The sequence below is a fragment of the Trifolium pratense genome, linkage group LG1 (genome assembly GCF_020283565.1).
Source record: "Trifolium pratense cultivar HEN17-A07 linkage group LG1, ARS_RC_1.1, whole genome shotgun sequence".
In the NCBI taxonomy this organism is placed as follows: domain Eukaryota; kingdom Viridiplantae; phylum Streptophyta; class Magnoliopsida; order Fabales; family Fabaceae; genus Trifolium; species Trifolium pratense.
The window spans coordinates 38,226,279-38,329,851 of NC_060059.1; the positions used below are offsets into that span (position 1 = coordinate 38,226,279).

General features: G+C 31.4%; 14 protein-coding genes and 1 non-coding gene across 23 annotated transcripts; 3 read left to right on the forward strand and 12 right to left on the reverse strand.

Moving 5' to 3' along the window:
- Positions 1-527: 527 nt before the first annotated feature.
- On the reverse strand, positions 528-3,937 carry LOC123915112 (adenine nucleotide transporter BT1, chloroplastic/mitochondrial-like). The gene is made up of 3 exons (XM_045966264.1): positions 3,121-3,937; positions 1,244-1,405; positions 528-1,159 (listed from the first exon to the last, which is right to left on the reverse strand). The coding sequence occupies exons 1-3, from the start codon at positions 3,733-3,735 to the stop codon at positions 677-679; spliced, it is 1,260 nt and encodes a 419-aa protein (XP_045822220.1). The 5' UTR covers positions 3,736-3,937; the 3' UTR covers positions 528-676.
- A 3,519-nt stretch (positions 3,938-7,456) lies between these two features.
- On the reverse strand, positions 7,457-16,301 carry LOC123915120 (putative ATPase N2B). 3 transcript variants are annotated; one of them, XM_045966282.1, is made up of 15 exons: positions 15,890-16,301; positions 15,678-15,814; positions 15,432-15,574; positions 14,926-15,071; positions 14,163-14,242; positions 13,705-13,962; positions 12,968-13,078; positions 12,660-12,782; positions 11,381-11,502; positions 11,227-11,296; positions 10,358-10,450; positions 9,947-10,074; positions 8,593-8,734; positions 7,883-8,021; positions 7,457-7,779 (listed from the first exon to the last, which is right to left on the reverse strand). In XM_045966282.1, the coding sequence occupies exons 1-14, from the start codon at positions 16,008-16,010 to the stop codon at positions 7,890-7,892; spliced, it is 1,806 nt and encodes a 601-aa protein (XP_045822238.1). In that variant the 5' UTR covers positions 16,011-16,301; the 3' UTR covers positions 7,457-7,779; positions 7,883-7,889. The 3 variants fall into 3 exon arrangements, with proteins under 3 accessions (XP_045822238.1, XP_045822231.1, XP_045822226.1); XM_045966275.1 differs by having other exon boundaries at positions 7,457-7,808; XM_045966270.1 differs by having other exon boundaries at positions 7,457-8,021.
- A 706-nt stretch (positions 16,302-17,007) lies between these two features.
- Positions 17,008-20,020, forward strand: LOC123915140 (pentatricopeptide repeat-containing protein At4g21065-like). The gene is made up of 2 exons (XM_045966292.1): positions 17,008-17,831; positions 18,214-20,020. Exons 1-2 carry the CDS (start codon positions 17,154-17,156, stop codon positions 19,354-19,356), a joined length of 1,821 nt encoding a protein of 606 aa, XP_045822248.1. The 5' UTR covers positions 17,008-17,153; the 3' UTR covers positions 19,357-20,020.
- Positions 19,975-23,759, reverse strand: LOC123893826 (probable polygalacturonase At3g15720). Its single transcript, XM_045943637.1, has 10 exons — positions 23,754-23,759; positions 22,774-22,908; positions 21,823-21,960; positions 21,594-21,734; positions 21,413-21,454; positions 21,068-21,275; positions 20,763-20,847; positions 20,503-20,611; positions 20,293-20,397; positions 19,975-20,205 (listed from the first exon to the last, which is right to left on the reverse strand). The coding sequence occupies exons 1-10, from the start codon at positions 23,757-23,759 to the stop codon at positions 19,975-19,977; spliced, it is 1,200 nt and encodes a 399-aa protein (XP_045799593.1).
- A 1,116-nt stretch (positions 23,760-24,875) lies between these two features.
- On the reverse strand, positions 24,876-27,297 carry LOC123893836 (probable polygalacturonase At3g15720). The gene is made up of 9 exons (XM_045943649.1): positions 27,163-27,297; positions 26,912-27,049; positions 26,674-26,814; positions 26,531-26,569; positions 26,179-26,386; positions 25,995-26,079; positions 25,745-25,853; positions 25,192-25,296; positions 24,876-25,100 (listed from the first exon to the last, which is right to left on the reverse strand). The coding sequence occupies exons 1-9, from the start codon at positions 27,295-27,297 to the stop codon at positions 24,876-24,878; spliced, it is 1,185 nt and encodes a 394-aa protein (XP_045799605.1).
- A 5,697-nt stretch (positions 27,298-32,994) lies between these two features.
- On the reverse strand, positions 32,995-35,444 carry LOC123893843 (probable polygalacturonase At3g15720). Its single transcript, XM_045943657.1, has 9 exons — positions 35,310-35,444; positions 35,048-35,185; positions 34,810-34,950; positions 34,666-34,704; positions 34,315-34,522; positions 34,117-34,201; positions 33,864-33,972; positions 33,311-33,415; positions 32,995-33,219 (listed from the first exon to the last, which is right to left on the reverse strand). The coding sequence occupies exons 1-9, from the start codon at positions 35,442-35,444 to the stop codon at positions 32,995-32,997; spliced, it is 1,185 nt and encodes a 394-aa protein (XP_045799613.1).
- Positions 35,445-37,982: 2,538 nt separating this feature from the next.
- LOC123915149 (DEAD-box ATP-dependent RNA helicase 15) lies at positions 37,983-44,072 on the reverse strand. The gene is made up of 12 exons (XM_045966300.1): positions 43,899-44,072; positions 43,686-43,801; positions 42,896-42,996; positions 42,204-42,376; positions 41,879-42,110; positions 41,669-41,787; positions 40,999-41,055; positions 40,722-40,906; positions 39,906-40,050; positions 39,704-39,787; positions 39,029-39,092; positions 37,983-38,558 (listed from the first exon to the last, which is right to left on the reverse strand). Exons 2-12 carry the CDS (start codon positions 43,796-43,798, stop codon positions 38,548-38,550), a joined length of 1,284 nt encoding a protein of 427 aa, XP_045822256.1. The 5' UTR covers positions 43,799-43,801; positions 43,899-44,072; the 3' UTR covers positions 37,983-38,547.
- Positions 44,073-47,848: 3,776 nt separating this feature from the next.
- On the reverse strand, positions 47,849-48,893 carry LOC123915158 (probable carboxylesterase 2). Its single transcript, XM_045966308.1, has one exon. The coding sequence runs from the start codon at positions 48,875-48,877 to the stop codon at positions 47,939-47,941; it is 939 nt and encodes a 312-aa protein (XP_045822264.1). The 5' UTR covers positions 48,878-48,893; the 3' UTR covers positions 47,849-47,938.
- Positions 48,894-49,137: 244 nt separating this feature from the next.
- Positions 49,138-49,210, reverse strand: TRNAR-CCU. Its single transcript has one exon. It is a non-coding gene; the product is annotated as a tRNA-Arg (tRNA).
- A 1,394-nt stretch (positions 49,211-50,604) lies between these two features.
- Positions 50,605-54,360, reverse strand: LOC123915167 (SPX domain-containing protein 2-like). Its single transcript, XM_045966314.1, has 4 exons — positions 54,269-54,360; positions 53,763-54,055; positions 52,341-52,467; positions 50,605-51,511 (listed from the first exon to the last, which is right to left on the reverse strand). The coding sequence occupies exons 2-4, from the start codon at positions 54,051-54,053 to the stop codon at positions 51,084-51,086; spliced, it is 846 nt and encodes a 281-aa protein (XP_045822270.1). The 5' UTR covers positions 54,054-54,055; positions 54,269-54,360; the 3' UTR covers positions 50,605-51,083.
- Positions 54,361-55,682: 1,322 nt separating this feature from the next.
- On the reverse strand, positions 55,683-56,617 carry LOC123915174 (ethylene-responsive transcription factor SHINE 2-like). Its single transcript, XM_045966319.1, has 2 exons — positions 56,439-56,617; positions 55,683-56,282 (listed from the first exon to the last, which is right to left on the reverse strand). Exons 1-2 carry the CDS (start codon positions 56,516-56,518, stop codon positions 55,793-55,795), a joined length of 570 nt encoding a protein of 189 aa, XP_045822275.1. The 5' UTR covers positions 56,519-56,617; the 3' UTR covers positions 55,683-55,792.
- Positions 56,618-65,002: 8,385 nt separating this feature from the next.
- Positions 65,003-67,518, forward strand: LOC123915180. Of its 3 annotated transcripts, none has more exons than XM_045966332.1 (5): positions 65,003-65,153; positions 65,859-66,123; positions 66,403-66,490; positions 66,727-66,793; positions 67,074-67,518. In XM_045966332.1, the coding sequence occupies exons 2-5, from the start codon at positions 65,907-65,909 to the stop codon at positions 67,125-67,127; spliced, it is 426 nt and encodes a 141-aa protein (XP_045822288.1). In that variant the 5' UTR covers positions 65,003-65,153; positions 65,859-65,906; the 3' UTR covers positions 67,128-67,518. The 3 variants fall into 3 exon arrangements, with proteins under 3 accessions (XP_045822288.1, XP_045822282.1, XP_045822293.1); XM_045966326.1 differs by lacking the exon at positions 65,003-65,153 and adding an exon at positions 65,476-65,776; XM_045966337.1 differs by lacking the exon at positions 65,003-65,153 and adding an exon at positions 65,477-65,632.
- Positions 67,519-75,277: 7,759 nt separating this feature from the next.
- On the forward strand, positions 75,278-79,275 carry LOC123915198 (EIN3-binding F-box protein 1). The gene is made up of 2 exons (XM_045966344.1): positions 75,278-76,005; positions 76,672-79,275. The coding sequence occupies exons 1-2, from the start codon at positions 75,981-75,983 to the stop codon at positions 78,576-78,578; spliced, it is 1,932 nt and encodes a 643-aa protein (XP_045822300.1). The 5' UTR covers positions 75,278-75,980; the 3' UTR covers positions 78,579-79,275.
- A 9,999-nt stretch (positions 79,276-89,274) lies between these two features.
- LOC123915209 (protein WVD2-like 5) lies at positions 89,275-94,311 on the reverse strand. 4 transcript variants are annotated; one of them, XM_045966353.1, is made up of 11 exons: positions 94,073-94,305; positions 93,372-93,416; positions 92,909-93,179; positions 92,581-92,829; positions 92,376-92,416; positions 92,196-92,267; positions 91,969-92,065; positions 91,781-91,852; positions 91,587-91,697; positions 90,765-90,770; positions 89,275-90,021 (listed from the first exon to the last, which is right to left on the reverse strand). In XM_045966353.1, exons 3-11 carry the CDS (start codon positions 93,167-93,169, stop codon positions 89,542-89,544), a joined length of 1,389 nt encoding a protein of 462 aa, XP_045822309.1. In that variant the 5' UTR covers positions 93,170-93,179; positions 93,372-93,416; positions 94,073-94,305; the 3' UTR covers positions 89,275-89,541. The 4 variants fall into 4 exon arrangements, with proteins under 4 accessions (XP_045822309.1, XP_045822318.1, XP_045822312.1 ...); XM_045966362.1 differs by lacking the exon at positions 90,765-90,770 and having other exon boundaries at positions 94,073-94,311; XM_045966356.1 differs by lacking the exon at positions 93,372-93,416.
- Positions 94,312-97,651: 3,340 nt separating this feature from the next.
- On the reverse strand, positions 97,652-101,379 carry LOC123915233 (G-type lectin S-receptor-like serine/threonine-protein kinase SD2-5). 2 transcript variants are annotated; one of them, XM_045966381.1, is made up of 2 exons: positions 100,023-101,335; positions 97,652-99,746 (listed from the first exon to the last, which is right to left on the reverse strand). In XM_045966381.1, exons 1-2 carry the CDS (start codon positions 100,357-100,359, stop codon positions 97,885-97,887), a joined length of 2,199 nt encoding a protein of 732 aa, XP_045822337.1. In that variant the 5' UTR covers positions 100,360-101,335; the 3' UTR covers positions 97,652-97,884. The 2 variants fall into 2 exon arrangements, with proteins under 2 accessions (XP_045822337.1, XP_045822333.1); XM_045966377.1 differs by having other exon boundaries at positions 97,652-101,379.
- Positions 101,380-103,573: the final 2,194 nt, after the last annotated feature.

Consider the following 103,573-nt stretch of genomic DNA (forward strand, 5'->3'; position numbering starts at 1 on the left):
TCATTTTAGAGTCATAGTCATAGCTTCCCTTCCCTTCCCATTCAGAATTGCTTTATTTTATTTTTCAAAGAATAGCTTACCATTTTGAAGACTTCAATGTTTTGACACATTGTTGAATAAGAATTGTGGTAAATATTTAAATGTAAAGCTTGTTGCAGCAAACTTAAAGAGTTTGGTCTAGTAGTTAAAGAAAAGTCTTGGATCTAGAAGGTCCTAGGTTCGAGTACCGCTAACACTCTAGGAGCCGAGGGAGAGATATAAATGTAATTACCTGCTCTAAGAAGTTTAAGATTTTCCCTGTCTTGGACTGTGACACCATCTTTCGCCCTAAATTCCACTGATTAAAAAAAAAAAGGTTGCAGTAAAATTCGAAAATTTGACTTTTTACATGCACAAATTGCAAGAGAAGTGAAATTGCCTTAACAATTAACAACAATGATTTCTATCTACCTTAACAACAAGCAAACCCAATAGAAAGACATGACTAATTAGTATAAGCCATTGAGCAAGTGATTAAAAAAAAAACAAAAAACCAATTTCAATATCTTATTGTAATCAGTGGACTAAAAAAATCCAATTATAAAAAATCTAATGATAAAAAAATTCCAAAATTAATTTAACAAAATTTGGAAGAAAAAAAAAACTGAAGAATCAGCACTCAGTTATTCTACTCAATCTATTCCTCATTATCATCATCATCTTCCTCTACCAATATCCTCTTGCATGCTTCATAGCACATGAAAGAGATTCCTGCAGCTGGAACCAACTTCATGCAGCTTGGTCCCAATCCTCTATACAAACCTTGGACACCTTCCTTCTCAAGTATGCATGCAAGTGCATGAATCACATTTTTGTAAACTATTCTTCCACTAAGTGCTCCCACTTGCATTTGCTTGCGAGCCACTTCAAGCGGGAAAGTAGCAGTGCTTGAAATAGCACCGGCCGCAGATCCTATCAAAAGGGTCTCAATGTTTCCAATCTTCTCTTGCTTAAAAACATTCTTGTACACTTTCCTTAGAGTGTCATAGGCAAAGTAATTGGTGGCAGAATATGGAATAACTCCAATGAGACTAGGAGCAAGGCCTCTGTAAAGTTCTGAAGCACCCTCTTCTCGAACGATTTTTACAAACGCATCAAGTAGACCGTTATAAACATCTCTCTGCGAAATTACCGATCCAGTTTAAATTTTGCGAAAGGATAAAAATGGTAATGTGTGAGCTTGTGTTGTTTTACAAGTATATACCTGGATGGTTAATCTAGTCTTGAGTAATTCTAGAGGATATGTGCAAATAGTTGAACTAACTCCAGCACAAGCACCTGCGATCAATGATGCAGGAACTGGGAATTTAGGCTTTTCACCAGGCTTTGATGAGAGGTTCTTGTTAACTGTATCATAAGCAAATAGCTGCAGAAAAAAGTGGCAATATATATTCAGATGCATCAAACAATGCCGGAGTTAAATCTATGCTCATAGCTTATTAAGCTACTGATCAAAGACAAAACAAAACGCATGAAAACAGATTTCTTGTCTAAACTTCTTCAGCAATGGAAGCTCTTCATACTAGATTAACTACTTATCATATATGTGATTCTGCAAATCAGTATTCTATAACTGAGTCAAACTATGGAAGCTCTTCATACTAGATTAACTTGGACAGCTAGTGACATGCCTAGAATGAAAAACATTGCATGGAGAAAACCAAAACATGTTATCAAAAACCATGACCATCAAAAGTAATATAGCTCCATTACTTATAAATAAACTGTTACCAACTTACGACACCTTATAGCCTATTTATTTTGAATTTGAGAAGAACCAAACAGTAAAAATGTTTTCGAATGTTCTTTTTACCAAAGGAATTTTTTCTTGCTTCCTGGAATCCCGTTCATAACCTCTCAACAGCTAAAACAAACGACCTATTAGGTAGCTAACCTAATGGAAAGATAACAACAGAGAAAACATGTAAGAGGTTGGTGAGCATGGAAATCATTTGATTGCATGATTTTGCTTGACATTAGTTAACAGGCGAATTTTTTTCTACTTAGGGTAAAAATAGGCTACATTTAATTGGGGGCAAGTTGCACATTGACCTAAATTGAAGGATCCTTAGATATAGATATCACCTACCAGACATCCCAAACCACCAGCAAAAGGAAAAATGAATATACAAGGAACTATTGCATGAAAATTCTTTATGAATATAAAACAAAAGTTGGCACTAAAAATGCAAAAAAAGTTAAAACGACTTAGGGATAGGTTTGCAAGCGAATAAAGTAAAACAAATTTGGCAGCAATAGAACTAACTATGTGTCCCAAAGATCATTCCATGAGAAGGGCAAAGCTACTTAACTTGATGTCCTTTTCAGTTAGGAGAATATGAATAATTCAATTGTTGAAAATGACAAGCAAATCTAGCAGCACGTTAGATACCATACCAGACCCCATATTTGCATTGTGGTTGATAAAATATAAATGACATCCAGATTTTATAATCTAAAACATCAATCTTGAGGCAAATTAGTCCTCGATTCATTATAACAGAGGGACTAATTTGTCCCAGATATGAAAATGTCATGGACTAATTTGGCTTTTATTTTTATCTGGGACTACATTGTCCTGTCAGAAATTTGTGAGGGACCAAAATGGGCCTTCACTCAAAATTTAACTAACAATTGCCCTTAACATAGACTCAATCTCTTAAACACTTGTTCTTTAGATTGAAAATATGAATGGTCCTCCTGAAATGCAAAAACAAACCAAGCCAATAGAAACAAATCCCTTGACATATAAAAAAACACAAACCAAATGATTTTTCAATAAATACAACACAGAGTTGTTAAAGAGCAGCGCAATGGCGCGCTACTGCATAGAGGAATTTAAACAAGTCAATACTCAATAGTGTTTTGTGATACGCAATTTAGTAGCCGCTATAGCAACACTATAACACTATTGTGCTGCAGAATTTCATCAAACCACTACTTTCCACAGTCCACAATTGACAACACTGATTAAATAAACAACCAAACGTACTGAAGAAATCAAATCAATGAACACTAAATCATTCAACAACAACATAGTATGAAACAAAAAATTAAAAACAAACATAAAACTATTATTACCTCAATAGCCTTGCTAGGTGCAACCCTTATGACATTAACAAAATTACCCCTAAACAACCCTTTCCATCCATCAGACTCCATGATATTCTTAAACACCTCACCAGTAGAATGACCACTACTTCCAACCATCAAATGAGTCCTAATAGTTTCCAAAGGTGCAACAGCAGTACGTGAAATAGCACCAGCAAAAGCACCACTAATCAACCTCCTTAAAGAAGGGTTTTTTACCTTAATCTTCAACTTTTTAAGACTACCCTTTTTCTTTCTCTTAACACCTTCCACTATTTCATCTTCCTCATCTTCATCAGGAACACCATCATGAATCTTAACTTTCCCTTCTGATTGTACATACCTAATGTACAACTCAGTGCAAGGAATCTTCACCCCATTGTTTCTTTTAGAAGATGAAGAATCAGATGAGTTTGGTTGTGGAATTCCACTACCAAAACCCATTCCCATTGAATTTTGACTCATGCTTGCAAATAAACCACCAATAGGGTACACCTGTTCTTCTTCATGATGATGACCCCATTGAGAACCTAAATTGGAGATTGAGAAAAAACCATCTTTTTTATCATCAAAGAGATTTTTTTTGGTGATTTGTTTCCAACCCATTAATCAAAAGCTTGTGAGAAACTAAACCCTTTTGGTGTTTCGATAAAAGGGTAGTGATGGAAAAAAAATGAATAAGATAATGTGACGGCGGAGAATGCGAGAGGAAAGGAAAAGGAATGTGTAGAGAGAGAGAGAAGAGGGTTGGTGGTGAATCTGTGCCTCTGTGACTCTCTCAAACAACACAATCTTCACAGTGTAGAATGAATTTATATAGTGAGGAACAAGATAGTAGAAACAAACGAGACGGTTCGGGTAATAAGTACGAAACGGTTCGGGTGATAAGATACGAGGTTGCTATATAACCTACAGTACATTAATAAAAATTAATTTATTCATTTTCTTTTGTAATAAAAAAAAAAGTTTAATTGTTATGCACCGTCAGTGTAAATATTTTTTACACGTGCATCCAATGACGCGTTGCCAAATCATTTAATAAATGTGACACATCATGTATTTTTAATTACCATACATGATGTGTCGGTATATTATTTGACGCATGTGCAAAATAACTTTAGACTGACGGTACATATAAATTAAATTAAAAAAAAAATGTTATTATAAAAAAAATTGGATTTAATTGATATGCACTGACGGTGTAAAATAATTTTACACCGTCAACCAATACCAACCATGTTTTCCGCCACATCACCTCACTTCACCCCCACTTTCTTGATATGACATGGCAAAATAATGGTTGTTTATTGGATGATGGTGTAAAACTATTTTACACCGTCAGTGCATATCAATTAAACTCAAAAAAATTATATATACAGTATGAGTGGTGCTATATGCACCGAAAAAATTGTACCGAATTTTTCCCGATACAAATAAAACAAGGAAATAAATAAAACAAAGAATGGAAACAGAACAACAACAAAACGCAGGAACACATAATCATGGCCTCAAGCTTTTGAATTTTTTATGATTTTTTATGAGATGGGTTTTGATGATTTGATGAATAGATTGATGGTGGAGGATTGGTTTGTAGTTGGTGGTTTGAATATGGTGTGGTGGAGGTTTGTGGTGATTTGAATATTGTGTTATGTGGTGAAGGTTGAAGATGGAAGATGATGGAGGGTTGGTTTTGTAATTGAAGATGGTTTGTGTTCTGGTAAAAACTCAAAGGGGGTTATATTATAGATTAAATGGTGTGATTACACTTGGTTCAATCCCAACAACCCTGGGAGTTTATAAGTCCGGAAAAAAAAGATCCCTTTACAGATGAAAATATGAAACTATTTATAGACCATTAAAGCCTTCTTCTCCAAGCTAGGGTTCCTACAAATCTGGTCTTCAGCGCCTTTTCCGGTGATGCAGCGTGAAAGTAGGAATAAAACCTTGGTCTCCAAGCCATGGCAGTTTCAAGGAGTTGGTTTCTTCATTCCTAAGTTAATCGCTAAGGCAGGGAAGGATGAAGATATTTTATTATCGTATGCAAATCCGTCTTATGGGCGTTATCCGTCATCACCTACCTCGCCAAGGCCTTATATCGCCAAATGGACGTTTAGAATTTAATTGTTTTGGGCCTGTTTCCTTTCTCATATTAATTGGGCTAGTTTGATTTTGCCTTTAAGCCCATTGCCCAGTCCAGTTTGGTTTGCTTTTCCGAGAGAGAGAGTGAGATAGGTCAACAAAAAACGATTATATCATTACCCAAGTCAGTCGATTTGCTTTGCGGAGAGAGAAGGTGAAATTAATTGGGACACGTCAGTCGGTAAGTTTCGGGAGTCACTTTTTCGGTACATATATCATTACCCATACAGTATATAGAAAGAATTTGATGTAGGAAGGTTGGCCGCGCCAGATTGAAGATCAAGTGGTGCGCAAGAAAGGTTCACTTGAAAAATAGTGAAGATTTAATTTTATTATATTTTAGAAAGATTTAGTGAAGATTTAATTTTATATTTTAACTAGATTTATTATTTTTATATTTTAGCAAAATTTATTATTTTTATTTAGCTAGGTTTGTTATTTTTATTTTTATAGTCTTTTAGAAGATTTGTTATTTTTATTTTTCCCTACTATTTAAACTAAATTATTTTAGCCTTGAAAGACAACTTTTTGATTTAATAAAAAATACAGAGATTTTTCTCAAATTTAGTTGATTCCAAATTACTCCTTCTTGTGGATTCCGGAATTCTAGTGAATTCTAGATTAGTTACTCTTTCTGGTGCATTCCGAAAATCTGGTGGATTCCAGTGCCTCATCTGACAGGTTTGTCGCTTGCGAACCTGTTTTATTATAGGATTAACGTTTGCTTTTTCCTTCACGCTTCCGTATTGCGTCAGAATTGGAGGATTTTTTTTAGGTATATTGTTATCTTATTTTACTTTTATTTTTAAGATATTTTTATTATTTAATTACATTTTTTCATAGATAAGATTCACTATATATATGTTAGGTAAAAAGGAATAACAAACTTATTATTAAAAAAAATAACAAACTACTAATTATTCATCTCATTTTTTATTTACTTTTCCTTCTTTTAACTTGTTTCCTCTATTTTTTTTCCATCAATCAAACAAAGTGTAACCAATATAAGTTGTCACGATTTATTTTTTTTCATAGACTAAAATTTGCTTTTAGGGACAAAGTTAGGTCTTAGTTTTTTTTATGAACTAAAAAATTGACACTTTTAACAAAATAAACTTTTAAATATAGCTGACTAATAATCTATTTAAATTTTAAAACAAGAAGTCTTGTATAGACACAAATATAAATGTATGGTGTTTGGGCGTGCGCGCGTACAGATAGATAATATTCATATTATTTATTTATTTTAAAATACTCATTATTAATTTCCTTTATCTTCTTTCTTCATTCATGTGAATGTGCCTAAACACTATTCATTTGTATTTGTGCTCACTGCTCATATTCGACTTTCTCTTAAAACAGAGGAAGTCATGCATAAGCACAAATACAAATGTATACTGTTTAGGCGCACAAACATAAATATTCACATTATTTATTTATGGGGATCAATCCATGAGTGAGAGAAAATATGGGGATCAATTCATGAGTGGGAGAAAATATGAGGACCAAAATTGTAATTAAGACTATAAATAAAAATAAAAATATGACATGAGATTAAATTTTACCTAGAGATATCGATATCCATTAATATAAGTCAGGTATTCCCCACATGAAAATCACTCATTTTCCTCTTATTTTCTTAGATGAATTAATGTTAGCTTTTTTTGGTGCATGTTATGCGACTTAAGAGACTTTTGGTAATCCAATTTTACAAAGTGTTTTATTTTTTGTGTATCAGTTTTTAAAACTGAAAAAGTAAAACATGTTCAAGGAGTTTTGCTTTTTTCTTCTTAAAAACAGTTTTCTAAAACACATATAAAACACATTTTAAAAACTAAAAACCAAAATTATTTCGGATAGTGCTAGTTTTGCTTTACTGGTATTTCTACCATGATGAAAAATAAATCAATTATTAACTTAAAGGCGCTGTTGTACTTTAAAATAAGACAATAACTACATTAGCTTATTTGATCCAACTTATTTTTTGACAATAAAATCTAACAGTTAGCACTTGAAAAATTAATTTTATTGATACATTGTCATTGTGAAGAACCAAAAGATCAATAATTTGCTTCTGTTTTCTTAAACTAGACTACTGTTTCATTTTACAACTTATCACAATCTAAGCCAATCACCATAGTGAGAAGAAAGTGGCAATCAGTACACAAACATGTATGGGAACAATATCTTATGATATGATACAACTGTAAACATTTCATAAGTCACTTTTTGCTTGTCTTTAAAATTACACACCAATTTGACAAAATGACAGGAATTATTATTTAACTTGATCAATCATAAGTTCATAACAGCTAACAACTACTCAGATAAGATTGGATCTTTGAGCATCTGTACATTAATAACTTTCTCAAAAATACAATTTATTTGAGTAAAAAAGATACAATTTATCATGCATCGCTGCATTATTTAAGATAGCTGTAGTGAATAAACAAATTCAGTAGTCAATACTAATATCCATTAGCTTGATCACTTGTATACTTGTGCTTATTGCTGATAATAAGTATTCATTGTCTGAATATCTACATCAAGTGTATAAAAGTCTATTTGGCATCAGAAAATAATTTTCTTAGTAGAATAGAAAAGAAAAGCTTACTTTCAATTTAATGATGACTCGGACAGTAAGCCGTCACAATTTTTTTTTGAATTTTTTTATGTTGCCTCTGAAAATAAGGGTGGACATTACCGACTCCATCCAAGTATAATGGAGTTTGCATTTCAATCAGGCGCGAGACCTACAATAAAAAATCAATGTTAATACATTATTCTTAGTTGATCTTTAAAAGCTCTAGAGCAATGTAAGAATTTAGGACACAGATACAACACATTGAGAACTGAGTCTGTCAGAAATTTAGTTTACAAGTTAAGTTACAATCGAAATTAATCAGCTTCATAATGTAGTAATGATAACTGCATAGATTTTATCTTCACAAATCCTTTACAAACACGTAAGCGAGCCTTTGGATAACACCACAGTTCTGCAGTAAAAAAAATTAAGGCCCAAAAAGAGTCTGTCAAAGTATCATTACTCTCTATCATAAACTCGACACAGTAGATTGTGAAGAATATGACATGTAAAATCTGTTGTTTATCATGAAATATCAGAATCTAGTACTATATGTTAAACTCGCCAGAATGTAGAAAACATGTATGGGAAATAAATACATGAAATTCATTATGAAATGGCACTTCAGTACTTGCAGTGAGGAAAAAGAAACACTACAGGAAATCATTTCAGCATAATTTTATATAATGGTTTTGTAACTTTTGTTGCACAACTAGAATTCGGAAATGGTAAATACTCACAGCTCTCTGAAAAGTAAACAGCTCTTCCTGACCAGATAGTATGGATGTGATGCCAACAGGGGTACCTCCTGTGCCCACGTTGCCTTCTGCTAAGACATCCCGGCGAAGTTTCCCGCCTTCAGCCTCTGTTTCAAACTGGAAACTGGAACCGAAAAAAGAGTGAGGAGGTTCAGTTACCAATGCTTCATTTAATAAAAAGACCACTAAATTTCCATCAAAAGCAAATCTGACAGTCAGTGTTGGACTTGGTTAATACATCATTAGGAATAGGAGAAACTTCTTACGATAAAAAGAATGTCAGTCCAAAGAACAAGGGTGTTCACGGGTCGGCTTGGTCAGTTTTGGCCAAACCTGCAACCCGACCCAATCAAGTTTCATTGGTTTGAGTTGGGTGATCAGGTTGAACGGGTCACCTAAGCCCATGAACACCCCCCCTAGTGAGACTTGCCCCTGTCTCTATGCATGCGGGGAAGAACAACTGACTAGTTTATTCTTCTCTGAGAGATCAATGAGATTTTGATTGGGGGTAAGCTGACGAAGGCTCTTATAGATCGATATGGGGTACAAGTACAATAAAATACTTTTGAATAATTAGAAGAGTTAAGACAGATTGGTACAACAGAAGCATATATATAGGCTTTTGAGTTGATTTCCTTCAAACTACTAAAACTACCTAAACAGAAACTTGTGGGAAATTTCATGAGTGGACTTCTAGCATCTATAAAAGAGAGATCTGCACTCTACACCCTCAAAATAGAGTGCAGTGGCTCTAAGACTGGTAGGAAAGTTGACCCACCAAACTTGTGAGTTTGTGTGCTCTTTGTATGAAGTTTAATAAAGTTTCTGTTTTAAACTTATCAAAGACTCATTCTCCAAACAATGTTTCTGAACCCTCCCAACATCTTTCCCTATTTAACTACTGATCTTTACAGAATTTACATCTCGATAACAACTCTGTATAGTCTAAACATCTCTAACTGTTCAATATTCTTAGAACTTACACCTTCCAAGTCCTATATCTTTATCTATCTAGGCCTAACATGGTTCGTTGAGGAAACAAATATCCATGATAGTAAGTTTTTACACTAATTTATTTTAAAACAAGTTTGTCAAACAACAACATCAACAAAAAATCTAGAATTGGGAATGTAATGTAAATGTTTCTTGTGGGGAACCACCCAGCTACAAGGCATACCAAGCATCACAATCAACCACCAGAATATATTGACAGTAAAGTAATAAAAAAGGTAAATAAAATTATCACATCACCACTTTAGCATATCCAAAGCATTTATACTATGTAATCCAAAAGCTTTCCATGCAACATAAATCTCATACAAACAGACCAAATTACCTCTCCAAGTCAAAAAGTGTGCCCTCCTCAGTTCCTTGAAATAAATCGTCAATTGAAGAGGATGCCAAGCAACATAGACAAGAATGATGATTGTATAACTCGTCAATAAGAGTGATAAATCTCCGTGCCTGAAAAGTAGAAAATGTTTTTTTTGCTCAAAATAAGATAGGGAAGTCTAGAAAGAGAAGTGTATTAAATTGTAATGCCATGGCTGATGCATAAAAATTTCAAGCATTGCATTTGAGGAATAACTTAGGAAATGTAGGGTGTCAAAAAAAAAACTTAGGAAATGTAGGCACAATGTAGATGCAGAGCAAGAAAGAGAGTTTTTAACCCACAATTTGTGTTCTTAAAATACATTAGGCAGTTATGAACACATCTGAGGTCAACGTAATCTATTTTAACTAATACCTTGTCACGAATGCGCATACTCATCACTGGAATATCAGATATGAAAACAGTATGATAGTTTTCCGCTACTGCAATATAATCTGCTGCACCCAACTGAAAATCAAAACAGTTAGAGAGAGGGAGAGAGCTTAATTCCAGATAGCCCAAAATATATATATATTTTTGACAGAATAGCCCAAAATATCATCTTTAGCTACTTTTACCGCAACGGCAACACTAAGGAATGAGTCTATTGTTGTTATGATAAATAAATTATATATAGGATACCTAAAATAGAATATTTGCATATAAAATACATATCATTTATGCGGCTTGACCAGTGATCCACTGATTTTATTAGTGACCCGTCAATCCAATATCCTGACAGAGCCGAGGACCAGTCCAAGTCTAATAACACTGCCTAAAACATTATCAAACTTAGAACTCAAATTTGTTTCCAACTGTTGAAGTTATGGGGTTTATACAAAAGAAGGAGAAGTGAAAGAACACAGATTTCCAAAATATGATTGAGGTGTAAGACATTTATGATTAATTTAATACAAAAGCCAAACAAATAAGAGTGGAGACAGATGCTTTGTCGGACAGTGGCCGTGGTGGATAGAAAAAAGGGATAGCATGTGGGTGTATGGTAGGATGATAAGAATAGAGTGTATATAAGGATATTTGACTCAACATATTTAAAATATTTCAAACCCATCTTCTACCCCCTCCAAATCTCCTAATGTTGGAGGGGAATGAAAATTGACAGAGGAGGAATTTTGCTTCTCTTAATTTCCACCCCTCCATTTCCCCCTGGCCGAACGATACGTAACTATATTTGCTAGGAGAAAATACTTTAAACAGCAACCAAACAAAACGAAAAAACATACCGGCCGACCACAGAGATAGTCAAATGTAAAGCGAGCAACTCCCCCACAACTTTCAGGAACCTCAAGTGTCCTGTCACAAAGAAATAATATGATTCATGTTTATTATGCATACTTGTTTGTCAGCATTAAATATAAATGGGATACCTATATATACCTTCCAAACATCACTGAGATGGTGTCGGGGATTATTTTTCCTCCAAATGTGCCTGTTGCATTGTGCCACTTTTTCTCAAATTCATTGATTGTTTCCCTTTCAATAGGCCACAAATAGTTTACCTGCATATCTATACCCACTTAAATTCACATATGTTTAAACTCTAATAGACATAATATGATGTTCTGTTAACGTGCCATTGTTAGACTACACTGTGCATGGATAGACAAACTGTAGCTGGCTTTTCGCAAGTGTTTCATGAATGAATTTTGTTCAAAAACAAAGAAGTATACAATAGAAGAAAGAGTTTCTCAATAGATGTCAAGCATTGAAGTAGAAGAACTTTGGTTGCACAAATTTTGTAATGTTCAGCATCATAATAACTTTGTAATTGACAAAGAAGCCGCATTTACATTGAATTGGTATTTCATAAATTGGATGAAGTTATATGCATTGTTTTGATTTACTGAACTGTTAATGCAAAGTAACTTTTAATGATCATTTTTTGTATTGGTGTACCTAACTAACAAGAGCCGCAATCAACAACCATGGCCCATGTTAACATACCCTTAAGAAAATCAAACCCAACCATTATCAAAAGTCAATATGACATGGGCAACATCAGAAATGAGATGAATTTATTGACAAACAATTAAAGATATTGGATCATTGGATGTGTCCCTAAATTAAAAATGCACACATTTTCACTGTCAGAAATGAAGATTTTGCTTTTCCCTTGATAGTTAATACAAAGCCGAAAGCTAACAACCCAAGCTATTGATTATTTCCCCTCTATTGCTTATGTACCAAGCTATCGATTTAGAAATTTTAGTAACTTCAGTAACTATATTGTAAATTATGTTATATAAGAAATCAATGACCATAATAATATAATATAGTGCAACCAAATACAATTCCAAGAGATACATATTATAAAAATTAATCAGTTTAGGAAAAAATATCCAAATTATAGTTGGATGTTTCACTATTTTTATGGCTGATCAAACACCAGAACTAATCTACTACGAAATATACTGACATCACATTTGTGTGTATAAGAAAGCAATGACCAAGCAAAACTGCAAATACAATTGCTAGAAATGCATATATTACAAAGTTATTTGAGGAAAAATAGATCAAATTATCGTTGGATATAATTCTACTGCTACTATGGTTGATAAAAAAATTCTATCACTAAGAAATATACTGGCATCACATGTTGACATAGATATATATTGATAGTTTAGATAAATGTAATGAAAGGCAGATTAGCTCTCACCCGGTTTACTGATCTTTGTGCAATAAAACGGCGGTAGTCAATTTCACTGCCTACCAACACTGTCTCACAATGCTTTTCCAAATTGGAGAGAAGGTTTTGGAAGAATTCCGGTACCATACCAGCCTGCACAAAAAAACATATTTTAAGAAATATCAGGCCCTTTTCCAATTGGTCTACACTCTAGATCCTCCAAAAAGTAAATCATCAGGGATGTCATCAGTGTGTTTACCAACCCCCTGCAGCATAATTGAGTAAAAAGGGAAAATGATAACACATCAAGTAAAAAGATTAACTAATAAAGAACACACCTCATTCAAATCCTTAGGTGCTCGATTACTTGTAGCCACAATAATAGTTCCACTACTCAACAATCTGCTTAGAATTCCAGATAAAGCCACAATAGCAAATACATCAACAGTCTGAAATAAAGAGCATCAAAATTAAAGTCGCAATCTTCATCAGTGGTGGATCTTAGTAGGGACTGGGGAGACTATGTGACATCTTTTAATAATTTACACCTCGCCGCAGTGGCAAGCTATGTGAAGCTCTGTCGCTGATCTTCATTACAAGCTAAAGTAAGAACGAAAAAAAGTGACATGATACAGAGGAAGCTCAGCAATCATGTTAATAATAAGCCAAGGAGGGACAGCAAAAACAGATGCAACTCAAACTTATGACAGAGGTGTTCAAAGCATACATTGAGTTTCCACCAGATAATATGATTTGGAACTTAAGTAAAGATATAGGTGGGAAAATATTTCTAACCAAAAAATCTGATGAAATAACACATACTAAAATAGAGTAATAGACCACGGAAGTGACACAAAATGCACACATTTCCATAAAATCTTTCGAAATGAATCATGAAAAACTGCTCCAAATGGGAAGGATGCGCCCAGTATTCACCGAAAACACAAAAAGATTACTAAATAAGAGATTATTCCTCAAGTGTTAAATCAGAATTGATGAATAGGGGTATGTAAATCTATAATTTAGTATACAAATATGGGGAACACATTATAACAGTCTAATAATTTTTCTTTACCTGTATCTCATCAAAGCACAAAATGTTAGCTCCCTTTTCGTCCCCTTCTCGATCCAGAAAAAACTTATCTGCTACAGCTGGAAGAATGTTTTTCATCTGTACCTCTTGCTTGTATCTTTCTTCTGCAGCCAGCCACTCTTTAGCTTTAGTGTCAAAGGGAAGATTCATAATCCAACCAGCAATGCCCGACTGCAAAGGCTTCTCTTCCATTTGTTTCTTCCATATCTTGTGCATATGTTCATTTATTCTAAGCATGGCCTGCACATGAATAGAAAAAGTATAAGTCTATCTATCACTTTCAGCACTATGTTGATGATCTTGCTATAGGAAGATGTTACATATATTCCAGAAAATAACATCGATGAAATCTAAGTCACTATATTTTTTTATAAGCGACATATTTGTCATTATGACTATAAGTATTCAGGTTATGCATATAAACATAATAAAAGACTCACCTCGTGAAAGTGATACCTTCTTCGATGTTTAACTATTCCTTCAGTGGCACTATAAAACATGTCCATCAGCATTGTCTTCCCTTCAGCATTAAAAATGTGAGCAAAATATTAGAAAAGAAACTCTGACAAGTGGCATAAATAAAGCAACAAGAAACTTTAAGCAAAAGCATAATTAGAAATTGAATCAGGCCATTGTAAGTTAGTATTACTGGTAAACATAAACATTGAACAAAGAAGAAAAGAGTAAATTATACTCCTCTACTATTTTTTTTGTTGAAACTTATACTACTCTACTTTGAGAGCTGCTTAAACTACATTTCGCTCCTCTCTATTTATAAAAATTACACTTCACTCCCTTAAGAGTTGAAATGTATCATACTTTAGCTCGTTTTAACGTAAACACGTCTCCCATAAGGAGCAGTGACTTGTGACAAATTATGAATATGTCATTCTTTTTTACAATTTTCAATACAGTAACAATTAATTTTGAACGTTTTGTTGAGTTTATAACTTATGAAATTGAAATTAACTTTTTACGTCTCCTACTACTAGCTTTGAGACTTACCCAAAATTTTCATTTTTTTCAAGTCTCAGTTGATAATAGAGGTTCAAAGCAAGATGTCAATAATGAAGAGTGACTCATTCATCTTCTAAGAAAAGGGAGTGTGATTTTTCAAATTAGAGGAAAGGATAGTGTGAATTTAACCACCTTAAGGATGGAGAAGATAATTTACCCAAAAGAAAAACAAAAGAAGGTAAATACCACTGCCCACATTGCCATATATGTAAAGTCCTTTGGGAGCTGGAGGAGCAGTTGGTCGGCGACCAACTAGTGAATCCAACTTCTTCTCACGTTTAAGATACGACACCCATTTTCCTACCCCTGGATCCACATTATCTGGCCTCTTCCTAAGTATTAACAAACAAATAAATACAAATCACATTTAGCTTTTTATACAATGTACCTAAACAAAACAAAATTGGCATCAAGGAAACACAAGCTGAATTCAAAAGCACTATTTTCACTCAAAAATTTCTCATAATCATAATCAGCAAAAAATATACAAGTTGAAGCATCTAATTTAATCAAAATCACTTAATTTTTTTTTTTGAAGAAGCTAAATTAGCCCACCCTAATTGGTATCGAACTTGAGACCTTAAGGAAGAGCACACTCCGTCCCAAGCTAAAATCACTTAAAATTGACTCAAAATACACAATTTTAAGCAACTAGTGAAATCAAAATCACTTAAAACTGAGTCAAAATTCACCTAGAGTTCGTCGTCCATCTTTCAGTGATTTTATTATTCAAACGCCTCCACCAATCCTCGACGTTCTGTTGCTTCTCAACTTCCTCGGTAAGAATCCTCCGCCGCTCGTTCTCCCTACTGTTCTCCCATTTAGATAAATTAACCTACCAAATAAATACAAGGACCAATTCAAACACACTAAAAAAAATGCACAAACAAATGAAGAAAATGATGAATTAAAAATCTCTAATTGATTAAGTTTTTTACATGATACTCTTCCATTTGTCTCTCATAATTCTCCAACCTTGCTAACAAATTCTGAAGCTCTGTAGCAACAGTTTCTTGGTAAGGATCATGTTGCAACTTTCCTTGATTAACAAGATTTTTGTACTGTACAAGCGGTCCTGGAGCGAAGAAAAAGAGAATTTTGAGAAATAATTGAATAAAGTGAAAGTGAAATTGTGAATGGTGAATTGAACCTGGACGGTTATGGTTGAGAATGCGTGATGGATCGGAGCAGTAATAACGAGACGCAGTGAAGCGGAAGTTGGAGGTTGGGAATGGTGAATTGAAGAGAAGATTCCATATTCTTCTTCTCATTGTTTCTGCGTTTTTTGAATCCTTAAAAACTTCGTCTTCACTGTTGCATTACTTAATTGGTTTATTTTCTTGAATGAATGAATGAATGAATGAAATGTGATCGATGATGATTCACAAACAAGAGTTGGAAATTGAAAACAAAAGTTAGATGGAGAGAGTGACGTGGATGCTCCATTAACCACCAAATCAAACAAAATTCAATAACCCACATATTTAAGACACGCTGCTTCTTCTTTTTGGTTGTCAACAACACATTGAGCTTATGAGCTCATATGAATTATGAAAATGATAAAAACAAAATCCATATGTTTTAATGAGCTTTTAACTTATTTTGATAAGTGATTAGCTTATGACTTATCAAATTTTTAAAAAATAAATATTAAATAAACATATTTTTTTTACGTCATTTCATATTTATAAGCTAGATCAACTGAATTTTATTAAACACTACAAATTTTATCGACTAATTATTTCGGAATAAACTATAAGTTAGCTTATAAGCTATTCACTATTAGTTCATCTACTATAAACTAATTTATTGACTATCTACTATTTTTTACCAAACAACGTCGAAGAGATTTTTTTTGCGTTAAACTCTATGGTTTTATAGAAATACTATCAGATAATTCAGAGTTCTATCACAACATAAGTGAAGTCTGATTAATAATTTTTTTATTAGAATATCCCTAAACAATTCGTTATAGGGTAGCTCATTAACTTGAGTCCATGCCCCCGTAAATATAACTTAGTTGGCAGGAATATCGCATTATATATACATGTGTCGGAGTTCGAAATCTGAATACTCCACTTCTTTTTTTTTTGACAAAACTTCAACACTTCATTTATTCACCTTAAAAGTTGAATTCCTAGCTCCTACTTGACAACAACCAAAAAAAAGTAACCAAAAAAATTAACTTGAGAGCCCATGATTTTGGAGATTGTAGTTTGATATTTGGAAAATTCTCAATATGACTTATTCTCATATTGTTGGATAAGTACCCCCCATTCTTGGAGGATAATAAAAAAAAACACATTTTTTTGTTTCTTAATCTTAACAAACACACTCTAAACTCTCATTAGAGTGAAATATGAGACACACTATTACTTGTACTCCAAATCCAACCTAAGACAAACAAAATCCCCATGATAAAATCCATACTAAACAACCTCCAACTTCCACCAAACACCCCAAAAACAAGACTTGCAGAACAAACAATCTTAACCCTTCTTCAATCCCACTGCAACACATTCACAAAACTCACTCAAATCCACACTCTAATCCTCAAAAATGGCCTCCAAAACAACCCATTAGTCCTCACAAAATTCACTTCAACTTCTTCCAACATCAATGCCATTCATTACGCTTCCTCATTCTTATTCCCCTCTCACCAAACACAAACCACCCCATTACCATCCTATGATGCATTCCTCTTCAACACACTTATCAGAGCTTTTTCTCAAACCAATGATTCCAAATCAAAGGCATTGGTGTTTTACAAAACAATGCTTTGTTATGGTGTTTTGCCTAATAAGTTTACTTTTCCGTTTGTTCTTAAAGCGTGTGCCGGTATTGGGAATTTGAGGTTAGGGAAATTGGTTCATGGGTGTGTTGTGAAGTTTTGTTTTGAGGAGGATGTTCATGTTATGAATACTTTGATTCATATGTATTGTTGTTGTGAGGGTGATATTGGGTTTGAGTTTGCTCATAAGGTGTTTGATGATAGTCCTAAGTTGGATACTGTGACTTGGAGTGCTATGATTGGTGGGTATGTGCGGTTGGGTCGTTCTGCACGTGCTGTTGGATTGTTTAGGGAAATGCAGGTGATTTCATTAAAAAATTAATTACATTTAAGTGCTTTTTTTCATCACTTAAATTACAGTGCTTTAAAATGAGTTCAGTTATAAGGACCTCGTTAGAGGCTAATATGTAAGTACATCGATAGGTGATCTCTGAGCCTTGGGAATTTCTTTGGCCCTAATGTGTTTCTGAGATCCAACTCGGCTAAACTTTTTGTCATTAAAAGAAACTATCAAAGTACTTTTTTTTTTGTTGCTTATATTCGAGATTCGAGGAAGTGCATTTTTTTTCTCGTATTCTTGTTTTACTATTAATATGCAGAAAGAGCTTGTAAAGAACTAATGTGTTCTGACTTATTTGTCCAAAGTTATTTTACTCATATACAATCCATGTTTGTTCATGCAGGTTATGGGTGTTTGCCCTGATGAGATCACAATGGTTTCAGTTTTGTCTGCATGTGCTGATTTGGGGGCGCTTGAGCTTGGAAAATGGGTGGAATCATACATTGAGAGGAAAAACATTTCAAAGTCTGTGGAACTCTGCAACGCACTGATAGACATGTTTGCAAAGTGCGGCAATGTTGACAAAGCCATCAAACTGTTCAGACAAATGGAGTCACGCACCATAGTTTCATGGACTTCAGTAATTGTTGGTCTTGCAATGCATGGTCGTGGTGTAGATGCTGTTTCTATATTTGATGAAATGGTTGAAAATGGGATAACGCCTGATGATGTTGCTTTCGTTGGGGTACTCTCTGCTTGCAGTCACTCAGGACTTGTTGATAAAGGAAGGTGCTATTTCAATTCAATGGAGAAGAATTTTAGCATTGTGCCAAAGATAGAACACTATGGATGCATGGTGGATTTGCTTTGTAGAGGTGGATTTGTTAAAGAGGCTTTTGAGTTTGTTCAAAAGATGCCTTTTGAACCAAACCAAATCATATGGAGAACAATAATCACTGCTTGTAATGCAACTGGGAAACTCAAGCTTGGAGAGAGTATCTCCAAAGAGCTAATCAAAAGTGAGCCGATGCATGAGTCTAATTATGTTTTGCTGTCAAACATTTACGCAAAATTGCGACGGTGGGAGAAGAAGACTAAGGTAAGGGAGATGATGGATATGAGAGGGATGAAGAAGGTTCCAGGGAGTACCATGATTGAGGTAAACAATGAAATGTATGAGTTTGTTGCTGGTGATAAGTCTCATGATCAATATAAAGAGATATATGAAATGGTGGATGAGATGGGTAGAGAAATCAAAAGGGCAGGGTATGTGCCTACAACATCTCAAGTGTTGCTTGACATTGATGAAGAAGATAAAGAAGATGCTTTATATAGGCACAGTGAAAAGCTTGCCATAGCTTTTGCTCTTTTGAATACTCCGCCTGGAACTTCCATTAGGATTGTGAAGAACTTGCGCGTTTGTGAAGATTGTCACTCTGCTACTAAGTTTATCTCTAAGGTTTATAATCGAGAGATTATCGTCAGGGACCGCAATCGCTTCCACCATTTCAAGAATGGTTTGTGCTCTTGTAAAGACTTTTGGTAATTGAAAATTGCATAGAACTTCAAGGATTCTGTGTTCATTTGCTGAAAGCTTCAACCATTTGTGGAGGGATTCCATCATTTTAAATCACGTTTGAAAATTAATGTAGTCTTCTACTGATGTCAAAACATGGATGTTGTCCTCGGTTGGTGAGTTATCCTTTCACAAATGAAAAACAATGGCTAGAAAATAGAAAAAAGTTTCGGTTGCTGAATTTTCTGGTATTGAAATCACAGCAAGCACATGAAAGTTCAATTTCATTCTGAAAACAACTTTGAGGTAAAAAGTAGTACAAAATTTTCAGCCCAAGTTAAATTATCTTGATCACTTTCAGTTGAATTGAAATTTAGAAATAAAGTCAAGTTTTCTGATTGAAAACGCACATGTATTCTTACTGAAATTGTATTGATTGATATAATTAATTCTATTATATTCTGCTGTGAAATCAAACACAAATATACAAACATTGATAATTAGAAAATGATTATATTGTACTAAGTATCTGATCAAACTAGGATTCGTTTGGTTGTATTACAACTGAACTATTTTCTCTCGTAGTGCATACTGAATCATACTTGTATTATACTGAACAAGATTGCGAATAAAGATATAAAAGCCTCTTTACTGGTCTAGACAGTGGAAGGGAGGTGAAGTAATATTCTTTGCTGTTCCATGAACATTATTGCATATTGAAGAACTTGGCTTCTTTGGATCAACTGAGGTAATGTTGATATCTTGCAAGGTAATATTGTCACACCCTATCTTGGCACAATCTAGAAAAATAGCATTATCACCACTGCATGTTCCATAGATATTACTAAATGTTACATTACTAATTTTTACTGCATCACCCTGCAACCAAAAAACAAAAACAAAAGATTATGCACCTTATTATTCTTTAACAATATTAACATGAAGTAAGGGAGAAAGAATATTAACCTTTTCTGGAACTTTCATGTAATGTTGTTGAATATAAATAGGGTTTTTTATTTGATTGACTATGATATGATCAAAAATGATTGATCTGGCATATCCTTTTCCTCCCTTCAAATACACAAAAATTTTGTTGATTAAATTTAAGATACAAATATATGTAGTCTTATCATATACTAGTAATTATTTTTATTTTCAATTAAGTTGTGACATTACTGGATATGTCTTGATTCTTGCTGCACTATCAGCTCTATTGAATGTGCAATTCTTGACAGTTATATTTTCAGCAAATTCCTCAGCTCCACCACCCCCTAGACTCCCCACACTGCATCAAAATATAAAGCATGCCAAATTAATTATGAATTATTATTTATGTATAAAACTTTAGTTCTAGGTGAAAACTTAAATAGTTAATCATTCAAATAATGGTTTATTGAAAAAATGAAGAAGAAAAAAAAAATCAAATTGTGGCATACCTAATACCATGGGTTTTAGGTCCACATGTAACTTGAGTGATATTGATGAATTGTGATCCACCTTTAATAGCAATGCAATCATCACCTATATAGTAAAATTCATGAGTAACTAAAGATTGAAATCTTTGTGTCAAAAAAAAAAAGATTGAAATCCTAAAATCAATATTTAAAAGAAACAACATACTAACAATTTGGAATTAGACAATAAGGTAAGTAAAGTTTGGTAAACAATTTTTTCATCCAAAGACACTTAATTAAGGAAAATGATAATTAAGAGAACAAAGGTTCAATACATATATCTTTACCACTTTGTATTATAGAGTCATGAACATTAACCCGAACCGAGTTTGAGAGATCAATCCCATCTGTGTTGCGACTTTTCGGTGGTGAAGTTACATTGACATGTGAGATTGTTACATCTTGACTATGGACTACATAGATATGCATTCCTGGCCCATTTATATGAGTGAGCCCACTTAATTGAAGCCCATCACACCTTTCAAATAGTAATGCCTACACATTCAACAATATATATAATATTTATTGACACCTCCTCCTAGGATAAAAACCATCATTTTCTGCTTCTCTCCTTTGATTAAAAAAAATATAATTTTCTTTTTCACAACTTTGAAATGGAAAGATTTTCTAACCGTAGGAGGAGGTGTCCCAGTACATCCTTTGGTTCCATTAAGCTGCAAATTGAAAATAATATTGTATTATTAGAAGATTGCAAAATAATAGATTATTTATCAATAATCTACTAAATTATATTTAATTAGAAATTTAGTAAATAATAATTCATGCTAAATTTGTAATAAAATATATTATTACATTGCCCCACCAAGCTTCACCCTGACCATCGATCACTCCTGATCCATCAATTGTCATCCCATGTACGTTAAGAAAATAAAGCCACCTTTTTGAACATGTACCCCATTCATTCCTATGAGGTGCTAGTATGTGACCATCAATCTGCATTATACCAATATTAAATCTAATCAAATTTTAATCTAATATATAGTTTGTTTTTTTTTTGAAAAGTTAAGTGATCATTTGATACCTTAATACGAAGATTTTGATATTTGCAAGGACCCCTGAAAGTAATTTGACGCACAAAAAATGAATGTTCTGCTGGCACGATAAGCGTCGGAGTATCTTCATTTGCTCCACATAAAGCTTTAAATGCATCCAAAAAGGCCTTCAAATGTATTAAGATTAATTAATTTAGATAAGGTTATATGGCACATGTGCAAAATCAACATGAACTTCGATATATATTTGATCTTTAAATCATCAAGTGCACGTTATTATTTATTTATTTTTGATAACTAAATGTTATTATTTAATAATATATATATATATATATATATATATATATATATATATATATATATAATTTAAAAATCATAATAACTAAATATATTCAGTAAACAAAGCCTTTTTTTAAAAATTTTTTATTACTAACAATAGTAAATGTTGAATAGTTTTGAAGAAAAAATATACAAAATTAGTACCATTTATAAACAACGGAATAATATTTTTTTTTTTCTCATGAAACTATTTTTCTTAAAGTACAAAAAATTTATAAATAACTCTTTGATTTACAAAATTTATCATTATTTTATTATGTAAAGAAGCAATTATATCCAAACACTTCAAATTGTCAATGTACTACTCTAGAAATTAAGTAGAAACACCCTATTCTAAACCATATGTAAAAAAAGAGAATTAAGGACGGGGTATTTTATTTTTAAAAAGAGAACTAAAATAATAAGTTAGGTCACTTCATATAACATTGCATTTTTTTCATCAAAAAATTAATCTAAATATCAAAATTTTATGTACTATTTGATATTTCTCTAGAGATAAATCAATATTCTGAATTACAAGAGATGATATATCAAAATAAAAATACGAGAGGCATAAATAATAATTCTTGACTATACATATTCACAATATAATAAGTATTGTAGAAAAAATATAATTATAACATGAAAAATTATATGCATACTTGTGTATCATCCGAAGTGCCATCTCCTTTGGCACCATAATGAATTACGTTAAAGATATTTTGACCAAATCCAACAACCAGTGAATTGCAAAATAATACAATAGTAAATATCAAAAGCTCAATTTTAAGGAAGTCCTGCATGATGAATATATTTATTGAATTGAAGAGAAAAAACAATTGTAAACAAAGAAATGAATAAATAACTAATGTATATTTAGCTAACCATGATATATATTTTTGACAAAGTGTGTGTGTGTGTATAAAAACTCTAATATTGTCTATAGACTTACTTATACCCACATACACATTGACTTTTCTGCACATCAGTAAAATAAGTTAATAAGACAAAATAAATTAATAAGGAGTTTCTATAAAATTAAAGAATAACATTAATTATAATTATAATTATCTTCGGGCGTTAGCCCTCTATATTACCACTAAAAAAATTATAATTATCTTTAAAGCACATTAATTTTTTGTCAAGAAAGTCTTCCCCTAAATTTGACCAGTAAATTTTTTTTTTGTCTGTAAAATATTATTATACAATAATTATTTTTACCAATAATTTACAATAATTTGACCAGTAAAATATTTAATTATGATTATCTTTACCAATAATTATTATTATACAATTACTTATTTTTACCTATTATACCTTATCAATTATTCATTCTTTATTTATTTTATAGAAAATCCTTATTAATTTCTTTTTATTAATGTGCGGAAAAGTCAAATGTATGTGTGTATTATGTTTGCATGTACCCACAATATTTGGTTTAGTGATGAGGAGTTTGGGTAGTATGCTATAAGTCCTGGGTTCGATCCTCAGCTCATTATAAACAAAAAAAAATAAATAAAAAAAGCTTGTAAAAAAAAAATCTAAATAAAAAAAAAGGATTAAGACTTTAAGTACATCATTCCAGAAACACTGAAATAAGCCACCTCCACGACTATCTTCATATACAATAAAGAGGACGTACCTTCATTCGTATAGGGCCGGTTTGGATTAACTTTTTTTTTTTTGTTTATGCAAATAGTTTATGCAATTTTTATGTATTATTATAAGTTTGTCAATGTAGTTTATGATAAAATAGCTTATAAAAATACAATTTTCAATAGTGTAAACTTATAAAATAACCTAAAACCTAATTTATATTGCATAAGCCCAAAAATAAGCTAATCAGTAGACAAGGAGAATTTTGCTTCTTGACCAACACTCACTTCCATTCCATGATACATATTTAGGGGTGGCAAAGTTTTTACAATGTCTTCGATCTCCACCACCACATTGAAAAAAAATCTTTTCGTTCTTAGTACGCCATAATGTCCAAATCACTGCATGTCATACCATCAAAACTCTCTTGCAACCAAACTTTCATTTGCTTAGGGGCACAAGGAAACTCTATTCCAAACTTCTCTCGCAATTGGACATAACATATATAAAAATATGATTTTCCGCTTTTGAAAAATCCACACAAAAAGTGCAAGACCCTTGGTGAATGACCCTCCCTTTGCACTAAACTTGACCTTGGTTGGAATTCGACCGACCAAGAAGTGTTTACCATGAAAAGTGTTCTGATCATAACTTAATTGAAGAGTTGACCTCACAATTATGCATCAATATAAAAGTGTTCTAACTTAAATTTTTTTTTTTTTACTAAACATAACTTAAATGATTAAAATTACGAACATTATCATGTCTAGGTGATCCATTCAATCCGATAATTCAACACAGTCCATATTTTACCCTAACTCATTTAAGTTTGGGTCAAATTTGAATCAACTCGTTCAAACTTAAAGTGTTTGGTTCGGATAACGAATTTATGATTTCAAACTCATAAACCCGTGAACCCTGTCCGTTTTAAAAAATTGATACAATTTTTATTTTTGATAATACTGTTTAAAAATTGTGTTAAAATCTTAAATTTTGATACTATATATATTTGAAGTGTTTCATACTTTCATGTAAATTTAAGTGTTTAAATTTTAAATAGTAACTTGTGCATATAGCATATGATTAATAGGTATATAGATTAAATATTGAATAATACATGTAATATATTGAACAATTCTCTGAGAATAAAGATATAAAAGCCTTTTTACTAATGTAGACAAATCAAAGCAGGTGAAACATTATTTGATTTCAATTGAACATTATTGCATATTGCAGAACTTGGTTTCTTTGGATCAACTGAGGTAATTTTGATATCTTGCAAGGTAATATTGTCACACCCTATCTTGGCACAATCTAGTGCAATAGCATGATCACCACTGCATGTTCCATAGATATTACTAATTGTTACATCACTAATTTTTAGTGCTTGACTCTGCAACCAAAAAATAAAAACAAAAAATGAATTATCTGTCTATACATGAATAAATATCAACATGATGTAAGGGAGAAAGAATATTAATTACCTTTTCTGGAGTTCTCATGTAATGTTGATCAATTGCTATAGGGTTGTTTATTTGATTGACTATGATTTGATCATAAATGATATCTTTGACATATCCTTTTCCACCCTTCAAAAAAACATAGAAATGTTATTTGATTAAATATAAGATACAAATATAATATAGTCTTGTTGTTTACTATCTCCAATGCTTTTTATAAGAGACAGTTGAGTCAACTTTTTTCGACTCGGGTTCGGGGGTCTGGCTGCCTTGGCTATTGTATAGTGCAGGCACTATTCAGTAAATGTCTCTTTAGGTGTCTCTTGGGTCTGATGCAGACTCAGAAGCAATCGTAAACCAAGAGTTGCATCGGCCTTCCCGCCCCGTTGTTCCTATTGATGGGTCGGCTTCCACAAGTTCAATTGAGCAGCCAGCTTCGGCCGGAAAACCTTACATAGCCCTCCTTCAGCTAGAGGAGGAGCCATATATATTTATTTTTGTTGACTCAATTATCTCTTATAAAGAAAAGATCGGAAGGAGTAATTATTTTTATTTTGAATTAGGTTTGTAGCATTACTGGCCATGTCTTGATTCTGACTGCACTATCAGCTCCATTGAATGTGCAATTCTTGACAGTTATATGTTCAGCAAATTCCGTAGCTCCACCACCCCCTAGACTCCCCACACTGCATCAAAATATAAGGCATGCCAATTAGTAACAACCTTATTGGTAACAAGCATTCTTAATTTTTAACAAGCTTGTTGTCTATATATACATAGATGAAAAGTGACAAATACTGTCTATCTATCGATGTATTTTGGCATACCTAATACCGTGAGTCCCAGGTCCACATGTAACTTGAGTGATATTGATGAATTGTGATCCACCTTTAATAGCAATGCAATCATCACCTATATCATGGAAAAGACGGTGAGATATCATATAAGCAAAGTATGATCAATAAGTATTTCAATTAGAGATTAAACACAAGTACTCTCGATCAATTTTACCGCTTTCTATTATGGAGTTATGAACATTAACCCGAACTGAATTTGAGAGATCAATTCCATCTGTATTGTGACTATCTTTCGGTGATTTTACGTTAATATTTGAGATTGTTACATCTTGACTATGAACTACATAGATGTGCATTCCTGGTCCATTTATATGCGTGAGTCCACTTAATTGAAGTCCGTCACACCTTTCAAATAGTAAAGCCTGCACATTTAAGATAAATTAACAAAGATTAAAGATTAAATAGTTAAATTATTAAACTATATCTCCGCAACCCTTTTGAGAAAGTAAAAAAAAAATAAAAAAAAATTCTTTTATCACAACTTTAAAACAGAATGACTTTCTAACCGTAGGAGGTGTCCCCGTACATCCTTTGGTTCCATTAAGCTGTAAATTGAAAATAATAATGTATTGTTAGTTGATTGCAAAACAATAGATTATTTGTGTATCAATAATCTACTAAATTTGTAAAAAAATGTGCATGTTATTACATTGCTCCACCAAGCATCACCCTGACCATCGATCACTCCTGATCCATCAACAGTCATACCATGTACATTCAAAAAATAAAGCCACCTTTTTGAACATGTACCCCATGTATCTCTATGAGGTGCTACTATTTTTCCATTAATCTGCACAAAATTAAATTTAACTAATCAAATTTTGATCTGATAATTTTTTGTGTGTCAATAGTTAAGTAATTATTTTATAGGAAATAGATTGTTTTACCTGAATATGAAGATTTTGAGATTTGCAAGGTCCTTTAAAAATTATTTCACGCACAAAATATGAATGTCCATCTGGCACCACAAGTGTTGGATTCCCTTGATTTGCTCCACATAAAGCTTTCCATGCTTGCATAAACGCCTTTAGAAAATAATATATATAGCTAAGTATATACTGTATTAAGAGTAATCATAACATTTTGTAAAAAAAAAAAAAAAAAAAAGTAATCATAACATAAAATATTATTTGCATACTTGTGTATCATCAGAAGTGCCATCTCCTTTGGCACCATATTGAAGTACGTTAAATGTATTTTGACCAAATCCAACCCATGAATTGCAAAATACAATAGAAAATATCAAAAGAACAATTGGAAGCAAGTCCTGCATGATGAATATATTAATTGAATTGAAAAAAAATAATAAAGAAGTTACTTCCTTCGATCCCTTTTATAAGAGACAGTTAAGTTTTTAGATTCATTCAATAATTAATGTATATGAGCTATAATATATACCAAATACATCAATTTTACGATAAATCTAAAAAATAGATTATCGCATATAAGAAGGACCGGAGGAAGTATTTGTAAACAAATATATATGTTCACTATTAGTAAAAGAAAATGTATATGTTCACTAACCATGGTATGAGTATGTATTTTCTAACAAAGAGTGAGTGTATAAGAACTATAATATTGTCTGGACTTACTTATGCCTGTATATATACACAGACATTGGCTTATCTGCACATTAGTAAAAATGAATTTAATAAGAAAAAAAGTAATTAATATGGATTCTCTATAAAATAAATAAAGAATGAATAATTATCGATCAGATATAATAGGTAAAAATAAGTAATTATATAATAAGTTTTGATACAAGATGTAAAAATCATTGATATAAAGTAAAGATAATTATAATTAAGTATTTTACTGGTCAAATTAATGGGAAGATTCATAACAAAAAAAGTTGACGGCTCTTTGATCATGAAATTAATTATAGATAGAAACTAATTTTTTTTTAATGTTATTTAGTAATAATTATTCATTTTAATTTTTAGTCAAAAAAGAATTATTATATTTTAACTTTTAGTCAAAAAGAATTATTATATTTTTTTTTGGATCATGAATTTTAATTTTTTGTCAAAAATAATTATTATATTTTTTTGGATTAAGTCAAACAGAATTATTTTACTTTTTGACTAGATAAAACATATAAATGAACCTCTAATTTTTTTTTACTAATGTACTTTTAGGGCCAGTTTGGTGCGCGAGAAAAGAGACATGATATTATAATTATCATGTTTGTTATCTTGTTCGTACCAAACACATAATAGGATAATTGTTATTCTGTTTATATTCAATTGGTGTCACATATTGAATGAGAACGTAGAGTCTTGGAGGTTGAGATGAAGCTAAGTGAGTAGTAACGTCTTAGAATGATTAGAAATAAGAAAGTTAGCCGTGGAAGAACGTGCAGAGAATGAGTAATAGGAGGTCATGTTGGAAGTGACTTGTGTTAAGTGAGAGTTTGCGAAAAGGATTACCGCACATGTGAGTAGATGTTGTGTTCGAGCACATATAGTAAGGAGTTGAAAGCGATGCCTAAGGTAAGTGTCGGAGAACATTTTGTAGTGCACACAAGATAAGAGTGAGTAAGTATTTGCTAAGGAATTTGGATTTGTGGATTAGGAAAGTCAGTGGAGACTAGTGTTGTTAGATACATCGTAGTAATTGGTGTAGTATGGTCTTATCGTGGACGACGGAACGTTAGTGATTCGAGGAATAAACTTAAGATGTATTTTGGACGAGAATTTTTGGAAATTTTCTAGAAATGTCATGTTGGGAGTAGGCAAGGAGTCACTAGTAAGAATACTAAGACAAATAGTTGATATTGGAAAGGCCTTGTACCTTATATTAGAATTTAATGGATAGAATTAGATCGTATGGCGAATATTTGGAGCTTGTGGATTAAATTCAAGAGTTTGATTTTGGTATCGAATGTACTAAGGAGAAGTTTATAGATAGCTATCCATAGAGAGATGATGATTGGTAGAGGTCGGAGGTGAATAAGAAACCGATGGGTGAATAAACAGAGAATAGTACGCTTGTTGCAAAGCAAGATGATGGGGAACATGGATAGATGGATTGTGGACGAATTGAAGATGTCGTTCGGAATCAATGAGATAAAAGTTATGATTGTTTGGAGAACCAATTTTAGGCGGTAGCCTAATTTTGAAGTAGCGAATTGCTAAGGGATTAAGGAGAAGTGGTATTGGAAAATGTTTGCATTAAGGAATGCAAATATTGGTTGAGAGATTACTTGGGAACAGAATAGTCGTATTGGATTCGACTCAATGATTGGAGATATGTGAGAAAAGGAATTTGACGGTTAGAACGATAATTTCTAGGATGTGTCGAGGAAGATTTGAGAATGATGGTCATTAAGTGATTGTTGGAATTGAATTATCGAGTGATATGTTTGGAATAAGATCCGACATGAATAAGTGATGTAACACGGTTAAGTGATTCATGAGGGAATCAAAGACTTATAGGATTTGTGGAGTTGTGGAGTATTCCACGGGAGTATCTTTCGGAGTGTGTTCGATTAGTTGTACTTGTTGTGGGTAGCATTATACGTACCGTAGAATGTGAGTTTATAGATGATTCGTGCGAAGTGGATGTTTTAGCAGTTTGCTAAGAATGGTTTATGCCGATATCATGATTGTCGACTATCTATCGACAAATTGAGGAACTGACCGTCCTTGATCTCTTGTTGATAAATAGACAAAAATTGTGTTGGATGAGATAAACTAATTTTGTCAAACTTAGTAGTGTGTAGTGTTTTGAGCGTTTCGTTGGAGAGTCGGATACAGGAGTTATCCGGAGTTGTTTTAGTAACGTAATTTTCGAGGGCGAAAATCTTTTAAGTAGGGGAGAGTTGTAACGACCCAAATTTACTATTCACTATTTAAGTGTTTAATTATTTGGTGATGTGGTTTTTAATTAAGATAGTAACTTTAAGTTATTTATCGAGAGTTTTAGTTAACGCGCGAGTTAGTGAGAGTTAACGCGAGTTGGGCCAAACTATTGGGCTTGAGGCCCAATGGGCCTTGGACTTAAGGTGGGGGGCGCTATATGAGGCCCTTAGAGAGAGAAAGAATTCATTCTTTCTTGTTTTTGGGAGAAGTAGAGAGAAGGCAGAGCAAGAGGAGAGCTAGGGCAAGAGCTTAGAGGAGGGATTCGAGGAGCAATCTTCGTGAGTTCGTCGATCCAAGGTAAGAGAGTAGATTTCATATTCGTGGGTGACTCGAGGAAGGGGAGAATGTTGATTTCTCCTCACCCGAACTTCCTCCACCCCATTTTCGTTTTAGCTTAGATCGGATTTTCTTGATGGAAATCGTTCCTAAGGTTCTTAATATGTTTAACATGCTTTTAACATGATTAATGAACGGATTTAATGATTAAAAAACGAGTTTATGAAAGATTAAACTCAAGAACTTTGTGTTCTTGAGAGTTTTGATGAAAAAGTGTTCAATCTTTACTTTTTCGATGTTTATGATGTAGATCTGAGAAATGGACTGTCCTTTTGTGTTTATCAATGTTTGTTATGCTTGAATACAAACTCTTTTGGGATTTATAACATGAAAAATGGGATTTTTGGGCGATTTGGTGTAGAAAACGCAAGTAGTTTCGCCCCAGGCGCCAGAATTTCGCCTGAAACGGCAGAACAGAGAGCAAACCAGTTTCTTCAGCAATTTTTCCGCCCCAGGCGAAAAATACTTCAGATTTCACAAATTTTCATCTGCTATCTTCCTTTGCATGTAGTTTCAAATCAGTGTCTTATTCTTCATGATAATGGTATTCTTACATGATTGTTGATACATGTTGATGCTTATAATGCTCATTGCTAATCGTTAATTGATTGTTAATCATGTATGAAGTATAAATGAAGAATATTAAGGTTTTGTTAAATCTTAATGATGAAGTATGTTGGATAGTGTTCCACATAGTAAATGAAGAGCTTTATGCTATATAACTGTGAGTGAATTCATGAAAAACATATACATGCATTCATGAATTAAATAGGATATTGGATATTCCAATAAAGAAGTATATCGGATTATATTTATCTGATAAAGAAGGATATTAGATGTGAAATACTCTAATAAAGAAGATGGTACCACATGCATTAGAAATGTCTAGGGTGACATTCATGAAGTTGAAGCATTAGAGTCGCATTAGGCTATGTGTGCATTTGATGATAAATGATATGTGACATATGTTTAGCTAATTGTGGTAATTGATAATTGATAGTTTGGTAATCAATTATGTGTTTAAGAACTTCTAATTGGATTATAGATGTGAATATATGTATATATATATATATATATATATATATATATATATATATATATATATATATATATATATATATATATATGTATAATTGTGAAGTATGCTTATGTTATTGAAGAAGTGTTTAAGTATCATTTTACTTACACTTGTATATTTTGAGTATGTTGTCTAATTCTCTTTTATGTGGTATGTGTTGGACCGTTGGGGGTCCAGATTTTACAGGTTATGTGTGTTTCGTTGTTCGAGTGTTTGGTGAAGTTCCGCTCTGATTGTGACACGGAAAAGGGGGTTGTATATAGTATATAGAGTCATTCATGACTCATGTATTTAGATTGGAAAAATGTATCTTTTATAAGGAAATTTATATTGTATAAAACGAGTTTTTATTAAATAATCATGTTAGTATTATTTTGTAAAGAGGAGTGTAATACCTAGAACTAATATTCTATAAATTAAATTATAATTTTCCGTTGCGTATTTTGAAAAAGTTTTAATAAAGGTAGAATTACTTAAATAATGGGTTCGGGTGTTACAGTTTGCATGTACCCACAATATTTGGTTTAGTGATGAGGAGTTTGGATAGTATGCTATAAGTCCTGGGTTCGATCCCCAGCTCATTATAAACAAAAAAAAAACTTGTCAAAAAAAATCTAAATAAAAAAAAAAGGATTAAGACTTTAAGTACATCATTTCAGAAACACTGAAATGAGCCACCTCCACGACTATCTTCATATACAATAAAGAGGACGTACCTTCATTCGTATAGGGCCGGTTTGGATTAACTTTTTTTTTAGTTTATGCAATTTTTATGTATTATTATAAGTTTGTCAATGTTGTTTATGATAAAATAGCTTATAAAAATAAAATTTTCAATAATGTGAACTTATAAAATAACATAAAACCTAATTTATATTGCATAAGCTCAAAAATAAGTAATTAGCAGACAAGGAGAATTTTGCTTCTTGACCAACACTCACTTCCATTATACATATATTTTACCGTTTTTACAATGTCTTCAATCTCCACCACCACATTGAAAAAAAATCCTTTCATTCTTAGTACACTATAATGTCCAAATCACCGCATGTCATACCATCAAAACTCTCTTGCAACCAAACTTTCATTTGCGTAGGGGCACAAGGAAATTCTCAAATAAAGAAAGTAATATTTCTGGCAATACGTTAGTAAAGCCAAACCAAACCACCTATGGACTCTATATATTTCAAACTTCTCTCGCAATTGGACATAACTTAAATGTGGAAAACATTTTTGCTATTTGTGATCGGCAAAAAACCTCTATCCACGTTCCCATATTTTGCCTTCAACACCTCTTTCCAAAGTGAGTCACGCCCTCCACCAACAACCGCCGCCGCCATTTACCCTAACCCATTTAAGTTTGGGTCAAATTTAAATCAACTCGTTCAAGCTGAAAGTGTTTGGTTCGGATAACGAATTTATGATTTCAAACTCATAAACCCGTGAACCCGGTCAGTTTTAAAAAATTGATACAATTTTTATTTTTGATAATACTGTTTAAAATTTTTGTGTTAAAATCTTAAATTTTGATACTATATATATTTGAAGTGTTTCATACTATCATGTAAATTCAAGTGTTTAAATTTTAAATAGTAACTTGGCATATGATTAATAGGGATATAAATTAACTATTGAATAATACATGTATTATATTGAACAATTCTCTGAGAATAATGATATAAAAGCCTTTTTACTAATGTAGACAAATCAAAGCAGGTGAAACATTATTTGATTTCAATTGAACATTATTGCATATTGCAGAACTTGGTTTCTTTGGATCAACTGAGGTAATTTTGATATCTTGCAAGGTAATATTGTCACACCCTATCTTGGCACAATCTAGTGCAATAGCATGATCACCACTGCATGTTCCATAGATATTACTAATTGTTACATCACTAATTTTTAGTGCTTGACTCTGCAACCAAAAAATAAAAACAAAAAATGAATTATCTGTCTATACATGAATAAATATCAACATGATGTAAGGGAGAAAGAATATTAATTACCTTTTCTGGAGTTCTCATGTAATGTTGATCAATTGCTATAGGGTTGTTTATTTGATTGACTATGATTTGATCATAAATGATATCTTTGACATATCCTTTTCCACCCTTCAAAAAAACATAGAAATGTTATTTGATTAAATATAAGATACAAATATAATATAGTCTTGTTGTTTACTATCTCCAATGCTTTTTATAAGAGACAGTTGAGTCAACTTTTTTCGACTCGGGTTCGGGGGTCTGGCTGCCTTGGCTATTGTATAGTGCAGGCACTATTCAGTAAATGTCTCTTTAGGTGTCTCTTGGGTCTGATGCAGACTCAGAAGCAATCGTAAACCAAGAGTTGCATCGGCCTTCCCGCCCCGTTGTTCCTATTGATGGGTCGGCTTCCACAAGTTCAATTGAGCAGCCAGCTTCGGCCGGAAAACCTTACATAGCCCTCCTTCAGCTAGAGGAGGAGCCATATATATTTATTTTTGTTGACTCAATTATCTCTTATAAAGAAAAGATCGGAAGGAGTAATTATTTTTATTTTGAATTAGGTTTGTAGCATTACTGGCCATGTCTTGATTCTGACTGCACTATCAGCTCCATTGAATGTGCAATTCTTGACAGTTATATGTTCAGCAAATTCCGTAGCTCCACCACCCCCTAGACTCCCCACACTGCATCAAAATATAAGGCATGCCAATTAGTAACAACCTTATAATTGGTAACAAGCATTCTAAATTTTTAACAAGCTTGTTGTCGATATATACATAGATGAAAAGTGACAAATACTGTCTATCTATCGATGTATTTTGACATACCTAATACCATGAGTCCCAGGTCCACATGTAACTTGAGTGATATTGATGAATTGTGATCCACCTTTAATAGCAATGCAATCATCACCTATATCATGGAAAAGACGGTGAGATATTTTAACTGAATTTATTAATCAGCCAAGACACTTAATTTAGGAAAATGATAATTAAGTAATAAAGATTAAATACATATATTTTTACCGCTTTCTATCATGGAGTTATGAACATTAACCCTAACTGAGTTTGAGAGATCAATTCCATCTGTATTGTGACTATCTTTCGGTGATTTTACGTTAATATTTGAGATTGTTACATCTTGACTATGAACTACATAGATGTGCATTCCTGGTCCATTTATATGCGTGAGTCCGCTTAATTGAAGCCCGTCACACCTTTCAAATAGTAAAGCCTGCACATTTAAGATAAATTAACAAAGATTAAAGATTAAATAGTTAAATTATTAAACTATATCTCCGCAACCCTTTTGAGAAAGTAAAAAAAAATAAATAAAAATTCTTTTATCACAACTTTAAAACAGAAAGACTTTCTAACCGTAGGAGGTGTTCCCGTACATCCTTTGGTTCCATTAAGCTGTAAATTGAAAATAATAATGTATTGTTAGATGATTGCAAAACAATAGATTATTTGTGTATCAATATAATCTACTAAATTTGTAAAAAATGTGCATGTTATTACATTGCTCCACCAAGCATCACCCTGACCATCGATCACTCCTGATCCATCAACAGTCATACCATGTACATTAAAAAAATAAAGCCACCTTTTTGAACATGTACCCCATGTATCTCTATGAGGTGCTACTATTTTTCCATTAATCTGCACAAAATTAAATTTAACTAATCAAATTTTGATCTGATAATTTTTTGTGTGTCAATAGTTAAGTAATTATTTGATAGGAAATAGATTGTTTTACCTGAATATGAAGATTTTGAGATTTGCAAGGTCCTTTAAAAATTATTTCACGTATAAAATATGAATGTCCATCTGGCACTACAAGCGTTGGATTCCCTTGATTTGCTCCACATAAAGCTTTCCATGCTTGCATAAACGCCTTTAGAAAATAATATATATAGCTAAGTATATATTGTATTAAGAGTAATGATATTTATTAAGAGTAATCATAACATTTTGTAAAAAAAAAGAAGTAATCATAACATAAAATATTATTTGCATACTTGTGTATCATCAGAAGTGCCATCTCCTTTGGCACCATATTGAAGTACGTTAAATGTATTTTGACCAAATCCAACCCATGAATTGCAAAATACAATAGAAAATATCAAAAGACCAATTCGAAGCAAGTCCTGCATGATGAATATATTAATTGAATTGAAAAAAAAAATTATAAAGAAATTACTCCTTTCGATTCTTTTTATAAGAGACAGTTAAGTTTTTAGATTCATTCAATAATTAATGTATATGAGCTATAATATAGACCAAATACATCAATTTTACAATAAATCTAAAAAATATATTATCTCTTATAAGAAGGACCGGAGGAAGTATTTGTAAACAAATATATATGTTCACTATTAGTAAAAGAAAATGTATATGTTCACTAACCATGGTATGAGTATGTATTTTCTAACAAAGAGTGAGTGTATAAGAACTATAATATTGTCTGGACTTACTTATGCCTGTATATATACACAGACATTGGCTCTGCACATTAGTAAAAATGAATTTAATAAGAAAAAAAGTAATTAATATGGATTCTCTATAAAATAAATAAAGAATGAATAATTATCGATCAGATATAATAGGTAAAAATAAGTAATTATATAATAAGTTTTGATACAAGATGTAAAAATCATTGATATAAGAAAGATAATTATAATTAAATATTTTACTGGTCAAATTAATGGGAAGATTCGTAATAAAAAAAATTGACAGCTCTTTGATCATGAAATTAATTATAGATAGAAACTAATGTTTTTTTTTAATGTTATTTAGTAATAACTATTCATTTTAACTTTTAGTCAAAAAAGAATTATAATATTTTAATTTTTAGTCAAAAAGAATTATTATATTTTTTTTGGATCATGAAATTTTAATTTTTTGTCAAAAATAATTATTATATTTTTTTTGGATTAAGTCAAACAGAATTATTTTACTTTTTGACTAGATAAAACTCATAAATGAACCTCTAATTTATTTTTTTACTAATGTACTTTTAGGGTCAGTTTGGTGCGCGAGAAAAGAGACGTGATATTATAATTATCATGTTTGTTATTTTGTGTATACCAAACACATGATAAGATAATTGTTATTCTGTTTATATTCTATCTTATTATTATCCTGTTTTATATCCAATTATGTCACAATCTTATCATGTGCACAAAACGGACTCTTAATATTTAGCAATTAGCATCACTTTTTTTTTTGGTTTTCACCCTCTGGTTCCTAGGGGAAGGGGGCCCTTGTAGTCCAGAGTTCGGAACGAGTTCTGGCATCAAGTGGTTTCAGTCCCCTCTCAAATGCAATTGCGGGGGATCGAACCGTGGTTATTTAGCATCACTTTATATAGTATTGAATGTGAACTATTTTTTTTTCTTGAAAAAAATTGAATGTGAACTGTTGAATAAACTGTAGTGGATATAATATTTTTTGGTATTAATTATTCAATATTATAATCTTAGTGGATATAAACATTCAATTAATTGATAGTACCTTTAATTTTTTTTAGTGGATATAATCTTCTTATTTGAGACATTCATCACCCTAAATTAAACATATCTTTCAACGTAATTGTGGATATAATCTTCTTATTTGAGACATTCATCACCTTAAATTAAACATATCTTTCAGCGTAATTTAAACATTCAATCATCACATTATTATAAGAGACCACAAAATCTTTTGTTTGATTCAACTCACACAAGTGAATATGGATCCTCTCGTGGCACATTATTTCCTCAAGTTTTTTTCCACTTGGGAGAATTTGTTCTCGATGCTCTCATAACTTAACTTAATACTTCCTCCGGTCCTTTTTATAAGGAACAATTTGAAAAAAGAAAAAAAATTGGTCCTTTTTATAAGAAGCAATCATCAAATTTATTCTTACAATTTCATTTCTACCCTTATTAAATTGCATCAAATTAATCCATTTCAAAGTTATGTATTAATTAGAGTGACATATTCCCTATATTACAATAGACAATAATAAATTAATACACCGAGGCTAATTTTGGAATAGATTGTAAAATTTTAGAAATTTTAATAAGAAGGATAAGGTTTCTTGGTCCGTGTTTTTTCCAAATTATTCGTTATAAAAAGAACCGGAGGGAGTAGTTAACCTCGTACGCAAGGATATTAGTGTTCTCATAACTTAACTTAATAGTTAACCTCGTGATTATGCATGACCCATTCAACTCAGTGGTCAACCGAACCCATATTTTATCGTAACTCGTTCAAGTTTATGTCTAATTCAAACTAATCCATTTAAACTCAAAGCTCATGTTCAATTTGTAACTTTAAATTCATGCACCGCAAACCCAACCCGTTTTAGTATTTTTTTTTTATAATACATTTTAAAAAATCATGTTTTTTTTTTACGGTAAAAAAATAATTTAAATTTCATGATATATTTGAAGTGTTCAATTTAAATCCAAGTGTTTAAATTTTACTTAAAATTTAATCTAAAATTTGTAATTTGAAATTTTCATTTGATGAAATCTTAATGTGAGTTTTGTCAGAAGAGTAGTTTGAAAAGTTAACATGCCATAAACACTAGTAGTTTATTGGAGAAAAACAATTATAAAGAGCTGATATTCTTAAAAAAATAACCGAGACAAAAAAGAACACAAAAGGAACATCTATTACAAGAAGATCATTATCGACACATTATGTGCGCAGCTCATTCAACAAGGGACGGATAACCTATTGTATATTTATGGAGATTCATATACCTCAGCAAATTCAGAGATCAAAATTGGGATGTACTACATAACCAAAGAGTTAATATCACACTTAACAAGACCCGAAATGAAGAAGCATTACTAAAATAATCTTATAATTAGCAGAGCCTAATATGTAATTCCTTGATGCATTCAAGCAGAAGACTAGTTAAATAAACTCATCCACTATATTAACTTCCCAATCTAATCAATTGAACATTAAGATATAAATTTATGAAAACAACATCAAGTCTTTTAGGAGCAAAAACCCTACATAATATAGAATACAGTATATTAATCCAGATATATGTATGCAGTCATATTGCAAAATCCAAATACCAAGTTTATCTCCAACGATAAAATGGTTTCACGGGTCAATAGAAGTACATGGACTGGACCATGACAAGGCGAATCACCAGTTCTAAGAACCTTGTTTAGCTGGCCTATAAGGTACAACTGATCTGCAAAAGCTAATCCATAGCATCCAATTGATTCAAAGGATTACCACAAAAGCTTATTATGATGGCACTGCAAATTTAAAAACAAAAAACGGTCAAAAAATTGAAGGCAGAGAACCACAAAAGGTTACAAAACACAGTCCCGAGGAGGAAGTAAAGGATACAGACGTTCCTAGAAAGGGTGAATGTGCATGGAAAATTCTACATTGACATAAATAGATGAAGATGATCAAAGGCTTTTAGAAACAAATAAAGAACAATTGCCACTTGTAAAAAAATTATTACTGATAGACATGAGAGAAAAAATTATAATCCAATTTAGAAGGAAAACTGTAGAATGGGAAACATTGTTAAGTAATTGAGACCCAGCCCCTTAACAATACTAGAATAGAATACATGCAACTGATTGGTTAAGGATTTGAATTTTTCAAAATGCATTTTCATGGTGAAGGATGCAAACAATATTAAATAACCACTACAAGAAATAGAATGAATGTGCCTAAAAAGAGAAACAGAATGAATAGATAAGGAAGAACATACTGTAGGTAGATGTATCAATCTGCTCAGGAAGCTGTTTTATATCCACCTCAAACCGGGACTGAACCTGGAATACACAACAAATGAAAGATGTAAATGCCAGTTGATCTGGAAGACTGGAACCAATATTCTGAATGATGACAGCAAGGCAAAATGCTCAGCCATGAATTATGGCAGATGGCGTTGCAGTAAATGGACGCATGATAGACATGTTGAAATAAAAATATATACGTCTGCATAATATAAAAAATACAACTACAACTTATTTCATGTTCTAGACAAAACTTGGGGTAATAAACAGTTGTCATCATTACAAATCAAGTATACCATGGGAAAACAGGGACATGCAGAGGGTGGATATTATTATGGATTTTCTGGATTAAGGTGGAAAAGTAAAGAACAATGTGGATAATGGGTAACACAATGACTCGTTGAGTAGGTAATGCTGGAGATAATAAAACAGGTTTTGGTTCAACAATAAAACAAACTGCATAAGGAAACTCTAATAATCTTGATGAAGGACAGCCAACTGCCATTGCACCAACATCAATAACCCGCGATGCCATGAATCAACTCTTATGGCATGATGAGTGATTTACACTGAACCATGGCACTACCATGACTGCTTTCTAATGATACTGAACAAATAAGACAAAAAAAGATACACAATTGTCTTACATTATTGAGAACATCAACATCGCTTGAACATGAAACAAATGTAATTGCAAGGCCTTTGGTGCCAAACCTTCCAGCTCGGCCAACCTGTTTAAAATTTCATCCAGAATGAGGTAACAATTAATGACTCTGGACTATAATATAGAGATATTAAAACTAATTTTTACAATCAAACTAGAAAAAGTTAAGATCATCTAAATCATACCCTGTGCAAGTATGTGTCTGCAGAGTCAGGCATGTCATAGTTTATCACTATATTCACACGTTCAATGTCAATTCCCCTGCCAACTAAATCTGTTGCTACAAGAATTCTTGTATGGCCCTCCTTAAAACCTTTATACCGCTTCAACCTGCACAAGACGTTGTTCAAGATAAAGCACAACTTAATTTTCCACTTCTTTTTTGTTACAAATTTAGGATTGGTACACAAAAAAGCAAACAGAACACCGAATCGGTTGATTGACCTATGCTGGTGAAACAAAAGGCTGCAGTATAAACAGTAACAGAGTAGCCAAAACAAATTGCAGTTCAAAATTCAAATCAAGACAAGCAGGTGACCAGTACTGTAGCATATCCAGGAATCAGTAATGGCTTTAAATTTACATTTATCACATAAATTAGTGAGATCATGTTACAATCATTGTGTATTCGTGTATGAAAGATTCCATACAAAAATATCCAAGTAACATATCAATCACAAGTACTATAGTACAATCTAACGTAAGAATCAGTTGTTTCCTACATTCTTTATAGTATGCAAATTACATGTGAACCTGGATAATTGATAGAAACATTGAATCACTGGTCTTTAAAAAATTCAATAAACTGATCCTTTATTTTTTACATTTATCCAACACAATATGCGGCAGGAAATATAACCATAGCAGATAATGTTAACATAATGCTCATGATAGCCACATGATTTCTCTAATATAATTCAATTAGAACCAAAAAAGAAAATTATGGGTTATTAAATCATCAATTAAATGTCGAGGAAGACAAGATGCAACATAATACAAACCTTTCTTCCTGGGACATTCCAGAATGAATGCATATGGATGGAAAATTGCATTCCACAAGTAGTTTGTCCAGCTCAGCTGCTCTGCTGACACTTTTCACAAAGATCACAACTTGATTGAAGTCCAGTGCATCAAGAAGATCATTCAACTTTCGGTTCTTCTCCTCCTCCTTCAATTTGATGTAGTGCTGTCATTTCAATAACCAAGGTAAGCAACAAAACTCACAAATTATTACAGAAAACATGAATGAATAAAACATTTGAATAGCAAAAGACCCACCTGAACAAGACCATGAAGGGTCAACTTTGCTTCGTCATCAACATAAATTTCCATTGGCTGAAAGGAACAATGTCACAGTAAATCATATTAGGAGCCTTCCTCAAGATATTGGAATCCAGAACAAAATCAATGACGGATGCAGATCCCTGAATCACATTTCTGATCCATTTATGTTGTCTCCTTGCTGATGCTCTTTATAGTCAGCCCAAGCAAGAAACGCCAACACTTAATTAACACTAACAACACCGCCACCAACATACCCAGAATACATTAACAACTCTCCCCTCAAAAGTGAAAACTAGACAGTATTCTAAGTTGTGAAAAGTGGAAACCCATATCAGACAAAAGGTTAATTGACACAAAACTAACTTTCAACATCAAATAAAAGAATGAAAAATATGGAAGGAGAAGAACCACAGCCACAATCAGGAGCTTATCTAAAACATGTCCATTTGGAACTTCCAAACCCAGCCAACAATCAACCACACTCCATCCCACAAGCTGTTCCAACAAAAACTGTTTGAATTAAAAAGGCACTACCCAAACTGAACCCCTAATATCAAAAGTAAATGTTGATGAAACCATGGCACTCTAAATATCTAAATCTCGGGAAACGTGGGTATCGTGAAAAAGAGACTTCAAATAAGTAATACTGGCCAGAGGACATTACATCTTGCATAAACTTCTTGCAGACTGGGCGAATTTCCTTGCTGAGTGTTGCAGAAAACATCATAACTTGCTTATCGTGGGGAGTCATCTTGAAAATATCTTGCACATCTTTCCTCATGTCTGGAGAAATCATAATGAAGACCATGAAAACCATGAAATCATAAAACAATGAATCAAGTCAGAAGAACTACTGGTCATCAATTAAACATACCCAGTGATTCCAGCATCTTGTCGCATTCATCCAAAATGAAATGCCTAACATTCTTCAAAGAAAGGTCCTTATCCCTGGCCAATGCTAGTATTCTTCCAGGTGTACCAACGACAATATGAGGGCATTCATTTTTCAGCAGATCCTTGTGAACTTTAATGTTGACACCACCATAAAAGACAGCAACCTTGAGATCAGGCAAGTAGGTGCTGAACCTTTCAAACTCATGGCATATCTACGGGAAAGAGATTGAACAAATATCTTAAGTTAGAAGCTACACAAATATGAAATTCCATTAGCTTTCATTTATTGAACCCTGAATAAATACCTGGTATGCTAATTCCCTTGTATGACACAGAACAAGAGCAGAAACTTGGCCTGGAACAGGATCAATCTGCTGCAAAGTTGATAGAACAAAAACAGCAGTTTTTCCCATTCCAGACTTTGCTTGGCATAATACATCCATTCCAAGAATTGCTTGAGGTATGCACTCGTGTTGCACTGGTGATGAAGCAAAGAAAATGGGGGGCGGAGAAACCAGTGATCAGTATAAAATAAACCTTTCTGGCCCTTAATTTGATTTGATAGAGTTACCAAATGACAATAGTTCTCCAAAACAAGAGAATAATAGATGTATTACCTGCAAAATAAAAAAATAAAAAAATAGCCAAGTTCAGTGAAATTGGATTTTAATAAATAGCATCAGGAAACAAACACCACTGGAAGAATGATAACTTGTCAGATGTCAGATAGACAAGTTAAGAAATCTTGCAACAAGGATGGATCAAAAAATCTGTTTTAAAATCTTCGAACTAAAAACTTGTTTCAACAATAGATCCTGATAGAGCGAATGGGAAGAAAAAAAGACAGGACATAAATTAAGAAAAAATCACACAAGACAGAGACAAAGATAAATAGACAAAATGGAAATGAAGAAAAAATGCAGGTGTCAACAATTCTACTCTAAACCAAAAATATCATTTAAAACAATAACTACATATAAGGGTGTAGATAATTTGCCTTCAGAAGGATGCTCAAATCCTGAGTCCACAATAGCCCGAAGAAGCTCTGGCTTTAGAAGAAAGTCTCTGAATCCTGAACTGTGGATCCCAACATAGCCCCTGAAAAAGCCAAAATAAACATTAAATACATAAATAAATCAGAACATAACAAAAATACACAACATCAAATTCAATTCCACCAAAATGAAAACGTTGACACATTCAAGTATTCAACAAACAACAAAAAGGAGCAACTTCACATGCCCAACTTTATCATCAGTAAAACAAAATAAGCTGAATTTATTTTTCTCATGTGGTTCAAAAAAATAACAGGCAAGACTACAACTTCACCCCCAAAAAAATCAAATAAAAAAATATCATGGCCCTGTTTGGATAAGCAACTCAATTTGCAGCTTATAGCAGAAGGGCTTATGTATAAGCTATTTCTATAACAAAAGATAAAATTAAATTGTTTTCATATAAGCTTTTTTCATAAGCTATCTTGGAGAGCTTATGAAAATAAGCTGAAAAAAGATTATGAACATGTCATAAGCTGTTTACATAGATTCTCTCAAACAGTCTCGGAAGTAAGTAAATAAACTCAAATAGCCAATCCAAACAGACCCTATGTGTTTACAAATTATAATTTATCTTACATAATATAAACAATACAAAATTCAACACAAAATCTCAATATTTCAAATTAATAAACCCTAGCTCGGCATTCAATACTGGCATTATATCAAGAGAAATCAAATCAATAATCAAATAATAGTTTAGTAGTAGAATAGAAGCAATAGAAAACTCACTTCTTCCCAGATTCACCATTAACTTTAGTTCCAACGGAATCAGGAGCTTTATCATCTTCCTCTTCGTAATCAAGAAGTTCTTCCTCGTATGCTTCTTCCTTTGTTTCACCCATTATCTGCAAATCAAACAGTGTTAATTGAACCGAATTTTAAAAATCAAGCTAGGGATTAATCAAACATAAACAAGTAGAGAGAGAGTAGATGAGTGAATACCTGCGAGAAGATGGAATTGGAGAAAGGTGACGAAGTGAAGGTTTGTTAGGGTTAGGGTTCCGATGAGTCTGCAAAAATCAAATTTGGGGGAAAAGTATCGGAGAGAAGAGAATGAAACTGTGACGTTTTATATAGGCAACGCACACGTGTGTGACTGTGTGTGTACTCTTTTGCTTTACAAAGTTACAAAACCTATCAAAACACAAAAGATTACGTAATAATTTTTTTGACTAAAAGATTTATAATTATTTTTTTTGACGAAGATTTATACTAATTTATTTTCAATTTTTAGTTGTACGATTTTATTTTTTCAACAATTTTAGAAGAATGCATTATGCATTTGTTTTTTTCTTATAAAAAAATGTTAAATATATTTTTGATCTATAAAATTATTAAATTTTGTTTCTTTGTTCCTATAAAAACAAGTGACATTTTTTAATTTATATAAAAAAATGGAAATTTGTACATGTTTAAAATATAATTTTGTACCAATATAAAAAAAAATAGAATTTTGTACGGTTTGATTCCCCACAACTACAATCGGAAGAGGATTGGATTATTCCTGACATTTAAAATTTGTCATCCCAATTGTAGGCTTTGCCTTATACATTAGGCTGATTTATGTTATTAACTCGGATAATGTGAGACTGTTTGCAGATTCATCCTTATTAATTTTTAACGACTATTAAATGGATGAATATCGTTATTTTTTAGTCAAAAAGCGATTGCTATGTTGCCACTACAAACAATAATAATAAATCAAGAATAATAGTCGTCGTGATCAAGAATATATAGAAATTTTCAATATATATAATATTAGAGAAATTAAATTGTATCTGTTATGTTTTAGCGAATATAAAATTTACGATTAAAATTGAAAATTTATATCATATAAATAATTGATGTAAAATTTATAGAGATTTAAAATTATTTGATACATTTTACATGTTATTAAAACCCACCAAAGTTAACGATTTATGTATTTTTACCCTCCAATAAAAATTTAAAAAATTATCATGCTCCATTCCAATAATTAAGTCTAGCTCCCCACTGAACTCAATGTCCACTTTCTTGCACTCCACATAATCACATTCACCGTGGACAAGTGATCTTCTGAATACGGATTTTACAAAATTTACCGTTAAATTGAAAGTTTATATCATATAGATCATCCGTAAAAAAAATTAGAAAAATTAAAAATTATTTGATATGTTATTGAGAACCATAAAAATTTACGATAGTTAAGTTCACTCGTAGTCTTCGTGAAACAAAAATCAGGTGGCAGGTTCTTTGAGGAAGATTAATTTCTTAATCAATGTATTTGAATTCCTAATTTTTTTATATATTTCTTCGGGTTGTATTTCTCGACTTACTAACTTATAATGATGATACTTCCTCTAGTCTTTTTTTTTTTTTGGTTACATCCCCTAGTCTTTAATATAAGAGAAAATTGACACATCAATTTTTCAATATATCTAAAAAATGAATTTCTTCTTATATTAAGGATCGGAGGGAGTACTCTTTTTTCCAGAAAAAAAAAAAAAGATTTTTGTATGGGAAATTTATAGAACCAACAATAGTATTGCATATTCTATAGTAATTTTATTTGCCAAACTTTAAATTTCTGAAAATTTTAATCAAGTTTCTACTTTTTGTTTTGTTTAAGGATTCAAGTTTCTACTTTATATAACAAGAGTCTAACTTCTAATAATGACCAAATTCATACTCCCCCCTTCCTTTTTTAAGTTTATTTTTAGAATAGTACATCATATTAATGAAGTGTATTTTGTATATTTTTTTTTCTTTCTATTATACCCTCATTTCAATACACCAATAAATTTATATTTTTTATACACACTTTATCTTTTCAGTAAATTTAATATATTATGTACAAAAAATTTAAATTAATTTTATGTTATGTAAAAAAAAAAAAACTTTAGTTTTTCAAATATATAGCATTAATTTTGTCAAAAAAATAATATAGCATTAATTAGTTTTATTGAAAAGATAAAAGTAATTGAGAAAAGGGTATAATGGACAAATCGTGCCCTTAAAATACCAACACGATAGTTAAATAAAAACTTTAAATTCGCACTCATAAGACACTTAAAAAGGAACGGAAGAAGTAGTTTATACAATTAAGGGAGAGGTCTCGGCAATTAAGTGCGAAAAGCAATTCCCATTTGGGTTTTTCTTCTCACACCCCTCCATTTATCTATACTATATATAAAGTAAAGAGGATACATGAGTTTTTGTGTGAACTTTTCATAATCTATATCTATTTTATACTTCTATATCTATTCTATACTATATCTATACTATATATAAAGAGAATACATGAGTTTTGGTGTGAACTTTTCATAATACCAATAATACCCTTGATTTTTTTTAGTAGCAACAAAAAAATTTATTAACAAACTCACCATAACATAAGGCACATCTTTTTTTAGCACAAAAATCTTTTATTAACAAACTCACCATATATATTTTTTTTTTTTTTACATAAGTTAGACACAAGCAGGCGCGGCTGACCCACCAGTAATAATAAAATAGATTATAGATTAAACAAAATAGCAACAAAACATATGAATATGATCAACTAAGCAATCTATTCGACAACATATTCATATACGCGGGACCATTATTTCACTAAAACATAAAAAAATTTGGATAAATAAGTTTTACAAGGAATAACAAAATAGTTTAACTTATATTTTACGCGGGACCATTATTTCATTTAGACATAAAAATTTGGATAAAAAGGTTTTAGAAAGAATAACACAATACTTTCATTTATATTTTAACAATAACAAATTTTTTTAGTATTTTATTCTAAATAAAATTTCTTCATTAATATAATAAAAAACTTAAATATCGAATAAAAGTCAACGAACCCGTGCTATTGCGCGAGTCTTTAAACTAGTTTATGTTTATAATATTATAAGAATCATTTTCACTAATTATTTTTTTTAAAAAAATGAATGAATTAAATATGAATTTTTAATATTTTAGCGCTCATAAATTCATATTTAATTTTTTTTAATAGATAGACGAAACGACAAAGTTACAAGTCATAGCTCAACTAACAAAAAAATTGCCGAAAATTGTTAAATCGAATCGACAAAGTTACAATTCATACACCATCTTGCTTTCTTGATTAATTGCACTACTATATATAAAATAAAATAATGTCGGGCAAAAGATTCCGTCTTTGTAATAACCGATCCAACTGAAAAATCAACCACCGTCAAGATGCATACACCGTCTCAAGATACATACTTCGACTTTTTGCTAACTGTAATAACTAAAAGTCTGTTAGACGACAATGAAACCAAAAGTTTGTTAGATGATAACGACCTATATAAAGAATCTCCTCCCCTTATTTTAAAATTGCGCGCTTCATTTTAGAAATGATTTCACGCACCAAACTGTTCTTCCATCTGACTTTTAGTTGTCAAGGCACAACGCTAGGCGACTTAATAGCCAAGAAAACTAACATAGAGTCACTCTTAATCCACAACTGATTTCGCTGCCTATCAAATGCACATCCAATAGCAAGAATGACTCTCTTTAGCTCAGCAAAAAGAGCATTGTTGATACCTAAACTCAATGCAAAACAGCCAACGGATTCACCCTGTAGTTTTTAAAAATACCTGCACAAGCATCCGAGCCAGGATTCCCTAAAAATGCACCATCACTTTAACCGACTGTGCAATGGAGGAATCCAAAAAACTTCAAGGATTTTAGGAGCTTTGGGTTGATGAATGTCAATCTTAAGATGAGACCAAATTTAGTCTCAAATATTACTAAATAAAATTATAATATTATGATTTAGTTGCAACTAAAAGTTTATTTTTACAATAGTCAACACAAATTCATTTAGGGCAGCACCGCCAAAAGTGTTCTAATGTATAAAAGCTTAAACCTTTATTCATCTAACAATTATGACATAATCAACACAAAATCAACACAAATCCTTTATTTTTGACATAATTAAATATATAAGCTATAAGTTAACTTATTGGTCTCGACAATCATAGTTAATTCAAATATCTCTTCATGAACTGACTCATTTGGTTTTGAAGCAACCTAGTTGCATCAGATTCAGGATAAAAAACATGAAAAACATGTTTCTCTTCTTCAGCTTCGACAACCTTAACAACTCTCACTCCTTTCTTCTTCACAAATTCAGCATACATAACACCTCTTTCCTTCAAAAAATCCTTACCAGCAACATAAACCTCAATAGCAGGAAACTTCAACCAAATACTCTCAGAAACCTCATCTTTCTCAAAATTACAACCATAAAAATCGCGGTTCGAATCTTCAGGCAAACTCAATTTCCAAAACATATCATTCATTCTAACTTCTTCAAAACCTTCTTCCTCCATCTCTTTCTCAGTCCTTTTCTCACTCCCAAAATAAGGATGAATAAGCATAACCCCTTTAATTTTCACAGGACAAAACCCATTATTTTGAACAGCTTTAACAGCAACATAATGTGAAATGTTACCACCAGCACTATCACCAGAAAGAAACACATTTGATAAATCAGCATGTCGTAGAAAAGGTTCAATTTTTACATTTTCATAAATCCATTCAAGAGAAGAGTAACAATCTACATAAGCAGTTGGAAGACGGTGCTCTGGCGCTAACCGGTAATCAACAGAGACAACAATGGATTGTGTTGCAACTGAGAAATCTCCGAGGAACGTGTGGTAACCGAGCCATGTTGTTGAACCAATGCAGAAGCCACCACCATGGAAATAAACTAGGAGGGGTAGGTGTTTTTTTGGGGGAATATTATTGGGAATGAAGATTCTTCCTGTGATGGGTTTTGATGAGTCAATGATTATGTCTTTTGATTTGTATTTTTTTGATGAATCTAATGATGGTGGTGATATTTCTGGATTGAAACGTTTCACTGTTCCATCTGAGAACACTTGAAGAAACTCTGGTGCTTCTGCTATTAAGGACATTTTGTTTTTTTAGGTAGTGAAATTATGAGTCTATGTATGATGAATTATGAACTGTGTTATATACATGAGTTGAAAGAATTATTAAAATAGTTTATGTTTTGTTTATTATTGAGACATTCTTGGTGTTTGCTGTTCATTCTTGTTTGGTTGGTCATGTAAATCTTGCAATTGTTTGTAGCATTTTTTATTTATTTAAAGTTATTGTGTTTTTTTGATGATGAAACAAGAAATGAGTAAAAAAAAAATTGGAAAACATGAAACGCGCCAGGTAGGGGTCGAACCTACGACTTTCTGCTTAGGAAACAGACGCTCTATCCACTGAGCTACAGGCGCTTGTTGTGTTTTGTTATCGCACGTGACGTACATAATTATTATTATTACTTTTGTGTTGGAAAAATATTAAGAATCTTAAATAGAGTTCTATTTCTATCTATATTAACCTTTTATATAAATAATAATTCATATACACAGTACAGTATAATTTTAGTTTATATTCTAATAAATGTTTATTTCACATGATTTTGAGAAAAAAAAATGGTGAAAAATAATATTACTTGAGTTACATTTCCCAATGCATTTATTAATTTTAATAGGAGTTGATCTTACCTGGATCAAACAGTCAGTTGGCCAGCAATTATGTTCGTAGTTGAGCAATCCACGAAAGAAGGGGTTGTACCTGCAGGCGCTCTAATGCTTAAGTCAGTTCAGAGAACAACGATACATGTTAGAAAGTGGCAAAGAATAGAATACCCAACTCTCATGTAGAGGAGGGTTTATATAGTGCCCCCAACGCTAGGCCAAATGTCTCCATTATGGGCCGAATTAATCCACCCATAATGGACGACTGCCAGGGTTTCTTCTTGAATGATGGATAAACAGTTCACCCCCATGCCTGGGGTCAAAGCCGCTCCACTTATCAAGGAGCACGTGGTCCACATGCGTGTTTGCCCTAAGTGGATTAGGGCAGGCTCCTTTGGCTCGACGCTGAGCCAGCCTCAGGCTCAATCCAGATCAAGAGTATTTTTCAACAATTTTATTCTCTTGCTCCGACCAAACAACAATTATTGTTTTTTTTGTCAATAAAAATTTTAAGTGAGGTGGATTCCAAATACTCACTAAAACATGACAAAACTCAAAATTCAAAGAGTGTTTACAAATATACTTACTAATTATCCACTAAAAAATTCTCGCATCGACAACGGAAATTGAAATTCACGCTCTTACATTGCATAAATCAACTTCTCACCAACTTAATCAACCTTCGGCTAAAAAAAAAAATTTATCTCACAAATGTTTTCAAAGAACTAGGGATCCATTTGAATTAGCTTATTTTTTAGCTTATGTAAACAACTTATGCAATATAAATTAGGTTTTATGCTATTTTATAAGTTCACACTAGTGAAAATTGTATTTTTATAAACTATTTTATCATAAACTACCTTGACAAATTTGTAATAATACATAAAAATTACATAAGTTGTTTGCATAAATTCAAAAATAAGTTAATCCCAACTAGCCCTAGTTGTCTCTTTTTCAGGAAAAACATAAAACAAACTGATTGTCCCAAAAGTAGACTGAAATTTTTACTTTTGCATTTTATTATGGTTGCTAATAGGCATTGGAATTTCACCTTTTTTATAGCAAGCGTCCAACACAATTTAAGTTTCAGGTTTGCCCAAGAGAAAAGATCTCGCCTGTATTATTCACACACAAAAAGACCTTGCCTGTTCAGGTACAAAGAGCTAAGCTACCCATGCATAGGAAATATTTTTCTCCAAACAAAATTAGTATATGCATTACAAAATCCCAAACCACCTCTTTTTAACCAAGAGTTTGGTATGAAAATCTAGATTTTATCTACATAAAGCCCACAAATTGTAAGCATATTGGTACAAGCTAGATGCCAATTTAAGAAAGTGCATGACACCTCTATAACTCTGAGGAAAATTTTACATTATTAAAAAAAAGGGAAAAATAATCATGCTGCATTCACTATCATCCGAAACTGTTCCAAAATGGAGGCCAAAATTCCATCCAAATTCATTCCGAGTGTGTTCTCAACATAGAGAAGACAATGTCGGAGAGGACCTATCACAACTCACAAGTTATTGCCATGATCTATTTAGCTACTTTCTCCACAGAAGAGAATCCAGAAACATGAGAAGACGGAGAATCAAACTCTCAGCATCTATCCTGTTATTTTCCTTCAATCCTCTACAAGAGTCTCACTGTTAGGGGCACTATGCATAGGAGGTAATGAGTATATGCTTACAGTTGAGCTTCCACCCCGAATCTCTTTCAAGGTATCCAGTGCTGATGTAGTTAATTTTATGAAAATGTTCTCCATATTTTGGATCTCAGAAAGTTCTTTGGGGACATGCTCGAGTGTCTCTTTTGTTTCATTTGCAGACGTGGAGCCACGCGAAACTTCCTCAAAAACATCACTGGTTGATAAGGATTGACCTAGAGGACCACTTTTGGGGAAAATGATACTTAGCATCACCTCACACTCCTTTACAAGTTTGTTAAGCACATCAATTTTGAAGAACGGTTGGTTCAAGACATCTTGGATAAAAGGTAATCGAAGTAGCGCACCAGTTCGCTTATCATATTTCTTTATTATCTTAACCAAACCTGCACAAAGAATGAGATAGAAGTAAACACAATCATTCTTAACATTCATTATAAAAAAATCCACATAGTCAAAGAAGTCATCTTTCATCTCTAATCTCTATCCTGTTTTATAGAATGTTTGATAAAATTTTAAGTTGGTTGACAAAACCAGCAACAGGTTCTCAATACATAGTGTTCCTATCTGTCGTCTATGTCCTACATACGCTATTATTCCTATCTGAAATTATTGTGTTTAATCATTCACTTCATTTTATGCACCCGCCTATTGACAAGTATACCTCATTCATATATTCAATGAGAAGAGTATTAGTAAAGGCTCAAATTCAGTTTATAAATGCAAAGTCTTTCAGAGCAAAGTTCAATATTTACTCATTTTTTTAACAAAATGTTCACTAGTGTCATCATATCTGCAAAATATTGTAACCAACAGTATCCAATAGAATTATTCAAGAATTATGACTGTATAATCAATGATTTTCTTAGAACTGTCTGACTGTACATTTTAATAGAGTAAATTACCATTACAATCCCTAAAACTGCAACTCATTTTGCAATTTAGTTGTATGGCTTTTCAGTCCTTAAATGATCCAAACTGATTTCTCATTGGCCCTTAATCCTCATATTTTATGTGTCAGAGATTGACACAACAAATTTGAATAATTCAAGAACTAAATCATACACAACTTAAATATGGGATTACATTGCAAGTGAGATGTATTTGGAAAACCAAAATACCATTATATTATGTTCACAAGGCATTATAGGTTACTACCCTATGATGAAAAAGGAATCTGTCTCTTAAAACTCATATCCTATGACAAAAAATTACCTGTGTAGTTAAGTGCACTGTAGTTCTCTAATAAAACCATCTCTCCATGAAAATCCACTATTTCCCTCCCTACTGTCATCAACTCTAAATCAGAATTCTTGGCCCAGGCCACTTTGTCTTGCAATTCCTGCATAGCAAGCATAAGAAACCAATCTTAGAAATGGAAAACGCTAGGTCCATATCTCAAGGAGTAACGTCTTCATGATATGGAAAAATCATTCCAATTGTGAAGAACATGGTGAAAATTGCACAGACATATGGTGATATATGTGTAAGTGTCTGTCACTAGCACTGTTTTTATAAGGGTCTTGCTAACGAGTGCCCCCGGGGCACTCTTTAAGCATTCCATTTAAAGAAACTTTTTATTCAAAAAGTTAAACACTACAATTTCTAATGCGTTGACTTTACGCATTCCGATAAAAATTCTATAAAAAGCTTACTATTTAAGGGCTTAAAGAGTGCCCCAGGCACTATTTAGCATTTGCCTTTTTATAAATACTATTATATACAATATACAATTATATACAAAGCTAAAGTATTCATATTTTATGAATTGAGGATATAAGGTTGGTTTGGTGGCTTAGGGTGGGAGAGTAAAGGATGTTGAGGACTCTGAGCATAATACTAACAATATTAACATCGGCCATTTGAAAAATAATACACGCCAGCTAAAGCTTAAAACACAGTTTACACTGACTTCTAGATATGAAAACTACTTGACTAAAATAAATTTACACCATGAAAAACTGAAGATTATTGTTTAAAAAACTCATAACTATCATAAAGATTATTTCAATACTATAGTGATTCTCAGAACATTTTTCCTTCCAACAACACTCACAAGCCAAACAGAAAAACAAAAAAAGAATGCTAAAATCGAAAGTACAGGTTTATGCCTTCCCTGAATTGCAATATGCTGATCAAGAATAAATAACAACCCATGTTAAAATTCCTCCACATCCCTTCATACTTAACTTAAGGTCATTGCACCCTTATTCAATCCACTCACTAAGTGCATGTTTGTATTTGCACTGAGTTTGTCATAATCACAACTTGCCACAGTGATTTTGGTAAAAAGCCAAAAGCTACAATTTAAGTCCATGTTTGGTATCACATTGATTTTTCCCATAATCACTCGTGATACCAAACATACACTAAAACTTCAACAAAATCACTACCACTTGAATTCATCAATTCAAAACATTTATTAGACATTGGATTTCACATCACAATCATAGGTTATGAAAACTGAAATGGAGTACTAATAATAATAATAACCAATTATTAATGGTTCAAAAAACATATAAAATTAACAAAACTACAATTTTGGTCCCTAATATTCCCTCATAATCACAATTTAACACACATGATCAAAATTCAAAATCATAAAATTTATTTTTTTCAATACACAAACAAATATACCTTCCATTTGATAACATATTCTTCTTCCTTCTCAACAAAAAAACCATTGAATTTCTCAATTTCAACCTCCAACAACTTCAGAAAATCATTAACCTCTTTCGTCACCTCGCCGCCATCCGTGGTGGTTGCACCGTCGTCATCCAAACGACGTCGTTTCGACGAAGAAGAAGAAGAATCTTTAGGATCAATTAGTTTCAACTGTTTCTTAAGATCCTTGTAAGAAAGAAACTTGTCACGCCAATCCGGTAACGTTTGTTCGATCTGATTATTGAGAATCTTCCAGAACTTCATCGCTGAAGAAAGAAAGAATCGATTATTCTGAAAATCGCGTTAACGAAACGCAGTTTTGGTTAATGTTAATGAGAATAATAATTTGGATTAGAAATTATTTTTATTATTAGGAGAAAAATATTTATAGCGCGGATTTAAAAACTTAATAAGGGTGTGTTTGGGTTACGAATTTAGAATATTCTTGTAAAGAGAAAGAGAATAATAATGGAATATACTTTTTGATATTCTTGTTCTTATCTTCTTCAAACCATTTTTATAGGTTTCGTCTTCATTCAGTTGTTCTTGTTGGTTAGCTGCATAGGGAAACAACTATAATGGTGTACTATTTTTCAGTTTTTGCGTGGTTTATTTTTTTTTTTTTTACAATGATGTGGAAATCAAACTCATAACCTACAACATACTACCCAAACTCCTCATTAATAGATCAATTCTAGTGGTTTTTTGTGTGGTGTTTTGTTTTTAAGTTGAAGAGTTAAGTTCAATTTAGTGTAGATTTAATTCATAATAACTTTGATGTCATCAACGTTACGGACCTGAAATCATAAATATTTTAGATATTTCAATATAATCAAATATAGATTTATGTAATTTATTATTTTATACTATTAACATGAATGAGTTTGTTGGCAGATTTGTCTTTTTGTTTTTTTTTTCAATTTTAAATTTGTATAGATCAATTTGAATCAATAAATATCATTTATTATTTTTTATTTTTTATTTTTTTTATTTACAATGATATCGAAACAAGGACTATAACGTACTACCCACTGGTTTAAATATTGTTTATTTTGTAAAAGGAAAATATTTGTTAAAATGGGTTCCAACAATCCTCTAATTGTGTCTATCTCTATCTATCTTTATCGTTAATGGAAAACAAATAGAGCATATATGAATGGAGCCTTCAAAAACTCAGGATCGATTCTGCCGAGATGTTTTGAGTTTGAGCCCTGCTAAGTTTTCTCAGTCTTGGATTGAGACACCATCTCATTATCCTAAATTTTATGGAATAAAAAGAAAAAAAAAATGATGTATCCATGACAATTTAGTACTCCGACTGTTAATAAATAACTATTTTTTTTGTTTTCACCACCAATTCTGACATCAAGTGATTTTAGTGTCATTTCAATCACGCAGTTGCGGGGATCGAACCATGATTTTCCCTACTAAGTCCAGCGTCAATCACCACTGGATCAACTAATGATTGATTATCACTTACCATCATTTTAGCATATAATAAGATGTTAAAACTTTTAAAGAGAATTTGCAGTCCATTTGAATCTCTCACAAAATTCAAAAGATTAATATTTGCAGTCACGCATAGAGAATATCTTATTTACGCCACAAAATAAATTGTTAAAAAAATTGTTAGTTTTGTTTTTTCATAGTGACATTAATTATTTTTTCAAAATACGGTGACATTTGAACTTTAACCAAATAAAGAGTGTGTTTAAACTATTTTTACTTTGTTTGGTTTACAAGTTGAAAATCGACCATACAACTTTTAGCATACTATCAAATCTCTCACCACCGTACCAAACCTAGTGGTTTTTAAAAGTAGTTTTTTACATTTACAATAATGCATATATATATAGTACTATAGTATTTATTGAACTATGACAGATACGCCTGCATATATAGTACTATACTATTTATTTATTGAACTATCACATAAATAGTATTTATAGAAGTAACTTTATAGAGTACTCTTGAAGGTTAATTGAACTATCACATAAATAGTTTCAATTAAGTAGCTCTTCAATCATCTGCATGGTAACAATATCCTCTTCATGATCTATCCCATTTTTCTCAGCATCATCATCATCATCAATAGTACTATTATTAGGTACCGATTCTGCTAATGATGTCACATAATTTGATTCATCATGACCCTCTTGATGTAATTTTTTTCCAAGCTCCACCCTTATGATCCAATTAGAATCAGAATGTGGTCCTGCTCCTTTTTGCCACACTCCTATGTGAGAATTGTCAGTATCAAGCCTCAAACAAGTGAGTGATGGAGATTGTTTTTTGCAACACTTTCTAAGTTTTTTATTGAGGATATCAGAAAGAGCATTTGAAGAGAGGAAATTGGCTTCTTGTGTTTGAATATCTTTTGGTATAGGGAAATTGGTTTTGGCATTTTTGCCATTCATTAAAATGGCTGCTTCATCATATGCTCTTGCTGCTGCCTCTGCTGTCTCAAATGTACCTAGCCATACCCTTCTCTTCCTGTATATAAAAGATGGACAAAATAATCAGAATTCCTAGATAATCCATCATAAGGAAGTTTTAATTATTAAATAACAACATATATAGGTGCATTGCATTAAATTAAACATATATTAAAAAAAATAAAAAATAGTGTTTGAGAAGCAGAATATTTACAGTAATGGGTGACGAATTTCTGAGACCCAAGAGCCCCACTGGCGCTGTCTAACTCCTCTAAACTTGTTACTTTGTACCATTCTTAATGTCTTGTATATGATCTTCAAAGTTTAGAAAGAGAGAAAAAAATAAATGTGGTTGTTGTTTCAAAAGAACTTAGTACAAGTGATGAATGTGGTAGGAAATTAAGAGGTGATAGTACAATGCTAAATGTGGAACTTATAATGAGTTTGTGAATTGTGATAATGCATGCACATTGTGAGACTTATAGATATTGTCGGTAGAAATATTGGTGGGGTGTAGAATTGAAGGTGGAAAATTGTTTGAAATAGTCCAATAATAAACATTTCTATAGTCTTTGCATGAATCATGTAATTAAATAATTATGAGGCCGGCTAATACTAAGTGTATTTGATAATACAAAGTAATTAAAAAAAGGTATGAACCAATAGAGTGGAAGAACTTGTCATGTTTTATAAGTGACAAATGTTATAATTTGTCCTTTATTTTCAATGATGTTCATTCCTAACACAATGCAAGATAAAAGTATGTGTGAATACTCTAAATACATTAGGAAAAGTTTAAATTCGTTTAAAGCAAACTTTTTATTTTTACTAGGACATAATAAAATACCATTAATTATATTTTGATTTTTTAAAAGAACCAACGCTTTAGTATTAAAACAAAAAGTTAAAAGGATCGAAGATTAAGAATAGAGTGAAGATGGAGCGTTTTTTAGTTTGATTATTTTAAAATGAATTTAAATTTTAATTATTTTTGCTAAACTAGTGTATTACTATCTCTTTTCTATATAAAAATAACTATATTTCTTGATTAAAATATTATTTACCAAGGATTCTTCAATCTTTATGCTCCTTACTTAACCATTCAAATTGCTTTATCACTCAAAGTAAAATGCCCTCTTCAAATGCTTTGTGATTAGATCATAAGAACTGAGGGATAAAATCCTAGTCAATAATAAAGATTAGTCTTATTAGTTGATGGAAATGAATTTGGATTTTGACATTTTTTTTCAAGGTTTTTAATGGTTAGAATTTCACTTTTTAAGGTGAATAAATGGAAGTACAAGAATTCTAATTTCAGCTTATATGCATAATATATACAATGTTCCTAGCTATCAACTGAGCTATGCGATATGCTGGGGGCCTCTACATTCTATCTTTCTCTTAACTTATTTACAGTAAATGTAAGTGAATATAGAACTTGCAAGTTAATAGTGAAATTCACAAGCACTGTGTATTAAAAAATTGATAAATTGCAAGTTCAAATTCACGCTCCAACATATCAAGGCACTTTATGGTAATGTCATATTTTGAGTTTATAATCTATAAGCTTATATGACAAAAAAAAAGACTTGTTTGGTAAACGTTTTTTAAAAAGAGCTTATAACTTATTTTACTAGCTTATAGTTTATTTTTCAAACGCTATTTCAAGTAGCTTATGAGCTTATAACTTGTCATTTTTTCTTCCAAATTTACCCCTGTCATCGTACTTGAAAAAAAAATAATTAATTAAACTTATCTTTTTATATCATTTCATACTTATAAGCTATAGTTCAGCCGTATTAATTTTATCTAATACTACAAATTCAATCAACTAGTTTATTCGCTATAAGTTGAAAGCTAGCTTATAAATTATTTGCTATAAGTTTATCCGCAATAAGTTAGCATATTTAACTATTCATCGCTCTCTTTTACCAAATATAACCCAAATATTCCTATGGACTTTTTTTAATATATAGAGTGCGTTTGATCCGCTAAAAACCAGGATACTGGACTAGACAACTTTTGTTGTACCCTGTTTGATTTGAAACTGGTTATGGAACTGGACAAATTAGGTAGCAAGGGATAGGAGAAAAACAAGATTTTTTTGTCCCTCACTAAACCACATGACAACTTTTTGTCCACAGTACAATTATAAAAAATACGAAAATACCCATTTTATTTTCGAATATAAAAATATTATTGCCGTATATCTCTTCGTACAGTTTTGTCCTTTCCTGTATTATCTTATTCTGTCTTGTACTGTTCTGTCCAATTTTTGATGTTTTATGAATCAAAACGCACTCATAAGGTATAATTATCTCACAAGTATCATCTCATCTCATGAATATACTTTAGTATTTTCTTTTGATACAAAAGAAAATACTATATGTATAAGTGCATTAAAAGTCACACCTGCACAAGTTTGACATGTCCTCACTAGCTTCCAAAGGTAACTTCAATAAATGCCAAACTCATGGATGGCCTTCCCCTATCCATAAAAGTACGTAACACCAAATGCCGTTCTTTAAAAAAAAGTCGATCCCTTGCCATTTTCTTGCTGCCAAATTCAATACTTCAAAAAAAAAAAAATATACTGTAAGTTAAAAAGAGTCAATTTTATATTTTAATTGGGACAAATTAACCTTTCTATTATAATGAGTCAAAATTAACAGAATGACACATTTATCTCTAATATAAAATGTCAAAAATTAATGTGATTAGTATTATATTTTTTATTTTAGAGGTTGAATTAAGCTGCTAAAAAATTGTAAAGATCAAATTAACCATTTACTCTTAAAAAAAAACATTTTCTTAGGAATGTGCATCCAACAATAAAAATTTATTGTGTCACGTTTCCATGTTTCTCGTCCTCTCTTTAAATAATACTAGTACTCTAAATAAGAGGAAGACAACTTCATTCAGAGTGTGTTATTATAATTAATTGTACCATATTGTTTGACCTACATGTCGTAGATTTTTCGATGGAGATTAATTACTACTAAAGGGTAATAGAAAGTTTTGTTGAGTTTTAAGTATGAGTGGTTAAGTCTCTATGAATAAAAATAATATTAGATTTATAAGATAGGTGACTTATCAATCTAATGTCTTTAAGGTTTTGGTGGAGATGTAGTGTCTCATTCTCTTGTGGTCCTGACACATATAACACGTTATTGTGAGAACTCAGTCTTGTGGTCCTGAAATATTTGACCATTTGTTTCTCCCGAGCTTCCCCAAACTCTCCAACAATTTTATATTTATAAGATAATAAAAAAATTGTACTATTTCTTCCCGTATAAATTTATACTCTTATACTCTCTTTTATGATCTTGAAGTATTTGACCTGTAGTATGGTATTGTTGACTTAATCGAAAAAGTTAATATATTTGATAGTAATATTAAATTTATTGTCAATAATTTTCTTTTTTGAGTTTATTATTCATAATACTTTTTATGAAAGAAAGTTAGATTAGAGAAAGTACACACTATGCAAAATCAAAGAAAATCACTAATTCCATTAGAGTGTGTTTGGATAGATGAATGTTTTGAGGTAGAATAATATTTGGAGGGAATTCAAATTCTTTTGTTTAAATTCTCTTGTTTAGATGATTAATTTGAATTTTTTTCAAAATGATAGAAATTTATGAAATATTTTGTCCAAGTTGAATTTAAGGAATTTTAAACGACACAAAAAAGCTAAGGATTTGAAATTCTTTCCTCCTGTATGTTCCTCCTATATGTTTCAAAATCTTCAAATTGACCCCTAACTTATTTTTAAAATTACAAATTGACCTTTATTTTTTTCAAAAATTGCAAATTGGGCCTTATTTTTAAGTTTTAAATTTAACCCAAAACTTTTTAAATTTACAAAACTGACCCAGAATGTTTACAATAATTTTTTTCTATTATTCTATCAAAATACATACATTTTAAAAATGATGGTAATTAAGATACAATAATTTAAATTGCTTAGAATTATAAATCCTCTAAAATTTCTAATTAATTACTTCATCCAAACACATATGATTAAATATATAATTGGTGTATAAAGCAGGTTACTTGTATTATAATTGGTGTATGGAGCTTGTGTTGCTTACAAAGCATTTGAGGCTTTATTCTTTTTGTATTGTAAGGATTAAGTATTCCTTTGTAATTCTTATAAATACAATATTTTGCTTATAAAAAAAATATGATTAAATATATACGATAAACTTTACCTATAACCTATGCATTGCAAAATTCTAAAATGAAAACCCAAGTCACACGGGTTGCCTATTGCCCTATTGGTTTTATCATTCGTAGTATTTATCTATTGCTTACTTATTGGTTACGATTTTTTTTTGAACCAACTTATTGGTTACGAATTTATTTAAACTAAGGAAAATGTTAAATAATTCTATTTAGGGCATTAGTTAAGGAAATAGATTTAAAAATTTGTGTTGAAAAATGGTGAATTCAATTCTTCAAAAATTTTAAAATCATTGTTTTCATTTCAAAACTACTACTTTTGACTTTGTTAACTAGTGTTGTTAGACCACTTACTAACATGACCTTAAACTAATTAAGGATATATTTTGATAAAGATATATAATCAACTAGTGCTCTTAAGAAAGTGTTCATTTAGAATAGTAACAACAAATTAAGAAAGTGTATTTTTGCATCTTATCTTTCTATTATACCCTAATTTTAATCCACCAATAAATTTCTATTTTTATGCACACACTTTTCCTTTCTAATAAATTTAATATATTATGTACATAAAAAATAAAATTATATATGTTATGTACCAAAAAAAAAATTAAAAAAAACTTTAGTTTTCCAAATATATAGCATTAATTAATTTTATTGAAAAAAATAAAAGTAATTGACAAAGGGTACAATTAACAAATGTATCCTTAAAATACCAAATAGACATTTAAATAGAAATGCTAAATTAGATATAAATGGACAATTAAAAAAAAAAACGGAGGAAGTATTAACCGAATAAAAATGTTGTTGTATGTTGGAAAAATTGGATAAGTTTAAATAAGGATAAAATGGATAAGTTTAAATAAATAAATTGGACGAGTAAACCTATATGTTTAGTTGAATTTTTTTTTTTTTTTTTTAAAAATTGTTACATGTTATCTTTGGGTCCGGTTAAGGTGCATAAGCTTGGGCTTATGCACCATGCATAATTGCTATGCGCGCCCCCAATTGCTATGCCCCCCCCATTTTCTAGCCCCCCAATTTCTAGCCCCCCAATTTCTAGCGCACCCCCCAGGTTTTTTTTTTTTTTTTTAGATTTCTAGCGCACCCCTCAGATTTTTTTTATCACGCTTTTAATTTTGATTGATTGAATTTTATTTTTTTTTATTGATTAGGGATAAATTTCAGAGTATTATGTATGGTTAATTATTTTAGTAGTTAGTTTTAAACTAAAATCATGCCAAACCATCATCGCTGTAACCGCTGCAAGCTCTTCAATCTTCTTCGCTCTCGCTATCTTCGTTTTCCAATCGGAATCTTACAAATCGATTCTCTTGAATCGAACGAAAACGAGAACGAATTGCAATTTATGAGATGAATCGGAATCGGAGTTTTGCAATTTCTGAGATGAATTGGAATCGGAGTTCGTGAGAGAAGGTGTGAGTTCGTGAGAGAAGGTGAAGAAGATGAACAGTGATCGCGGATGAACAGTGATCACGTTTTCACTGTTTCGCGTAAGAGAAGATGAACAGTGAATTTTCGTTACAATTATTCTGGAAACCATTGTGCTGGTTAAATGGTTTTAGAGAGTTAAAAAGTGAAACCATTTGTATTATAAAATGGTTTTATGTGTTTATTGAAATCAATATTGTGTTTTTATGGTTTTAAAAATCCTGGAAACCATTATGCTGATTAAATGGTTTCAGAGAGTTAAAAAGTGAAACCATTTGTATTATAAAATGGTTTTATGTGTTTCTTGAAATCAATATTGTGTTTTTATGGTTTTAAAAATCCTGGAAACCATTATGCTGGTTAAATGGTTTCAGAGAGTTAAAAAGTGAAACCATTTGTATTATAAAATGGTTTTATGTGTTTATTGAAATCAATATTGTGTTTTTAATATTGAATTTATTGTATTATTGAAATAATATTCCTTCATTATTATTACTATTACTGAACCAAATTAACATCTCAAGATTCTCTAACCAATAATCACTCAACAATTATATAAAAAAAAAAAATTAATCACTCTACTTTGTCTCCATTCAGCAAAAACACAAATATTTTATCACTAAAAAAAACCTCATCACAAAAAGAAAAACCAAGCTACCCAATTCGAGTCTAATTCATACGTTCTTCATTGCCGTTCAAATTCGATTCTGAGACAAAAAAAAAAAGCCTAGAAATCTAAAAAAAAAAAAAAAACCTGGGGGTGTGCTAGAAATTGGGGGGCTAGAAAATGGGGGGGGGGGCGCGTAGCAATTGGGGGGCGCGCGTAGCAATTGGGCTTTCAGGCCTAGTAGGCTAAAAATAAAAACAAAACGTGTGCATCATCAGAAAGGGGGTGGGGATAGCGAGCCTTTGGGGGGCTGGGGGGCGCGCGCGAGAAATTTTTTTTAGGGGGCGCGCGAGTAATTCTGGGCTTATGCACCATGCATAAACATCCCCTTATGCATAGTTATCTTTCATATCTTTAGAGGTAAAATTATATTTAAGTGGAGAACATTTAAAATATTATTAAAATTGATGAGGATAAAATAGATACTTTAGTAATAATTATTTTTAATATATTCAAACATACTAATTATCTACATATGCAAAGCTATATACTCCCTCCGTTTTTTTTAATTGCTCATTTACATCGGATTTAGCGTTTCTATTTAACTGTCCATTTAGTATTTTAAGTGTACGATTTGTCAATCGTACCATTTGCTAATTGTTCTTATCTTTTTCAATAAAATTAATTAATGTTATATATTTGGAAAACTATTTTTTTTGTACATAACATATTAAATTTTGTGTTTTTTGACATAATATATTAAATTTCTTTGAAAGATAAAGTATGTGCAAAAAAATAGGAATTTATTGGTGGACTAAAATTAGAGAATAATAGGAAGATAAGATGCATAAATACACTTTCTTAATTTGATGTTACCGATCTAAATGAACACTTAAAAAAACTATATATACTTCTCATCAATATCTCTATGCGTTATAATCATATCACTTTCATTTGAATGTACTCTCTTCCATCTTTTCCATCATCCAAAGAACATCGCAATATGGTACATATATGTTTTTTAGTCAATTTAAACTTTCTTTCTTAGTAGTAACATGAAAGCTCGAGTTGCTAAAAAAATTAATAAAGTAAAACAACACAACAATCTCCCTTACCTTAAAAGAATATGTTAAATATTACTCTTTCCGATAAAGTTTATTTCTTAAATTCATAAAAAGATTAGTGATATATTGGGATAGGTCAACCCTTTAAATGAATCTCAGGATTAGTCTCTAAAGTTACGCGCAGATAATACTTCTGGTTCACCAAAAAAAAATTATAAAAGAGGAGTAATATGTTGGCTTCAAGAGTAAGAGTAAGTGTTGTCTAAGAAAATTCTTAAGGCATAATTTTTTTTCTGAGATCTCAAATTAATAGTCCACAATAGTAGTCTACATCTACTAATTAGCCCAAAGGCATAAAATTTAAAATATAAAATATAAAGAAATATCGGAATCTCCAATACAATGCTACTCTACCAGTCAAAGCAACATACCGTAGTACACTAAGGAATATGGATTATTAAAATTTAGAATCAGGGAGGACATGGTTTTTTCTTACTTATTTTAGAGAAGTATAAATAATTAGTGTTAGATACACTCATAGTAAAAATTTAAAAAACCAAAATAAAAATAATATTGATTGATTTGACACACTCATTATTTTTCTTTTATTTTTTTAGATTTATGTATGTGCGCCCAAATAAAATTAATTTGGGCTTGTGCCCATAGAAGAATGCCTCCTTATTTTATAAGCTAGATTTATTTTATTTATTTATTTATTTATTTATACTATTGTTATCATTTTATGGTTCACGGGTCTAAGTTTAAGATTAAGATGCTAGGTCTCTACTCATCCTAGGATGCGAACTATTTTTGCTCACATTTTCCTATTACACATTCGCCGGTTAGCATGTGAACGGTGGTGTTCCGCTATTACACATTCGCGGGTTAGCATGAGAGAAAGATGAAGAGGACAAATTTTTTTGATTTTTATAAGGTTCACATCATAGAAAGTGAATTTAGTTTGCAGTTTGCTATCTAGGAAGCGAACTCAGCTGCAGTTTGCTATCTAGAAAGCGAACTCTTCCCCCCTCAATTTTTGCTATTTACACACTCGCTTTCTAAGTAGCGAAAGGTAATTTTAGAATATCAGGGGGTGCTCATGTATGCCGAGGCATGCGAAAAGTAAAACTCTAATCTAAAATAAACAGCCCATAAGAAGTCAAACCCATTGGGTTGCCTTTCCAACTAAGCGGGCCAAGATATCATCTTTCACGTTTTCAATACAACTTTTTTAAATAAAATGATTTTCAATACAATTTTCCAACAACCAAACATGCCTTTATATATAATATTTTTTCTTTTTAATTTCTTCACAAAAACCAAACAACTCGAATATTTGCTAGATTTTTATGCCCTTCCTCAAATTTCTTTTTTCTTTATTAAATTAAAAGTTAAGTTCTCTACTTTTTCAATTTTATCATCATTATCCTTAAAGCATTTTGTAACCAACTTTTTTTTTCTTATCATTATATAATTTTTATCATAATTTCACTAAAAAATATCATTCTTATCATAATTGTTGATGAAGAACTTTAAGTTCTCTCCTTCAAGGATTCATAATTTTTGTGACAAATTTCATCATTGACTTGGTATGAATAAAATACAACCTTGAGTGCATAAGGTGAGTTATTTGTCTTATTATTTTGGTAGCTGAAAAGAACAAAGACTAATTAACCAATCAAATTCCACTACTTTCAACTGTTCCACTCATTACTTAATCTCAAAGCAAATAACTATTATAAAATATATTTTTTAAAAAATTTAATTTATAATTCTACAATTTTATTCTCTTAACTTGCTTACCAAGTAATTAAAACATAAAATCAACCAATCAAATTTTGCTTTAGTTGATTATTATGTATCTACTCTTAACTTTTCTGTGTATGTTAAGGTCATTTTTCTATGTACTTATGCAAAATTATTTTAAATCATGCTTAAGAATCTTTGCTTGTACTTGCTTTGTTATTAAGCAAGCATAATTGTTCTTGTCAATATTTCATTGGATTCTTTTGAAATATGTATAATAAGACACACCACATGAAATTTGCACATGTTATACAATTTTCAATTTCACATGAGATATAAATTAATGTATTCAAGGTGTTGCTTGTTAGCACTTTTTGATAGATTCTCTATATAAAGAAACTTTGCTATTCAATTTTTCTATTTTGTTGTTCTTTTTTTCACTTTCTTATCATTACTTTCATGGAAAAATTCAAGCTTAAATGCAAAGGAATTTTCTCTGTAAGAGTGTAACATTTTTTGTGCTAACTTTATTTTGTATATTGTTACACTAATAATTGTGGTTGAACATGTTTTTTTATAGAGCATAGGTTGTTGTCGAAGACGCGAAAAACCTCGAGCGAAAGTTTCAATGGATGAGGGATGTAAAATAGAAAGAATTGAAGGCCAAACAGTGACTATAGATGATGGATCATCAGATTTTTGGAGCAGCAGCACTTATGATAAGGATCATAGTGAAGCTCGGTCACGGAGAAGCGCTTCTTTGAGTGGAATAACAATGAATCCTTCTTCTGATCATCAAAGTAGTTCAAGCAGTAAAACTAGTCCTCCTGAATTTGTCAACCAAGGCAAGTTAATTTGTTGTTAATTGTTATGCAGGAATTATATGTGCATAATAAGTTATTTCCATTGTTTCGTATTTTCAAATTTCTTCAGGATAGTTTACGAAAACAACTTATAGCTTATATGGATTGAATTTGACTTTATTTTATCTGTTATTATAGAAATAGCTTACACATGAGTACTTATATGATAAGCGCAAATATTATAAGCGCTTAATCTAAACAGTGATTTCAATGATTTTCATTTGATATCTCATAGTGACAAAAAATGTTTGATGTATGCAGGGCTTATTGTATGGAACCAGATAAGGCAACAATGGGGTGGAAATAAAAGACATGAGAGTCAGACAGTGGTTAGAGAACCAAGAATAAGGTAAAGAACTTATGTTAATTATTAGAAACCGCGATGAAATTGTGATTGAGGCCCCATCAGTGGCATTTGAGGCCGCATCAGTTGTGCAAGATTTTAAATAGCAGTCACGATAACAGTTGTGCACAACTGTTATCGATGCACAACTGTTATCGTGATCGCTGTTAAAATCTTGTATAATACTATTGCATTGTTTTTAATGTGTTTGTTAACTTCTAACTGAATTTAATGTTCCACAGTTCAGATGCTACTTATGAAGATCTGCTTGGGAACACAAAGCCTTTTCCACAACCTATCCCTCTAAGAGTATGATAATTTTCTGAACTTGGTTCTTCAATTATTGAAATTATAATAACATGTCAATTACATTCTCCGGTCCTTATTATAAGAAAAAAATTTACTTTTAGATTTATAGAATGTTTGATGTATCTGGTCGATAATATGTATCTGAATCAGATGCATCAAACATACTATGAACTTAAAGAGTATGATTTTGTTCAATTATTGAAATTCTAGTAGCATGTCAATTGCTAAAATAAAATGAAGCAACATTTCACTATTGATTGATTATAATTTTTTTATATAGGAAATGATTAACTTTCTTGTTGATATTTGGGAGCAAGAGGGTCTATATGATTAATTGATTGATCAAGCAAAATAGGCAAATTTGTTCATTCTCCTATTGGATATATGTAATTGTGAATGGTGTGTGTAACTTTGCAAGCTGTTTTTATTTTCTGTTTCACTTGTATAGTTATGTTTAAAGTACCAATTCGCAATCGTAACTGCAATTGTGGCCGCGACATGAAGATTTTTTATGTCTCAACAACGGCATCGCGACAACAATTGTAGACATGTCTGCCACATTTGACAGTTGACACCAATTTTTAGCTGCTGAAAGTTTCTGGCCTAAGTGTTTATAGTTAATGCTTCTTGTTGTCACTAGTAACACCAAGAAATTTTATCAATGTAAAGAGTTAATTTCATAAACTAAGAATATTAAATCTCCTTAAATATCAAGTGTTTAACATGCTATCACTCTATATTCAACCTTGTCTAGATTAATTATTCAATTTTAACTAATTAATTAATGTTCTAATATATACAATTCTAATAAGATGTGTCTTTTAACTTGTTAGCATCAACTATTATTTTTTTTTTCCTTCGTCAGGTCACTAAATGTCGATACCTCTCATAGACTGATTCAAATTTTGGTTCACCACGTTGTGCGAGTCTATCCTCTTTTGCTAGATCTAATTAACCTTTATTGATGATTATTTGTGGTTTTGGTTACGAGAAATGTTTGTTTGACACAAAACCCGACGCCAATACCGTAGATTCACGTGTTTTCCAAATTTTACATAATTTTTTCTCTTATGTTTGGTCTTTTTTCTCTTTCATTGAGTCCAACGTCTACACTCATTCATGTACGATGTCAGTTTTCGGATTAGGTTGAGATCTCACGAACAACTTAGACCTTGACATTATTAGTACAATACTCACTAGATAATGTGTTTTAATGTAACATTATGTCATTAGAAAAATGTGATGATAAAGTAGGATTTTAAATTTTCCCACAACAAGGGGTCAATATTGGTTCCAAGAGTCAACACGCGGAAATAGCCTCAAGACAAGAGTAGAGCAAAATAAACGTGACTGATAAGTGATCATATAGTATAGCAATAGACTGTCAAAAAAAAAAATATATAGTATAGCAATAGCATAGTATAGCATAGTATAGAATAATATATTGAAGAAATTTGTGGCCTCCAATTTGGACTTAATATGCTAATTCTTCATTATCATCATATTGAATTGAAACTTCTCTTTAAGTTGATTAAGCCTATGAAAATTCATGGCATTTTAAAACTATATATTAACATATAATTTGCTATTTAAAATATGTGCAGCTATCTATTATTATTATTATTATTATTATTATTATTATTATTATTATTATTATTATTATTATTATTATTATTATTATAACATAATATTAGATGGTTTAGCATAATTTGGTTGATTTAGGGGCGTTTAGATCGATTTATTTTTCAGCTTATAAAAAATAATTTATGTAAATAAATAAGTTTTTATATTTTTTTTTAACAAGCAAAAATGAATTATATTAACACCAACTAGAAATTCTACCAAGCACAAGATGTGCCAATCATAACCTCAAAAGTATACAAAACAACAGACAAACAGACATGGAGAAACAAAAACTTAGCCAAATCCCAGACAAACCATAAGGCTCGACCACCACATATGAGAGTTTAGATCAAAAGTAGCATTGTAGGCCTTCAACCACGACAAGGAATGTAATTCAACCTTATCTAGTATTTGAGAAATTGTGGCCGCCTTAGCCTTAAACACACGGTTATTCCTCTCTTCCAAATAACCCAGATACAACATAATCAAATCAGTTGTAAAAATGACCGGCGAGCCCGCATACCACCTGAATAAAAAGAAAACTGAGCAATATGGTCATGTACCAATTCCGGATCAACCGAAAAGATGCCGATCCAAGAGCGAACAAGGCCCCAAAGGGGGGCGAACACCGGGACAAGAAAGTTTTTATGTTAACTCACAAGTTCTAATTAACGAAAATTGTATCTTCATAAACAGTTTTTTCATAAACTACTTTCACAACCTTATAATACTATATAAAAATTTATTTGTATAAACTATTTTGCATAAGCTCAAAAATAAGCTACGCCGTTAATTTGTCTTCTACAAATAGTTATTGGATGTGTAACTACTACTATATGATATGTTTATTACGTGTCATTAAATTCTGATTCATATATATTGTTGAACTTCTTTTTTTCATATATATTGTTGAACTTGTTTGTACTTCAACTCTTACAAGAAGCACATGAAGATGTGGTAATGACAGCACAGGAAGCAGAAGCGTGGAGCTTATATCAAGGTATACAATGGGTTGCTAGCTTGGGTTATAATAAAGTTGTCTTTGAACTAGATTGTAAGATTGTTGTGGATGATGTGAACAAGATGAGTATCAACCAATCGGAGTATGGTTCAATCATTCAAAATTGTCGAACCTTACTTCATCACTATAATGACTTCATAGTCGTTTTTACTAGGCGTCAAGCAAACGGTAGCGCTCATGCACTCGCACGAGCAGCTTTATCCCATGCTTATCGCAGTACTTTTAATGTAATCCCTCATTGTATTGCTACTATTATTATGAATGAAATGGCATAAGTTTTCTTTGCGTCAAAAAAAAAAACTCTTACAACCAACAAAATTCAGACTCATACATCATAACGGAAATAACTATCTATTTTCTATGAAAAATTGCACATGACCTACCAAATCATGTGTTCAAAAATTGGATAGAAGTTAATGTAACAAGCTCCTGCTAGTAAATTACAAACATGAACAATTGTACGGATGTTGGGAAAAATCCAAGTCATCATTCATAAAAAAAAAAATAGATATTAAATCCTAACTCCTAACTAATTCTAAGGTCACATCTTGAAGAACAAGAGAAATGACCTCCGAATCATTACTTTATATAATATGTAATTAATCAGCACAATTGCATGATAATCTTAAGGGAAAAGGGAATGATCTAAATTCAATGTTTTATAAGGGAGCATGAATTTGGAGTGAGAACAATATGAGAAGCATGCATGTGTGTACGTGGTCATGGTCAAAAGTAGTACATTTCATGGAAAATGGATTATTCGATTAATTTAAGTTAAGGTATGATGATCATAATCTTTAACTTAAACAATGAACCTAATACAAATAAAAATGAAAAAAAGAACATGCATGGAATCTAAGGAAACAAACAAAAAAGAACCCTTGCATTAATTACATTCCTTCAACCTAGAAAATTCTCCATGTACTAATTTCCTCGTACATGATTCTCACTTCAAAACAATAACACTAATATTATTAGGCCGGACATTTTCATCAGAGTTTAAACTCGAGATTTTATTGTATATATGAATTAGGTTGAACATTTTCATTGAAGTTTGAATTTGAAATTTTATTGTATATTTGAATTTTAGAGATAAGTACTACTACCTCCGTCCTTAAACAACACTATCCACTTTATTAATTTTCTCATAATTTTTCAACATAAGGACATCCTAATCTTTTTTTTTTTTTGAAGGAAGAGCATCCTAATCTAAGGTTGTAGTAATTCTTTCTGCTTAAAAATAATTGTAGTCCTATATATTTTTTAGGTTAAATTGTTTTTTTATCCCTTAATTTATCTTTTAGCTTCATTTTGATTACATAATTAATTTTAGTTTTGTTTTGGTCTTCCTTCCTAACTTTATTTTCATTAATCAATTAAGTCCTTTATGTTAATTCTCTGTTAACTTTTCCCCAAATCTTAGTTTTCCCTTATTTTCCAAATTAGGGTTTTTCTTCCTCTTAATTCTTCATTGTCTTCTCAATTCATCAATTTAAAATTAATTTTCTTTAACTTCTTCTCCTCTTTCATCAAACCCATAAAAATTACTTTCTCAAATTACACATCTCACGTATATTCACAATCCTGCATAGCTTTATTCTATTGATCCACAATTCAAATAACCATAACAAAGTCAGACACATTAGATGCAAAATAGTGGTTGTAGAGCGCACCAATGGTGTCCTTAATGGTTGGAAAGGAACATTATTTACAAATACTCCTTCTAATCCTTTAATATAACAAAAAATTTATTTTTTGAATACACAACTAATTTATGTAGCCTATAATATAAGAGAAAATGGTGGTTTTAGTAGCATGTATGTAACATATATATTTGGTCTATAATCAAACCTATAAGCTCAAAATGTTGAATTTATGGGTTTGAGTTTGTTGAATTTTTGGGTTTGAAGGTAAAAGAGATGAAGAACCCTATTTTTGAAGACGAAGAATAAGAGCATCTCTAATGGTAAGTATTTATTGTTTTAAGCATTAGTATTTATTAGGTAAATTCTAATATGGACCACTTCATCAAGTGGTCCATGGTGGACCAGTCATGAATAACATTATAACGAATACGAATTTTACAAAATCCACCGTTGGATTGAAAGTTTATATCATATAGATCATCCATAGAAAAATTTAGAAAAATTGAAAATCATTTGATATGTTATTGAAACACATCAAGATTAACAGTTTATTAAATAACGTTAATCTTGATGTGTCTCAATAACATATCAAATGATTTTCAAAAAAATTTTAAAAATTTATGGATGATCTATACGATATAAACTTTCAATCCAACAGTGAATTTCGTAAAATTCATATTCGGTAGATCATTTGTCCACGGTGGACCACTCTTGAAGGTGGTCCACCGCAGCATTAGCCGTATTTATTAAGTACTCATATTGGAGCAAAACAAAATTAACTAGGTAGTGATTCTACATTAAGCACTTTCACTTTTGAGACTCACCTTAATTTTCAATAAAATATATCTTTTATGAAACTCACTTACTTTCATATAATAATATAAAGTTATTGACGAGACATATTTAGAATTTTTTTAAAGAGATGTTGGGTTGGAGTGATAAAATGCTTGTTAAATATACTATTATTAAAAAATTATAAATATGTACCAAAAAAAAAATTATAAATAAATAAATAATGTGTACTAAAAAAATGAGCTACATTGTGAATGTTCTAAGGGGCTTTAGTTTCCGGCCAACCCCAATACTACGTGTGTACATGAGTTAATGATTTTCACACAAAATTAACAAAACGAACCAACATGACTAACATAATACAATTAAGGGATTAAAATAAAATAAAAACTAGTTAAAGGACGAAAATAAAATAAAATAATATTAATTTTTGAGGTACACAATTAAAAAATATACCAAAAAACAAATAGAAACTTAACAATTTTTTTATGTCTTTTCCATAAAAAAAACAATTTTTTTATGTCCAAAATACATTTATGCACATACACTCACACACATAAATTGTAATAATTTCTATTTTTTTAAAAAAATCTTTTCATTTTTTTTTATGAGATTTTTCGATTTTTCTTTGATGCATGTACAGATGTACCGATGAATTATGAAAACTGAACCATATACAGAAACAAGCAAGTGGATGATCAGAACTCTCCAGTTCAATTCATCTGGCTTGGCCTCTATGCTACGTCACAAATTCAAAGTCATAAATATGAAAAATATCTGTTTTTTACATAAGACAATATGATAATATACATTGATATTTTTTAACTAGTAAATTTCATTTAACAATATATATCATTTTTTTTAAAATCAAAATTACATTTCGCTCACAACTGCAGAGACAAATCCTCTCGGGGTAACAAATTCATTTATGATGTTGACCTCTTCCAATAAATATTTTTTTATATACACCGGTCGGGGATCAAACTCAAGATCAAATGGTTAAGGAACTCAAGTATCTACTTGTGTCACACTATCTTGGTAAAGGATCCGATATGTTTATAAATATATAAATTTTAACCATTTGATTTTTTGTGCTTAAAAAAAGAAATTGATTTTTTGAGACACATAGATAGATGAAGGATTTTTTTGAATGGCATAGATGAAGGATTTTTATCTTCATGTGACCATGGCAGACAAATTTTAACATGCAATCATGCTAAAAGCCACTAATTATAAGTTGTCCTACCTTAAGTAGCAAGTTTGTTGAAAGTTGAAACTTTAATTTTTGTGGGTTTAAGACTTAAAGAAAGACTCAACTTTTGATTCTAAAAAACTCTACCATATTTGGGCGGTGGGCCAGAAATTAAAATTAATTAAGGAGTAGTTAGTGGCATAAACTTGGGTCAATTCCTAATAATTTGGTAAATGCCCTCTTGTGTGTTACTTACATTGTATATAGATTTTTGGTGGGTTGGATTTGTCGTTTTGTGTAATCGTAACGCGTAAATGGAGTTAGTTGTGTTCCTAGTTGGGTATCAATTATCAAATAATGTGGTTCTAAATTAACATTGCAGGTTCATGAATCAATCATTTCTTTGCTTTTTAGACTGGTTTTAATTACGTAATTTTCATGAATTATTTCTTATCTATTGTTACATCATATTCCTACTCTTTTAAAGTTACAATTCAGTAAAAAAAAAAGTTTACAAGTTATGAGTAATTTAGTTTCAAATTTTACTAAGTGTTAGAAAAATATCATCACTAGTAGTTTAGTAAGTTGTCTCTACTAGAATTTTGGTCATGCCTAATTCAGCCTATAAAATCGATTTCTAAAATTACCACTTATAAATATATCATATGTGAATCGTGATACTTTTATAACACATACCTCCTCACTTTATATGTTATTGATATTGATGCATAAACTTTGGTTTGAGTCAAACTCCACCCAACAAATTTGGTTTGTAAGGTATAAATTTATCTTCGTGTTATTTCATATTCAATGTGAGACTCTTAACACATTTTTTTTTTTTGAAGAAGCTAAAATGAGATATATTAACAAACAGCCTTCTCCGCACAAGGTGTGCCAAAGTAGACTAAAAAAATTTACAACATGTCACAGAAAGAAAAGCCAATCAAAACATACAAATCATACAAGGCCCAGACATAGTAAAGGACTAGACCACCATCTATGGTAGTTTGAGACTAAAGTAAAACTCGTCATCTTCAACCACCGATAAGAAAAAAACTTGATTCAGGGAATATGATCTGGTAATTCAGAGTTCGATCACAAGGTAAGTTAAATCTTGTCAAAAGTTGTTTCCACCAGGAATCGAACTTGGGATATTCTGAATGATTCGTCCTATGAGGAATTCATTAACCACTTGAAACCAATGTGTTGGTTCTCTTAACACATTTATGTCTTTGCATGAAATAATAATTTGAGATAAAATATTCATAATAAAAGATTATATTCAAGACATGGTTAGTAAAATCAAACAAGTATTCACTTATCTTTATTGTTTTCCTCCATTATTTTTAATGCAATCTAAGATAATAATTCAAATTTCTACTCTAGACACTCTATGGAGTACTATGAACCCACATCTGATAAACAAAGTAATTTTCTCAGCATAATCCATATGGTTACGTGGATTCAAATCATCTTCATTGAATTTTGTATAGGAACAACCAATCATGGTAATGAAAATAGAACATCAATAGAAAAAATAATTTACATTTATTGACTTATATCATTAAGTCGTTCAATTTCTCTATTTTTAATTTTTGTAATTCATTTCTCTCTTAAAATCATATATTTCTTACGAGAAATAGAGAAAAACCAACTTCGTAAAAAAAATAATCCATATTTCAAGATAATTCTCTTTTTTTCTTAGATGTTCCAACTCATATATACATAGTAGTTCATTTTATTGACATTGAAATCCAAATTTTGATGCACTTAAAAAATGTTCTCAATATTTTTTATCAAATTTGTGACCATTTGTTTAAGATATATTTAGATCCTTTACAACTTGTACATTTTAATGGTTGGTTTTCTCTTTATAAATTTACCATGCCATGTACATGTATAAATGTTAGAAAATTGTGACTATTGTTAAAAAAAAACTTTTTGAAGCAATTTATAATTGAGCCTCTCCCAAAAATTTAAATTAGATGTAGTTTTGAGTACATGCAATCAAAATAAATTTATCCATTCAATTAAGATCGAACGGTTTAAATTTAAAATAGTTAAATAAAAAAACAAATTTACTTTAAATTTTTTTTTTTTTTGGAAAGAGAATGTGTACAGGTTGTTTGTTTCAACTTTCAACGAATAGATTGAATCCAACCAACTATGCTTTTTTAGTTATAAATAAAAAAGAGAGAATGAATCAAAATATAGTTGCTACATCAAAACTAGATACAAAGAATCAATCAGACTGACTCAGTAAATAAATCAAAAATTAACTACACATAATTTTGTCTATATCCAATATCATTACCTCAAAGCTAACATTCAAAGGTTCTTAAACTATAACCAAACCATTAGTCATTGATTACATTATTAAACTCATTGATTGATTGATTACTATACTTATCACAAAACTCTCCTCATAAAAGATAAGGTAAATTAAATTAAATAAAATTAATCAGATAAAATAAAATAAAATAAAATAAAAAACCCACCATAGTGGGGAAAAGAATAATAGAAAAGAAAACCCCACTTTCCATATTGAATGCAAGATACATTGCATGTATTAATCAACCATTCATTGTATGGGAATCCGTTTCCCACTTGTCTCTTACAATAAAAACCTTCTCTTTTCCCCCTTAACATAACATCATCATCATTTTCATTCTTCTTCTTCTTCTTCTTTCAACAAACCTAATTTTCTCTCTTCTTTTTTTTTGCCCTATTTCAATTAGGGTTTCTCAACTTTCAACGTTTTCATCATATAATCTTCAATTACTCTTTCTTTCTTTCTTTCTTTCTTTCTTTCATGCATATTTGCCTTCAATCCTCACACATCGAAATCACCATCTTCTTTTTCTTCTTTGTTGTTCTTTTTGCTCTCTTTCGAGGGTTGTTTCATCTTTACCCATGTCTCAAGTCTTCGGCTTTTCTGGTAAGTTAATTGATTATTCACGTTTTTTATTCAATTCATGGCTTTTTAAGTTGTGGGTGTTTTTCAAATTTTAATTTTTGCCTCTAAATTTAGTAACTTGTTGCTGTATAGATTATTAGGTTAGATGATGATTTTGATGTTCATGGGTAGAAAGTTTATTTTTTGACAATGATTTTGTTCTGTTTTTTGTGAAACAAATCATGGGTTGCTCTTAATTCTCTTAATTTGTTATGTTTATGGATCATCATGTGGTTTAGCGGTGAAATTTTATATGGGTAATATTAGTCTTATGTTATAGATCTATAAGATTAGTATTTGTGGGGATTTTGTGTGACAATTAGTTTTGATTGCTTAGCGGATCTGATAAGAGATACATAGAGATTTATAGTTTTGATGAGATAAGGAGATAGTTTAGCATGAATTTGGAATTTTGCATATGATTTAAGCAGTTTTGTTTTAGTTGATATGAATCTAGTGTTTAAGAGGATAACATGGAATTCTCGAGACTTATAATATTGATTTATGTTGTTTAATCAAATATTTTGTTCACAAAATTGATGTTTTGTGTTGAATTTAGTGGTTATATATGTACATACATAGATCATTATATTTAGATGTTCAATTTGTTCTTTACTGATGAGTTTTCGCAAACGTTTGTGATCTCAGGTGATAACTTTTGCCATGGGGGTTCAATATACACAAACCCCAAGGAAGCTAGTTTCTTCCAGTCTCTTGGCCACCAAGCTGATGTCTACTATCCTCCTCAGAAGAGATCACGTATCAGCGTTCCATTTGTTTTCGATGGAGAATGGTTTGAGCAGAAGCAGAAAACCTCTATTGAATCTTTACCAGATGAGTGCCTCTTTGAGATCTTTAGAAGGTTGCCTGTAGGTGAAGAAAGGAGTGCATGCGCATGTGTTTCCAAACGCTGGCTTATGCTTCTAAGCAATATTTGCAAGAGTGAAATCTGTAACAAAAGTACCAACTCAGATGACAAGAATAAAATGGAAGTTGACAGTGAAGAGTTCGGAGGTGAGGGATATCTTTCCCGGAGCTTAGAAGGAAAGAAGGCAACAGATGTTAGACTTGCTGCAATTGCAGTTGGAACCGCATCACGAGGAGGATTGGGAAAGCTTTCAATCCGTGGAAGCAACTCAGTTCGTGGGGTGACTGCTCTAGGTCTCAAAGCAGTTGCTAGTGGATGCCCTTCTCTAAAGGCTCTTTCTCTATGGAATGTTTCTTCTGTTGGTGATGAAGGCATAATCGAGATCGCTAATGGATGTCAACAGCTAGAGAAGCTTGACCTCTGCAAATGCCCTGCAATCTCTGACAAGGCTTTAATCGCAGTTGCAAAGAAGTGTCCAAATCTGACCGAGTTATCATTAGAGTCTTGTCCTAGCATTTGCAATGAAGGTCTACAAGCTATTGGAAAGTTCTGCCCTAATCTGAAATCTATATCTATCAAGGACTGTGCCGGTGTTGGTGATCAGGGAATTGCTGGCCTGTTTTCTTCAGCTTCTTTGGTTCTGACGAAAGTGAAGCTCCAGGCTTTGACTGTTTCTGATCTTTCTTTGGCTGTTATTGGACATTATGGAAAATCAGTTACCGATCTTGTCCTTAATTTCCTTCCAAATGTTAGTGAAAGGGGCTTCTGGGTTATGGCCAACGCTAATGGATTGCATAAATTGAAGTCACTCACAATTGCATCCTGCAGAGGAGTAACAGATGTTGGACTTGCAGCTGTTGGAAAGGGTTGCCCTAATTTGAAAAGCGTACACCTTAATAAGTGTGCGTTTCTCTCAGACAATGGATTGATTTCATTCACCAAGGAAGCTATATCACTTGAAAGCCTACAATTGGAAGAGTGCCACAGAATTACCCAATTCGGGTTTTTCGGTGTCCTTTTTAACCGTGGTGCTAAATTGAAGGCTCTTTCACTTGTAAGCTGCTATGGGATCAAAGACTTGGACTTGGAATTTTCTCCGGTAGCTCCTTGTGAATCACTCCGTTCATTGACAATCTGTAACTGCCCTGGATTTGGCAACGCTACCCTTTCTGTACTCGGAAAGTTGTGCCCTCAGCTTCAACAGGTTGAATTGACTGGACTTAAGGGAGTGACAGATGCTGGTTTGCTTCCACTGCTTGAGAGCTCCAAGGTTGGTCTCGTTAAAGTTAATCTTAATGGTTGTATCAATCTTACCGACAAAGTAGTTTCATCCCTGGTCAATCTACATGGTTGGACTCTTGAGGTTCTAAACCTTGAAGGTTGTAAAAATATCAGCAACGCTAGCTTGGTAGCAATTGCTGAACACTGCCAATTGCTTTGTGATCTTGATGTTTCCATGTGTACAATCTCTGATGCTGGGATGGCAGCCCTGGCACATGCAAAACAGTTAAATCTACAGATTCTTTCTCTGTCAGGCTGCACTTTGATTACGGACAGGAGTTTGCCCGCTTTGAGGAAATTGGGCCACACCCTTTTGGGACTAAATATCCAGCATTGCAATTCGATTAGCAGCAGCGCAGTTGAAATGCTTGTTGAACATCTTTGGAGGTGTGACATCCTCTCATGAATGCAAGATTTATTCTCACTCGGCAATTTAGGCTCGAAACAGAACACGCAGAAGTCTAGTTACACGACATAGTAGTTTTTTGGTCCATTGACTTTGGGTCTTGATCATCATCCAGCAACCTGGTTCCCTTTTTCCGGAGTATGCAGTCATTTAACCATCATTTTTTCAGATTCCTATGATTGGAATTCTGTTTTTGGCACCTTATTTGGTTGCCGCCTTTTAAATGGCTGCATATCTCTGAGAACACAGCGACTGGGTTCTGGAGTTAGGAATCTTTTGTTTCTTTGTGTTGGCAGCCCGATGTTTTTAGCTCGGCTTCATATCGGTTTTGCCACAATGTCATAGTTCTATGTCTATGTTTTTACAGTTATCTGTACCATCATGTCCATAGGTGTTTTGACTCAAAGGACAGTTTCAGTATTTGTGCTCTTGTTAGGGTTGTTGCAGTTGTCAGGTTCGGTGTTATGATGCCTTGTTTTTGGGGACCTTGGCCGTGGCGGCAAGTTATACATGTCTGCCATGACAATCTTCTTCCAAGATTGTTTTTTTATCAGGCCCTAGTTTTTTTAAGGCTTCATTTTTTATGAACTTGTCACTGTAACTTCTCTATATTGTGTATTGATGCTGATATTTGCCTTTTGTGCTGTATGGTATATTACCACAATGATGAAATAAAATTTGCAGTTTCTTTCCAAAATCATATGTTTTTATATTCATGCAGTATACTTTAGTTTTAATTCATAAGCAGTTAATTAACATCATTAAGTCATTTTTTTCCATGTGAACCAAGCTTGAGATACATTTAAGTAGCAAAGCTTTTGTTGGCACTTGTTTTTCTATTCACAAAGTAGTTTAAGGCTTTATTTACAAGAAACCATGCTTTTCTGCAACTCCACCCAATATCAAGTAATCTTAGGCATATGAAAAACAAGCTTGTGATACATCTAATTTAGGTTGGTTTTTTTTAAGCACATCTAATTTAGGTTAAGAAGTAAAGTATTGCTTAGTGAACAAGTTAGAATGAAAATTATTTAATTGCGTGTCTTAATTGTGCTCTTAAGGTTTCACTTAAAAAGGAAAAAATTTAAAAGAAGATAAACTAATTGCATGTCAAATGCCCAATGGAGTTTTTTTTTTTTTTTTTTTTTTTAACTTCCTATTTTCATTTCAACTTTGAAAATATAATTCTGTTCTGTTTTTAACTTTGAAAATGTTTTTAATATTATAAATAAGTTCTATTTTTTAAATACACTAAAATTTAAATATTTTACATAATATATATAACATCTTTATTTAAATTATATAACATATATAATAGAAATATAGAAATATGTAGTTCCTATTTATTTTGTTAATTTATAAAATTTAAAAATATTACAAGTTAATTTGATAAAAGCCATATATGTAATTTCTTTGAATTGAAAGAATAATTTTTTTGTTCTAAATTATGTATTAAAAATAGGACATGATAAAATATTATTATTTTTTATCATATGTATATCTAACAAATAATAGAAATTATCAACAATAAAAATATATGATAGAATAATTATTTATTTTATCTTATGTATCTTATTTTTATTCAACTCATCATATTTCAATATTAAATAGGCTTTATAAATTATAGTAGTTGAAAAAGGAAAATTCAAGCACACTAATAAGAAAATTTTATCCTTAATTTCTTTTTCATGTATGTTTAATAAATATCCTGGGACATTGTTTAACACGATCCTTTAAAAAAGAATCATATACAATTTTTTTTGGTACATATATGCATAATTTTTTTTCGGTAGTCCAAAAGAATAAAAACATGAAAATAAAAAGAGAATATATAATGTATCTGTACTTGACTCATCCATCTATGGTTTATATTGTGAATCGTGGAGGTTCATGTTTCACACACATAAGATTTTACAAGATTTTTGAATTTGAATATGTGTTCCTTATAAAACATCACAATTCACAAAAAAAGTTTAGGTTCAATGGTTCTGGGGCAATATTGTCAGAGATTTAACACATTCAATGACACATGCATTGTCACAAAACAAATGATTCATGCACAACTTGTATAAAGTCACCACTACATGACCCTACATAGGTAGAACCTTCCCAAAACGTATTTTTTAGAGACAAGAACAGCAAGTTCAGCTTAGGACACAACCCCACGGTAGCATTTAGTATGCACAAATTTAAAATTTGTGCACCATGCACAACTTTAGATCAATGGTTAGATTTCACATTCCCATTGAAACTTATCATGCTCCTTCCACATTAGATTGAATTTTCTTCCATCTCCTTCCTTTTCCACTTCATTGCTCCTTCTTCCTCAGTCATGGAAAAAAAAAACTTTAGATCACTACGAGCCCCACCAACCATTTCATAGAAGACCAAAAACAAAAGTTAAAGAAACTATACAAACATTCAATCACATATCTTCTGTACAACAAAAAAAAAATGCATAACAGAATCACCGATAATTTAACTGTCTTCAATTTTAGAATTTAGAATTAAATAAAAATTAAAAAATATATTAAACTCATTTTACTCAGATGAATGTGCATATATGAGAATGGCGGTCACAGGCACACGTCGTTAAACTGAATACGGTTCCATAAAAGTGCAGAACTACATATAGATAGATGGTACACTAAAATGGAAGTCTCAGCCGCCAATTTTCCCGCCGTCAGAATCAGATCTAAAACCTAATCGACATTTTCGTTTTTGAGATCCGTATTTGGATTTGGATTCACCAAGATCTGAATATTTTCAACATTCCTATTTCTACTTCAAATTTTATATTTATTATAACATTTTAAATCGACGTTTACACCAACAATGGTTATTGTCTTTTTTCTGGAAAAACTCATCAAAATTATTATCCCTTTGTTCCTTACCTGAGTTGTTGCTTTGGTTCTTTGGAGCAATTTATCTGATTCTTTGTCCAATATTATTCTCCCTTTCTTCCCCTTTAGATTAACAAAAGGTATTTGTAAATAATCATAAAATTTGATTTAGGAATTTGACTGAGTTTGATGATAATTTGCGATGCGTCTCTATTTGTTGCTTGGTTTTGAATTGGATTTAAATATTTAATTGAGGACCATCAGATTTGATAACCATTTCTAGAGTGGGTTGCTGCTGGCTGTGGGTAAAGAGAAGAGAGAAGAAGATGGGGTATGGTGTGGGTGCTATATGATAAGATTAATAAGACTTTAAAATCTAACCGTTGACTTAAATTTGTGCACCATGCACAAATTTAAAACTTTGTGCATGCTAAATGCCACCCAACCCCACTTATGGCCCACTATAATTGATTTTTTATTCTTCTATGAAATTGATGTATATATCCTATTAAGGGAGACATTGAAGCCGGCTAAGAAATGAGAATATGACACTTTCTTAGGCAATTTCATTGTGTTGTAACAAGACAATGACATAATAATTGATGTCATTTTGAAAAATATAGTAGAAAATAAATCAATACGTGTCTTAAAATTTAACACATACTCAAATAAAAATAAAAATAAAAATATCAATCATTTATTGAATGAAAAAGACGTTTTTTTTTTAATATGATATTGATACGAAGTTTACACCGTTATTACGATGATTAATCTTCTTCGGAGAATATGCGGAACATATAAAATAGGTTTTTCGCTTCCAACCAAATTTTTTCATACGTATAAGCCAAAAATCAAACTCCTAACTACATGCTTAAAGAGATTAAGAAAATTCTTACCATTTAGATCGGTTCATGGTTAATAAAGACGCAAACTTCTTATATCTAAATTCTAAAATATGAAAGAGACTTTTGTAAAAAAAAATGAAAGAGACTTCTGGGCATTTTTTTTGTGTTAAAAATATGATTTTTAAGAAAATAGAATCCGGTAATTTAAAGAGTTAGACGGTAAAATAAACAAAGTCCGATAAAAAAATTATTTTTATTAGAATGAATTGAATTCTTTTGAACATTCGTTTTAAAAAAGGTTTTTTTTTTTACAAACATTTTAAAAAAACTTATTAACCACTTGATATCTTAATTTTTTTCAATGACAATTTAATATCTTGATTGACTATATCTTATTGCGTTTAATAATTTTTATTACTTAAGATCAAACCAATATGATGTTAAATCAAATACCAACTAATATTAACTAAAAAAAACTTAAGAGCTAACTAATATAAACTTGTAAACTCGTAAATTCTTTAGTAAAATTGAGCTGTCAAAAGAGACTATCTGTTCCTAAATGGATTGACCCATGAGTTTTGGGTTTTATCAAGTCAGGCCAAAAATTTCATATTTAAATTTGGCTATTTTTTTTAACCGAGCTAAAAAGTCTTAAAAATATTCGAACTAATGTTTTAATGTACAAATCCTAAATTTATTTAGACTTGGTGGATCAGCCCGTCTATTTTGACAGCTCTAAATTTTATCATAATATATATACTTGAATTTGTAAGAGTTTACTCACATGAGTAAAACTCAGTTTTTCAAATTTAGAATCATATAAACTCGTAAGAGTTTAATTACATTTTCAAACTCTTACTGATGACGACACATGCATATATATATATAGACGATCAATCTTCATTAAGTGATATGGAAAGATTAAAAAATTTATTTAAGTTATGGATTTTGAAGAACATGTATATATATATATATCTAATTATCTAATCAACAAGATATAGTATTGAAGCACATGATGAAAATCAAACTCAAAACAACAGGGGAGAAACGTTTTATGGATTAAGTATTGCGTACATTCAATACTTTTATCTATTTAATTAATATAAGGTCTCTAACACGTTACGTTCTTTAAGACCTAATGTTCACAACGACTTTCACTTTATCGTTACTGATCCATTGATAGTCTTTTCCTTTTCGGTGGTTTTAAAATCTTCTATCAACGTGAGACTCCTAACCTACCTAAATGTATATGTTTGTTATGTGGTAGAGAATGACGAGGGCATATATTCCAATTATATAATAAGCACAATTATTGCTATGCCTAATATTTATGGTTATCATCTGATAAAGATTGATCAATATATATACCAAATAAAATATCTTGCTCTGTTTGATATAAAACTTTCTATAGGAACCTAAAAAAATAAATATTAGGGGAATATAAGGTTGACGTTATGCTTGTGGTGAAAAAATAAGGACTAGAATGATAAAGAAAGTCATAATTATATCTTTACTCAAAATATACACTAACAAATACAAATACATTTCATTAAAAATAACCTAAAAAATGTTTATGTTGAATAAAAAAAGGTTTGAAGAACAATTATCTTTAATTTTTAGTTTTGACGATAATAAGTTGTTTGATAACAATTAATACTATAATATGTTTGTTTACATATATGTAGGAAGTAGTATTGTTGAAGCTCTGGATATGCATTATATGCTTTGGAAAGCATTTCGTGAAAACATCCGATGGACGTACATCTTCTAAACACGTAAATCAATGTAGAGTTGGGATCCTCTTCATTTCTTAAAAGAAATGGAAACTATAATTATTGTGGTATATAAATATTTAAATAATGAGAATAATTCTCGAAAGACGTCGTGCACTTATATCATTGGTTTATGTCAAAACTATAGTAATGAACAACACCATTTTTTTTCGGGAAATAGAGACGATCTCTACTCCTGAATATATAGTTGAAGCGTCACATATGCACCGTCGTCATCTAAAAATTCGAAGCAACATTTTGTACCATCATCATCTCATCATCTAGGCTAAAATTTCAATCCATAATCATGTGCACGAGAGAATCCACTCCCATAACGTATGTCATTAAAAAAAACCTACAAAATTCTTTAAAAAAAAAAAACCTAAAAAATGTTTATGTTGTGGCCATAGTTGCATTTTGTTTTAGTGTTTTTGGTTAAAATTTATATGCTAAAAGCATCTTTCTATATTACAAAAGGACAGAAAATTATATTTTAAAAAATAAAAGCCACCACAACCAGCTAGCTTCTTTACATAAGAATAGAAAGTTAGATAAATGCATTGCACTTATATGAGTTGAGATAATGATTTCGTAGTTTTTAAAAAATCTGATGTAAGCATTGAAAATGACTTGAAGAGCTATAACTAGAAGAAAACTACGAAACACGAACTCCGACACGTACACCGCGACAAAACATCGATATGGACACGGCGACACCGTTAATGTAAAAAATATAGGACACTGACACCGCTAGATATTTATAAAAGATATAAATTGATAATCAAAATATATACACGTAAATATAAGTTGAACAAGTTATTATTAAAAAAAAGTTTTAAATCAAGATATAATAAAATTTTACTTTTATTTATCCATCTACTATCGAAAAACTATAAATATTGTTGTTTCGACCCATCTTTAACTCTTGTAGATATGCATGATATGTGCGTAAGGAGAATATAAGTAAAGAAAAAACAATTTTTTTTTTAGACACTTGTCCGACACGTGTTGTGTGAGTGTCTTATAGGTGTCGGACACCGATCAAATGAGTGTCAAAGTAAAGGAAAAATTGACTTTTTCTGGACACCGGTCTGACCAATCAGACACGTGTCGCACGAGTGTCATACAAGTGTCAGACACCGACACTGTCAGACACCACAACACGCGTAATCATAAATATGTCCGTGCTTCGTAGGAAGAAAGGCTTGAAAATTCATATTTATACACAAACGAATAATTCCTTACTAGGATTAAAAGCTAGAATTATCTGACCTTCAAGTGAAAATTCCAATTAATTTAATAAGTTTTAGAGTGAAACTTTATTTTAATCCATCACAAAAAATACCGACTACACAATATTGCTCAATATTATTCGTTCTTCTTTAATTTGCATTTTCATTTTCAATCATGGTACAACAATATTATTGCTCATTGATAAGTGTCAAAAAGTAGTAATTTTACATATATAATTTATGCACTTATTGACTTATTTTGCAAGATTTGTGTATATAAGTCCCCAAGAACTTGTACATATATGTGTTGATCTAATTTTGGTTAGTTTATCTTTAATCCCAATCATTTTGACAGGTTTTTGTACTTAAAGTTGAATTTTTTATGGAACTGATATATGCTGGCTGGGCTAGAGAAAGCCAGAGAAAGTTAGAAATCTGGTGGAATTGGCAGAGAGTTTATGGCTTAAGCCAGAGAAAGCTACAGACCCTTTTGTATTGGCAAAACATTTCTGGCTCCAGCCAGAGAAAGCCAGAAGAGATGGGAGGTGACTCAGATGACACGTGTTAGCAAACCCAGCTATGAAGTAAGGTAGCTGGCTGAGCCAGCTATATCTGGCTGGGCCAGCTTAAAAATCCAGTTTCACTATAAATAGATATCAGATGCAGAAAAACAAAATATATACCATTCCCACCACTCAAATTCATCAAGGAGAGACCTAGGAGGCAGATTCAAGGGGTTTTGGAGGTGGATACACAACAATAGTTGAAGAATCATCATTGTAATGTTTGTTCATCTCTTTTCTTCTTGATCTTTTGTAAAGTTCTCATGAATATGGGTAAATAATTTCTCTTGTTGGGATTGAATGTAAATTACTCTATTAGTATGTGTTTATCTTGATCATGGTGTTATATATATTCTAGTTACAAATCAATATTGATGTTATCCTTGTTGTTATTGTTTTCATCTTTGGATTTGAAATGGTATAGGAATATATGTTTTAAATCTTGCTCTAGGATAACATCTATTAAAAGCTAAGATCTAGGAATAGACTTAGATTTAATATTCACTTAAAGTATTGGAACTTAATGATATTGGATCGATTAAGCACCCGAGGGATCGGGGTTTGATAGGTTTAATAGATTTCTCGACGTTATCTGGGGACGGAAACGTTCGATGAGTAAATACGTGATGATATTGATAAGTAGCTTGAATATGTGTAACTGATTAAGGAAATATGTATAAATGAGTAGTTGAAGTTTAATCCCAGCAATTTAATCTCTCTGTCAAATTAAACATCGTTACTACTTTCATGTTTTCGTAACTTTTCACAAACAAACATCTTGAAACCACTTTACTTAAAAGTATATTGATTGTTGAACGACATCGATATCGCATCAGTCCCTGTGGAGACGATAAAAACATACTTACTTTTGTACTTCAACACTCATCCTAAAAATGTAGAGTCATTTCATGATTGTTAAAGAAAATGCAAATTAAAGAAGAACGAAGAATATTGCTCATTCTTCTTTAAGTTTGTTGCATTTTAAAATCCTTAAATTTTCAATATTGCTCATTCTACTTATTTCAATATTGGTACTTTCATATTTTATTTTGTAGGAACTAAATTGCCATTTCCATTTTTTATGGGGACTAAATTCGAATAGAATTTGACAAATTAAAATTACATTGGCAAGCTAAGGACTTCCTCCATCACAACCAAGGTTGTCAGAATCGAGTTTTTACCTTAACTCGTTTTGCATGGGTAAACTCGACACGTAAACTCGTACGAGTTTACCTAAAATTTAAATAATATTAAATTATTAATTATGTATATGACATATATAAAATATAATACTATAAAAATGACAATATTTCAAAAAATTAACTTAATTATAAAGCCAAAATATATCAAATCACAATGACAAATAGCATCATGTCCATAAACTTGCACAAAAATACATAATTATCCCAATCAAATCAGATAAACATTCAAATAATAATCCAAAATAAGAAGATGAATAGTTATTTGAGAAAAATGAGAAAGATATTGAAATTGTGAAAGTTTTCAGCTTCCAAAAAGAGAAAAGACTAAAGAAGCTCCCGTTTCAAAAGCTCCCATTTCAGCTCCCAAATAAAAACTTGAAAAACATAATGGGCCAAAAAAAAAAATTGGGCCAGAAAAGTTTGAAAAGCTAAACTCGAAAAAACATGTAAACTCGCTTGAGTTTATCCGATTTTCACGTTTTCACTCCGAGTTAACTCGGTTAAACTCGTTTTTTCCACGATTTTACCAATAATCGAGTTTATCTCCGAGTTAACCAGTTTTCCACTCCTGAACACGTAAACCCGTACGAGTTTACGAGTTAACACTCGAGTTTAACAACAAGGACGAATTTATAATTTCTATGATCTGAAAACAAATAAATTATTTATAGAATCCAAAAACAAATAAACAAGATACAGATTCTATAATTCGAAAAGTGAAATTTTTTGCAAAACACCAAAAATACGCTTTGAAAAGTGATATTTTTAGAAAATTGCAGGGCCCGAGAGAATTGGGAGGGAGGAGTTGGAGATTTCACTGAAATATTTTTATCCAAGACTGTACTCTTTTTTTGAAACAATATTTCACCAAAATATTTTTATCCATGTTTATACATGATATTCTCTAAGCACACTAAAGTATTTTGTTGAGTATGGCTCATAGGATCAAGTGGGCATGGGGCGAGTGAGCGGAGTGATACCTAGTTAATTAGCGGACGTTGTAAAATGAAATTTTTTGAGCAAAAACACCTTACGTGAAAATTCAAGATTTTTACCAGTTCTCTACTTAAGTAGCGGAATTAGTTCTCTACTTAAGTAGTGGACGTTGTAAAATGAGAAATTTTGAGCGAAACATCCTACATGAAAATCAAGATTTTTACCCGTTCTCTACTTAAGTAGCGGAATTAGTTCTCTACTTAAATAGCAAACATTATAAAAATGTGAAATTTGAGAAGAAAAAAACACCCCCTAACATATTTTTATAATGTCTGCTACTTTAGTAGCGGATTTTTGGAGAAAAAACACCCTCCTACCATGAAATTTTCAAGATTTTAAACGTATAATCCACTACTTAAGTAGCAGACAAAGATATTTTGGTAATTTCGTAGGGCGCGCCCCAGAATCAGTAGGTGGCAAAAGTAAATCTCGTGATAGTTCTCTGTTGTACGGTTCAGGAGGACTCTTGTAATCTGAACAGTGGTATTTATATAAATTTTGTAACACTGTAAATCCTATTTGATTATTCACTGAAATAATACAAAAACTACAACGCTCTGTGGTCAATGATGTAGATACACTTGGTTGAAGGTCATAACCAAAACTGCAAGCACAAGTCCAACTCATTCAGTTAAAAGCACTCAAGAAATAAAAGAATAACTGAACCTTAGAGAAAATAATACTTTACTGGTTTTAAAGAAAAGAATAACTGAACCTTAGAAAAAGGGAAAACACAGAAAGTGTTTTTCTACACTCATTCGACCTTCATTATCCATGAGTTGCCCACTGCCAACAATCACCATCATCACGCCATCGGCTGCCGTCGTCATCCTAAAATCTTTGTCGCTAAAATTCCAAGTAAACAACATCAATGTAAACCCCAATTTCATGTGCAGCAAGTCATAAGTTTAGGACCAGTAACTCAAAGTTAAACTTGCATGAAGGAGTGCAACAAGTTCTACTTGAAATAAAAGAAATGAGCATGCCGAGAGAACTGAGGATGGTTCTGGTTGTCGACACCGGGGTGCAAGGTGGAGGAATGTCAAAGGTTGGAGGTGGGCTTGGTGACGAGTGAATGTAGAAAAATACACGAGTTTTTGCATTTTCCCTTTTTGTAATGTTCCGTTTTTTTCTTCAAAATTCAGTTGCCAATGGCATCATCACAATGTTCCGATTTATCACAAAACTTTCTCAAAATTTTCCTCAAAATATGTATCCCACTAAACATAGAAGAAGTGATGCATACTCAAAATAACCATCAACTAGTATAACTTTGCAAATAGTTACATACATCGGTGCAAAAAGAAAAATGAAAATGATAAGGACTGAATTAACAAGCTTTGAAGTAAACAGATAAAGAAACATCGCCGCTTTGGACAAAGACAAGAGGACAACACAAACCATAATGCAAATTTGCAAGCCTTCATTGTCAAAATAATCTGAGTCATGAGCTTTCTATAACATTCATTCACAGACGAATCAAACTCACCGAAAATAACCTTCAATTTGCTCAATGCACGGTTGTGATCGGTTCTTGGGACAACACGAGCTGAGGATTCTCTTCAACCAATATGTCACCATTCACATGAGATTCTGCTTCACTTGGCTTATCTGAAGGAACCACATTCAGAGGTAGAGCAACATTTGTCTCACTCGACAAGGTACTGTTTTCTTCATTGGCTTCAGTGATCTCAGTTTTCTCTTCCCCTTTAGCATTGGATAAGCTAGTAGCTTTCTTTGTTGCACTATTTTTCTTTGGTGCAGCTGCTGAATTGATCTTTTCAGGAGTGAGTCGAGTAGGAAGGGACTTGCGCAGCGGCTTCTTTGGATTGACAACGGTAACTTCTTTAGTGGAGTTGCTTTGTAACACTTTCTCATTCAGACTTAAACGACCTTGTCGAGAACTGGTGCTTCCGTTTCCATCAGACTCAGAATTTGTTGAATTCTTCTTCCGACCGAGCTTGGGAGATTTTGCTCTTGTAGTTGGTATCTACATCGTCCAGAGGATAAATTAGTTAAATTTTCTAGTGACATAAAAATGTGGTTTTGGCAACCCTTTATAATTAAAATAAAAATGACATTAGAAAAACTTTTCATAGGATCATGCAACATTCAGATATTCATTGATAAAAGCAGATATGAAAAGAACTTGCATGTCACTGAAAGACAGTTAGTTTTAAAAAAACTTGCACACATGGATAATACTATATGAACAAATCACCTAGACAATAAATTATGTTTCATAAAATATTTAGAGTTAAATAAAACAATTTTCAAATCTGAATGGCTGTTTGGAAAATTAACAAACATCTATAATTATAAAAGCTAAAAGCTAAAACCACCAAATCGCAGTCCAAGAAAATAGGACTCCTAAGGAGATTGGCAGATGCAGATAATTGTGCAAGACTATGAAATATTCTAATTGGCAGTGTTTAGCTTTTTAAAAAACTCTCAGATTTACCAACTGAAATTGAAATCATAATTGAAAACAACAATGTAAGTATTCATATCTTGATCTTATCGTATATAATAATATAACTTAACATTTTACTTCATCTCTGCACAAAATAATGGTCCTACATCCTCAGCAGATATAATTCTTCTTAGCAAAGCAAGAACTATATACCAAATCACTACATTGAACGAACAATATTGCTTTCAAAATGGTCGGTTTCTTCTCCTATTTTATCTCAAGTGCATCTACAGATTAAGCATTAGACAAAAAGACCGCACCTGTGCCTGTGTGAAGTAAATCCATATATATAACGATTTCAGATCAATGGTTTGGTAATGACAAGGTAATTAAGAGTAGTCATGCTACACGAATATTACACAAATAGAGATATGACCAAATCAGCATAGGTAAAATGGATTGGAAGAAGTGGAAGTGAACGGCAAGGCGTATATATGTTTTGCAGATATCAGCAGACCTTTGGTTCTGATTTTGTTTCGTGGAAAACATAATTTTCTCATTTAAGTACAAGAACAAAACTTAACCAGCTAAACATAACAAGACAAACAATTATAGAAGACAAGCGCAAACAGCAAGTAGAAAGCTTTCATCAGCAAAGAATGTTCTTTAACAGATTTTTTCAGAAGATTTTTGTATGATTTGTCTCTCTTAGAAACAAATACACTACATAAGGCTTCAAAGCAAACAAAATCTCTTCTGGAAATAATTAGTGCAGACTTAAAGGTTAAGAGTAAACAACATGGCATGCATCCAAGTGCATCTTTGGATTTACTTTTAGGAGAGTCGAAAGTAATTCTGAAGACTTAAAATTAATTTCACTATTTTTGGAGGTTTTTTTATTAGAATTGATTGTCTCTAGAATTGATTCTAACGTGAAGCTATAAGATGTACATTATTTCTTTAAACAAGAACACTCAAATGAATTGTTCAACTCACTTTCAGGTGAACCTACTTTTACCTAAAATCAATTTTTGCCACCGTAGAACCAAACACACATGCAACCCAAAAGTGATGTACAACTGTGCAAGTATGCACACACAGCACCGGCGCGGACGCACACACAGAGAAAGAGAGAGATTTACCTTCTTCAGCTCCACTTTAGGAGGAGCAGGCTCCTGATAGAAAGTTGGCAATGGAGTTGCTTTAAAAGTTAGGCTCTTCCTAAGCTTTTTAATCTCGGCTTCTTGGCTCTCCTATAAAAGTGAAAGAAATACTGCCATGATTAAAAGGCAAGCTCTGCAATTTACGATTCAGCAATGATATCAAATATTCTCACCTTGGACTTTGCTTGCAAGCTGCTCTTCTCCTCCTCCTTTGCCTGAATCTTTTCCTCAACCTTAGTGAGGAACTGCTCACAAAAAGATCAATTCATTTATTTATTTTATGACTAGAAGCTTAATCAAATGAAACCTGGTCCTGGCCAATAACACAGAAGGTGGAAACAAGTATGTACTAACTGTTTACCTCTCTCCTTTTCTCAGCTCGTTCACCACACCTGAAACTGAATCCATAGTTTGGAAGTGTCCCCACCCTACGAGGTTTGGCATCTTCGGCATTGTTACTTTTAAGAGGATTAAGGACCGCAAAAATACACATAATCATACTCAATATTACATTTATGTGATAAAGAAAAATGCATAGTTCCACATTTGCATTAGGAGGAATAGATAAACTCATAAGAGAAAGGATACGGAGAAGATTCTGCTTCTCCTTTAACTTTAACAAGGGGTCCCTTTTTTGATGATATTGGCTTTTTCTTCTCCCTGTAACCAATAGTTCACAGTCCACGGGTTAGATAACCACAAACAACCATCCCTATAGGTATCTTTCTTACTATGAAACATTGTCAAATAAATGAAAGAAGTACGTACTCTGCAACTTCAGAAGATGCTGCAGCAGACTTTGAAGGATTCTGAGGAAAACAAAAGTGAAAAAAAAAAAAAAAAAAAAAACTATCAGAAAATACCTTCGACAATTGAGAAACGTTGAAAAAACAAAAGAAAAACAATTATCTCAAATTCTTGACTTCCTAAGTAAACATTTGGGAAGGCAAACAAAGCTAACAATTGAGTTTACCTTTGACAATTGAGACTGCCGATCATTGAAAGATTTGGTTTTAAGAGGCTGCTGTCTTGGACGAGAATCAAAAGCAGAGGTGCCGTTTGAAACAGCAGATGATGCCTGTTTGTCTTTTCCAGTTTTGCTGTTTTTCACCAAAGTTGCATGAACGCCACTTGAACTAGCAACCTTTGCATTCTTACTCTTTACAGGACCCTTTTGTGCTCTTGATTGTTCCTTTTGAACTGTTATTTTCACTTCCTTTTCCTAAATATTGAGCAAATATATTAGATCGAAATCTTAGAGACTTGTAGAAACCAACTCAAGAAAAGAAAAATCCTCTAACCTTAGGACTGGTTATATTATTGCCATCCACGTTGTCATTTGATCCTTCAATTTCCCCCACAGGCGGGTTTTCAGTTGCAGTGCTTTCTAACTGGTTGAAACTTTCAAGATTTCCATTCAGAACTATAGTTTCAGCAACATGAGGGTCTAAATCATTTGAAACAACACCGTTCTCTCCAGAATTAGAAGGCTCATCACGAACACCATTCTGATGGACCACATCAAGTCCATCAGCAGGCAAAGGATTAATTGGATCCATCATTCACACTAACCTAGTTACATAAACACAACAAAATTGAATTTAGAGACAAATAAACAACAAAAGTCAACAAGACACAAAGTGAACAAGTTTAATCATCCCTATGGTGCTTCTCAAAACAACTTATTTGATTCCTATATATTACAACCTTACAGAAAAATCGATCAACGTTCATCAAGAAGCCTTTTATGTATCAGAAACTCACCCTTTTGAAGAACAAAGATAGGATTTAGATGACAAAGCAATAGACCTGTAAATTGTGTGATAAGTTATTTACCAGTCAAATGGTAATAGGCTTGTAAGCAACACTACACAATCAAATTTTCAAAGTAAACGGAATGTTTTCATTGGACATAATAAATATAATCAAATTCAACAACAATAATAATGATGATGATGATGATGATGATGATGTAGACCAAATTTGTTTTATAATCTAATGTTAATCCTTTCTTGGACTTGGTTGCCTAGTGCATTAAGAAAAATTGAAAAGTTTTACCAATTAGTGTACACAGCACAAAACATAATCATGATTATTACACAGAAAAATTTCTGCAACATTTCATTAGCAACCAATAACCATCCAAAGTAAAAAAAAATAATTCAAAAAACACTAATAGCATTGAGTTACAATTGATGAACAAATCAACATAATAATAAACAATACCCAGATTCCAAAATCCACCACTTTCCAAGTGTCATCAAACCATGATCCAATAATATTCAAGAACAACCCAAGTTCAAATTTTGAGACAAAAAAAACATTGATAGCAAGAAAACAAAAACAACCCAAATGAATAAAACAACTTCAACAATCATAATATGCATTTCAGAACATACTCAGATAATAAAAATGAGATTTTTGATAAAAAAAATTTAGTCAACAGTGATTGAAATTGTGCTTACCCAGTAGTCAAAATGGTGTGAAAAAGTGGAAAGTGAACACCATTGATATAACAGTAGAGATCTGAATGAAGAAGGATGAAAATGGGGTTATAGAGGAAGAGGAAGAAGAAGAAGATCACGATCTGAGGATCCAAAGAAGTGACGCTCCAGCAGCAAGATCCGTATGGATGAAACTGTAGAACTTGCTAAAACATTTATCTTTTAATCTTTAATAATTTTTTTATTTTATTTTTTTGACTGGAATAAATAATAGACTCTTGTTTTTCCTCTTTAAAGAAAAAATAATCTTTCTTTGTAAAATAATAATAATAATAATAATAATAATAATATTTTATAATTATCATCTCTTTTAATATTAGTTTTTTTTTGTCTTAGATTAAGTGGTAATCTACTGAAATTAAACTCACATATAATTGTGAGATCTCGGATTCGAACCCAGGTCACGACGTCCGATCTAACAATTTCGACATTTTTGTCAGTTGAGCTAGGATTTATAGGACAATATCCGTGTTTTTTTTTTACTGGAATAATAGAGTTATTCCTCATTTACCATTTTTTTTTACTTGATTTACCATTTTAGTTTCTTTTATTTCTAAATTAATTATTATTTGATTTACCATTTTAGTTTTCAAAAGTATTTTTTTTTATAAGTAGTTTTCAAAATGATTGATTTTATCATTCAGAAAGGATTAGTGTTGCAGCTGTTGTTACTCATTTATCTTCCATTAATTGTTGCACATTTATCTTTCATTGATGTAATTATTTTTTATATATATATAAACAAAAAAAATAACTCTACACAAAGAGAAAGAAAACTATAAATTAAATCATTTTTAGAGTTGAAATTTCGGTACAATCAACCAACAAAAATAAACTAATTTAAGTTTACTATAGATTGATAAATAAAAATAATAATAATATTTGATCTCAATTAATATTTTGGTCTCCTATTTTGAAGTGTTTGAAATTTTTTCCATCTATATATTTGAAGCTTAATTTCAGTTAATGATATATTAAGATAAATGAGATGCAAGTTGTTAAAATTGAGTATTAATATCTTGTAAATAAAAACGTGTAAAATTGTCTGATTTTATGTTTTTATATATGAATTTGAAATTAAATTGCTTTTAAATGTGATCATAATTTTTTGGCATTGGTCATTTCACATTTTTATATATGCTGTTGTCCTTCTTGTCGATATGTAGCAGAATCGGTAATCTCAGAAATCATATATAGTCAATTTTTTTGTGCGAACACATTCAAATATATTATTTCCGGAGTTGGATGTTATCAAAGACCGTAAATCTCAAATTATTTTTGACGTTTTGTTCTATGTGATTAGTCTGGTTGTTAAGATTTAAATTTTGGTTTGTTAACGCTACATTGTCGACCGGAAGTTTTATATGTATCTCTATTGACAATTTCGCGTACACCCCAAACTCTTCTCTCATATTCTTCTCTTCAAAATATCACTATTGTTTTACAAAATAATAATTGGTTCTTTTATTTTGTAAAAATAAGAAACAATCATACCCTTCATGTTGCACCATTTTCTACCTTTCTTTACAAAAGTGGAGTGACATTATAAAAAACAAATTTTAATTATATGGTACTATAAAAAAAACTTGTTAGCTCTTGTAAAAAATTTCAAAGATCATAGGGTTAATTTTAGTATTGCCATATCATATCAATCAAATAGAACAAATCTTGTTTGTATTGTTAAAGATGAATATCTTCGGTCAAGTTTGTATCATATATCACGCAATTATGTATAAGATTTATGTAGTATTTATCACTTCGTCTCTACATACAAAATCTATAAAACAAAACATGACATAAATTTTTTTTGTAAATGACTCATTCAAATTGAGACAGAGGGAGTAACTTTTTATAAAAAAAACTAAATAAATAAATAGTATTAATTTATGAAATATGAATGAATGGTATTTGAAATGAAATTTCATTACGATCGAGGTTGGTTATTTCATGCAAACATAACTTTCAAAATTCATATATACCAAAAAAAAAAAAAAAATTCCCAAATTCATTAATCATATGGGGCCAATCGAGTTGGACATAGGTTAAGTTTAACCAACATTATTGAATTTGTTTAATTGATGATTGTAATACCAACTTGAGATTGACAAGACAAATATATACTTTTAAGCCAAGTTGGATATACCACCACCAAGATAAGGATTGAGCTTATCCACGATCTTAACTTTTAATCTACCTAGTGATTTTTAATTTTTACACCTTTTGTTTTAGGTGGAAGGTGATGGCTCAGTCAAAACTCTCACATGTAAAAAATTAAATATTTTTAAATTTTAATATTTTTGAAATTGCAAAAATTAGTATAAACACTTGCCATTGCCAAGCACAAGAATGTACAAAGAATAGGCTAACACAAAGATACAACAAAGAAGTGCAAGGTCAGATTCAAAGAAAAAGAAAAAATTCATACATACTTTGGTAACATAGTTATAATTAATGAAGTGATTTCTTGATTAAAAAAAAAAGTAAAACCAAATTCATACATACCTGCAATAGTCAAGCATCTTCAATTGATACTAAATTTAAAATTAACAAATTCTATAATAATTATAATTTTTGTTGTAGTGACGGTGACATTGAGATGAAACCTTAAGCCAAATACACATTTATGGTGTCGAATATAGCTTTGTGAGGAAGAGTGCCGGAGAAAGAAAATAAGTTAATCAAAGACAACAAAATAAGAGGAGTCATGTTTAGTATTTCGTCCCACGAAGCTATATTCGACGCCAACATATGCATCAATGGCTTAGGTTTCGTCTTCATAATTCTTACATTTGAAATCATTAATTACCGAAACTCTTCTAGAACAGTTGCTTTACGCTACCATCTTCTCTCCAATTCCACTTTCAAGAAATCCAGTTCTCTTCACTTTTTATTTATTTATTTATTTATATAATCTACTCTTCTTTCATTGTCCACACATTTGTTACCCATGTTTTTTGTTTAACGGCAAATATATTATTAATAATAATCGGTCTCTACACAAGGCGAACAGAGACGGGGAAAACAGAATGTTATATTTATATATATTTTTCTACATTTGATAACTTCCTGTTACTTAATTTTTCAAGTTGAATTGCTTCATCCGTAAGATTCTATTTGAAGATGCTATATTTGGATTTTACTTTTTTTCTTTTTGAACAAGTTATGTTTGATTTTTTTTCACATTCAAGGATGAATACATAGATATTTAAGGAGATATTTTAGAAACTATGTTTGATTTTTTATGAACAAGTAATGTTTGATATGTTTGAATTAACTTTTTTCTTTTTGAACAAGTTATGTTTGATTTTTTGACATTCAAAGATTGATACCTAAATATTTAAGGAGATATTTTAGAAATTAAGTTATGTTCATCCATCTAACTCGTGTACCGATACATATCCACATAATATGTGTAGTGGAGTGTTCATTTTATATAAGGAGATATACGTAGATATCAAAATTGAACTAGACTATTTTTAATTGGCCCAAACATTTGAGACCTAAAACTTTATGCTTGTGTTGTTTGTCGCTTAGACCATGCTCAAAATATAGAAAGGATATATATATATATATATATTCATGAATTTGATGTCAATTTTCTAATAAACACCAAAAAGAAAAAGAAATACAACTAATAATTTTTTTAATTACAGCATTCCGTTAATACAACTCAAATAGTAAAAGACTACAAGAACGTACATTTGATACGTTGAAACACAGATTCAAACCTACTATTCTTCACTTTTCAGCACTAATGCGCGTGAGTTTCGCTGTTATCTTGGCCCCGAAAGTCTAACAGCAGAGAGATATGCATCACTATTCCCATCTGTTGGTTCTGAAGAAGTGCCACTCTCACTTGTTGGTCTAAGAAAATTTGAATAAAAATGAGAACCTAATGGAGACACATTTGGTAACTTAGGAACATCACATAAACCCTCAAGCATTTGTACAACTTTATTCATAGAAGGCCTTAAACACATATCTTCTTGTATACACCAAAATGCAACATTCAAAGCAATCTCAACTCTCACATCATTTTCAATCATTTTCACCTTAGAATCAATTACATTTTCCATCTTCCCTTGTTCCATCATCTTATAAGCAAAAGAAGGAAAATGCGATTTCTCCGAATTTTCTTTAGGATCATAGTTTTTCCTTCCACCAATAATCTCTAACAACACCATTCCATAGCTATAAACATCACTTTTCTCTGATATAGCATAGTTTGTTATCCATTCTGGTGCTAAATAACCTCTTGTTCCTCTCATTGTTGTGAAAACATGACTTTGTTCGCGGTTCATGAGCTTTGCAAGGCCGAAATCCGAAACTTTGGCTTCAAAGTTATTATCTAAAAGCACATTTTCTGGTTTAATATCACAATGAACAATCTTTGAATCACAATCTTCATGTAGATAAGCTAGTCCTTTAGCTGTTCCTAGTGCAATATTGTACCTTGTGTTCCAATCCAACGATAATTCTTCGTTGTTTTTCTTGAATATCCATTTATCCAATGAACCATTTTCCATATATTCATAAACAAGAAGTTTATGAGACCCTTCAGCACAAAACCCTTTAAGCCTTACCAAATGATGGTGATGAATGCTTCCGATGATGCTAACTTCGACTCTAAATTCTTTCTTCCCTTGACCAATTCCTTCTAACTGTTTCACAGCTATTTGAGTTCCATCTTGTAGTACTCCTTTATAAACCGAGCCGAAACCACCTTGACCTAACTTCTCCGAGAAGTTATTAGTCGCAGTGCCTAGATCGTTGTAGCTGAAACGGATTGGCATACTAGTTAAACCCTCCAAGAAATTGGCGTCATCGTCTGAAATCTCCTCCGGAGATTCAGACAGATTTTCCTTTTTCTTTAAGTTTTTTAGTCCAACATAGATCATGCCAGCAATGATAAACAATGTTACTATGACAATTATCACAACAACTATTATTTGCTTATTCTTGTTTCCGTTCTCTCCTGTGTCTGTGTCAGTGCTTCCGTCTCTCGAGACTTTAATGTAAGAGACAAAACCAGAATCATTATCTGTTTTCTCAAAGCTTCCAATCCTGTCTAAGAGATAACAATTACCTGAACTTTTTTGGAAGAACATAGCAAGACATGAACAATTTACACTACAAGAATTTTTGCAACCAATCAAATCGGTTTTCGAAGAAGGTTGAAGAAATCCAAGTGCAAAGTAGTCAAGTCCATCATCACCTTTCATGAGCTCAATGGAACTTTTTGAGTTACAAGGCGAAACAAAACCCGGTTCACAACTTCGTCTAGAGCTAAGAAAAGATGGACAACTACATTTTTTCTCACCATTGCAAATGTTGTAAGGACCACAAGGTTGTGGTGTACTACAAGAATCTTTTGGTATTGTTGTTTTTGATGAACCAATTGAGCCTCTATTTTGAAGATTATAGAAAGTGATAAATCCATCATTTCCTAAAACTGCAATCCAAATTGAATTTTCAGCATCAGAAATAATAAATTGCGACAACAATGATTTCTCTTTGTCATAAAACTTCCAAGAATTTTCATCAAGAGTTGCAGAAGCTACTTCATCGCCATTTTCATTAACGATTTTTCGGTTATCTTTTTGCATAGACCAATAAGGCTGTGGAGATGGTAAACCTGTGGAAAGAATAACATTACCAGTTTGAGAATCAATTTCAAGAACATAAGTCAAATTGTTCGAATCAGGTTCACTAATAAGTTTCATTCCTTTGGTGAAGTTTTGCATTGGCAATAAAGTATCTGTTGGATAATCAAAACTTTGCCAAATCACTTTACTATCATTTCTAAGCAAAACCAAGTTTCCATTATCTTGTAATTCCATTGAAGAAACTTTCATGTCACTTGTGTTTGTTTGCCAAATCAAAACTCTTCCTTTTTGTAAAAAAACATTACCCTTTTCATCAAACACAAATTTGTCTGAATTGGAAACAGGAGATTCTCTGTTTGCAGTCCAAACAATTTTGCTGCTGTCTGTGTGGACTATTGCAAGTAGAAATAATGTGCTGTCATTTGAAGTTTTGACAAAGCCAAAACCAAATTCTTGTTTGTTTGATACAAGAAACATGCCATTTTTGTCAATCCAATTCATTTGTGAGCCATAAAATCCAGGTGAGATATTTCCAATCATTTGAATACCAGCCAAAACCAAAACTACTTTAGAGAAAAGTAGGATGCAAAAACATAACCATAGGGTATTTACAATATTGAAGAGTGGCCAATGGTTTCTCATGGTTGTGTAATTCTTATGTGAGTGTTTTTTTTTTTTTTTTGTGGTAAGCCTATGGTTCAAGGAAAATAGATTCCGGTAATATGGAGTTCGGCACAGAAACAAAAAATGTCCAATCACAGATTGTTTCAAACAAAGTTCGAACCCCAATTCGATCCCCGCTGAGAACAATTCTTGATCAGACTTCACTTATATTGCGGTCAAACTCTGAATTACCGTGACCCCTTCCCCATAAAACTAGAGGGTTAAAACCAAAAAAAAAAGTTCGAACTCGGCTAGTTCTAATTGAATTGTCTTTGATTGAACCTCATTAAACGCTTGAGCCAAATCATGTGTTTCTTATATAGGGTATTTAGATATCATCAACAAAGAAAAGTAGGAAAAACTAAGGAATTCATGAACAAGAGAAAAGAAGGCTGAAATAGGACATAAACAAGAGAAAAGAACAACAAATGTTTAACATGAGTTTGGAAAAAACAAAAACAACTTTTTAAGGTGAATTTTCCTACTTTGACCACATAGTGTAAAAGCAACTTTTAAGCTTAGTTTTTCTATCTTGTCTACATAGTGGAAAAACAATATGGAAGAAAGCCAAAAGAGGAAAAGAAACTTTGTTGACACTTGAATTGACCAACTAAAGCTTACCTCAACATAGTCATGGTTTCACACATGATGAGAAAGAACAAGATGGTAAGAACATAGCATTTGCCATTTGAGGAAGTGTTTTACTATTGGTTTGTTTGACTATGACAAAAAAGATTGTTTGTACACGTTAAGTGTGAGGAAACACATGAATTTTCGCAACAGTTGAAGCAAAGTGTTGCAAAAAAAGGACAAAGGACAATAGAGAGAAGAATGAATATGATGATATGATATTTGTGTGTACAGCTTAGAAAGGCTGGCACTTGGATATTATGAGGTGATGATGAGATTCAAAGTTAATTCAAAAACCTAAACAATGGATTTTTCTTTTTTTAGTTTGTTTTTCTTCATTAAAATAAAAATAAAAATTGCCAAAAATGAGAGTATATAGTTAAGATATAGATACGACAGCGAAACATAAATGCTCACGAAAATGGGTGGTTGAAAACATTGATTAGCCTTTGCATACGTTGCACATAAATCACTACTGACGTGTACTTTGCTTCTAAAAAACGAATTTTTGGGCTAATTCATGACCTCTACAACTTCGGAGAAAACAAAACTCTAATAATTCAGAGTTCGAATACGAAGTAAATAAAATTTACTAAGAATTGTTTTATCTAAAATCGAATTCGGATTCTCCAAAATGATTCGTCCTAAAAGAATAAATCTAATTTAATTTAATACTCCCTCCGGTTCTTAATATAAGAAAGATTTTAGATTCATGGAATGATTGATATATTTGGTCTAAAAAATGGACCAAATGCATCTACCATTCTATGAATCTAGAAAACAAAAATTTTCTTATATAAGGGATTAGAGAGAGTACTACTTTGCTCTATTTTCTTTTTTATTTTCTTGAAATATATACATGTAATTGGTCATCTTGTTCGTATATACACTATTGAAAATATATTCAGATAAATATAAATACAATATAATTCAATTGATAAAAAAATTATATTACATATAAAGATCGGAGTTCAAACCTCAAGCAAAAAATAAATTCAGTTAAATTAGAAAAAAATTTGAACGTCCACAAAACGAAAAAAGAACAATTATTTTTTTTAGAAAAGAACAATTACTTACATAGCTAAAAATTACAATTAGCATAAGGGCATGTCATGGTCACCCCCAATTGTTTTTCTTCTTTATGGAAAAAAATAAGGTAGCATATAACAACGTGTTATTAATATATTATCTGTTTTTTGAAAGAATCTACGTTGTGTGTCTCATAGATTCTTTGATATAAATCAGTTGTAGTCGAACGACAATTATAACATTGTCACAAAAAAAAATTATTCACTTTTGTAATTTAAAAAAATATAAACAATAGTTGTCCTTTTAGTGATGAAAATAAAAATGAAAAATGTATGAAAGAAAATTATTTATATGTCTTCGTGAAGATAACTCAATTGGTAGAGAGATTATATATATAAGCTTTGAGGTTTGAATTTAGATTCCCCACTTATACACCTCAAAGTGTGAATTTCTAACCACTTAGCTACTTGATAAAAAGAATATTTACATAACATGAAAAACTATATACAAAATAAATTTTTTTTTAAAAAAACTATATAATTTTTTCTCATCGGTAGCGGCGACCGATCTCCGTCAAACCGTCACTATCTGCTTAAGGTGCCCAAAAACTCTTACCACTTAGATAAGTTCATTGTTGGTTAATTCTTTTCCCGATTAGAATGTATTCCTATATATTTACTATGAGAAATTAAATTTGTGACTCTTCTCCATTGTCACAACAAGATCATCTATTAATCTTCTAATATGATGTTACACATCAAACTTAACTTCATCTTAAAACTATGATTTAAAGGCAAAATTGTTCAATACTTCAATCTTATATAAGCTCTCACACTAAGTTTATGACTTTTGATGTGGAACTTTAAGTTGAATTCCTGAAGCTCAACTTACAAATGAAAATTGGTAACAAATTCGCACCCTCGGCGTTCCAATAGTTCATTCTTCCCTTTTCATTTATGGTTCATCTTCTCGTTCGATCTCGGCGCCCAATCGGTAACAAATGATCAAAAATGGAAGATCAGTAACAAATAATAGTTTTCATTTTATGATGATTTGCTTTGAGATCGACATGCATGTGACAAGGGACCAGCAACAGCAAATAATTTTCGAAGGACGGGTATGTCCTTAAATTCAACACCCAACAATTATTAATAGTACTTCTTATTTTAAGTTCTACCATTTGAATATTGTTTGTAAATAGCATTATGTATCTTCTTGGTGTTATGGAAACCCTCACAATATTGTCTTCAATCATACTATCTCTTAATTAATTGAGGTTCATCAATTCTATCTATATACTAATAAACAATGACATGAATAAAAAATTTATAGTATAATTATTATTTGTTGTGATCATATGAGTATATCATACACGCATCACACTCTTTTTTTTACATAGACAAATAATAAAATCATTATAAACTTACACACGTAAATGAGAACATTGAGGTTCGAATTTCAATCATAACATCAAACCTAACAATTTCGACATTTTTTATTGCCAATTAAGCTAGATTCATGGATACGTGACACT

What these genes read in the sequence shown, in the direction of transcription:
- LOC123915112 (XM_045966264.1), bottom strand. Translation starts at nt 3,735, where the DNA reads ATGGGTTGGAAACAAATCACCAAAAAAAATCTCTTTGATGATAAAAAA. An exon ending in CACCTAGCAAGGCTATTGAG is followed by an intron (nt 1,406 to 3,120) that starts GTAATAATAGTT and finishes TTTTTTCTGCAG; the next exon opens with CTATTTGCTTATGATACAGT. An exon ending in AGACTAGATTAACCATCCAG is followed by an intron (nt 1,160 to 1,243) that starts GTATATACTTGT and finishes GTAATTTCGCAG; the next exon opens with AGAGATGTTTATAACGGTCT.
- LOC123915120 (XM_045966282.1), bottom strand. Translation starts at nt 16,010, where the DNA reads ATGAGAAGAAGAATATGGAATCTTCTCTTCAATTCACCATTCCCAACC. An exon ending in ATATGGCAATGTGGGCAGTG is followed by an intron (nt 14,243 to 14,925) that starts GTATTTACCTTC and finishes TTAATGCTGAAG; the next exon opens with GGAAGACAATGCTGATGGAC. An exon ending in CACAAAGATCAGTAAACCGG is followed by an intron (nt 11,503 to 12,659) that starts GTGAGAGCTAAT and finishes ATAGATATGCAG; the next exon opens with GTAAACTATTTGTGGCCTAT.
- LOC123915140 (XM_045966292.1), top strand. Translation starts at nt 17,154, where the DNA reads ATGATAAAATCCATACTAAACAACCTCCAACTTCCACCAAACACCCCA. An exon ending in GATTGTTTAGGGAAATGCAG is followed by an intron (nt 17,832 to 18,213) that starts GTGATTTCATTA and finishes TTGTTCATGCAG; the next exon opens with GTTATGGGTGTTTGCCCTGA.
- LOC123893826 (XM_045943637.1), bottom strand. An exon ending in GTGAAGCTTGGTGGGGCAAT is followed by an intron (nt 21,455 to 21,593) that starts GTAATAATATAT and finishes TTCAATTTGCAG; the next exon opens with CTTAATGGAACCAAAGGATG. An exon ending in ACATGAAAGTTCCAGAAAAG is followed by an intron (nt 20,206 to 20,292) that starts GTTAATATTCTT and finishes TTTTGGTTGCAG; the next exon opens with GGTGATGCAGTAAAAATTAG.
- LOC123893836 (XM_045943649.1), bottom strand. Translation starts at nt 27,297, where the DNA reads ATGCAGGACTTGCTTCCAATTGTTCTTTTGATATTTTCTATTGTATTT. An exon ending in GCACTTCTGATGATACACAA is followed by an intron (nt 27,050 to 27,162) that starts GTATGCAAATAA and finishes TATTTTCTAAAG; the next exon opens with GCGTTTATGCAAGCATGGAA. An exon ending in GTACGGGGACACCTCCTACG is followed by an intron (nt 26,387 to 26,530) that starts GTTAGAAAGTCA and finishes TTAAATGTGCAG; the next exon opens with GCTTTACTATTTGAAAGGTG.
- LOC123893843 (XM_045943657.1), bottom strand. Translation starts at nt 35,444, where the DNA reads ATGCAGGACTTGCTTCGAATTGGTCTTTTGATATTTTCTATTGTATTT. An exon ending in GTACGGGAACACCTCCTACG is followed by an intron (nt 34,523 to 34,665) that starts GTTAGAAAGTCT and finishes TTAAATGTGCAG; the next exon opens with GCTTTACTATTTGAAAGGTG. An exon ending in CCTGGGACTCATGGTATTAG is followed by an intron (nt 33,973 to 34,116) that starts GTATGTCAAAAT and finishes ATTTTGATGCAG; the next exon opens with TGTGGGGAGTCTAGGGGGTG.
- LOC123915149 (XM_045966300.1), bottom strand. Translation starts at nt 43,798, where the DNA reads ATGGGTGAAACAAAGGAAGAAGCATACGAGGAAGAACTTCTTGATTAC. An exon ending in CAAGGGAATTAGCATACCAG is followed by an intron (nt 42,111 to 42,203) that starts GTATTTATTCAG and finishes TCTTTCCCGTAG; the next exon opens with ATATGCCATGAGTTTGAAAG. An exon ending in GCAAGAAGTTTATGCAAGAT is followed by an intron (nt 41,056 to 41,668) that starts GTAATGTCCTCT and finishes TGTTCCTTTCAG; the next exon opens with CCAATGGAAATTTATGTTGA.
- LOC123915158 (XM_045966308.1), bottom strand. Translation starts at nt 48,877, where the DNA reads ATGTCCTTAATAGCAGAAGCACCAGAGTTTCTTCAAGTGTTCTCAGAT.
- LOC123915167 (XM_045966314.1), bottom strand. Translation starts at nt 54,053, where the DNA reads ATGAAGTTCTGGAAGATTCTCAATAATCAGATCGAACAAACGTTACCG. An exon ending in AATATGTTATCAAATGGAAG is followed by an intron (nt 52,468 to 53,762) that starts GTATATTTGTTT and finishes CTTGCTATGCAG; the next exon opens with GAATTGCAAGACAAAGTGGC. An exon ending in CAGTGCACTTAACTACACAG is followed by an intron (nt 51,512 to 52,340) that starts GTAATTTTTTGT and finishes TTCTTTGTGCAG; the next exon opens with GTTTGGTTAAGATAATAAAG.
- LOC123915174 (XM_045966319.1), bottom strand. Translation starts at nt 56,518, where the DNA reads ATGGTACAAAGTAACAAGTTTAGAGGAGTTAGACAGCGCCAGTGGGGC. An exon ending in GAAATTCGTCACCCATTACT is followed by an intron (nt 56,283 to 56,438) that starts GTAAATATTCTG and finishes TTTTATATACAG; the next exon opens with GAAGAGAAGGGTATGGCTAG.
- LOC123915180 (XM_045966326.1), top strand. Translation starts at nt 65,738, where the DNA reads ATGGAAAAATTCAAGCTTAAATGCAAAGGAATTTTCTCT. An exon ending in TCCTGAATTTGTCAACCAAG is followed by an intron (nt 66,124 to 66,402) that starts GCAAGTTAATTT and finishes TGATGTATGCAG; the next exon opens with GGCTTATTGTATGGAACCAG. An exon ending in CACAACCTATCCCTCTAAGA is followed by an intron (nt 66,794 to 67,073) that starts GTATGATAATTT and finishes TTTTTTATATAG; the next exon opens with GAAATGATTAACTTTCTTGT.
- LOC123915198 (XM_045966344.1), top strand. Translation starts at nt 75,981, where the DNA reads ATGTCTCAAGTCTTCGGCTTTTCTG. An exon ending in TCAAGTCTTCGGCTTTTCTG is followed by an intron (nt 76,006 to 76,671) that starts GTAAGTTAATTG and finishes TTGTGATCTCAG; the next exon opens with GTGATAACTTTTGCCATGGG.
- LOC123915209 (XM_045966356.1), bottom strand. Translation starts at nt 93,169, where the DNA reads ATGATGGATCCAATTAATCCTTTGCCTGCTGATGGACTTGATGTGGTC. An exon ending in ATAATATAACCAGTCCTAAG is followed by an intron (nt 92,830 to 92,908) that starts GTTAGAGGATTT and finishes CTCAATATTTAG; the next exon opens with GAAAAGGAAGTGAAAATAAC. An exon ending in GGAGAAGCAGAATCTTCTCC is followed by an intron (nt 92,066 to 92,195) that starts GTATCCTTTCTC and finishes TCCTCTTAAAAG; the next exon opens with TAACAATGCCGAAGATGCCA.
- LOC123915233 (XM_045966377.1), bottom strand. Translation starts at nt 100,359, where the DNA reads ATGAGAAACCATTGGCCACTCTTCAATATTGTAAATACCCTATGGTTA.